Below are 144179 nucleotides of genomic sequence, written 5' to 3'. Positions count from 1 at the left end.
GATTGGCAAAGATTTTCTCCCACTCTGTAGGCTCTTTCTTCGCATTGCTGATAGTTTCCTTTGCTGAGAGAAAGCTTTTTAGTTTGAATCTATCCCAGTTATTAATTCTTGCTTCTATTTCTTGTGCTATGGGTGTCCTGTTGAGGAAGTCTGGTCCTAAACCGACATGTTGAAGCTCTGGACCTACTTTTTCTTCTATAAGATGCAAGGTCTCTGGTCTGATTCCGAGATTCTTAATCCATTTTGAGTTTAGTTTTGTGCATGGTGAGAGATATGGGTTTAGTTTCATTCTGTTGCATATGGATTTCCAATTCTCCCAGCACCATTTGTTGAAGAGGCTATCTTTTCTCCATTGCATATTTTTGGCCCCTTTGTCTAGTATGAGAAAATTGTATTTATTTGGGTTTGTGTCCGTGTCCTCTATTCTGTACCATTGATCCACCTGTCTATTTTGGTACCAATACCATGCCGTTTTTGTTACTATTGCTTTGTAGTAGAGTTGAAGATCTGGTATTGCGATAACCCCTGCTTCACTCTTTCTGCCAAGGATTGCTTTAGCTATTCTGGGTTTTTTATTCTTCCAGATGAATTTCATAATTGCTTGCTCTATTTCTGTAAGGTACATCATTGGGATTTTAATTGGAATTGCATTGAATCTGTATAGCACTTTTGGTAGTATGGCCATTTTGACAATATTAATTCTTCCTATCCAAGAACATGGGAGATCTTTCCATCTTCTAAGGTTTTCTTGAATTTCTTTCTTTAGTGTTCTGTAGTTCTCATTGTAGAGGTCTTTCACCTCTTTTGTGAGATTGATTCCCAAGTATTTTATTTTTTTCGAAGCTATTGTGAATGGGGTAGTTTTCCTAATTACTCTTTCTGAAGATTGATCGCTTATGTATAAAAATGCCTTAGATTTATGTGCATTGATCTTATATCCCGCTACTTTACTGAATTCACTAATGAGATCTAAATGTTTTCTGGTGGAATTTCCTGGTTCCTCTAAGTATACAATCATATCATCAGCAAATAGGGATAGTTTGAGTTCTTCTTTTCCTATTCGTATCCCTTTCATTTCTTTGGTCTGTCTAATTGCTCTGGCTAGAGTTTCAAGGACGATATTGAAAAGACGTGGTGAAAGAGGGCATCCCTGCCTTGTTCCAGTTTTTAGGGGGAATGCTTTCAGTTTTTCACCATTTAGAATGATATTAGCCATCGGCTTAGCATACATGGCCTTTACAATGTTAAGGAATGTTCCCACTATCCCTATTTTTTCTAGTGTTTTGAGCATGAAGGGGTGCTGTATTTTATCAAATGCTTTTTCTGCATCTATTGAAATAATCATGTGATTCTTGACTTTAAGTCTATTGCTATGGTGAATTACATTTATTGATTTCCTGATGTTGAACCAACCTTGCATCCCTGGGATGAAACCCACTTGATCATGGTGCACTATCTTTTTAATATGTTTTTGTATGCGATTTGCTAAAATTTTGTTGAGAATTTTTGCGTCGATGTTCATTAAGGATATTGGTCTGAAATTTTCTTTCCTCGATGTGTCTCTGTCTGGTTTAGGTATCAGGGTAATATTGGCTTCATAGAACGAGTTTGGGAGGGTTTCCTCCTCTTCTATTTTATGGAATACTTTGAGGAGTATTGGAATGAGCTCTTCTTTAAAGGTTTTGTAGAACTCGGCTGAGAACCCATCTGGTCCTGGACTTTTCTTTGTTGGTAGGCTTTTGATGACTTCTTCTATTTCATTACTTGAAATTGGTCTATTTAAATTGTGTATGTCCTCCTCCTTCAGTTTAGGCAATTCATATGTCTCTAGAAACCTGCTGATGTCTTCAAAATTTTCTATTTTGTTGGAGTATAGATTTTCAAAATAGCTTCTAATTATGTTTTGTATTTCAGTCGTGTCTGTTGTGATATTTCCTTGTTCATTCGGAATTTTAGTGATTGGGTTTTCTCTCGTCTTCTCTTTGTTAGTGTGGCTAAAGGTTTATCAATTTTGTTTATTTTTTCAAAGAACCAACTATTTATTTTGTCAATTTTTTGTATTGTTTCTTTTGTTTCAATTTCGTTGATTTCAGCTCTGAGTTTAACTATTTCCTGTCTTCTACTACTTTTGGTGTTGTTCTGTTCTTCTTTTTCTAGGGCTTTGAGCTGTAGTGTTAGGTCGTTTATTTGTTGAGTTTTACTTCTTTTATTGAATGTGCTCCATGAAATAAATTTTCCTCTAAGTACTGCTTTCATAGTGTCCCAGAAATTTTGATATGATGTTTCTTTGTTCTCATTTACCTCTAAGAATTTTTCAATTTCTTTCCTAATATCTTCTGTTATCCATTCATCATATAATAGCATATTGTTTAATCTCCAGGTGTTGGAGTAGTTTATGTATTTTACTCTTTCATTTATTTCTAACTTCAATCCATTATGATCTGATAGAATACAAAGTAGTGTCTCTAAATTCTTGTATTTGCTGACATTAGCTTTGTGGCATAATATATGGTCTGTTTTAGAGAAGGATCCATGTGGTGCTGAGAAGAAAGTGTATTCACTCTTGGTTGGATGGTATATTCTATAAATGTCTGTTAAGTCTAAATGATTGATTGTGTTATTGAGATCTATGGTTTCTTTGTTCAATTTTTGTTTGGAAGATCTGTCCATTGGTGAGAGAGGCGTGTTAAAGTCACCCAGTACTATTGTGTTATGGTCTATTTGGTTTCTAAAATTGAGAAGGATTTGTTTAACATACATGGATGAGCCACTGTTTGGGGCATAGATGTTTATGATTGTTATATCTTGCTGATTTATGCTTCCCTTAAGCAGTATGAAATGTCCTTCTTTATCCCTTCTGACTAACTTTGGCTTGAAGTCCACATTATCTGAAATGAGGATGGATACTCCAGCTTTTTTGCTGAGTCCATGTGCATGGTATGTTTTTCCCCATCCTTTCACCTTTAGTCTATTGGTATCTCTTTCTATGAGTTGAGTCTCTTGCAGGCAACATATTGTTGGAACTTTCTTTTTAATCCAATCTGTCAGTATATGTCTTTTGATTGATGAGTTCAGGCCATTAACATTCAGGGTTATTATTGAGATATGATTTGTATTCCTGGTCATTTGGTTCATATTTAAAATTTTATTTATTTATTTATTTATTTTTTGACACATCTTGGTTCCTCCTTTATTTGACAGTTCCTTTAGGATAATTCCTCCCTTTGCTGATATGCTTTTTTGTTTTTTATCTCTTCCTCATGAAATATTTTGCTGAGAATGTTCTGTAATGCTGGCTTTCTTTTTGTAAATTCTTTTAGCTTTTGTTTATCATAATTTTATTTCATCGTCAAATTTGAAGGTAAGTTTTGCTGGGTATAAGATTCTTGGTTGGCATCCATTTTCTTTCAGAGCTTGAAAAATGTTGTTCCAGGCCCTTCTAGCTTTTAGGGTCTGGATTGAAAAATCTGCTGATATCCGTATTGGTTTCCCCCTGAATGTAATTTGGTTCTTTTCTCTCACAGCCTTTAAAATTCTGTCTTTATTTTGTATGTTAGGTATTTTCATTATAATGTGCCTTGGTGTGGGTCTGTTGTAATTTTGTGTATTTGGAGTCCTATAAGCCTCTTGGACTTGATTTTCCATTTCATTCTTCAGATTTGGGAAATTTTCTGATATTATTTCATTGAATAGATTATTCATTCCTTTGGTTTGTTTCTCTAAGCCTTCCTCAATCCCAATAATTCTCAAATTGGGCCTTTTCATGATATCCCATAGTTCTTGCAGATTCTGTTCATGATTTCTTACCATCTTCTCTGTTTGTTCAACTTTGCTTTTGAGATTAAATATTTTGTCTTCAATATCTGAAGTTCTGTCTTCCAGGTGTTCTATCCTATTGGTTACACTTTCTATGGAGTTCTTAATTCGGTTTATTTTTTCCTTCATTTCAAGGATTTCTGTTTGGTTTTTTTTCAATATCTCTAACTCTTTATTGAAATGATCTTTTGCTTCCTGTATTTGCTCTTTTAACTGTCGATTGGTGCTATCATTCAATGCCTGCATTTGCTCTTTCATCTCATCATTCAATGCCTGCATTTGCTCTTTCATCTCATCATTCAATGCCTGCATTTGCTCTTCCATCTCATCGTTTGCTTCCCTAATCATTTTAATTATGTACATTCTGAACCCCTTTTCTGTCATTTCTTCTGCCATGCTGTCGTTGGATTTTATTGATGTAACATCTAGATTTGTTTGGGGCATTTTCTTCCCTTGTTTTCTCATATTGTTCAGGAATCAGTGGGTCATTAAGATATTGCAGATTTCCTCTATCGACTTATAATGTCCCTGAAGATTGCTAGTATATCCCCTCTTATCCTTCAGTAGCCTGAAGTCTTGGAGGAAGTTGATAATGCGGAGCTCCACGAAGAAGCTGCCTCTCTAGGCGTGGTGACCCTCAGGTGGCATATATTCCCTGCTAGTGGGCAGAGGTGCCTCCACTTGTTGACCAATGTCATCCAACGGGGAACTGGGCTGCGGGCTGAGGCAAGTCCTGTTTGTGCCTGTGTCTCTGGTTTTACCGTCCCTGTGGGAAAACCTCACCTGGCAGGGAAGACTCACTCGGTGGGGATGTCTTGCTGATCAGTTCCCCTCCTAGAGGTTCCCCTCAATCTACAACTACCACCTGGGCTGGGCTCTCTTCCTCTGCAACGTTCCCAGGGGCCCGGACCTACCTCCTGGGCCTGGGAGCCTTACCCTTCGCAGGCAAGTCTCCTTAGGCTGCCTCTCCCAGAGACTCTGCCCGCAGTCCTGGAAACTTTGCTCCACCCCTAGGCGTGTCTCTGTGCGGCTCTTCCAGCAAGAAGCCACCTAGCTCCTGGGACCCTGCTCTGCACCTAATCGCCTGACTATGCGGGCCCTCCTCTGAGCTGCCACCTGGAGCCCCGTACAATAGCTCCGATACCCAGAGACCCGCCACACACCTCCTCCTCCGGACAGCGGCCGGGTGTCTGACGCAGTCACTAGGAGCCCAAGCAATTCACTTCGCGTCTCCTCCTCCCGCCAACCGCCCGTAGCCCTAGGCAGTCACTCCAAGTCCAAGTGACCCGCCCTGTTCCTCTTCCTCCTCCTTGGGGTAGCCCCCCAGGTGTTCAGGAGCGGTGGCTCCGAGACCAAGTGACCCACCACACTCCTCCTCCAGGCAGGCCACCGGTGTGCAGGAGCGGTCGCTTTTAGTCCAATCAACTCACCACTCGCCTCCTCCTCTGGCAACCGCCTGTGGCTCTGATGCAGTCACTCCTAGACCAAGCGACCCTCAGCACTTCTCCTCTTCCTCCAGGCAACCCCCCAGTGTTCAGGAGTGGTCGTTCTGAGTTCAAACAGCTCACCACGCGGCTCCTCCTCTGGCAACTGCCTGTGGCTCTGATGCAGTCACTCCTAGACCAAGTGACCCGCCGCGCTCCTCCTCCAGGCAGGCCACCGGTGTTCAGGAGCGGTCGTTCTGAGTTCAAACAGCTTGCCATGCAGCTCCTCCTCTGGCAGCCTCCTGTAGCTCTGATGCAGTCACTCCTAGACCAAGCGACCCGCCACGCTCCTCCTCTTCCTCTGGGCAACCTCCCGGTGTTCAGGAGCGGTTGTTCTGAGTCCAAACAGCTCGCCACGCAGCTCCTCCTCTGGCAACCGCCTATGGCTCTGATGCAGTCACTCCTAGACCAAGCGACCCGCCGCGCTTCTCCTCTTCCTCTGGGCAACCCCCCGGTGTTCAGAAGCAGTCGTTCTGGGTCCAAACAGCTCGCCACACAGCTCCTCCTCAGGCAGCCGCCCGGAGCCCCAGTGGTTGCTCTGAGTCCAAGCGCTGTGCTGAGCTGCCTCCTCTACGATGATCCCAGTTGTCCGTGTTTACCGCTCCAGTGGGGGGAGGGGCGTCTTGCCGAGCAACTCTACTTCACAAAGTTCCCTGCATTCCGGGGTACCGCCCCATCCGGGACGCCTCCCCAATGGGAGAGACTCACCCAGCAACTTTGAGTTGGTCCCAAGTCTCTCACTATCTCCTCTTTTGAATCTTGCATCCTGGAGCAACATGAAATGCAGCCGCCCCCTAGTCCGCCATCTTGAAACTCCAATGCACATTAATAGATGAATAAAAATATTTACAATGGAGTACTATTCAACCTTAAAATGAGAGATCCTCTTATTTTGCTACAATATGAATGACCCTGGAAGGATATACTGATTAAAAGAAGCTAGAAAGAAAACTACCGCATGAGCTCACTTACATGTGAAATCATTTAATAAAGTCTAATACAAATAAACAGAGTGGAATGGTGATTAGCAGGGGTCATGAAATGGAGGAAAAGGGTAGAAGTCAAAGCATACAAATTTTCAGTATGTAGAAGGAATCAGACTAGAGATCTAACATACAACATGTTAGACAGCAATAGTTAATATTTTTATAATGCAAATATAAAGCCATCCTCACAATAAAAAAGATAACTATGAAAGATGATAGATAAGCTAATTTGCTTAACTCTAGTAATTATTTCACTATGTGTATGTATCAAACATATCATACATCTTAAATATATAAAATTAAAAAATAAAGAGATCCCAAAATATAGTGCTTTAAACATAGCATAAATATATTTCGCTTACACATACTAATCCCAATATAAGCAGTCCAAGTGGATGTATAGTCAGGAACTCAGTTTCCTACTGTTATTACTCTGTCTTCCTTAAAATGTGGTTTCTATTTCACAGCAAACTGATTCCTCCAGCTTCCCTAATTACATACACATTCTAGGCAATGGGAAGGCAAGCAGGGAAAACTAAAGTCCAGTCATACCCTTAAGAACATGACCCAGAAATTTCCATATCTCTTCTATTTATATTTAATTGGCCAGAACTTAACCACATAGACCCAACTAGCAAAGGAGTCAGAAATGTAGTCTCAGCTAGTTGGATGTTTTCTCTGCTAAGATTCAAGATTATATTACTCACTGAGTTCATGTTTCAATATGATTATAGACAAACAATATACTAGACCCTTTTTTGATTGACTCTCAACTTCCTATTAAGGTGCAATTATATTTAGTCCTTCTGGACACAATGAACTAAGGCCATCATCTTTCATTTCCCTTGATATTTTCTAAACTGTGATTCATTAGATTATGCTGCATAAACTTTATTCCTTTTTCCACTTACAAGTCTTTTGTTGTTGTTGTTCTGCATTGTTGTTTAACAACAACACAACATTTAAAAAAAACCCAGAATGTCAATAGAAAGATGTCTTGCTTTTAGAGTTGGTGACACAGAGTAGTAATTCTCATCCTTCAGGTTCCTCGTAATGACAACACTGGTATCATCTAAGAAGTACTATTAATTAATTGCAAAATGAAAACTTGGTTTTGGACTCATATGGGGTATATACTGATCAGACCTCAAGGCTTTCACTATATAGATTAAAATAATTGTTGACCTAAGTGTGTGTGGTGTGTTTATGCACACGTGTGTGTTATAAATAACTAAATTCCCTAGATCTATCCACTGCAGGGTCTGGAAACTGTGTTCTACAAAGCAATTAGCTCACCTAATTCCTAGACCTTAGCTTCAACCATTCTTTATTAAAAGGAATCAGGCTTTTTGGAGAAATGGTTGATTCTAGGCCTAAGCTACAGAAAGAAGATAATCCACAAAGTAAGGTAATACTCAAATAGTGTTGTAAGAACAGATAAGCAAGGTTAAGTGAGTTACTGTTTGCCAAACTGGAAACAATTTGAGCCCAAAATTAAAATAGAAAGTTGTTATATTATGTAGATTAAAATTTATAAACAACAAATTTATAAGAAACAGAACATTTACACAGCTTAAAAATACCTTCCCACACTTAAGTACAAAGAAGTGTCACTTTATAGTAGAAGAATCTAACATAGCACCTTGATCAAATAATCAATGTGAACATCCTTAGCAAAGGGGCAAGAGGACATCATGCACTATCTGATAGGATACAACAAAATTTAAAGCATTCCTCTTACAGTTTCTTGTGAAAGTTGCTTAATCTGAAGGTAATCATGAAGAAACATCAGATAAACCCAAAGTGGGATAACATAACATTCTACAAGATAACTGATCTGAAATCTTCACAAGTTAACAGAAGTCAAAGAGAAATTGTGGAAATATTATAGACTAAAGAATTCAAAGGAGATAAAACAAATAAATACAGTATGTGATTTTGAGTTTGAACCTTTTGCTATAAAAGATACTTAGGAGATACTATTGTGTCTCAAAACTTGATGAGAATCAGATTTATATGAATTTATCAGTGTTGATTTCTTCATCTGGATGGTGATATCAAAGTTATGTGGGAAAGAAGTTCTGATCTGTAAGGTTTATTATACATTGAGTATTTGAGAAAGATAGGGATCAAATCAGCAATTTACAAAAGGTTTGCAGCAGAACTGTTATTTATACCAAGCTTCCAACTTTTCTGTACGATTGGAATTTTTTAAAAATGATTAAAAATAAATACATTGAAAATCATTAAACTGTATTAAAATGTCAATATGAATCCATATGTACAGTAACATAAACTAGAGCATAAAAGGTTTATGCAAGAATTAAGAAGGACTAGAATTTTCTGTTAAAGAATGGAGTTACTTTAGGTAGAGGCAAGTGAAGGGAGGGGAAGGGGTATGAAGGCAAGAAGAATAGTAGAGTGAAACAGACATTATTACCTCACGTACATTTATGACTATATGACCGATATGCTCCTACAATATGTATAATCAGAAAAATGAGAAATTATACTCCACTTATGTATGGTTTATCAAAACACATAAATGCATTCTGTCATGTATAACTAATTAGAACAAATACATTTTTTTAAAATGTCCCCACTGTTTGTACTATGAAAAGTTGCTACACTTAATCACTATTCAATACAAGTGGTAATTTAGTAAAATTTCAGTTGTACCAAATCTATTTCTTAAAAATCATCAAATAGGTAAGTTGTCTAGCTTAGTGATAACTGGTCAAAATTCACAAATGGTAGGTTAATTTTACTTTTGCTAACCACAATATTCACAAAAACTATTAGAATAGATAAACATTATCATGAAAATACCCATTCTTTATTTGAAGAAATGAAGCAGTCCTAAAATGTGGACCAGGAACGAAACACAACTCTTAATGGAAATTCTACTTCTATTAAATATTAAATTTCTCTCCTTTTCACCTATCAACACAAGTACTGATCAAGAGATGTTCTGAAGAAGGGATTCTAATACTATGGAGTGAATAATGTGCACAAAAATTTTACTTAAATGTTTTAGTATGTTAGGTGCATATAGGCTTACAAAAATATTTCTTTGACAACCAAAGATCTCTTCTTTATAAATTCTGTATATTATAAATAACAATTATATGAACTGAGATCTTAGTTCAAATCTCTCAAAAGAAAGAATGGATTATCAGTTCTCTTGGTTTTTATTCATCATAATACTCCTGCCTCATCTGAAAGACGAAAAGATTAAGGAATGACACAGATTGATTTCTTTCCTCAACTCCACACTTACATGGGTTACATGACATTACAAACTATGCCAATAATTTCATAAATCTGATAAATTATCCTGAACCACAAACCATTTTAATGAGTCCAGATGAACATGGGCTATAATTCAAATTATGGTTTTGGTAACTTTGTATTATTATCTCTAGAAGAGTCCTGACAAAGAGAGAATCTAGGGCTGCTATTTCCTCTACTATATAGCACAGGTTGAACAGGACATTTTCTAAGCTGAGGTTTTTCCAGTGTAGTATCCAGGTAAGTTTGCAAAGTCCCAAAAGAGATTATGTAGATCCTTAAAGAAAACAAGAATTTGAATGCTACTTGAAATAGTGGCTTGTACAGTAGAGTACAAATCAAATAGCACTCTTTGTCATCTTCTTGAAGGGCGCACATACAGTCTTGGCTAGCCTGTTTTTATCTGCATAGAATAAAAGTTAATTTCTCCCATACATTTAATAACTATCCTTCACTTGAGTAATAATTTGAAATCTATAATTGTATATAAAATAAACTAAGGTAACGTTCCCCTTGTTTGTTTTTATTATTGTTCTTTTTAGTTATACATGACAGTAGCATCTATTTTGATATATTTATACAAGCATAGAATATATCTTATTCTAATTAGGATCCTAGTCTTGTAGATGTATATGATGCTGAGATTCATTGTGGTATATTCATATATGTACATAGGAAAGTTATGTCAGATTCACTCTACTGTCTTTCCTATTACCTTCCGCATCCCTTCCCTTCATTCCTATTTGTCTAATTCACTGCACTTCTATTCCCATCCCTTGTTGTGGGTTAGCATCCGCTTATCAGAGACCATTTGACCTTTGCTTTTGGGATTGGCTTATTTCATTTAGCATGATAGTCTCTGGTTCCATCTATTTCCTGGCAAACATCACAAAGTCGTCATTCTTATTGGCTGAGTAATATTCCATGTGGATATATATACCACATTTCTTTATTCACTCATCTGTTGAAGGGCACCTACTTGGGCTCCACAGCCTAGCTATTGTGAATTGAGCTTCCATAAACATTGATGTGGTGGCATCACTGTAGTATGTTGATTTTAACCTTTTGGAACCTAGAGTGGGATAACTGAGTCAAATTGTGGTTCCATTCCTAGTTTGTTGAGAAATCCCCATACTGCTGAGTGGTTGCACTAATTTGCAGTCCCATCAACAATGAATGAGTGTACCCTTTTCCCCACATCCTCGTCAACATTTTTTGTTACTTATATTCTTGATAATTGCCATTTTGGTTGGAGTAAGGTGAAATCTCAGGGCATTTTTAATTTCCATTTCTCTAATTGCTAGAAATGCTGAACATTTTTTCATATATCTGTTGACTGTTCATATTTCATCTTTTGAGAAGTGTCTATTTAATTCCTTTTTGCCCATTTGTTGATTTAAATTATTTGGTATTAAATTTTGTGAGTTCTTTGTATATTCTGGAAATTAACTCCTTATCTGAGGGGCAGGTTGCACAGATTTTCTCCCATTCTATAAACTCTCTCTTTGTACTCCTGATTGTTTCCTTTGCTATGAGGCTTTTTAATTTGATACCAGTGCATTTATTGATTTTTTATTTTACTTCTTATGCTTTAGGAGTCTTATTGAGGGAGTCAATTCTTAAGCCAAAATGTTGGAGTATTGGGCCTACATTTTCTTCTATAAGGTGCAGGTTCTCTGATTTGATTCCGAGGTCCTTGATCCATTTTGAGTTGAGTTTTGTGCAGGGTGAGAGATGTTTTAGTTTCATTCTACTGCATATGGATTTCCAGTTTTCCCAGCACTATTTGTTGAACAGGTTATCTTTTCTCCATTGTATGTCTTTGGCACCTTTGTCTAGTATGAGAAAACTGCATTTATTTGGGTTTGTCTCTGTGTTCTCTATTCTGTACCATTGATCTACCTGTCTATTTTGGTACAAATACCCTGCCATTTTTGTTACTATTGCTCTGTAGTATAGTTGGAGTTCTGGTATTGTGATGACACCTGATTCATTCTTCCTGCTAAAGATTGCTTTAGTTATTCTGGTTCTCTTATTTTTCCAAATGAATTTCATGATTGCTTGCTCTATTTCTATGAGGTACATCATTGGGATTTTAATTGGAATTGCATTGAATTTGTATAGTATGGCCATTTTGACAATATTAATTCTGCCTATCCAAGAACATGGGAGATCTTTCCATCTTCTAAGTTCTCCTTCAATTTCTTTTAGTGTTCTGTAATTTTCACTGTAGAGTTCTTTCACCTCTTTTGTTAGACTGAGTCCCAATTTTTTTTTTGAGGCTATTGTGAATGGAATAGTTTCTTAATTTCTTTTTCAGATGATTCATCATTGAGGTATAGGAATAACATTAAGCAAAAGAAAGAAAATAAAAGGAAACAAATAGGAAAAGAGCTCAAACTACCTATTTGCCAATGACATGATCCTGTATTTAGAAGACCCAAATAACCCCATCAGAAAACTTCTAGAACTCATAAATGAATTCAGCAAAGTAGCAGGATACAAAATTAACTCCCCTTGTTGTTGATAAGTAGTGAAAAATATCTATGCTTTAAACATTTGGTGAAAAAAAAAAAGTTGATTTTATGCTCAAGACTGAATTCTATGTAGTACTCAGTACTAATCCTGAATTAAATTTGCTTCATATTGTATTACCTTTTTTAATCCTAGAAGCAAATATTTAATTATGTGAAGGACATCATTAATTGCCTCCAATTGCTTTGATAATGCCTGTCATTTATTTATCACATTTTCTGCATATTACTTTGTAGATTTGGTACTTTGGTAGATGCCCTGGTCACCTAACTTGATTTACATGCATATCAACTTGTGTAATTTGACCTTCTTATAATTCCCTTTGTGTATTTATTTTTGTACTAAAATTTTCTCTCAAGTAAATTTCTATCAACTTAGATATCTTAAGCATTTAATTATATTATCTAAATTTTAAGTTCTTTCCAGGGTCTCACTTCAAAATGTAAATAATCTCTTCTCAAAATGAATTTTCCAAGCTTATTTTTCCTTAACATCATCATTGGAAATAGGATATTAGAACCAGTATGGAGAATTCCTGTCTTGCTTTATAAGTACCTATAGAATGACAATTTCTGTGTCACATACTAGAAGTCAGAAGAGGTGGATTTGAGTCTTCATTTTTTGTAAGATATCACTGGATAAATTATATAACATCCTATTCTCACTTGTTTCTAAAGAGTGCTATTCTGATTTTACAAATATAGAAACCTGACTCTTCAAGAGGTTCAATAATTTGCCCAAGATGAAGCACCTGCTACACAGTCATGATTCAAAATCATATCTGCCTTCACTCCAAAATATATATGGTTTTATTTTTAATTTGTTCTATAGTGATACCCTTAATTATTATAATTTATAAGCGATCAAATATATGAAAAAATGTTCAACATCTCTAGCAATTACAGAAAGGCAAATCAAAACTACCCTAAGATTTCATCTCACTCTAATTAGAATGGCTATTATCAAGAATACAGGCAACAATAAGTGTTGGTGAGGATGTGGGGAAAAAGGCACACTCATACATTGCTGTTGGAATTGCAAATTGTGTAGCGACTCTGGAAAGCAGTATGGAGATTCCTTAGAAAACTTGGAATCAATCTACCTTTTGACCTAGTTATCCCACTCCTAAGTTTATACCCAAAGGACTTAAAATCAGCATACTATAGTGATGCAGTCACATCAGTGATTACAGCAGCTCAGTTCACAACAACTGGAAACAACCTAGATGCCCTTCAATAGATGACTGGATAAAGAATCTGGTATATATACACACTAGGATATTACTTAGCCATAAAAAAGAATAAAATTATGGCATTTGCAGGTAAATGGATAGAATTGAAGAATATCATGCTAAGTGAAATAAGTCAATCCCCAAAAATCAAAGGTAGAATGTTTTCTCTGATAAGTAGATGCTGAAACATAACAGGGAGTTGGGGGTAAGGGAAGAATGGAAGAATGTTGCAGTGTGGAGAAGGAAATGAGGAGAGGAGAAGAGGCGGGGGAAGGAAAGATGGTGGAATGAGACAAACATAATCATTCTATGTACATGTATGATTACACCAATGGAATGACTCTACATTGTATTTAACCAGAGAAATGAAAAGTTGTAGCCCATTTGTATACAATGAATCAAAATCCAATCTATAAAAATAAGACAATTTAAAAATAATTATCATTATTATCAGAAAGTTCCATTCCATTTTACTTCAATTTTTGAAGCAATAAAGTACATTCTGGACATCTAGTTATATAATACAAATTAGATCACATGTTATTAGTAAGTTATGGAGTACTATTAGTATAACCAGAAATAAAATTAGTTAATGATTTTTCCCTCAGCACATTAATGCTTTCTGACACCAAGAATCAGCAGATGAACCCAAAAAGGAGGAGAAATATTATAAAGAGTATTATAGTATTAATATTACCATATTACCCCCTCCTCTCTTTGTTTTTCCCTGTTTCTTGCTTTGTCTTGGAAGGGTATATTGAGTGGTTTATCTGAATCTTTGTGTCCTTGTTTCCTTGGCTTAGCAATCTCAAGTTTTCCTCACATTCCCTTCCATCAAATTGTTTTCATCTTCATGATGAAGTTTAAAGTTTATTGTGCATTGAGCATAAGCTATATATATATATATATATATATATATATATATATATATATATATATATCTTTTGACTACATGAGCATTTTTATTAGAACTGTTACATTTTTGTTAATTCCCTGATTTTGAATGCTCTTCCCCATCCTTCCCTCCTCAACATAATTAGTCTATAATTTTGCAGAAGACATATATGTTATGGTTTGGACTTGGAATATCTGCCAAAGTTTCATGTATTAAAAGCTTGGTACTCAGTGCAGCAATGTGCAAAGGTATGGCTTTGAGAAAATGATTGCAAATGAGGGCTCTGACTCCATTAGTAGATTGATTCATTGATGTATTCATAATTTAGTAGGTGGTAGACACTGGACACTGTAGGAACGGATGCAATTAAAGGGAGTTGTCCTTGGAGACATTCCTTGGGGACTATATCTTGTCCCACGACTCTTCCTTTGTCTGCCTGCTTAGGTACTATTGTAAGGTAGGTTTTCTCTGTTATACCCTTATACCCATGATATTCTGCCTTGCCTCTGACTCAAAGTAATAAAGCTGGCCCACCATGAAATGAAACCTCTGAAACCTGAAGCAAAATAATCCTTTCCTCCTTCAAGTTGTTGTCTCAGATATTTTTGTCACAACAATGAAAAGCTGACTAACATAATACATCATGTTAAGACTGAAATGCCAATATACTAAATAATAGAAATCAAGTAAAAATTTACTTTAATTTGATAATTTAGAATATATTACCATTAGTAATACATTATTATTCACACTATTACATTCAAATCTTGTTTTAACTTGGGGCCGTTTCCCGTTCCTTCCATAACATTTATTGCAAGCAATAATATATAAGGCACTTCATGATATAAATGTGCATTTAACACTAGTTTTACTCATTTTAAAATTACATTTTGGTAAGGAAAATAAAACATGCATACAACACACACCAAATATATACTACTATACATAAAGCTATGTATCAGGAAATAGAAATATGAAATTTTTGAAATATACCACTTCTTCTCAAGGAAAAATAACATATACATAAAACTTTTTATGCTGTAGGTTACTAAATTAACAAATATATTGACAAATTCCAAATGATATATAACCTTCTTTGGCTTGGTATACTCGTTTATTTTATACCACAATTTTTGTGTATTTATATCTGTACAGCAATTTACTGTTTTATTTGCTAAATTAGTACACATGTCCCATTCTATTCAAGAAGAATCTAACCAGTGATTGCAGGCAGGACAGTATGCCTCTATGACTGACATCACATGTTAGGATAGATAAAAAGACAAATACGATACAATTATCCCCTTCAATGAGTTTAGAATCTGGAATAGAAGCAGCAAAATTAAGCTTCATTATACAAGAAAGGGATTGTCTTTTTTTCCCCATTTATCTCAATATTTAATTCTTCCAATGAAGGTGAAACCTGTAATATATGAGAAGGTAATGAACTGTTAGGAAAGTGCGGTTTGGGATCACATGTTACCATTAGTGGCCCAGTCACCAAAAAATAGTGTGCAAAGGTTACCTAAAGGAGACTTTTCCTAAATTGGCTTTCCAGGTCAAGAGAATTCTTCCAGTTGGAATAAATGCAGTGAATTAACTATCAAAAATTTTACCATGCAGACATTTTACTATCCATTGGCCACTGGTGAGTTAATATTTTCAACAGGTACAAGTGTAAAGTAAGGATTTAGGGAGAAAAAAGATTGATAACTTATAATGTTAATCTACACTTGTCCAGTGGCCATAGACAGACAAAGAAATTTCCAAAGTCATTAAACTTCAGGAGAGCCTAGCTGAAGTTATAGGGATCAATTTAAAAATGATTCATGTCAAATTCTGTGGTAAGAAAGACATGGAAAAAAAAACTCATTCCAGAATAATATGTAAAAAGAATCTATCTATTCTCACAAGTGCAATTATTAGTCCTTGGGGTCAATATATATTTATTCACACTATTTGTATACTGTAATTTCTATAAGCTCAAAAATGCAATTTGTTTTTAAAGAATTTAATACAGATGATAAAGTCAGACTCATGAAAAACAGCAAGTTATAAAAAAGAGCCCTGAGTAATAAATTAAAATGTCCAGACATATACTATAACAAAAATGAAAGAAAAGAGTAAGTAAAGATGAATTTATTTCTCAAACAGGAATAGTCAGAAACTCAATTTTTGGTCTTCCATAGAGTAAACTGTTGAAACCAGGAGTTCAAAAGGAGGAAATGCCTCTTCACAGATAGAAAGAACAATTGATTAAAGGAAAAAGAAAACCCCCCATGTGTACATGAAGGAGACTAGACATAACTGTTAATTGGTGTGGAGAAAAATATCACAGATATGCCTTGTTCTCCAGCTAGACATCTCAGCAACATAAAAATATAATTGGTGCTGTTTTTTGTGTTGTTATTGTTGTTTTACAATTCTAAAAAGCAAGAACCATTACATGTGCTTCACATGTAGGCGGCTTAATAAAAATCAAATGGGAAGAAAGGAAGGAAAAAACAAATGAACCCAGTCTCTTCCTAATCTTTCTATTTTGTTTGTTTTCTAAGAAGCATTTTAAGTGATTTTCATATGCATTTTCCACAGAAAGATACTCATGTCCTCCTAGTCTAAGGATATACAGAGAAAAAGCAAACAGGCTCATTTAAGAACCAGAACTTTATTCTAGTCCTAATGGATTCCGTGTTCGTGAGAAAATTTTTCTTAAAAAAGTTTACTTCACACCCTTCATCTGCACATTGTCTACTATCCCAGACTCAGGTCTTAAAAGATTCATCTAAGATTATGTATAAAAACTACCTTAAAAAGTAAATGTCTCATAGATATATAAGATAATCAAGTCTTATTTGACAATTCATACCAACCAACCAAACTATCTTATATCTGATTCTCTCCCAATGTATCGTTATATAGTGTTCCTATAATGATAATGTATCAATTAAAAAATTTCAGGAAGATTCATCCAACAGAACAACTTAAAATTTCTTATAAATATTTCCCATACTTCCTTCTCCCATCATACTTATTATCTACATCCCCCTAGGTAGGGTTTTTACTATCATCCTTGGTTGGTCTGGCCTTAGATTCTGAAGTGTAGTCCTACTGTATTTTTGCCATCTGTTCTCTGGATTTAGGTCTTGTGCCAAAACGGTGTTGTATTCAACTCTTCCCATATCTACCAGGCCTGATACCACAGCATCACTCCACTCTTCTTCAAATAATTGATACTCTCCCACATTTTTAACTTCTATTTTCACTAATTAAATTCTGTTTTCCAGTGTTTACCAAAAAACTGAAACACTGAGAAGCAATATATACCAGGCTGCCATGGGCATTATTCTCAATTATTATCAAGAACAAAAGCTAGAAAGCTATGAGAAAAAAGACAAGAACAGAACAAGCATAAAGTGATGGTAAAAGCAATGCCTCTGAGGAACAGTTCATTTCAGATTAAAAAGTCAAATTCCCTGAGTTTACTTATGATAGGAAAAAGGACTATGAATACAAATAGTGGTCCAAAACAGTTGGTTTACCCGAACTATGTAAACACATATGCACATTAACTCCAAAATAAAACTGGTAAGGAATACATCAAAATGTTAACAATGGTTTCTGAGGATTTGAATTCTATTTTCCTGCAACTTTCTACTATTATTATTCCAATATTTCCTAAAGAATCTAGTGTGTATTACTTTTATTATGAGGGAAAATATTTATACAAAAAAAAATAAATTCCAGCATCACAAATGGTAGGAAATTCACTTAAGCATCAACACCTCTAACCTGCAAGGACAGTTGAGCCCAACTCCAAAAATAATAGATCTATCAGAAGGAAGAAGAAAACAGATTATGCCCCACTGCCCGCCAGTGGGCTGAATCTGGAATAAGTCCTGATGCTTTATGATACTCTGGTATGTCTGAGCAGAAAAGTAAGTTTCACCTTCCTTAATATATGTCATGTTTTCATAATCACAAGGATTGGCTTCTGTTCTAGTACAGAATAACTGCTAAAAGCTGGATCCAGCAACTGGCTGGCAACTGTAATGGATTTGACTACAGATATTCCTTTGCCTACTCCAACAGAAAAGCTGTTGCTCTAAAGCAAATGAAGCCCCTAGATCATAAATAATGCTTTTTTTCATTCATTCCCTAAATATTTACTGAGTGCCTACCTACTCAGTGACTAGGCCTGAACATTTTAGACTTTGAGTGTATAAAAGAGGACAACTGAGACACTCTAACAATGTGTTTTCCATCATAAGTTTCACGTTTTACTGAGATATACACAACAAAGACAAAAGGTAAAAGAAGCACATTACTTTCAGCAGGATAGTCAGTGAAGCGTCTCTGACCAGCTCATACTTTAGCACAAACCAAAAGATGTCAGAAAGCAAAACATGAATTTCTAGATGAAGAGCAGAATTGGTTGGAAACTAAGAATACAGTAGTCTGGAGATGTAATGCAATACTTTTTGGGAACTAGTAAAAATTCTGTATTTAATTGAATATTAGAGAAAATCATCATAGGGTTTCATATAGCAGGTAATGGTATAGTAACATTTTAGATAGATCTTTCTAGCCATATGAAGCAAAGCTAAATGGAGACAAATCTATGTATAAGAAATTGAAAGGTAATGTAAGAGTTCAGGCTAGAGATAATTATGGCTTGAATTAATGTAGTGACAGTGGAAATGAAGAACAGTCAGACTGAAAATAAATTTCAAAAGTTGTAGAACCAACAGTTTTGGTGACATGGGATGTGAAACAAGAGTGTCAATGGAAATTGCAATTTGAAGTTACCATATGATTGAAGAAAACACTGGCAGAGAGATATCTGGCAGAGAAAATCAAAAATTCAAGTTTTAATATGTTAAATTTAGGCCGCTGAACATAAATCAAAATTCAAGGTAAGGATTCAGGCACAGGTCTTAGAGAACCTGTGTCGTCTTCAGCATATAGATAGTACCTAACAGATCATGTAATGATCTCAGATTTTAACATCTAGAGCTCAGAATGAAGAAAAGGATCTAACAGAGGGCTAAAGAGGAAGAGCAATAAGATAAGTGGAAAATTAGGAGAAAGATATCCCAAAAGTTATCTGAACAAAGTGTCTAAGATGTACTTTTAATAACACAACTGTCTAAAATTTCCATTTCTTATTTTTGATCTCAGAGTCTGACAAATGGACATTATCATAGCTTCACTTTAAATTTTCTATAATCTTTTAAAGTCTATGTAGTAGAATGTCACACCCATTACTGATTATTTTGTTTGACTATTAGGCCACTCTTGTTTCTTCCCTTTTATTCCATTTTTCCCTTTTATGTCATTAGAGAAAGACAGTGAAATAAGCACAAGCTGAAAGAGACCACAAATTTTTCATGGTAACATCCTGAAAGCTGGGCTTGGTTGTGAGCATTATGAAACCAAATTAAATTGCAGGCATGCTATTGTGATGCAGTGAAGAGAAAATGAGTCTCACATATAAGTGGGCTTTCTTTTGTTCCAGCTCTGTGCAATGGACATCTTATGTATCCATTTATTTCCTTTCTCTTTTACCCTATTCAGTTAAGTGTATTTTTAGCTATTGCTGGGCATCCTGCAGGAGAGACAAATTCTAAGAACTATATTTGAGTATAACCCACAGGTTTCAAAAACAATCTACTTATCTCATGTCAAAAGAAGAGAGATCACATTTTTTCCAGAGAAGGTGAGGACTCTGGCTTATTAACCACAGTAGCTCATCAGTGAGTCTTCCTGACTTAAATGTTAACTACAGGGACCATCAGTATCATTGTGATACATTATAGTATAGGCTAAAATGAAAATGAAAGCAATGTTGCACTGGTTTGTGACTGGACTTCATTGACATTTTGATAGAGTTAGCAGGACAATCCCATCAGAAATGTAACACAAGTTAGTAGGTAAATAGTAGAGGGAGACATCTTTTGAATTACTATCATGTATCTTCATTTTTATTATCCATGATGGAATTTATGGCACATTTTTTTTTATTGTAAACAAATGGGATACATGTTGTTTCTCTGTTTGTACATGGAGTAAAGGCATACCATTTGTGTAATCATAAATTTACATAGGGTAATATTGTTGGATTCATTCTGTTATTTTTTCCCTTCCCCCCACCTCTCCCACCCCTCTTGTCCCTCTATACAGTCCTTCCTTCCTCCATTCTTGCCACCCTCCTTAACCCTAACCCTAAACCTAACCCTAACCCTAATGCTAACCCCTCCCACCCCCCATTATATGTCCTCATCCGCTTATCAGTGAGATCATTCGTCCTTTAGTTTTTGAGATTGGCTTATCTCACTTAGCATGATATTCTCCAATTTCATCCATTTGCCTGCAAATGCCATAATTTTATTATTCTTTATAGCTGAGTAATATTCCATTGTATATATATGCCACAGTTTCTTTATCCATTCATCAATTGAAGGACATCTAGGTTGGTTCCACAATCTGGCTATGGTGAATTGAGCAGCAATGAACATTGATATGGCTGTATCTCTGTAGTATGCTGATTTTAAGTCCTTTGGGTATAGGCCAAGGAGTGGGATAGCTGGGTCAAATGGTGTTTCCATTCCAAGCTTTCTGAGGAATCTCCATACTGCTTTCCAGAGTGTCTGCACTAATTTGCAACCCCACCAGCAATGTATGAGTGTACCTTTTTCCCCACATCCTCACCAACACCTATAGTTACTTGTGTTCTTGATAATTGTATGGCACATTTTATAGAAGATGTTCATTGACTTGGCCGTGATACAGAAACTGAAGCATGTGTGGCTATGCATTCCTTGAATACTAGTTACTATGGGGACTTGCCATCATCTTATATGGAAGATAGATGCTGAGGCATTTGAAAAGGTAATTTATTCAGTGACGTTTGACTCCTGACTACCCAAATGTTCATCTTCCTCCCACATCAACCTTGACAATCACACAAACACACACACACACATGAGAAGAGAAAATCAAAGTAGCATGTATCTTCAAATAATAAGGTCTGGAATAGGTGATCGTATTTCTAAGACCATAATCTATATTTGGTAGGGTATTTTCATTTAACAGAAATCACTTTTCAAGAGCAAACAAGGTTGGGAGATGTCTGCATACTTAAATGGATTTCTTGGGTGAAGGTCTTCTTAGAGCCTTAACCATAATAAGAGTATTCCAATTATCTTTGTGATATAGTATTAAATGTCTTCCAAATTTATTTGGCTATAAAAAATCCTTTTGTTTGGTAGTCTTTTATAAGATTAGTGTTCACTGGAAAATGCTTTAAAAGATGCTTACACACATGTTCTCCATTATACCATGCAATTGGAATCCTCTACTGAGTTTTCATAGGCCTTTATCTCACTTTGGTGTTCACATTGTTTAAAAACATCTTCGTTTTCATACTTTGGTGTTGAACTATTCAGATTATGTTATAAAATCTCCATTTACACTAGATTGTGAGCTGTATGAGAATTTAAAAAAATGCCTCCTTTATTTCTTTATTCTCTGTCCAACATAAAGCTGGGGGGGAGGGGGACACTAAATAAATGTTGAATAAATGCATTCAAGCATAAATGAATAAATGAAAGATTTAATTACTTTTTTTTAATGTGGCTCATCTTTTTGTTTTCAGAGTGGTAAGGATCTGGTCAAGCAGGACTGGCTATTGTGGCAGCCATAGCATGGATGAGGGAATATAAGGGCTTTTCAAAATACTACAGTTTTCCAGTTCTTACTCCTGGACAAGAAAGAATCTGGGCAAAATCCTGTGGGTAAAGTCAAAGATGCAGCATTTCCAAAAATGAATGGTAAAATAGGAAAAACTTCTGCAACCTAACAAATCTGCCAGTCAAAATTACATTTCTTTTCTCCAGAGAAGATGCAATAAAATTAAGGAATCAAAGACTATTTGACCACACACACAGATACACACACACACACACAAAAAAAAAAAAAAAAAAAAAAAAACAGAAAAAAGAATTATGATGGTACTAGAGTTAATTAAAAATTAATTTTTCTAGATTTTGTTGTATTTGTCATTTTAATTAATTAAAGGTATTTACTTTCTTACTTAAGTTTATATATATATATATATATATATATAGTTTTTTATAGTTTTTTTTTAAATACCCTCCAAATTGTATAAACTTCAGGCTGCATGCACACATGCCATTAAAAAAAAAAAAAAGTGAAACAGAAACCCTGATGTTCCTGAGGGAAAAGTTATTAATTAAAAATCACTTCCTTAGAAAATGATTAAAATTAGATATGAAATCAGGGCTGAGTGGTCTCAAAAGTTCTTTATTTCACATCATCATCACCTTTGTCATTTAAACTTGAGTGAGAATAAATTTTATCCACTCATGAGATTAAATAAATTTGAAGAACTGAGGAAAAAAATCAACTGGGCCTCTAGAGAAGGTGATAACGTTAAGCACACAAAACGGAGTTTGGAAGTACCCGAAAATAAATGATTCCAACCTCACAATTTTGGCTAAAATTGTGTTACTGGCCTTTGCTATAGGATTGGCTAAAAAGAAAAATGAATAATAATTATTTATTTTTATGACACAAACTCCTATTTTGTCCTTCCCCTTGCATTTCTTTAAGTTTGACTATGGTTTCACAATCAGCATGCCCATGAGACTGTTTGGTGGGGAAAAAAAGAAAAACCTACAGTATGTTCTTTGTTTGTGGAAATCACTATCTCAGAGGTGCCAACCTACTTTTATTTCTGGATGCTTATTATTATTGTGATGGCTGTGGTATTGGTAAATGCACCCAGTGGTCATATCATGAATTACAAACTGAATAAAGGCAATAAATAATTAAAGCTAGCTTTATGCATTCTAATAAGTCTACTGGATTGCTTCCTAAAACAATTATGCCAGTAATACTGAATGGTTACAACAGGCAGATAGTCAAGCCAGTTACACTTGAGATTTAATCATTTTCTGGAAGATTCACAGTTGCTCAGCTATTAAAGCTAGTGGAAAAATTTTCCTCTAGGAACTGTTTTATTGGTTCATTTTGTACCACTTGAGTACACACACACACACACACACACACACACAAATGGACTAAAAGCACAAGGTTCTATAATAGGAATAAACCTCAACACACCTAATACATAGTTTTGGGCAATTGAATGTTGTCTTTTTTGCCAAATAGCTAGCAACAGGCACCCCTTGCTTTTATTAATGCAGTGCAGCTGATATGAGCAGACAAAATTGAAAGAGAAGGAGAATGTGCTTTATCATCTGTAGCCGAATTTCAATTTTCTCTTTCAAGTACAGTTGAATGCATTTTCTTTGCAACCCAAAGACAGAAGATCTTGATTACTGTTGCAAGAATAATCTCAGCCTTTGTGTGAGGAAGATAGGGAAAATAAATAGTCTCTCTGGATGATGTGTCAGCTTGTGAACTTACAAAACAAGATATATTCTTGGAGGTAGGGAAATTAAATTAAGGTGAAATGGTAGGCCCATTAAAATGACAATTGAAGGCTTATTTTGTAGTCCATGGCTGGCTTCCCAATTGTCCTCTATTTTAGCCTTACCCCAGGGGCACAGACAACTGAACCAGAAACAAACAGGGTCAAGACAGGGTCAACTGTCTGGGAATACAGGTCACTCAGGCTGTGGACCTTGTCATGAACTGCTAGCTCTTTTGTAAAATTAAGGATCTGATTCCCTTCTCCCCAGCCACCACCCTTGCTTCAGGTTTTAAAACAAAAAATGAGTTGACATCTCTACAGATTTCTTCTCATTTTTATCCATGTAAAAACGGATCAATACAACATGTGTTCAGTGGGATTCTTTCCCTCTGTATCAGGAGAATTAGACAAGTATTTATTTCTCTTGAGTCATCTTTACTTTTTCTTCAATCAACAGACAACGCTTGGGGTTCTACTAAGAAACAGTTAGGGTTCTGCTAAGAAACATTATTTCATTGCACCCAGTAGGATCAGAAAATACTAATTTAGAAATTAGCTCATTATCTTCTCTTCTCAAGTGTTCTGCCCCATGTACCCCCAAGACAGTATCACTATGGCTACCAATTCAGTACTGATTTCTCATCTCTACCTACATTCCTACTTCTCTACCCTCTCTGTTGCTCAAATTAAGTAGACAATTCCCAATTTATCTGACAAATTAGTCTGAATAAATGGGTGACAATGGTTTAAACTGTATACTGCCATGGGCAAAAGAGCTCAGGTGTCTACTGCATACCTTACCCCCACCCTGGGTAATATTGCAAACCAGACTAGTGAGGATTTCTCAGACTTAATTTTCTTTAACCTGGCATAAAAATTTCACAATGCTGACTACATGACTTTTGCATCACTATTTCTTCAGCTTCCTTAACAATACCGGTATGTTTTCTTACCTATGCCTTTGTTTCTTCTCTTAATCCCCTGTTGGTTTTCTCCAAAGACTACTCTTTGGCCTGAAAACATAAAGGTCTGCTGGGCCTATAATCCCAGCAGCTCTGGAGGTTGAGGCAGGAGGATCACAAGTTCAAAGTCAGTCTCAGAAACTTAGCAAGGCTCTAAGCAACTTAGCAAGACTCTGACTCTAAGAAAAATATATAAAAGGTTTGGGGAAGTGGCTCCGTGGTTAAGCAACCCTGGGTTAAATCCTGGTAACAAAAAAAAAAAAAAAAAAAAAAAAAAAAACCACACAAACAAAAATACCCTGAAGACCTTACTCACTCTTGTGACTACCATCACCTTTATATTGATGAACTCTAATATTTCTCTACTTCTGCCTACCATTTCAGTACCATATGTTCAATATCTAGAACAATCTTTTTCCTAGATATACTCACTGGCCAATATCCAAATAAGAATAAAAACTAATTTGTCCATTTCCCTTCCAAATTAGTATTCTCTTCTCCAAAATAATTAGTTCTGAATATCTTTTTCCTCCCACTCATAAATTAGGTCTATAAGAAATTTCAACTTTCTGAATTCTGAATTTCAACTTTAAGAATTCCAAGAACCAAAACTACATTAGATGTTCTCATCACTTATTTCTTAGATTATTCCAGTATTTCCCTAAATTGATCTTCTTGACTCAAATTTCTCTCCAATTTACCACTCATCAATTTTCCTGAAATATTGGTTTTTTATTCTTTTACTTTCTCTTAAAAACTATGTTGATCCCACATTGCTTAAAACAACCAGTTTAAATTCTTTGATGTAATCTGACATGCTCACTGCTCCTAGCATATATCCTTCTGTACACTGATCACTGAATTAATCAATGAGTCACAGTGTATTATAAGCTTACTATACTCAAATTAATAAAGGCCAGAGCTGTCTATCACATCACCTCATGCTCATCACTGAATTGTTCTACTATCCATGGATAAAGGAGTTAACAAAATACATTCAAGAAATGGTCCTAGTCCATATTAGTATCCATACATGATATACTGTCTTCTTTCTTATATGAACTAGATCCAACAAGTGATTTCTCCTCCAATAAAAATTACAAATTACTTCAACAAGCCTGTATTGATTCTTCTTCTCTTTCAACAATAAAATCCTATTTTATACTATATGCTAATAATTCCATCTGTAATAGCATTATCTTTCCAGCTAAGTTCTATGTACCCTCTCTAAAAATGTGTCATAGTATTGAAAAGAAAATAAAAATAACTTGAGACTTAATAGAATCTAACAATAGAATTAAGAAAGGTAAATGGAATAGAATTTATCTCCTGATTATTGAGTTTAGCTACTAGAAAGACAAGAGATTTAAGTCTCAGTGTCTTCGTAGGTATAAAATCCATTTCAATAAAGCTCTGGAGAGAATGGAAACTTAATTGCATTTCAAGGCAGGCTTAAAAATCAGTTTCATTTCTGTGGGTACATGTGTATGTGTGTGCACCCCTGTGTGTATGTGATATCTGTGGGGAGGTGCTTTTTCACCAATAAGAGAGAGAGAGAGTGAAATAAGAGACAGGGAGTGAGTTGGAGCTAAAGTAGCCTTCCATGAGAAACTGTACACACTTCTCTGTAGGTCTCAAGGCTTATGATAGACACTATTTAGCCTAAATTTAAGCTACAAATTCATTTCATAAGTGAAATGAATAATTTAACAGTAATTTCCATTTTAATGATTCTTTCTGAAACACTAATATAGGCAGTTTTAAAATCTTAAAATAATAAGTATATTATTATAATACCCATCATGGGGACTATTTGCTATGCCCCAGGTATAATAAACAACTTTATCCAACAGAAATAACAAGAAGTTATGTAATGAATATATGGATTACTTTGTTCCTAGAAAAAGTCCAAGCCTCCTACAACATGGAAATGCATTCACTATAAACTCAGAGAATTCTTTCATTTCTCTTAGAAAGATTTTCACATACCACAGGATTAATTTGTAGTTCTAATGAAAGAATGAACAGCTCTAATCCAATATTAAACTCAGCTCTCTTCAAATCAAAAGGTCATATACTGCAATAAGTACCACAGTACTTAGTAGAAGTTCTAGGATATTCCTAGATATTTAAACTTCAAAAAGGAATAGAGACTCAGGACACAGAGACAACTGTAGGCCGGAGACACAGAGGATTATGTTATTCCACTAGGGCTGAGGATGTAGTGCAGTGGAGTGGTAGAGTGCTTGCATAGCATAGCAATACCCAATACAGTCAGGCATGTTGGTGCACATCTGTAATCCACAGCTCAGGAGACTGAGGCAGGAGGGTCACAAGTTCAAAGCCAGCTTCAGCAACTTAGTGAGGCCCTAAGCAACTTAGCAAAAGCCTGTCTCAAAACATAAAAAAAAAAAAAAAAAAATAAGAAGGACTGGGCATGTAGCTCCATGGCTAAACACCCCTGGGTTCAAATCCTGGTATAAAAAACAAAAATGTGCACACACACACACACACACACACACACACTATACACACACACACCCCAACATACAACAATTACAACAAAAAGGTCTAAGGATGCCCTTTGAGTGGGGATAACTGCCTCCTTTACTTTCTTCATGATGGGTAGTTTGGGTACTTGTGTAGAACAACTGACCTTGTTCTCATCATATCACCCAAAATGTCAGACTTGGGGCGAGGATAAAGGTGGAAGGAAGTGAAATTATTAAAGAAATCTGTCACACAGAGCATCTCAAATTAAGAATAAAATTAATAAAGACAAACAATGCTATGTTCTCAATGTTTGTGTCCCTAAAACTCATATGTTGAAATCCTAAACTCAAAGTGATGATATTCAAGAAACAGGGCCTGTGGAAGATGATTAGATCATGAGAGAAAAACCCTCATCAATGGGACTACTTAAGAGTTCAGAGCTTGTTTGTTTAGCCTGCCCTGAGAGAACACAGGAAGATGACATCATTTATGAGAAAGTGGGTCTTTGCCCTACATCAAATCTCAAGGCACCTAGATCTTGGTCTCCCAGACTCCAGGACTGTGATAAATGAATTTCCATTATTTGTAAGATATGCAGTTTTTGTTATCTTTTATAGCAGCCCAAACAGATTAATATAAATATTAAAAACCAACATGATATGAACATTACAGTTTCGGTAGTTCTGAAAACCTGAGTACATAACATATAATATCATTTCACTATAACTTCTTCCTGTGATCAAGCCTAGCATGAAACTTCGTTATTGTTTTTACATTCAGTCTTTTCTGTGATTTCTCACTGTAATTTCATTTAAAAATATTTTAAGCATTCAAGAATTAAAGGTGATATTATCAGTAGACTGAGAAAAGAAGATCCACTCTCACCAATGTAGGTAGGCATCATCCAATGTATGGCGGGACTGAGGAACAAAATGACTACAAAGGAAGGGTGAATCTGCTCTCCCTATTCTTGAGCTGGGGCATCCATCTTCTTTGGCTCTCAGACATGAGAACTTCTGGTCCTGCAGACTTGAGACTGCAGAATTTATACTAGCAATATCCCCATTCTTTGGGGCAATGGAGTGGGAATTATATCACTTGGTATCCTGATTCTTGGGCCTTAGGGCTCAGAATGAATTATATTACCAGCTTTCCTGGCTTTCCATATTTCTAAGTAGATGTCTTGAAACTCCTTGGCTTCCATAATGGCACAAAAAAATTCTCATTAATAAATATCTTCTTAGGTCTGTTTCTCTGGGCAACCTTGGCAATACATCTATGAACAACAATTTTTCTAGTACTGTATCCAAAATTAGAAAGACCTTCCCATTCAATCTCAGAGATATAGTATGGGGACAATCCTTCTCCTACCCCTGTGTAGGTTTTTGTTTTGTTTTTGCTGTGCTGGGGATCAAATCAAGGGACTCACACATGCTAGGCAAGTGACTTATCACTGAGCTACATTCTCACCCCTTAACTCTGTAAAATGGGACAGCAGAGCAACTTCTTGAAGACGAATCCCAAGAACAAGGGGAGAAGGTCACAGTTGTTACTTCTAAACTCAATAATCTGTAATTCCCTTAGTTATCCAGTTAAAAAAATTATGTCAAGAGTTCAGATATGTGAAGAGGATGGATTTTTCATATAAAAAACAATATCAGAAGTGGTAGAAAGCATTTTACAATTCTTCCCATTACAAATATTTCCTAGAACTTTGTTCTCTTAAACCATTGGGCTAAATCATTAAACTTATAATCACTCAAGGGAGCAATTCTCCTCCAGAGAAGGGAATCAGTTGATTATCAAGACATCACTGCTTCTAACTTTGTAAGTCATCTGCCCCACCAATGAATTTGGGTAGCATTCGAAGACCACATTTGACAGTTAATATTTTTAAGCTCTGAATCATGAAAATAGGTCAAAACACTACATTTGTTAAATTAAATCGGTAGTCATTCTATAATTATAGCTGAAAATGTATTCCAAATTCTATTTCTAATCCAAATTATGACCACTCAATCAACCAGCAAAATTCCTCACAGGTCCTGAAATGAGATCAAATGACTTATGAAATTCTATGCAAAAAAATTGAACGTTACAGAGATGTGCCATAGAAAACAAGTATGTTAAATTATATATATTCTCAAGGAGAAATGAAAGTGTAAAGATTAAGTCACCTAAAAAGTTCATATAAAAAAACATTAAAATTCAAAGGAATTAAAGTCTTCTGTCAAAGTTTTTTGCACTGTGAGTTACACCTTGAAGATGTTAACATCAGAATGTTTAAGTGAATGTGAAAAAGATACTCCCCCAATTTTTTCCCTCTGCTTTCTCTCAAAGACATCCTCAATGCCTGGAATGGTATAGGTCTCAGGAATTCAGAAATTGTATAGGAAAAACAAGTAGCTACATTTCAGCCCACAAAAAGGTGAATTGAGTCTATATCACATTATATGACACCTGATAAATAAAAAATGAATCAGATATAAATAAAATACATATAAAACAAATAAAAAATACATAAAACCATGAAAGTACTAAAGCAAATTCATTTATACATATGAAATGAGAAAGACATTTCTAAATATGACTCAAAATCCAGAATATAAAAAGGAAAATAATGATAAATTATTTTACATTAGAAAAATAAGCAGTGCTAAAAGAAAAATGACACATTTGCAGGAAAATATTTAAAGCCCACATCAAAAAAAAAAAAAAAAAATAGAACCATCACCTTACATATACAAAAAGTAGCCAGAAAGCATGTGGGAAAAAAAAAACACTAAAAGCTCCCTAGAAATGAGCAAAAACAGGAGAGTCATTTCACAGAGAAAGAAATGAAAATGGCCCTTACAAAAGTAGAAAGTCAACTCATTCACATTTTATCATTAAATAATAAATAAAAATTAAAACAAGATAATATTTTTCATCTATCAGATTATCAAAAATCCAAACATTAAATAATATTCTGTTGATGAGGCTATGAAGAAGCAGATCTCTCACACTGTAAGCAGAAAAAATGATGGTACAGCACTTACAGGGAAGAATTTGGTAACATATAAACAAAACTTGCATTTATTTTTTGATCTAGTAAGTCTACCTCTAGGTATTTCTATTATAAATATCTGTCAAAAATGACATATACAACTTTGTTATTGCACTATTTATAATTGCAAAAGAATAAAAGTCATCAAGTGTCTATTAACATGGAACTGTTTAAATTATGATATATTCACATAACAAAATGTCATGCAGCTTTTTAAAAAGGAAGTTCTCTACATATTGGTATAGAAATATTTCTAAAATATGCAGTTAACTTGGGAAAAAAACAAGTAGCACACTGATTTGTAGAAAAAAATAAAAATTAAGAGTATATATTCATATGCACATATACTATGTTTACAAACATGACACAGAAGGAATATATAGAATAGTAGAAACTACTAAATGGTTTACCTATGTACTTCTGTCCCTGAAGCCAAGATCTCTGGGTATGTTTCTACCACTTATGAATTAAAATCTTTTTGAACCTATCTTTAAATGTAGAAATTACAGGAATTTTTACCTCTGGTTTGATACATGATACAAATGAGTTAAAGTGTGCAAAGTAGAATACTCAGGGCAGTAATAAGTAGTTAGTAAGTTTTATAGGAAGTTTGTTGAAACAAAAGTTTTCATGGGATGGGTAGAGATCTGAAGAGAAGTAAGATTTATCAATGTATGCTTGTTTATATCACTTTAGTTTCTTAACTATGTGGATGTATGGTTCAAAAACAACATAAAAATACATAAACAAAATTGGGTCTTCACCCATGAAATTTAAACAAAGCTATTCACAGATCCAAGAAAAATTATTCTGAGGAACACTGTATTCTTAGAAATTAGGACAGAATGATATCTAAAGGAATAAGAGGACACAGAAATAATCTTGGCTTCAGACTCATCAGGATGCTTGTCTGTTTATGTGAGTAGCACACAATCCAAACATTCCTATCAATAAGTTAATTGTGACACTATGGATTCATGATATCTGAGAGGAAAATGAACTTAGCATACTGTCACTGGTATGAAGTGATAATTGAAATATTCCTGTTTTACAGAAAATTTTACAATCAAAATGACCAGGTTTCACTTAAGGAACATGTTCTTCCTTTACATGTTTATAATACCTTTTCACTTCCATTCCCTTTTGGAGCTCCCAGTTTCTAGTATACTGTTGCCACTGGAAAAGACTATCCTACAAAAAAAGTCTATTATCTCCAGTAAGTAGCTATTTTCAATTCTATACCATAGTGGCTCTTTCCACTGCCTCTTGTTATGGAATTGCTAAACTGATGAAACCTGCCTCTTAGGGAGGGTTCTGTCTGATCCCATTTGTTTTGGCTGGAAAAATCACTTGCAAAGGATTCCTGAACTGAAGCTGCAATTGATGTTTCTAAAGCCCTAGCCCCTAGGGAACCAGTTCTTCTTCCATTGCTCCTTTAGGCCACTGTCTTTTTATCACCGAATTGCTCAAACCTTGAACAGACTTTTTTTCTGCTACATATTTTTCTGCAGCAAGAAATATGCCTCTAGTTTTCATTTTCTTCTATCCTTCTACATTTTTCAGAAAGTTTTAAAACTTTAACTATTTAATCTTAAAAAATTGAATTTCTAACTGCTTAACCTGCTTAATAATTGATCTCTTTTCCAACAGATTATTCCATTTGCTGAAAATGATAACTTGCCTTCCTTTTTCTTTACCTCTTAGAACTTCCATTTTTGTTAGCATATTCCTATGTTTCTTAAATTCCTAAGTATTTCTACCAACAACAAAATAATTATGAGTTTAATAAAAGCACCTATTGTTCAAACAATCTACTTTTCCATCTCCCTGGGTTAAACATTTCCATGAAAGAACTTTTCTCCACCAGACCCATATCCTGTCTATCCAATCTGAATTGATACTTTCTTGCCTCCTTCTTACAATATGATTCATCTTGCTGAGACTTTTCTTGGCTCTTAATTCTTGGGAACATTTCTCCAAAGCACAAATTATATCTGATTCAAACTACAATGACTGTATTACCTTTTAAATCACCTAATGATACTTTGTTTACTCTAGAGACCTTCCTAGTCTTCCCCAATCTTTATGAAACATTTCTTATTGCCTTTAATATCACCCCTTATCTATGATCTCTCAATAGTTTCTTACTTTCTGAGTTTCTTTGAAGGAATCATTTCATTTAAGAGTTTATCTTTCTCTTTCTTTTATTAATGGAGGGCCAGGCCCATATTTTAACCTAGTAACAACTAAGCATCTCTCTCTTTTTAAACATGCCATTGTATAGCATTTCAATCCTCTTGAATCTCTCTTATAGATGTCTAATTCAACTTCATTTTCAACACTCATTTTCTGTCACTTCAGTTAAATCTGTCCTCTAAGTTCTCAAGTTTCCTCCTTAAAAAAAAAAAAAAAAAAAAAAAAAAAAAAAAAAAAAAAAAACTTTTCCTTAGCTCTACCCTCTTTTAATATTTTTAACATTCTTCTATTGTTCTACATTAACAATGAAGCAAATTTCTACACAAAACTGAAATCCAGACCTGGAGTATTCCAATCATCAGCCATTTTACTAGCTTTATTAGCAATAGTTTTTGGAATAATTCTATTGTTTCTCATCCTCACTTTCAGAAGAAGCCATGTGCTTTTCTCAGAAAATGTCTCATTTCTTTTTAAATTGATTTCTATTTTCATAATTTGATAACATACACAATTCCTATGGCTGGAATCATAGTCTGGATCTCATTGATCAAGATTATTGCCAAAATACAAAATTATCAGATTCAAAACTTGAGATCAAAAGGTTGGAACAAATTTTAAATCTATATACAAGTCAAATGACTCAGATTTATTTTACAGTTCCCTCTCTTGGTTCTGAAGGGAGTCAAGACAATATAAAAGAAAATCAGAATATGAGCAAGCTTTCAATGCCTTTCAATGCCACACAAGCCTGGAAAATACTGCTGGAGATAGTATAAACACTTTGAGATCTAAAAGTTTTATACACAAAAAGATTCTATCATCAAACCTTTTTTTTTTTTTTTTCCAACTCCAAAGAAAAAATCATGCCTGCAGATTTCAAGGCCATGCCTCAACAATTATTTAATTAGGACCCATATAATAAGGATGTCTCAGCACTCCTAGTCAGTTTCTGCTTGCTGAGAGGCTCAAAACTTGCTTGTTTTTCTTAAAGCCCAAGGCAGGCAAACCTACAGAAAAGAATATTTGCTAATACAATAGCCACTCTCTGTGGACAAAATCACCATCGCTACAACTCACTAAAACTGAAAACGTAGTCAGTGCCTAGCCTAGTTCTGCCGAAAGTGTAAAGCCATGCCAGAGCACAAAATTCCACAAATGACTGCCATATAGAACTCCTCTTCTTTTCCTTTTCTATTCTTACTCCGTGTCCTAAAGGTTAAGAGTGTGTGAAAGTCCAAAACATAACGTCTCTCTTATCCCTCTGGGAAAAAAAAAAAAATTTTAATGAAAAAAAGTGAAGCACTAATGACAACAAAATATTTCCAGATAACTGCTTGAGCCATTACTTAAGACTGTAGCTTATCACTGATGACTGACGCCAGAATTAGTCAGACTTACCAACAATGTCAGCAGCAAGAGAAGATGGTGGACCAGCAACTCTGGTCAGTCTGTTCTTCAGCCTGAAGGGATGGAGTAAAGGAGGCACTTCCCGCGTGGAGTTCCTAAGAAGAAAGGGAGGAGCTGGTCACGTGTGCCAACGGTCTCCTTCCAAATTGACCAATCAGATAACTCGTTGCCACCTCCACCGGAAAAAGAAGTGATTTTAGGAGTGCTAGTCGTATATGTGTCCCCCAGTAATGAAGGAAACCGCCAACTGAGCATATAGTTCCTGTCTGGAGCAGAATACAAAGTCTCTCCTTTGGGATCTCCAATTTTTATATCACAACAATCTTTTGGCAAGCCTATGAACTCTCTGAATTATATTTTTATCTAACTTGATCTGGAGGGAACTTTTAAGATCGCCCACAACCCCAAAGCAAGCTATAAGTATTTTGTAGTGTATTTGACCTCTCCTAGGTATACCATGAAACTAATTTTGGCCATCATGTAATATTCTTCTGAATTGTTGAAAGTGAAAGGGGCAATTGAATTAATTACAATTATGTGGATTGTTTTTTGAACCCATGTAATTTGGGGATTTTTATACTAGCTGGCCAATAAAGAGTGCAGTTCAAAATTCATTTTTTAAAAAAAGAAACTAAGAACTAAATAGCATAACTATACATTAAAGCAAAAGCTTTTTAAAAATCCATTTTGATAAAAGGAAAATTAAAGATAACATTGAGGCTGGGCCTGGCTGCACAGTGGCAGGAGGCTGAGGCAGGAGGATCACGAGTTCAAAGTCAACCCCAGCAAAAGCTAGGTGCTAAGCAATTCAGTGGAACCCTGTGTTTAAACAAAATACAAAAGAGGGCTGGGGATGTGGCTTAGTGGTTGAATGCCCCTAAGTTCAATCACCTGTACCAAAAAAAAACCCAAAATTCTATTAATAGGATATTAATTCTTGCTATTTGCTGATGTGTTTTAGTTTTTCAACCTTAATTGTCCTTATAACTGAGTCAAATATATTTTCTGAAGAATACGCTTTTATATGACATTGTTTCTGATTTAAATTGCTGACAGACAACTACTACATATACATGGTTGTTATACATGAAATTTTTTGTTATCTTCAATTAACATTTCATTGTAAATTATACTATTTTAAATTGAAATATAAGCTCAGAGATATTCTAAGCAGAAAATATCATTTTTCTTTTTTCATTTGAAATATATAATTTTTGCACCCATATTCTTACAAATACTTTTTTTATTCCTCTCTTTAGAGTACCTGTCTTTAGCAAAATTTGTATAAGACAAACTTTATAAACTTTTTATTGTTTATAAGTCTTCCAAAGGTTTTACCAAATTTAGATCCTGCAAACTGGAAAACCATTTAAATTTTATTTATCTAAGAATGCAAATTTACACAAATTATAAATAAGAACCTATGAAAAAACTCTTCATATAAGTTTGAAATATTCCAAAACAAAATTATGGAGCTTCACAATTAAATTATTATGTTGAGTCAGTTAAATATATTCATCATATTCCATGATTTTTAGGGGTAAATTTAAATATCTTCTTGTGTCACAGACATTGTTTACAATAACTAAAATCTGGAAAATCTTCAAAACATGAATTTTATTGGCACAAAGATTAAATTCTTTGATTAAAATTTCCAAATGATTTTTAATACAGTTTAACAAAAATTTATGTCTTGTGTAATAAATTTCAGTACCTTTTTAGGCCATTTAAGTTTATTTACAGTGTTTCTTTTTCATTTGTTAAGTAACTTTTTTTTCACTTTTTTTAGTATTTTTTGATTCATGTACACAAATGGGGTATACCTTTCATTTCTCTGGTTGTACACAAATTAGAGTCACACTGTTTGTGTAGTCATACATATACATAGGGTAATGATATTTGTTTCATTCCATTATCTTTCCTTCCTCCTGCCCTGTCCCCACCCCTCATTTCCCTCTACACAATCCATCCTTCCCAATTCTTCCCTTACCCCCTTCCCTTCCCCTCTCATTATGTATCATCATCCACAAAGTGGTTTTTTAAATGATGAAATATTATAAAATCCTAGTTAGAAGTAGCACAGAGAGAAATTGTGCCATTGTATTTGCTTTTGTTTTTGGTACTCAATTCTACATCATCACAAAAGTTTTTAGTTGATTAATTTAATTGTTAACATATAACACTGTGAATTTTAAAAAATACAGTTTGTATTTCAATTGTAATTTGGATACATTTATGAATTATGTGTATACCATAGTCAGTCATAAGGATATAGTTATTCCATTGGTTTCTTAATTAAATATGAGTATTTATTTTGCTATGGCCTGTGTTCTGCACAATTTAATTTTATATTAAACTGCAAATAATTTTAGTATGAATATTTTCTGTACTGATTATAAAATTACATTCATAGACTCTCAAAACATAAGAGCAAAAGCAAAAATAGACTAATGAGATTACATCAAACCAAAAATCTTTTCCACAGCAAAGGAAATAATCATCTGAGTAAAGAGGTAACATACAGAATGGAAGAAAATATTTTTAAGCTATGTATCTGACAAGGAATTAATACCCTGAATATATAAGGAACTCCAAGAACTCATAGCAAAAAGAAAATAACCCTATTAGAAAATGGGAAATAGACATTTCTCAAAAGAACACATACAAATGCAAATGGCCAAATACACAAAAGAACACATACAAATGCAAATGGTATATGAAAATGTGCTCAATATCACTAATGATCAGAGAAATGCAAAACAAAACCACAATGAGATATAACTTCACTCTAGTAAAATGGCCATTATCAAAAAGAGTAAAGATAACAAGTGTTGACAAGATGGTGGAGTAAAGGGAACTCTTGCATGTTGTTGGTGGGAATGTAAATTAGTACAGCCATTATAGAAAACATGTAGAGCTTCCTTGACAAACTTTAAACAGAATTACTATATGATCCCCCAATCCCAGTACTAGTATATATTTGAAAAAAATGAAATTGGCATGTTGAAGTGTTGAGAACAGGGTGATAGCTGTGTAGCTAACTGTCTTAATCACCAGGATGCAGGCAGCTGCGAATGCACACTCGAGTCAATACAGGACAAACAGGACTGCTGGGCCCCCGTGCTTATTGAGGTTGTTAAGAGTTATTTGTCTGAGGAATGTGCAGCTGCCTAGAAACCTTATCTATCAAGGACAGGGGGGGTCCTAACCCCGACTCATCTCCTGCATAGTTCACCCCTTCCCTCCTCCCTTCTTCCTCTAGGACTGTTCAGTTCTGGTGGGACTCAATGAGAACCAAATAGATTGGCAGGACCCAACCAGAGGAGGACTAATGTTTAGCTGTTCAAATGTTAACCAATAACATACAGGTCTTGGTGTGTGAATGCTTGGAAATCTCTTAAATAGAGGGCTTTCTCACCCCTCGGGGCTGCTCCCCACTCAGCCATTGCAATGGTCTGAGAGGCTGGTTGTGGTCCAGGCTCGAGCTTGCAATAAAACCTCGTTGTGTGTCTTGCATTACCGTGTGTGCACTTTGACTCTCTGGGGATCGGTCGATATCGGGGACCAGTCGATATCAGACCCTAACAGAAGATACATCTGCATCGCTGTGTTTCTTGCACTATTCATAATAGCTGAGAAATGGAAACGACTTAAGTGTCCATTGAACAATGAATGAATTTTTAAAAAGTGGCACATTTACACCATGCTATAATATTTAGCCTTAAAAAAAAAAAAGAATGAAATCCTATTATTAGGACAACATGAATGAAACTGGAGATCATTGTGTAAAGTAAAATATGCCAGGCACAAAAAGACAATGCTGTAGGTTCTCACTCTTATGTGGTATATTAAAACATTGATCTCATAGAAGATGAGGTTAGAATGGTGGTTAACAGAGGCTGTGGGAAGTAAGAGAGAGGGGAGAATAGAGAAAGTTTGAGCCATGGGTATCAGTATGCAGTTACGAGTTAGAAGTTATTGTGTGGTCATGCCACAGTGGGGTAACTATAGATAATGAAAATGTACTGTATATTTTAATAAGTTAGAAGAAAGGATTCTGAAATTTTTCACCATAAAGAAATGATAAATGTTTAAGGGGATAGATATATTTAACCTGATTTAAATGTTATACAATATATATAAGTGTTGAAATATCACATGGTACCCAATTAATGTATGCATTTTTGTGTTCTTATATATCAGTTAAATATAGAAAAATTAAGAAGAAAGCCAAATGCTGATAGTACCACAGAAGGCAAAAATGAGATTTCAAAAAGCACGTGTAGAAGATTAATTCATCAAAAAAGACATCAAAAATATATATGGTCTCTAGTTAGAAAAGTGCTTTTAATTGTAAAAGAAAGTACATAAACTTAAAAGAAAAATTGTAAATGTAACTACACAGAATTAAAGGAAACATGTATCTCAAAAGAATAAAAATAATAAAAGTAATCCTAAAACCAGGAAAAGCATTTGAAACAAGCATGTGGTTAACATTAATGCTGTGTAAGAATTCATTAAAATCAAATAGGGGGAAAACATTCTGATAGAAATGTAGACAGAAATCACTGACAGAAAATTCAGGATAAAATATTAAAATTAAGTATATTAAGTCAGGTGTGGTGGCACACACCTGTAATCCCAGCAACTCAGGTGACTGAGACAGGAGAATTGCAAGTTCAAGGCCTGCTTCAGGAACTTAGTGGGGCTCTAAGCAACTTAGCGCAAACTGTCTCAAATTAAAAATTAAGAAAGGGCCAGGGATGTAGCTTGGTGGTAAAGCCCTGTGTTCAATCAGCAGTATATATGAAAAAAATTAAGTATATTAAGATACTCTAAATTACCAGTAATGTAACCAAATAAAATCAACATTCAAAATAATAGCATATGTTTTACTTTTGAAGACTGAATTTTCCAAATTTTTATTCTATTGCATGATTAAATGAGAAAAGAAATAAGCATTGGAAGTGACCTGACATATTTTCTGGTTGAAGCATTTAATAACGATATAAAACTGGCCTTGTGAAGCATTAACAACTACCATTTCTCACATTCATGCAGTACAAAACTTGTGATTAAAAATAAAATTAGGTGAATAGTCAGTTGATCTACAGGAAAATTTATTTCACTGTGTTATATGTACAGGTACCTTCTCCTACTCTGTTAGTTTCTTGTCTTCCAGTACAGTCTTCTTAAAGGAACTACTGTTTTTGAAGTAGGTGCTGATGATTCTTTTGTAGATTTGTGTCATTTGGTGTTCATTATCACAGTATCTTCATGGTAGATGAAAACATGGACATTATCTTTGTATATTACACTTTATTTATCAACATTCTTAAAAGCAAAAATTTGGAATTTAAAATCTCATTAACATACATTTTCCCTTTTTTGAGATCGCTGATCCTGGAAAGATTTATTACAAAATTAGAAGTTTTACTCGATGATAAAATATGCATTTATAGTGTACAGTAAATGTTAGAACACTATTAAAAGGGCCTTCATACTACTATATATGAGCTTGAGAGCAGCATGTGTCAGCATCAATCACCCAGGAAGATTTCATGTGCCCTTAATCTATAATGTTTCAATAACTCCACTTACTGGCATCCTTGCCCTGGAGGGCCACTGCGTCTTAAAAGTCTACACACAGACCAAGTCACAGTTGGTTGGTAACCCGAGTGGACAATAAGTGGAACAGCATCTGATACTTTGCCCACCACAACCTAAGACCAGAAGGAGTTAGCTTTTGTAGCTCTCCTGAGATGCCAAATGTCCCAGGTCACCTTGCTTTGTTTTTTATTAGTAAGTGTGCTACATGTTGTCCTTAATAGAAAAGTATTTGTTGTGTTGGGTTTACAAGGGTCAGGAAAACAGAAATAAGTTATTGTTGTGTAGTTTGACTATGTGTTAATATCAGTATGGTGAACATATTTCATAGATACCTCGATAAGACCATACCAGAAATCAGAAGCAGAAGTTCAAGAAGTCAAGATCTAATAAACCCACTCTGACTTATTTTAATGTAAATGTGAAAGCTATTTAACAATTAAAAAAACTAATAAATAATCTATTAAGACAAGATACCAGGAAACAAAGAAAACTTTCTTTTGTGTGGTATATTTCTGTAAGTCTGACACCTCCAGCACTCTCCAGAAAAGGAGTGAAAAGCCGTCCCATCTGACAAGATTTCTAACGTCTACCAAAATATAGATTTTGTTTACCTCCCTGTCTCTCACATTCTTTCAAAGCTTAATCTTAGAAGTGGAAAGGGCATCCTGTGCTTATTTTTCTTTTTATCCCCCCCCCCCATCTTCAGAATACCAACCCTGTCACTTTTTTTTTTTTAATTTTATTTTTTCAGGTAGATCTCTTGCAAGAATTCATGTTGAGGAATGGAGTGGTTGAAAATGTCTAAAGGAGATTTATTTTTTCAATTACCAGGTTAGTTATTTTCTTCTTAATGGGTATAAGGAGAAAATAAGGCAGAGAACTAGGAAGAAAGCAGAAAGTGAGAAGAATATGCCCTACATCTCAAGAGACACTTATAAAGATTTGGAGAGGTAGGAATAGGGAAGTATTTGTAGAATATGGAGAAAGAATTGGGAAATAAAAAAGGACTTTAAAAAGTGTGTTATTTGTGCATACCTTATGGTGTTTATGAAACCAAGATAAGTAAATTAATATGCTTGGAAATTAATTTTTAAATTTCTGTGTACTCTGATTGTTTGACAATACTGAAACTCTGTAATTCCATTTAGGTAAAAATAGAACAACCAATGGAATTTAGAGAAATTTTCATGAAATAAGAAGTTTAAGTCTATGAAAATTATCTAGGGGGCTGGGGTTTTGGTTCAGTGTAGAGTGCTTGCCTGGCATGTGTGAGGTACTGGGTTCAATTCTCAGCACCTTATCTAAATAAATAAAATAAAGGTCCATTGATGACTAAAAAATTATTAAAAAAATAAATAATGAGCTATTCTAGAGCTTGTAAAAGTATTTAATTTGTGATACCATTCTACCTGACCATCCACATATAAGAGATTCTACTTCATATTTCCTGACAAGTTTTTGTTTTTGATTTTGTTTTTGTTTTTTAAACCAATCGTTTGTGAGTTATTTGACAGAATTGATATCTCTATTTATAACATATGAACTGCTTATTTACATAGACTTTAAATTTATGAAATTGAACCTCAAAAACGAAATTCAAATGTGCCTAGTTTCAAATTGCCTCTCATTTGGTTCATTTGCCAGATCACTATCAACTCTGGAGTCAATTAGCTAATTAAAGGGACAGGTAAGAGCACATGTAATATTAGCAAGAAAGATATGGTATTTTACTGTCACAGTCCCATGGATCAGAGTCCCTTGACTTCAGTTGTGCTGCTATGTTTAGGTAAGGTACAAAATTGAAGCCCCTTTGCTCTGTTAATTCTTTTGTACTGGAACCAGAATGACCACTAGTTTCTTCTTAAAGAAACATCTGTGACCCAGTTCTTCAGACTTACTTTGTTATAATTGTAGAGACATGTATCTTCTACAGATTTTATTCAAGTATAAATGGTTGTTCTATATCTGCTCATTTGAATTGATATTTGACTATTAAGTAGTTTCAGTGAAAAACAACAATTCACCAAATAACACAGGTCAAAGGGAGATAATAATATGGGTTATAATTCTGTATTAATTCTAAGGCTAATTATTCAAAGATCACTGATCTTTGACCTCAATGTGGGTAATATAGGGCCAAGGTAACTAAACTCCACAGAGGTTTGTTAAATGCCAAGATGTGAAATGATGGCATTAACTGAATGAATAATGTCAGCACATTTGAATTCATTGAATAATGTCAGTATATATGATGATTATAGATGAGCACAATCCTTTCATATTTCTTCAATTGAAATGAGGTTTAGATTCCCTCTCCTTAAATCTGAGTGGACTATGAAACTACATTGACTAATAAAATATGGCAGAAGTAATACCTTGCCAGTTTGTGTGCTGGGCATTAATAGACATGCTTTTACCTCCTCCTCTCACTTAGAATGCTTATGCTTACTCTGGGGAAAGCCAGTTGCCACATAATAAGTTTGATTTCTGAGCCTGCCATGCCATGAGAAAACCCAAGGTAGCCACTTGGAGAGAAAGATCTTGAAGAGTCACTGCTGTTGGAACACTATCAAGTAAAAACTTATGACTCCATCTTTGGTTGTCATTTGACGGCAACCACCTAACAGATCCCAAGTGAGAACCACCCAGGTGAATTCATAGACCAATGGAAAAAACAATGGTTAAAGCTATTAAATTTTAGGAGTTTTTTAAAGCAGCAATAGATAACTAGAACAATACTCAATATTTATTGAGCATGTAACTTTGTATCAGATACTTTTCAAAATGTGTTCAAATGCATCACCCAATTTAAACATCAAAACACTACTCAAATAAGTGTTTATCTTTAATTCACTTATGAAGAACCTAAGCAGTAATAAGATTTAAAAATATACCTAAAACTACAGACCAGTAAGTGATACTATGAGTCTATAGCCCCTGACCACCACTATCGCAACCTACCTCTTGGTAGTAAGCAAGGTACTATATTGTCACCTTACATATTCAGACTGTAGTATTTACAGTATTATGTGGGTGTATATGTGCATGTTTGCTTAGTAAGTTATGCTAACATTTAGCAAACTCATCAAATACATTTTCAATTTCACCTTATCAGCTAGTAAGATATATGAAATTTACAAACTTGATTAAATTCAAGCCATAATATCTAGGATATAATACCTATGTCTTATGCATATAATTCAAATACTTCTATAACTCCAGACCTGCTCCCTCTTAAAAAAGGAAAACAGATACTACCTGAAGAATTGCTTTCATATGATTTCCCATTGATACAATACTATTAGCATAGACTACACAGTCTAAAGAGTAATGTTGAAAGACTGAAAGTCAAAGAAAACACACAATCACATCTATTTTGCTCTTGAAGTGTTTATAGTTAAGAGGAGTTAAGAATTCCCAAAAAGGAATGCATATTTGAACAAGAGATAAAATGAATCATGTTAAAAAATTTAAAATTTTAATTTTGCTTTCTTACACCTTAGATCCTTAGAGTCTTACCCCTACTCTATTTTTTATTTCCACAGCTTAATTTCTATTTTTAACTTATTATTACATAATGATGAAAAGATTAAATTCGTATTCTAAGGAAGTCATCTTTTATTAATCAGGTAGGGGAAATGAATGGTGTAGTTTTGTAAGTATCTACATTAAAAAGTAGCACAAAATAAAAATAATTAGATCAGCAACAATTTGATTTTTGTACCCAGCAGTACCATACTAAATGTCTATGCTTTTATGCAAATAGCTCAGAAATAACAACATAATTTTAAAACAGAATACATTGGTAACAGAACCCAGGAAATCAATGAAAAGTTGGGGTTTTGACCTTGTCTTTGTCATCAGTCAAATGGGTATGTTAAACTTGCAATAAAAAGTTGTGAATTTGTGATTCAAAAATATGCTTATCTGAGGGCCCCAGAGCCGCGCCGTGGCCTGATCTCTAAGATGGCGCCTGGCAGCTTGCCAGACTTAGCTGCACTCATATACAAGTTTTAGGAAGTAACTCTGGTTGGCTGTTGTACATGAGGCAATCTTGGTATCTGCCTGGAGACTGTTCCTTGATAGGCTGACTTTCCTGGTAGTCTACTCTCTGATAGGCTGATGTTCTCAATATAAGTCCGAGACTTGTGGAATAAAGCCCCTTTGGTTCCTGTGATCAAGAAGAGCGTACCCGTTGTGATTGTCCCCGCGGGCGGTGGGCGATCATACTTATCCATCCTTAATCCAAATAGTCACTTTAGAAATTAAGAAGATATGGTACCAAATAATCATAATTTCATATTAGAGGCCCCACAAAAGAAATGTGGAGGGTTTAGGAAATGCCATGAATTAACTCTACAAGGAGAATCAAAGATGTTCTCTATCAGTGGGGTTATAAGTACTGCAATTTACCAGAGGATGCCAGCAATACAAAAACAAAAGAAAGATAATACAGGTAAAACATTTATTTGACATGACACCAACTCATGACCATGCAGGATATGTTCAGAGAATTTCATTTAGTCCTAGGTGGAAGGAAAGAATAAAAATGACCTAGGGTTAGATTGTGTTGGGCCTTGAATGTTGTGACAAAGAATACATATTGTATTCTCTCAGGTGATAGAGAATCAGCAGAAACTCCAAGATAAGTGTGAAATGAACACAAGTGTACAATAGAAATATTCTGACATCATCATATAGAATAGGTAGATCTGAAGAGATGAGACCAAAAAGCCAAAATAAGGTCAACACTTGAGCAGTAATGCAAGAAGTAATTGTGTAATGGAAAATGGATTATATATCACTCAACTTTTATGACAAATGCCAGCATTTTAAATCTGTTCTTTGAGGAAGATATTTGAATAATTCAGTTAGCACAGTCTCTAAAGGGCATTTTCAATTCTATGTATGGTTTATTCTTAGAGTGGCCAGAAGGTATAATTCTATTCACAATGCAATCTTTTTCAAAATAACGAGCAATAGCTTTTCCCTTCACATTTGCTTTTTTGGCTGAAAGAAACATTAGACCTAATCTTACTTATGAGTGAAGAATATATTGTTCTCATTTATGAAGGAGGATTATGTATTATATGATATAGTGTTTGGAAAAGCATGAACTTGAAATACATAAAAATAGAAAAATGGCTTCACCTCCATTTTGCAAGAGAAGGGGAGAAGATTTTTAATCGTTTCTCTTTGTGGCACTGGTAGGAACAACACAAGCTACAAAGGAAGGAGTTTTGTTTACACTAAGGAGAGAGTAAGCAAAATGCTGGAAAACTAAAGTCAAGAAAATAGTGGAAACACTGTCCAAATGTTAGCCTAACATGCCAATTGAGGTATATTCCTCTGTTAAGAGCTCTTCACATCTTGGCCTGTTTGGTTTTCAAATGATAGATACTCGTGGGACATGTTGCAAACAATGTTATAGAAGCAGACATGTGAACCTTGCTTAATAAATGATCCCATTGATTAGCATTTACTTTAATGCTCATGACTCAGAATCATGAATCCATTTTCTTAGAATGCCGAGTTGATAAATGTTACCCTGAAGACTTTTTAAATGTGAATGTAATCCAAACCAATGTAAAATGGATGGTATTATTTTACATTCTCCAGAATAAAAGGGAGAGCATTTAAAAATTCACATGATGGATTTGTATTTGACATCAGCAAAACATGCTAGAATATAATAGCAAGAATTTCTTGTAGTTTTTCTTGTGAGACATTAATTTGCAGAATTCAGGGAGGGTAATACAGATTAGGTAACATTGTAAACAAGTTAACAATTACTGAACCACCTCAAGGTTTATTTTCATAATCAAGAGACCAGCAATGAGATTTGGCTTCCAATTAGTCAAAAAGAAAATTGACCTTTGACTATTATATTGCTCCAAAATGAGCTATGTAGAAATTATTTATAGAAGATTGAAATAAAACAAATGGAACCAGTATAATTTAAGCAAATGATTTAATCCAGTTTGAAAGATTATTTTACCATCAAGTCTTCCATTAGCTTATTTTTCCTAAAGCTCTGTTTATGCTTCAATTTGTGGATAACTTTGGGTTTTTAAATTTTGACTTTCAACTTCTTCTGTATTAGCTATACTTCTCTATTATCAACAATGGAAACAAGAGGCAGGGAGTTTGAGCTAATTCAATAGGAAAAAAGATGTTATAATCAATAAGACCTTCAGAAATATATATGTGTGTGTGTGTGTGTGTATATATGTATATACACACACATATACATACATATATAAAACCAATAATCATGCATTTGAATATTAAAATTTTAATAAAAATTATCTTACTAGAGTAGGAAATCATATATAATTGATCAAATACAGTAAATATTGAGGGAATTTCCCAATGTCATACAACAAGTGAAAACAAAAATATTTTATACATTGTGTTCTAATGCTGTGTACTTATAGGACAGTATATTGTTACAGTCTGTGGTCCACATTTTTCCTTTCAGGTACTTTCTCTTCTTTAAGAGATATATCAAAAGGCTGAATTTTTTCCTTCAGGAAACAGTTGTTTCAGCATACTATATTCAAAATGTTCCATGGCACTTCATAAGATGTAAAAACAAACAAAAAAAAACTTCATTAAAGAGAGTTGTACTGTTCAAAATGCTTTATCACATCAAAATAATTGCTACTAATATTCCAAGCTAAATATTGAAAAGCAAGAGCTCATGTATTTTTATTATACATTAATCTTATTTCATTTCTTAGAAATTTACTTTGGTCTTCCAAATTAGGACTAAGTCACAGATTGATTGACATATTTGATTAATTCTGGGTTGAATCCATCAGAAATACACAGGTTCAAGCACACATGCACACACCCACAAACATGCATCTACCCAGACACACACTTGATACCCTATTAATAAGTCAAAAACCACAAACTTGAAAGTGTTATGATGTCAAATCAGATATCATGGACCCTGTAAGTGTTCTTCATCCATGTTACCTAGCAAGAATTGTTCCAACTGTTAAACTTGACAAAACTTCAAACTAGTTGATATTGATCATTCAGACAATTACAGGTCAGTGAAAATTAGGAATATTCAGGATAGCGATAGGGTTTCAAAAGTGAACTATGGAGTTTCAAGATGGCGGACTAGAGGGCGGCTGCATTTCACGTTGCTCCAGGAAGCAAGATTCAAAAGAGGAGATAGTGAGAGACTTGGGACCAACTCAAAGCTGCAGGGTGAGTCTCTCCCGTTGGGGAGGTGTCACGGATGGGGTGGTAGCCCCGGAACGCAGGGAACTTTGTGAAGTAGAGTTGCTCGGCAAGATGCCCCTCCCACCGCTGGAGCAGTGAACACGGACAACTGGGATCATCACAGAGGAGGCGGCTCAGCACAGCGCTTGAACTCGGAGCAACCACTGGGGCTCCGGGCGGCTGCCTCAGGAGGAGCTGCGTGGCGAGATGTTTGGACTCAGATTGACCGCTTCTGAACACCAGGGGGCTGCCCGGAGGAAGAGGAGGAACGTGGCGGGTGGCTTGGTCTAGGAGTGACTGCATCAGAGCCACAGGTGGTTGCCTGAGGAGGAGCTGCGTGGCGAGCTGTTTGAACTCAGAGCAACCGCTTCTGAACACCGGGGGGTTGCCTGGAGGAAGAGGAGGAGAGCGGCGGGTCGCTTGGTCTAGGAGTGACTGCATCAGAGCCACAGGCAGTTGCCAGAGGAGGAGCTGAATGGCGAGCTGTTTGAACTCAGAACGACCGCTCCTGAACACCGGTGGCCTGCCTGGAGGAGGAGCACAGTGGGTCGATTGGTCTAAGGAGTGACCATCAGAGCTACAGGCGGGTGCCAGAAGAGGAGCTGCGTGGCGAGCTGTTTGGACTCAGAGCAACCGCTTCTGAACACCGGGGGGCTGCCCGGAGGAAGAGGAGAAGTGCGGAGGGTCGCTTGGTCTAGGAGTGACTGCATCAGAGCCACAGGCGGTTGCCAGAGGAGGAGGCGAGTGGTGAGTTGATTGGACTCAAAGCGACCGCTCCTGAACACCGGTGGCCTGCCTGGAGGAGGAGCACGGTGGGTCACCTGGTCTTGGAGCCACTGCTCCTGAACACCGGGGGGGGGCTACCGCGAGGAGGAGGAGGAGGAACAGGGTGGGTCACTTGGACTCGGAGTGACTGCCTAGGGCTACGGGCGGTTGGCGAGAGGAGGAGACACGCAGTGAGTTGCTTGGACTCCTAGTGACTGCGTCGGTAACCGGGCGGCTGTCCGGAGGAGGAGGTGCGTGGCGGGTCTCTGGGTCTCGGAGCTATTGTACGGGGCTCCAGGTAGCGGCTCAGAGGAGGGGCCGCATAGCCAGGTGGTTAGGTGCAGAGCAGGGTCCCAGGAGCTAGGTGGCTTCTTGCTGGAAGAGCCGCACAGAGACACGCCTAGGTGCAGAGCGAACTTTCCAGGACTACGGGCAGATTCTCTGGAAGAGGCAGCCTAAGGAGACTCACCTGCGAAGGGTGAGGCTCCAAGCCCAGGAGGTAGGTCTGGGCCCCTGGGAATGTTGCAGAGGAAGAGAGCCCAGCCCAGGCGCTAGTTGTAGATTGAGGGGAAACTCTAGGAGGGGAACTGACCAGTGAGACGTCCCCACCTGGTGAGTCTTCCCTGTCGGGTGAGGTTTTCCCACAGGGAGGGTAAAACCAGAGACACAGGCACAAACAGGACTTGCCTCAGCCCGCAGCCTAGTTCCCCGCTGGATGACCATTGGTCAACAAGTGGAGGCACCTCTGCCCACTAGCAGGGAATATACCCCACCTGAGGGTCACCACCCCTTGCTTCTTCATGGAGCTCCGCATTATCAACTACCTCAAAGACTTCAGGCTACTGAAGGATAAGAGGGGATATACTAGCAATCTTCAGGAACATTATAAGTCGATAGAGGAAATCTGCAATATCTTAATGACCCACTGATTCCTGAACAATATGAGAAAACAAGGGAAGAAAATGCCCCAAACAAATCTAGATGTTACATCAATAAAATCCAACGACAGCATGGCAGAAGAAATGACAGAAAGGGAGTTCAGAATGTACATAATTAAAATGATTAGGGAAGCAAACGATGAGATGAAAGAGCAAATGCAGGCATTGAATGATCGCACCAATTGACAGTTAACAGAGCAAATACAGGAAGCAAAAGATCATTTCAATAAAGAGTTAGAGATATTGAAAAAAAAACCAAACAGAAATCCTTGAAATGAAGGAAACAATAAACCGAATTAAGAACTCCATAGAAAGCATAACCAATAGGATAGAACAGCTGGAAGACAGAACTTCAGATATTGAAGACAAAATATTTAACCTCGAAAACAAAGTTGAACAAACAGAGAAGATGGTAAGAAATCATGAACAGAATCTCCAAGAACTATGGGATATCATGAAAAGGCCCAATTTGAGAATTATTGGGATTGAGGAAGGTTGGAGAAACAAACCAAAGGAATGAACAATCTATTCAATGAAATAATATCAGAAAATTTCCCAAATCTGAAGAATGAAATGGAAAATCAAGTCCAAGAGGCTTATAGGACTCCAAATACACAAATTACAACAGACCCACACCAAGGCACATTATAATGAAAATACCTAACATACAAAATAAAGACAGAATTTTAAAGGCTGTGAGAGAAAGAACCAAATTACATTCAGGGGGAAACCAATACGGATATCAGCAGATTTTTCAATCCAGACCCTAAAAGCTAGAAGGGCCTGGAACAACATTTTTCAAGCTCTGAAAGAAAATGGATGCCAACCAAGAATCTTATACTCAGCAAAACTTACCTTCAAATTTGACGATGAAATAAAATCATTCCATGATAAACAAAAGCTAAAAGAATTTACAAAAGAAAGCCAGCATTACAGAACATTCTCAGCAAAATATTCCATGAGGAAGAGATAAAAACAAAGAAGAAATCAGCAAAGGGAGGAATTATCCTAAAGGAACTGTCAAATAAAGGAGGAACCAAGTTGTGTCAATAAATAAATAAATAAATAAATAAAATTTTAAATATGAACCAAATGACCAGGAATACAAATCATATCTCAATAATAACCCTGAATGTTAATGGCCTGAATTCATCAATCAAAAGACATAGACTGGCAGATTGGATTAAAAAGAAAGATCCAACAATATGTTGCCTGCAAGAGACTCACCTCATAGAAAGAGATACCCATAGACTAAAGGTGAAAGGATGGGGAAAAACATACCATGCACATGGACTCAGCAAAAAAGCTGGAGTATCCATCCTCATTTCAGATAATGTGGACTTCAAGCCAAAGTTAGTCAGAAGGGATAAAGAAGGACATTTCATACTGCTTAAGGGAAGCATAAATCAGCAAGACATAACAATCATAAACATCTATGCCCCAAACAGTGGCTCATCCATGTATGTCAAACAAATCCTTCTCAATTTTAGAAACCAAATAGACCATAACACAATAATACTAGGTGACTTTAACACGCCTCTCTCACCAATGGACAGATCTTCCAACAAAAATTGAACAAAGAAACCATAGAGCTCAATAACACAATCAATCATTTAGACTTAACAGACATTTATAGAATATACCATCCAACAAGAGCGAATACACTTTCTTCTCAGCAGCACATGGATCCTTCTCTAAAATAGACCATATATTATGCCACAAAGCTAATGTCAGCAAATACAAGAAGATAGAGACACTACTTTCTATTCTATCAGATCATAATGGATTGAAGTTAGAAATAAATGAAAGAGTAAAATACATAAACTACTCCAACACCTGGAGATTAAACAATATGCTATTATATGATGAATGGATAACAGAAGATATTAGGAAAGAAATTGAAAAATTCTTAGAGGTAAATGAGAACAAAGAAACATCATATCAAAATTTCTGGGACACTATGAAAGCAGTACTTAGAGGAAAATTTATTTCATGGAGCGCATTCAATAAAAGAAGTAAAACTCAACAAATAAACGACCCTAACACTACAGCTCAAAGCCCTAGAAAAAGAAGAACAGAACAACACCAAAAGTAGTAGAAGACAGGAATAGTTAAACTCAGAGCTGAAATCAACGAAATTGAAACAAAAGAAACAATACAAAAAATTGACAAAATAAATAGTTGGTTCTTTGAAAAAATAAACAAAATTGATAACCTTTAGCCACACTAACAAAGAGAAGACGAGAGAAAACCCAAATCACTAAAATTCGGAATAAACAAGGAACTATCACAACAGACACGACTGAAATACAAAACATAATTAGAAGCTATTTTGAAAATCTATACTCCAACAAAATAGAAAATTTGAAGACATCAACAGGTTTCTAGAGACATATGAATTGCCTAAACTGAACGAGGAGGACATACACAATTTAAATAGACCAATTTCAAGTAATGAAATAGAAGAAGTCATCAAAAGCCTACCAACAAAGAAAAGTCCAGGACCAGATGGGTTCTCAGCCGAGTTCTACAAAACCTTTAAAGAAGAGCTCATTCCAATACTCCTCAAAGTATTCCATAAAATAGAAGAGGAGGAAACCCTCCCAAACTCGTTCTATGAAGCCAATATTACCCTGATACCTAAACCAGACAGAGGACACATCGAGGAAAGAAAATTTCAGACCAATATCCTTAATGAACATCGACGCAAAAATTCTCAACAAAAATTTTAGCAAATCGCATACAAAACATATTAAAAAGATAGTGCACCATGATCAAGTGGGTTTCATCCCAGGGATGCAAGGTTGGTTCAACATCAGGAAATCAATAATGTAATTCACCATACCAATAGACTTAAAGTCAAGAATTACATGATTATTTCAATAGATGCAGAAAAAGCATTTGATAAAATACAGCACCCCTTCATGCTCAAAACACTAGAAAAAATAGGGATAGTGGGAACATTCCTTAACATTGTAAAGGCCATGTATGCTAAGCCGATGGCTAATATCATTCTAAATGGTGAAAAACTGAAAGCATTCCCCCTAAAAACTGGAACAAGGCAGGGATGCCCTCTTTCACCACGTCTTTTCAATATCGTCCTTGAAACTCTAGCCAGAGCAATTAGACAGACCAAAGAAATGAAAGGGATACGAATAGGAAAAGAAGAACTCAAACTATCCCTATTTGCTGATGATATGATTGTATACTTAGAGGAACCAGGAAATTCCACCAGAAAACATTTAGATCTCATTAGTGAATTCAGTAAAGTAGCGGGATATAAGATCAATGCACATAAATCTAAGGCATTTTTATACATAAGCGATCAATCTTCAGAAAGAGTAATTAGGAAAACTACCCCATTCACAATAGCTTCGAAAAAAATAAAATACTTGGGAATCAATCTCACAAAAGAGGTGAAAGACCTCTACAATGAGAACTACAGAACACTAAAGAAAGAAATTCAAGAAAACCTTAGAAGATGGAAAGATCTCCCATGTTCTTGGATAGGAAGAATTAATATTGTCAAAATGGCCATACTACCAAAAGTGCTATACAGATTCAATGCAATTCCAATTAAAATCCCAATGATGTACCTCACAGAAATAGAGCAAGCAATTATGAAATTCATCTGGAAGAATAAAAAACCCAGAATAGCTAAAGCAATCCTTGGCAGAAAGAGTGAAGCGGGGGGTATCGCAATACCAGATCTTCAACTCTACTACAAAGCAATAGTAACAAAAACGGCATGGTATTGGTACCAAAATAGAAAGGTGGATCAATGGTACAGAATAGAGGACATGGACACAAATCCAAATAAATACAATTTTCTTATACTAGACAAAGGGGCCAAAAATATGCAATGGAGAAAAGATAGCCTCTTCAACAAATGGTGCTGGGAGAATTGGAAATCCATATGCAACAGAATGAAACTAAACCCCTATCCCTCACCCTGCACAAAACTAAACTCAAAATGGATTAAGGACCTCGGAATCAGACCAGAGATCTTGCCTCTTATAGAAGAAAAAGTAGGTCCAGAGCTTCAACATGTCGGCTTAGGACCAGACTTCCTCAACAGGACTCCTATAGCACAAGAAATAAAAGCAAGAATTAATAACTGGGATAGATTCAAGCTAAAAAGCTTTCTCTCAGCAAAGGAAACTATCAGCAATGCGAAGAAAGAGCCTACAGAGTGGGAGAAAATCTTTGCCAATCATACATCAGATAGAGCACTAATCTCCAGAATCTATAAAGAACTCAAAAAACTCTACACCAAGAATGCAAATAATCCAATCGACAAATGGGCTAAGGAAATGAATAGACACTTCACAGAAGAAGATCTACAAGCAATCAACAAACATATGGAAAAATGTTCAACATCTCTAATAATAAGAGAAATGCAAATCAAAACCACCCTAAGATTCCATCTCACCCCAATTAGAATGGTGATTATCAAGAATACAAGCAACAACAGGTGTTGGCGAGGATGTGGGGAGAAAGGTACACTCATACATTGCTGGTGGGGCTGCAAATTAGTGCAGACACTCTGGAAAGCAGTGTGGAGACTCCTTAGAAAACTTGGAATGGAACCACCATTTGACCCAGCTATCCCACTCCTTGGCCTATACCCAAAGGACTTAAAATCAGCATATTATAGAGATACAGCCACATCAATGTTCATTCCTGCTCAGTTCACAATAGCCAGATTGTGGAACCAACCTAGATTTCCTTCAATTGATGAATGGATAAAGAAACTGTGGTATATATATATACAATGGAATATTACTCAGTCATAAAGAATGATAAAATTATGGCATTTGCAGGCAAATGGATGAAACTGGAGAATATCAATCTAAGCAAGATAAGCCAATCTCAAAAAACCAATGGATGAATGATATCGCTAATAAGTGGATGATGACACATAAATCTGGTGGGAGGTGTTAGTGTTAGGGTTAGAGTTAGGGTTAGGGAGTGGGGCAAGAATGGAGGAAGGAAGGACTGTATAGAGGGAAAAGAGGGGTGGGAGGGGAGGGGGGGAAGGGAAAAATAACAGAATGAATCAAACAACATTACCCTGTGTAAAAGTGAACTATGTTAGACACAATACTGTGACCAATTTATTAGAAGTCTATTTATATGCAGAAAAAATAGTACTTAAGCCAAAAATATTCCAAAGATATTTGTTTATTGTTTTAAATTAAATAGAAAAAAAACATTAGAAGATACAATGTTCTATATTTAATGATTCCAGAATTTAGTTCCAACATATTTATCTTAAAATACAAAGTATGTGTAATTAAATTTTATTGAAATTTAAATCCTTACTATTTTAAAGAATAACTTTCCAGTGAGAAATTGAGACCTGAATTTTTCCACAGTACTATGCTTGGGTATAAACTTCATTTTAAGCAGAAAGGAAGTTTACTACCATGAGTGGTAATTTTAGTTTTGAGAAGCAAGGGAAGTCTGCTTAAATATAACATTTAAAAAATCATTTCCTGATAAATTATTTTAAAATACTATAACAACCCTTGATAATATCCCTTTTATGAGAAGATTTGAGAGTAAACTCATATGACAATGTGCTCTGCTCCTTAATATAATGGACCATAGTAATCCTTCTACCAAGAATAAAATCACCAATTTCAGGGGGTGATTGCTAAAAGCTTATATTATGCTTTGTAGGAAAATCCTATTCTCCATGAAATTAAAATACCTGTATCTTTAACCAAAATTTGAGTCATTATAAATACCATATTTTACATTTGCTATCTGATTCAGAAAGAATAATGAAACTTGAAGGACAATACATTTAGTCTTTATAACATGAAAACATATGCATTATTGTTTTTCTTCTGTACTAAGGAATATTTTCAACTGTTCAACTTAACAATTTAAAATTATTTGGGAAAAGGAGGAAGGGAGTTAACTTTATTCATATTCCTCAGTTTGTGCCACACTTCAACTGAAAAACCAAAGAAAATCTTTATTTCTTCTCAGGTTCTCAGCATTTTCAGCATCAATGTAATTATTAGGGCTTTCCCTTCATTAAGGATATAACAGTGGAAAATTTAACCTTATGTTTCATATTCTGGCTATTCAATGTCAATATTTAATGAAAACTGGATTCTTATTCATTTTACAGTAAAACTGTCTTAAAAGCCTGCAACCTTCCTTATCAACCAACAATAATTTGTCTCTTGAAAAATGAAAGCTCTGATTTATTGTATACTGCAGTAGAACACAATAAACATAATCAATAAAATGGTAAGTCAACGTTATTCACTGTATCTGCAATATTGGCAAAGAAGAAATGCAGACTACAGATCACAAATATAAAAACCTGAAACAGAATATGTCAAAGGTTAACTGCAAGAATATTCATTTTCTGTTATCAGAGTTCCTTTTCCTTCACCTGAAGAGATTGTGTTTTCTTTCAATTCCAAGCAACAATTAGTATGAACATTAGTGGAATATATAGTTTGCATATTAATTTGCCTTTTAAAATAATATTATGTAATTGGCAAAATAAAAATGTCTTATGGAACACCATAACTTTTTTCCATGTATATGCCAGATTCTTTTAAATGATACTATGGTAAGAATAAAAATGAGACATATTTGGAAACTTTTTAAAAAATGAATTCAGTAAATATTGCCATTAAAGAGATGATGTAGATACATATTGAAAAAATAATTGTTCTTCACATTATATTCATACACATTACATAAAGTATAATGGAGAAATTTTTGTCAATACCAATCTACATCATCTCTATTTAAAACAATATTTTACTGACAGTATTTGCTTATTCTCTTTGGTTACATAAAGAATCTCAATGCATTACAGGAAGACATTTCCAAAATAGGTTATATCTTAAAGCAATTAGATTTATATAGAATGAGTAGAAATGATAAAAAGAAAACTCCATGAAAACTAGATGAAGCATATGTAGTAGAAAAATCCAATGAGTGTAATTTGTACTAAATTTTAGTGTTTGGTGCAGAATATATTTAATTTATCCTGTATGCTTTATAACCAATTCTGCCATTGCCTGGGAGTATCTACAGACATTTCAAATACATTTGTGCAATTATTTTTCTCAGGTTAGCATTTTCAATGAAATTAGTGAATTCATTGATAAAATATTACTCTTGAAATTTTATGCTTTCTTTCATACTTTCATTTTTCCATTTGAAATAAAGAAGTTGGTCACTAGCAAAAGAGGGCATTATTTTATTCAACATTTCTTTTATATTAAAGATATGCATTCCACTTATTTTCTATGGGTGATAGAGAACATCTATACTATTAAGAATACATAAACATTTTGTAAATTTCCACTAAACTTATCATTTTAAAGTACAGTAAGGGCTGGGGAGATAGCTCAGTTGGTAGAGTGCCAAAGCCCTGGGTTCGATCCCCAGCACCGCAAAAAAAAAAAAAAAAAAAAAAAAAAAAAAGTACATTAAAATTGTTTGTCTTGCTAGTTAAAGAATTATCACCTCAGTGATTTATTGAGGGACAGGAAAATATAAGTGGAGTACCAAAATTAGCACTGAGACTGAAATACATGACTGAAAATTGAAGCCTAGGAATGAAAGGAGTGGAAAACAAAAAGAAAAAAGAAAAAGAAAGGAAAGCAATTTCACAGGAATGAACTCTGGGATTCCCATAAGGAAAACTAAGAAAGATTACAGAAATACTATCCAGGAAAACAAAAGTTTCCTTTTATTTAGGAGGTCTTTATATCAGTTCTTGATCCTTCCCAGTATTATGATGTATCACATGGCTGATTTAATCCAGATTTAATCCAGCCTCAATGCATGATTCCAGTGATACCTGATATGTAGGCAAAATCCACTTAGCTCTGGTTATCATATCAGTAAAAGATAGTCTGGCCAACCCCTGATCTAATGGAAATACAAATGATAGATAGTGGTTTCATTAAAGATGATGAAATAAAAGCATTTACAATTCATTCCCCTCTTATAAAGGTCTACCAAAAACAAAACAAAAAATCCAAAAGTGATGAAAAATTGAGAAAAAAAAAAAACCATTTCTGTAATTGACTAGTAATTGATAATAAACTATGATAAGTAGCTTTCCAATGGGGAGACACTTGAACTAATAGGAGAAACCAAGTTGACTGGCACATATCTTGGGCAGGGTATAGGTTTTAAAGTGTCATGATCTTGAGATGTCCTCCAAAGATGATTTATTTGTAATTGCCATGAGAAAGAGCATATATGCAGGCAAGAGAAAAGTAAAATCTTCTTTTATACCATTCAATTATATATTCCCAAATGGTACAAGATGGGAGTAGGGGGGAATAAATGGCTAATAATCTACATATGATATGTCTGCTGGATTATACAGAAGGAGGGGGGAAAGGAGAGAGAGGGAGCAATAACCACCAGCAATAAAGACTTAGGGAAAGTAAAATTGAGAGAGTTACACCATGAACTACAGACCTCTGGATGTCAAAAATAGAGAAAAAATGCGGTCCCTGGGAAGAAGATAAAACAGATTTGGGGAGGTGGGCTTGACATCTGAAACTAAAATAGCATCTGTGGGCTGATCTGACTCACCCTCCCACCACGTCCCACACTGTAGTTCAGTAAATAGCTGACTGCATTCAGTGATTAATAGAAAGAAACCAACCCAGAAAAAAGGCAGAGGTAAAAAATGATCCCACTAATAGAAAGAGTGGGAAGTTCAAAGAAGACACAATGTCTTCAATAAAGGGAAAATAAACAGCAGAAAAGACAAAAAATGAAATGATAGAGCAAAAGAATTCTTGAAATAAAAAATTATGTTTAAAATCACATTTGAAGTTATAAAATAAAATCAAAACAACTGATAAACTCATTTGGATATTTTCAACAAAAAATCTGAAGATAAAAAGTAATTATGGAGAATATTATGAATAGGTACAGAGATAAAAAAAAATTTAACAAAATTAGAATTCCTAAAGAAAAAAAAAAACTTGTACAGACATACAAAAGGAGAAAAGGTTCCTAAAAAAGATTGAAATCTGGGATTAAAAAAGCATAGAGCCCCTAAAATATCTTGCTTTGAAGAAAACTATCTAACCATCAACAATTTCTTCAGTTTTGCCTTGGTATTTTGATCTTAAATTTAGATAAATTCAAGTCAATTATTTTATTATTTAACCAGCAGCACATATGGCATATTTGGCTCTTACACTTAATAATATTGTCTTTTAATTAATCTACTCTTCTATACAAACATATCTACACAAAGGTATATGGCATGATATTCACAAAATGTTAATTTCTGGATAGTGGAATTTTGAAATTGTTTTAAAATTGTGAATGCCTTTATTTCTAGTAATCATGTTTCATTTTACAAAGTACAGGGAAATCACTGGAATTAAAAAGAAGGTGAAATGAAAGGTAAAGATTAATTTAAAAAGGAAAAATGAAAGATTCCAGTTGTTTCACTACTCTAGATTCATGGGCTTCCCATCCACAAAGCAATCAGATAATTCCTCTAAAACACAAACACAAGAATGTTAATCTTAAAGTTCTACAAAATTCTCAACAAAATGTTACGATAATAGGAGTCAAGTCCAACTTCTAGCAATTCTCAGAAGAATTTTCCCTAATCCCACACTGCCAGGTTTTTCTAATAACAACTCTGATTCCCCTGGATTCATGCTTTCCTGATTTCCCTCTAACCATCCCAAACTATTTGTAGTTTAAGTTTTCCTTGACCTTTCTAATCTCCATCTTGTCTCAGGCTTCAGATGGTGATAGAAATGTGCTTTCATTTATTGCTTGTTTGTGAAAGTAGAGTGGAGTGGGGGTCAGAAGAACACCAAATTATTCTATAAATTTCACTCCTATATCATCTCTGTGAAGCCTTCTGTTATTTTATTTTCCTCCTTATCAGTAAAGTTATGAAGTTAAGAATATCATTTCTCCATCATCTATATCAGTGCTTATGCTGAGAAATATTAGAGTTGGAGGCAAAAAAGAAACATTAATGCTGATCTTAAAATTTGTATATTTTTTATCATGGATTTTTGCATTAATTTTTATTTTTTAAACAATATTGATTAAATATTTATTATGATTAATATAGGTTTTGAGATCCCCATATATATTGGTGCTTGAGGTGAGCATCACCCTAATCTTTGCCTTTCTCTATACTATTGAAGCACTTAATTGCACTCCATAACTATTTGTCTATACATCTATCATCACTGCCAGACTGTGACTATGTCCAAAGAAAGGGACTAATTTTGTCTTTATATACCTAAAAACCAGTATAGTACCCAATACTAGGAAGGAGCCCATTAAACAAAGATGAATAAAAATCCAGGAATATGCAGTAACCAATATTCTTTAGCAGGTAAAATCTTTCATGATGAAAATACCCAATCTAAATAGAGAATCTTGCTGGACACAGTGTACAGGGCCTATAATCCCAGTGGCTCAAGAGGATGAGGCAGGAGGATCACAAGTTCAAACCCAGCCTCAGCAACTTAGCAAGACCCTAAGCAACTTAGGAAGACCCTGTCTCAAAATAAAAAAATAAAAAATAAAAAGGGCTAGGGATGTGGCTCAGTGGTTAATCCCTGGTACCAAAACAACAACAACAACAACAAAAGAATCTGTTTTTCTTTTTTGATTATAAGGACACCTTGTTTTGAAGTAAGTCATAGTTTAATGCTATTAAGTAGAACCTTTTTTTCCAATATTTGTCTATTTATGACTCAAAATATTAAGTGTATGTATTGCAAGGATATGCCTGCATTTACTATGAAAGTCAGAAAATGTTAAACACTTTAAAAACTCTCAATATTATTTAATTCTTCCCCTGCCTGTTATAACTAAGAAATTCCCTGTTATAACTAAGAGTTCAAGAGAGGTTGACTTGTCTAAAACCACAATACGTGCAGAATAAAATCAAGTGACCTATGTCTTCAGTGCTTTTCCACTAGAGATGGTTCACAAATCTAGAAGAACGGATCATTGGAAAACAGAGGACTAGAGAGTGGAGATTTTGCCCCTCATACAGAATTACCAATGTATGGATAAAATAAAGCACTAACAATTTTTGCTATTTGTATTGCCTAAAACAAAAATCATTGCTAAGATGAAGTGATTGAAAAATGACCTTTCAACAGTTCATTCCAGCTTTTATGCTTTTATTTTTGTCACTAACTTCTCTGTGACTCATTTTATCTATTAAAGAAGGTGACTCTACTCTGCCTACTTTAATTCAAGATTTGTGAGGCCCAATCTAAAATGTAGGCTTTCTAAGGACTCTGTGTATGAACAAATGCAAGTCATTTTTAACCGTGGTTTAATCATGTAAATATATTTTTATACCTAGTCATGCTTGGAGGAAATGAAGTGACTATGCAGCAGTGAGTGGCCAACTTGGATTTGAAAACTGGATACAGATACTGTACTAGTAATAAATGAACCCATTCTGAATTTCATCTTTAGAAGACAGATATACAAAAGCCCCATTCTCAGTCAGTACTATTATTCTTTTTCGCAAATTATGAGGAGTTAGGGAATTCCCTAAGTATTCTCATGAGATTTTCTAATGGTGAAGAGTCATTGGCTCTTCACAGGAGTGTTTTACTTTATGTGTCTCTCAATTATTAGGAAGACAGAAATGATGATAAAAGTGAAAATCACTGAATGAATTTGATGGAATTTACAGAAAATGAAACACACATTATTATTAACATTGCATGAAAGTGAAACAGTCCCTTTCTGTACTAACAGGTAGGCTTTCTGGTCAATTTATTCTTTGAATAAACAATCAAGAATTCTTGGTTAAGTTTGTCCTATTTGTTTGGTCACCTGATTTATTTTTTAAATCTTCATATACTAGAGTAAGGAAAAAAAAAAAAAAAAGTAAGTTCACCGGGATCTCTGATCTAAAAATTTAAAGTTATTTACTTTTATCCCCTTAAAATCTACAAAATTTAAAGAAGAATTTTCTTTTTTAAAAAAGGAAGGAGGCCAGTAAAATATTTCTTAAGAATAAATGAATAAAAAAGCAGAGTAAGTTTTCCTTACCAAGGAAATAAACTCATTTTGTTAGAATAGTGAATGATCAGAGTTTCAAACCATAATTCCAAGCACTGACCTCAAGGCCAGTAATCTACATTCATAAAATAATTTATAAGCTTTTTGGTACAAGTACTCTTTATTAAATATTTACATATATACAGATTTTACTGGGTCTTATTTTATTAAAATCAATTTGTAAATGAGGGATTTGGACTGGATGATTTCTATAGCATCTTTCAGCCTTAAAATGTCTTGATTCTATGAAATACCTAGATATAGACAAGAAGGAATTCTCAAATATGATTCACAATTAATATCTGTGACATTTTACAGGGTTCATATACAACTATTACAAGGCAATACAATAACAAAAAGTTGATGCCAATTAATTTATGTAATTTCTTTTCTAAAAAAATAAGAGCTCTTGTCTGCAAGGTGGCTATTCTATCAAAACATTCCTCCAGACACTAAGAACACTTTCATTCACACACACCTAGAGCAGATAGAAAGAAGTATAGAAGAAAATCTGGAAGTAACACTATAGCCAAAGAAACCCAACAGACCTGAATTGAGCTGCATAAGGACAGCTGCAAGAAATTCAATTAAGTTGTTATGCTATGTCATAAAAAAGAAAAGTCAGTACATGAAAATTCTGTTGAATTGCGTAACAGTGTCAGGGGATCCCACCCTGTGGCCATGAACTTTTTTTCATTTCTTTCCTTCGCAGCTTTCCTTGTAAATTACTCACCTTCGTTATGAAACCTTACCAAAACTCCCGGAAAACAAACACAAAATCTAGCTCAAAATACAGAACTGTGGACACAAAAATGTCCAAAGGTTAGCATTTCAGCAGCTAATATAGATCCATGTTGGGAAAAGAATCTAAAAAGGCTTAGAGTTCTTATTTCTGAATATTCTGTAATTCTGATCAAATTTGGTGACCCTTAATCAAATTTGAGACGGGTAACCTATTAGGTCTTACAGTGCCCAGATTTTTATTTTCAGATACATGGTGTTTTTGTCACTTACGAGCAATCTGTACCACATTTTCATTATATTTTGCAAACCACTTGCTGAAATTTTACTAACATTTACTTATCTCAAAGTGGCTATGTGAACAAATATACCTGTTATCCTCTATCAATGTAGGAGAAATAATATTTTGGATATGATGTTAGACTCTAACTAAATTTCCTTCATTAAAGAATGCAAAAATCCTCTGCTAGGCTATAGTTCTTCAGCATGCATTGACTGTTCTACTACTTTAGTAATATTGTAGGTAACTGAGACAGAGCTTTCCTAGGAGACAGTGTCTAGGAGTGTGCCTGGAACACAAGAGGCTTTAGGCTCTGAATAAGTATGCAGTGAGTAAATACAGTACATACCTGAATGAGCTACTGTGAAAAATAATTCATACAAGGAGTTAAACTTTGGCTCAAAGCACAAAATTTCAAGTCAACCATTAAGTACTATTTGGCCAACACATGAAAGGAAACACATTTTCCCTTGTCTACGTCTTTGTTTTTGACTCCACAGAGGATTCACACTATTGATCAGTGTTTGTTTTCTTCCATTTTCCTTTCACCGATGTTTCGTTTAACAGGGAAAATCCTTTTCTTGCAGGTTCTAAGAGAATCTCCAAAGGTCACTGCATATGACATCAAATAAACAATTCTGATTAAGGGCAGTGCCGCTGGGAAATTTAGGGTGGCTGGTTGATATTCATTGGGTATTAAAAGTGTCATAGTCTGTTTTCAAATTTCAATGCAAAAATATGCACCACATATCTCTAACAGCCCTATTTCTCTTGTTCCAACTTTCCAGGATGGTCTGTATTCCATCTAATTTGAATGCTGAATAGATCCTTTTAAAACCCTCTTTCTGAAAAGAAAAATGGTTCACTTCCTCTTCACTGAGGAATTAATTAACTCTCCCAATAACTGGCTTGTATATTTTTAAATGGAAAAATTATGTAGAATTTTTATTTTAGTAAAGAATAATTATCTTTAAAAACATTTAAAAAGATAGTCTGCATATTCATCATCTTTTAGGAAACTACTATAGCAACAAAATTACATTAGACTTTCTGATTTCTCCATAGTGTCTTTAGATAAATAGACAACCCAATAGACCATGTTAAATGCCCCAAATGTGACTGGAAAGAGAATACGGGCATATTTGTCTATTTTACTTGTGCCAGATCCAGAAGGTGGAGGAGCAGGAGGAGGAGGAGAGGCAGACGACTTCCCAGAAGCCCCTGTGGTGTTAACTGTAGGCTTAATCCGCTCCAGTCTTGACCCAAATACTCGACGAGTAGAAGCAGATCCAACTGAAGTTTGTCTCAACACACACCCAGTTCGACTAGGAGTAGAAGAAGGACCGGATGGAAGCGCTCTGGCAGCAGATATTGTTTCGGCTGCATTTGCCCGGCTGAATGGGTTTGGACTGGAAGCTAAGTACGACTTAGATGTGGCTTCAGAGGATTCTTGAACACCTGGGGCAGATTTGCTAGGATGGTTTCCCACCTCAGTCCTGTTGCCAACATCAGATTCCGAGTGGACCAAGGCATTTGTTCTTTTTCTCATGTTCAAACTGGCATTTGTATTCTGAAAAGGTAGTTTAAAAATTTAATTGGTTATGTAACTTTTTGTAGATTTCTATAAAATTTAAAGGAATGAGAACACACAAGTCATGTCCACAAAAGACATCTTCATTAATCTGCTATAGCCACTCAGCTTAATGTAAAAGTTTTAAAATATGCAGCAAAAAAGTATATATTTGAAAGTACAAATCAATATCTTCTATTTGAAAATATGATCCAATCTATAAATAGAACTAAGATATTTAAAGAAGACTAGATTGTTATTACTATAAACTAGATTTATACTTAGCTTTAAAAGTACATAACTACAGTTATACAAATTCTTTGTTCAGTTTTATTACAAATAATTATTCTATAATATGTCATATGCCTTTCAGAGTTTCATATATGTTTAATAACTTTATTTGACCTGCACAAAATAACAATGGTAACATCTATATGAATATTATGGTTTGGATATCTGGTGTGCACTAAAAAGCTAACATGTTAGGCACTGCAAGGATATTCAAAGGTGAAATTATTATATTACAAGAACAGTAACCTCATCAGTGGATTAATCTAGCGACCAATTAATAATTTGAATGGCCTATTGGCTAGTAACTACATGCAGGGGAGGCATGGCTAGAGGAAGTAGATCACTGGGATTGTGCCCTTGGGGATTGTATTTTGTCCCTGTCTCTCCCCACACCTCTTCCTGCTTCCTGGCTGCCAGGAGTTGAGCAGCTTTCCTCTGCTATACCTTTCCCATGATAAGGCAGAAGCCTTACCTCAGGTCCAGAGTAATAAAGTTAGCTAACCACATATTGAACCTTTGAGACCATGAGCCACAAATACACTTTCCTCCTCCAAGTTGTTCTTGTCAAGTATTTTGGTCACAAGAGACGAACAGCTAACTAAAACACCTGTGTGTGACATTCCTTACTTTAAAAACTTTAATTCCCAAATCTCTGGAATTTATTTTCATGAAAGAATCTTAGGCAATCACACGCATTAGTGAAAAATCTAAAACTCTGACATATTTTAGTTTTCATCACAATTAACTAATAGTGAAAATACAAAGGAACATTAATTTTATTTTTATTTCTAAAATTTATTTATTTATTGGCACCAGGTATTAAACCCATGGGCACTTAACCTTTGGGTCACATCCTAGTCCTTTTTATTTATTTATTTATTTTTTTTTTTGAGACAGGGTCTTACTAAGTTGCTTAGGGCATCACTAAGTTGCTGAGACTGGTTTGAACGTTAGATCCTGGGTCCTCCTGCCTTGGCCTCCCAAGCTTCTGGGATTATAGGCATGTGTCAGCTGGAATATTAACTTTAAATAAGTGATTGTACCAGACATTTAAATAGCCTCAACAAATGGCTGCATAAATATCTGAATTCATACCACTGACAAATAAAGAGCATTTAAATCAAAATGTAATTCACCATTTTCAATCAAACTACTTTAATTGTAGAACATGGCTATATTTTAATAAATTTATAATGTAAACCATTAAAATCAATTCCTCTCACAATTCAAGGGACACAATAAATAACTGTATAGTCCACTATAGATTGTCCACGTTATCAAGTAAAGCAATAGCTCAAATGGTCCCTAAGTAACATATCTGACTTTAGAAAATAGTATGACTTTTTTGCAATAATTATCTTCTCTGATTATGTTTATTTCAAGTTATAGTAAGGTTATATAATATCTTCTATCCCTACCATTTTGTGAAATAAATGGTGGGTGAAGAGGTAGAAAAATAGAAGAAAGAAAGAAGAAGCACAGCTAACAAATGTGGGACTGGAAGGAGCCAGCCTCAGAGGACAATTCATAGATAATATATAAAGTTGACAAACTGTATACAATTGATGAGAGTTCACTTTAGAAAGGAAGGTTTAGTCTACAAATATCTTTCTCAGTACCACACTCACTGAGCATTGTTAAAATGTTCCATCCATACCACATATACTTATGAATTATGATTTCAAGGTCGATGAGTTGAGAAAGAAAAACAGTCTCACAAAACACAGAGCCAAAGCAGACTCTGAGAGGTTTAGAAAGCATTCTTCATGTCAGCTTGGAGTAGTCTTCTAAGCAGGCTGCAGCTGAACTAATGAGAAATTGTAGCCTAACATATGGCACCTAATTTTGGTAGAGAAAATTGAAACCAAAATTGACATCAACCTAAAAACTAGAAACCATTACTTACTTGTCCTGCACTTTTCCTCTACATACCACATTATAAATGACATCTAATCAATCCTCAGATTTTGAATCTCTTTTAATAGAAATGCATAGCTAGCTCATTACAATTAATTCTAAAATATTATCTGCACGGTAAAAAAAATAAAAAGGATAAGGTATATCCATAAATTTTAAAAAGTGAATACTACCATTTGCAAGACAATGTACACACCCCCAAAAAACAATACAAATAAAACAAAAAGTAAAGTATATTCAAAGGTCAAAGTGAGATAAAATGCTAAGTACCCTAAAAAGAGAAGGGAAGACAGTGAAAAGAATGAATTGAACACACAGTAGAGAATTATATATATTTTCAAATATAATCTGATGTTTTTCATACTATCTTTGTTCACTGAAAGTTTGGGTGTCTATGAGCTTTAGAAACCTGTATCTTTCTTAAGACTAAATTCTAAGAATTTGAAGACTTCTAGTTTCAGCCAAAATGGAGTGACAGAGGCTAAATTTACTCTTCTTCCTAAAACAACCAAAAAACTAGACAAAATATGCAAAACAACTTTTTTTAAGACACTAGGTATTAGAACAATAATCATTGATAGAGAAGAAACAAACTTGAGAAGGTTTCCATGCTGTGTTGCAAGAAAGGGGAATCCAGAAAAAAAAAATGGAAGATTCCATGAATTGAGGAGATGGATTTAACAGTCTGGAGAGACCAGATACCAGAGTTCTGAGGGCAAAGCAACAGAGAGAATGCAGAATAAAGTAGTACTTCAGAATTCCAAAGGGAGTTCCATTTGGTATTTTGCTGAAACAAGATCAGTGTAAGACTGTGAGGTAACTACCCAAGTCTGAAAAAGGACCATCTTAAAGGATTTGAGGAAACAGTATCTGATGCTTTCATGAAGCCAGGAATAATGCATGTTCCCATCAGCTAAACTGGAAAATATCAACATTCATGTAGCATTTGGTAGAGTACTCAGAAGGTCCTGACCTCAGTATAGTATAAAATAGCTCTAAACATTGCCCTGGTGCTACCTCATAAATTTTAATAGCAAGACTAGAAAAGATGAAACTGACTCCAGAACTTAACTGAACCATAGAACAAAGCACAAAAATATCTAAGTTGTTCATTCTTTCTAGACCATTATCCTATTACCCTTCTGGAACTTCCTAAAATCCTGTGAATAATGTTCTATATAACAGATTCGTTTTTAAATGGCACCAATTAATCATATCTATATCATGTCCTTTGTAATGTACACACTCCTCCTTCATTAGGAGATAGTCCATGTCTCCACAAGTTTCCTTATGACTTTTTTTGGCCAGCAATACATAGTGGAAATGATGGCGTGTCTTTCCATGTCTTAACCTCAAGACTTCTTTCTTGCTTCTGCTCTCCCTTGAAACACTGCCACCACCATAAAAAACAGGCCTGGGAATCAATCTAACAAAAGAGGTGAAAGACCTCTACAGTGAAAACTACAGAACACTAAAGAAAGAAATTGAGAAGAACTTAGAAGATGGAAAGACCTCCCATGTTCCTGGATAGGCAGAATTAATACTGTCAAAATGCCCATACTACCAAAAGTATTAAACAGATTTAATACAATTCCACTAAAATCAATATGACATTCTTCATAGAACTAGAAAAAGCAATCACAAAATTCATTTGGAAAAATAAAAAACCCAGAACGGTCAAAGCAATCCTTAGCAAGAAAAGTGAAGCAGGAGGCATCACAATACCATTCCTTAAACTATACTACAGAGCCATAGTAACAAAATTGGCATGGTATTGGCACCAAAACAGACACAAAGACCAATGGTACAAAGTAGAAGACACAGAGACAAATCCACATAAATACAGTTATCTCATACTAGACAAAGGTGCCAAAAACATTCAATAGAGAAAAGATAGTCTATTCAATAAGTGGTGCTGGGAAAATTGGAAATTCACAATTCCAACTGGATGAAAGACTTAGGCACTAGACCAGAGACTCTGCACCTACTAGAAGTAAAAGGAGGCCCAAATCGTCATTTTGTCAGCTTAGGAAATGACTTCCTTAATAAGACTCCCAAAGCACAAGAAGTAAAATCAGGAATCAATAAATGGGATGGATTCAAACTAAAAAGCTTTTTCACAGCAAAGGAAACAATAATGTGAAGAGAAAGCCTACATAATCGTAGAAAATCTTTACCACATATACCTCAGATACAGCATTCACCTCCAGGATACATAAAGAACTCAAAAGACTAACACCAAAAAAAAAACAAATAACCCCAAAATAAATGAGCTTAAGGAACTGAACAGACACTTCACAGAAGAAGAAATACAATTGATCAAGAAATATATGAAGAAAATGTTCAACATCTTTAGCAATTAGAGAAATGCAAATCAAAACTACTCTAAGATTCATCTCACCACAGTCAGAATGGCAATTATCAAGAATACAAACAAAAATAAATGTTAGCAGGGATGTGGGGAAAAAGGTATACTCATAAATTGCTGATGGGAATGTAAACTGGTGCAACCATTATGGAAAGCAGTATGGAGATTACTCGGAAAACTTGGAATGGAACCACCATTTGACCCAGCTATTTCACTCCTTGGTGTACACCCACAGGCCTTGAAATCAGCCAATTAGAGTGATACAGCCACATCAATGTTTATAGCAGCTCAACTCACAATAGCTGAACTATGGAACCAAACTAGGTGCCCTTCAACAGATGAATGGATAAAAAAAAAAAAAAAAATGTGGTATATCTAGCCTTAAAGAAGAATGAAATTATGGCATTTTCTAGTAAATGGATGGAGCAGGAGAATATCATGCTAAGTGAAATAAGCCAATCCCCCAAAACTAAAAGTTGAATGTTTTCTCTGATATGTGGATGCTAATTCACAATGAGTGGGGGCTAGGGAAGAATAGAGGAGTTACTTTAGATTTGGTAGAGGGGACTGCCGGGTATATTAGGTGTGAGCATAGGTAGAATAGGAATAAATCAGACATTATTACCCTGTATACATTTATAACTATATAACCCTTGGAATTCTACATCCTGTACAACCAGAAGAATGAGAAATTATACTTCATTATATATGATGTATCAAAGTGCATTCTATTGTCCTGTATAACTAATTAAAACAAATTTAAGAATTAAAAAAATTATTAAAAAAAACAGGCCTGGGGCAGGCTACTGGAGGATGAGAAATCATTTGGAGCAGAACCAGTTATCCCAGTGAGGCTATCATAGATCATCCAATAGCTAGCTATCAGCAGACATGCAAGTGTGTCTCATTTAAGAGAGATGGACAACTTATGCAAGCTTAACTGATATCAACATAATTTCTCAACTGATCCACAGATAAGAGAGCAAAAGCAATATCCGCTGTTAAGTACAGGACATAGTATAGTGGTTTGTGAAGCTATACTATTGGGGCAATAGAAAACATATACAGACTAATTAAATCAAGGGTCCCAACAGGAGTTGTTTCCAAATCTCACTTGTGAGGGAAAGTTTCTGGGACATTCTACGATAATGAGGTTGACTTGCCCAGAACTAAGAGAGAACCCTTAGGGGGTGCTGTTGCCTAACTTCACACACTAGCTAAAGGACCAAGGTATTTTCTCTTGATAATTCCATTTTTCAAGAATTTCAATATTTCAATACTGGGAGACATTATATCAATCATTTATTCCAGTTCGTCATTTCACAGTAGAGGAAAATAAGAGCAGAAAGGTCTTGACTATTTGGAAGTCAGTGAGTTACATACCAAGTGTCTGACCTGCCACATGAACAGCCTCTTGACTCACAAGTGTACAAGAAGCTTTAAAGAACATAAAAGGTATCCCTGTCAATTTGAGTCAGTCAAGTATTTGTGATAGCCAAGAATATGGTTAATAAAAAATACTCATGACTGAGATACTAGAAAAGAATACAACATATCCTTTCAATGTCATAATGGATCACTAATTAACAAGTCCACCCAGGGATTATTAAGTCTCTAGGATAAATTAACTAGTGTGATTTTGGTGTTTAATAATTGATTAGAGTCCAAACTCTTCAGAGTTTACATGCTAACTTGTCACTTCTTGTCTAGCAGAGAAGACAAGTTATGGCTTTATTGCCGGGTATATTAGGCACCTCTCTATTTAATTTAGCAATCTTATTCTAGTATTCATTTTTCAAAAAATGCTTACAGGTAACCATTTCTCAAAAAGTTTTAAGATAGTTTTCCATGTGTTTCCTTAACTAATTAAGGAATCAAGCAAATATTTGACATATGTTCATCCTACATTTGTATGAGTCGTGTGTGTGTGTGTGTGTGTGTGTATGTGTGTATTGTTGTTGTTGTTGTTATCAGGGATTGAACCCAGGCATGCTTAACCAGAGTCATACCCCCATTCCTTTTTATTTTTTATACTCTGATAACATTTACTATTTAATTAGGTTTAAACAGCAAAGAAATATAAACATAGATGTGAAGAATATACTGAGAAAAAAGAGAGTCCAGGCAAGAGACAATATGGCTCTAAAATTATTAGAAGAATTGACAAAGCAAGAAACTTCATGGGAATAAAGGAGGTAGTATGAACAATGTCACTAAGATTACTGTCTGAAAACAAAGATCAAATCTTTATATTTTCAGTTTAAAAGTGTGAATAAGGTCCTATCATATAAAGACTTTTATAAATTATTGTAGGGTAAAGCACACAGTAGGAATAAATTTCATACTTGATAATTTGCATTGATGCGGATATAACAAAGAATCAAGATCCTTCTTCAATTTTTTATGATTAAATTTTTTATCTAGTCTCCAAATTATTATTTCTTTGTTTATGGGGCAGATGGCTAGAATATTGCAGGTTGTGCCCAAGGCATATAACTTATCATGACTCAATCCCATGTCTGCCTGAGAATACCCAACAAGTTTCAGTCTTTTATATATTATTCCTTCCATAAAGGCAAATGAAATCTGACTGATTTGAGACTTAACTCTGTGCTCTCTGCTAAATAGGCAAATGATACCCAAGTTATTTTTGTGCTTATGTCTCAAGGTCTAGAATGCAAAAAGTAGCTATCATTTTCCATGATGACAAACCACAAAAGATTTGAGGAATCTGTTGACCTAGCTGGCACAGAACTCACTAGGAATAATATTCACATAGCCTTCAAGTTTTGGAACAACTAATGTGTCAGTCAGAGTGATATTGTGTTTCATACAGAGTGTTGAGACTTCAGAGGCTCCATTAGTATTCAACAAACCCATAGTGGTTCCAAACAGGAAAGGCACCTAAGCCTCATTTGAATTTAAAAAAAAATATTTAGTTTGAAATCATTTTGTCATTAGTCACAATAGCCTGAAGCAAAGAAACTGGTGGGATAGAGATGTGAGGTGGCAGATTTAAACATTACCAACAAATTAAAGCATCAACAGGCAAATAAAAGCAGATCCAAGCAATTCGTCAACCATGACTATGATCTGACACAATTTCTAAAGAAGTATTATCAAACTGCAAAAAAGAAAAAAAAATTCATCTCAACTTATTACTCTAGCAGCAAGGAGATAAAGTGACTAAGATCAGATTTGCAGAATGCAAGCAGCTACTTTCATATCACTTGCTTGAGAAGCTAATGAAGTTTAATAAAATGTAATTTAACTCTCCTAAATTAAAAACTAACAAGGCTAATAATGAACAGGTTTATCTTCCAGAATATCAATGAGTCATATACAAAAAAGTAAGAATCCAATAATGTAAAGACATTTATTCAAGACCATTGAGACAGAATTTCAGGGGTAGCCACCTATCTTATTAAATAAGAAAACAAACAAGTATGGTAGAACAGCTGAAACTAAATTCCAAGGTAATGATTTACTGAGCACTATCAATAGCAGTTCTAGAAAGTGCTACTATGTAGAAATGAAAAACATAACCTCCATATAAACATAATAAATATTTCATAAATATTTACTAAGGGACTTTATCATTTATTGAGCTCCAAATTGTAGAAATGAAAATGCTGAGTTCCCTATTTATTGTATTTCATTTCCTTCCCATGTTAGCCTTAAATTCAATGTTTGTATTTCCATAAGCTATAGAAATATTATTTTCAATATTAGGTACTGGGATAAATTTATGCATTCAATTTGGAAATACCAAAAGAAGAGATCTTTAAAAATTCATTCATTTTGCCTTTACATATTTAGAACTGAAGGTTTAAAACATTAGGATTCCTTTGAGAGAGTGATTTTTGTGGTTAGTTGTGTTTCATAGTGATTCCTAGTGTTTCTTTTTATTTGTACATGTTCTGTATACTAAATAAAAGGTTTCAATGTGAAACTGCTTTGTTGGAGACTTCACTAGTTAGAACAGAAGTTCTCAGCTTGGTCGAGTAGATTTCTCCAGAATGCTACATGGATCAAGCACAGAAGCTACTTTCACCAATGCTGCCAACAGAACCCTGGAGAAGGAAGAGGGCAAAGGAGACTCAACCCCACTTTCTCTAAACTAAACACTAAGATGAATGAATCCTTTCTACTAGATAAGGAAGAATAGTACTGTAGTCATCTGAAGTGTTGATAAGAAAAATCTGGGAGCTATTTAAACACTCTTAAGTCTCAAGCCCTATTTGCAAAAGTTCATTTATTAGTTTCCAGTTGCTATTGCCAGTGATCCGGGGATCAGAAATTGGAAAACATTGCTAAATGGTTAGATTATAGGTCCCCAAATCAGACAGATCTGTATTCAAATGTTGAATTTGTTATTCACTAGCTGTTAACCTTTTGAAGCTCAAAGTGCTTCTGGCTACAGGATTAGTAATGGGTTAATAATGGTACTTTCCTCAAATGAATAAATAAGGAAATGCATCTAAAGCACTTAGCATAATGTCTAGCATGTAGTTAATATCAAATGAATATTAGGAGAAAACCCAGCTGAGGTCAAATAATAAGGCTCTGCCTCCAAAACAAAAAAGGTATATCACTCAGAAATGAATCATTATAGGAAATGAAATTTTAGGAGAGAATTTTATATATCTATAAAATATAATGATCATTTCTAATAATCAGAAAGGTGGATGAACACTGAAGTCAAAAACTGCCTATGGTGAAGTTCAGTCAAGAAAAGGATATTACTAACTGAAATGAGAAATAAATACAAAGAAATAAAATACTGAAATGAATATTGGTAGTAAACATGAGAACTAAAACTATAGAGTAAATCCTATAACTTGTGCATAAAACAAATATGAAAAGGGTTTCAGGAAAATATAGCAATATCAAAAACTACAACAATGGCTGACTTCCACTGAGTGGTTCTTCTTCACCTGTCACTCAACTTACAGGTTTTTAGCTGAACTAGGTAGGACAACCATATGCCATGCTCCATGTAGGACAAACCATAGCACAGTATTTTAATGTCTAAAATAGGTATGGTTGTGTAAACTATATCAGACAGATCCCTGTCTCTCTCTTTGGGACTTTATCACTATCAGTAAAATCTAGAAAGTAGTCATCAGGGAAACAGCAACGATTGGAGAACAGTTGTAATCCCAACCCACCAGATGATATTCATTACCCCATGCTATGAAAAGCCATACCCAGAGCATTGGTTCACAGTTACAATGTTGGTAACCCATGATGGCCGACCCACCTCCTTAATATGAAGGAATATTAAAAAGAAATGTATTTGAATACATTGGTCTGGCACTACAGGGTCACTCTTTTTCCTTCTCTTATTTCAATTGCAGTAGTCAAAAGGGTTTTTTCCACATATAATTTGGAAGTGGGAAATGAGGTGATGAAGAGAGAAGGCAGAAGGCAACAAATGTCAAAGAAGATGATAAATGAAAACAGCAAAATGCTTTAATCATTGCTATATATGAAATGAATGGTGTTCTTCTCAAATCCATATGTTGAGTTCTAACTCTGCATGTCATTGTATTAGAGAGAGGACCTTGAAGGGGGTGGTTAAAATTAAATTAAGTCATAAAGGTGAAGTTCTAATTTGTAGAAATGTTGTCCTTACTAAAGAGGGAGAAATACCGGAGACATCTCTCTATCCACAGTCTGAAGATGCAGTGGGAGGCAGCCACCTGTAAATCAGGACAAGAGCCCCTTATCAGAAATTGAAACCTGCCAGAACTTTGATCTTCAGCCTCTGGAATTGAGAAATGAATTTCTGTTGCTGAATCACCCAGGTTAATGGTATTTTATCACATCAGCCTGAACAAATTAACAGAATCATCTAACATCATTAAAATTAAATTCAGAATGCAGATTTTAAACATTCTAAAATAGTGAATGTTACCATTTTGATAGGGAAAAAAATAAAATCTGAACAACTTTGCAGCTCTCTCCCCTTTCAAACATTTCATTTCTAATTTATTCTCTCATCCTTTTCTTCACCATGTGGGTATACTTTTGTGTTAACTACAAAATCCTTGGTAGAGCCAAGACACAAGATATGCAGAGAAACTGAGATGGATTTGACAATAATTACACATTAAATTTCTTTTCTATCTTTTTACCTGCCCTTGATGAAAGAAAATACTTTCATATCCACCAGGGGGCACCTAAATTCTCCTCCTAAATGGTCATTATTGACTAGATATAAGATTCCTCCACCAGTCTCTAGAATAATTTTTAATCCCTCCTTACCCAAATCAGAAAAATATAGTTAACTGGAGCTTTTATTTAACCTTCTAGTTTGGACTCACTCTAGTTCTTTTTTAAATTAGTCAACATTTTCCCCTCAATATGTTCACCTCTTCAGATTATAACTTTTATGTCTGACTAAGTATGTGTGTTGGCATTTACAACACTTATTCATTTAAATATTTGAAAATATCATTGCTAACAAAACTTTTAACTTTTCTTTGTCACATTTTATATTAAGGATATTCTAGTCCTTAATAATGGAATAAACATATGTAGATATCTGATAAAACATTGCAAAAGTTTCTTACTGCTACACATTGTAGGGTGACTAAAGATAATGATAAGATACTGTACATCTGAAAAAGCTAGAAGGAAAGAGTTTGGATGATTCTGACATAAAGAAGTGATAAATGTTTGAGCAGATAGATATGTTTGCACTGATTTGAACATTACACAATGTATATATGTATCAAAACTTAATATGGTACCCAAAAATATGTTCATTTTTTAAGTTGTATGCAAATAAAAAATAAATTTAAAAAATAAAAATTAAATTTAAAATGAAATCTTGCTAGATATTTAAATGCTAACTTTGGTGGCTGAATAAATTTCCCTCTAAAACCTCCATTTCATTCTATGAAAATGATTTGGTTCAACATCAAAACACTCAGAAAAAACATATTCAAAATTAGTATTTGAATGATGCTTTTTTTTTAAATGTAGACTTGATATGATTTGATCATAATGAAATTTGGCTATGATAAATAGCCACAGAAAGATTCAGGACTATGCCAATCCTACAGAAGGCTGGCATGGCAAAAGTTTAAGTCACAATTTTATCTGCATCAGCAGACAGGAGGGGCACTGTCTAAAAGACAATCATTTCAAGACTGGGTTCTCAGCGTACTTCAGCTGGGAGAAAAAAACTCACAGATCAAGCACTAATAGACATGTGTCGTTGTAAAAGTGCAGCTATGCATGGTAAAGGGGTTTTTCATGAGTTGAGAACCTCACTGAATTTTTTTGGAATTCTCGCCATTGTTTGGCTGTTGAATCTAAACATCGATAATAATCTCAACTGATTTTAGAGAAAAAATGCTCAAGTCTCAGTCTTCATATTCTGTTGGAATTTACTAAAAAATTAAGTGGGTAAAAAATATCCACAATTAACATCATCATTGTTTCAACCCATTCATTTACTCATTCAATAAATTTTTGTTGAGTGTCTAATTTTATTTCAATTTATTTTTCTGGACTTGGAGAATACAGAGGGGAGAAATATTATAGCCCTTGAAATTTTTTCCAGGAATTATGAAATATTATGATAATCAATAAATGCCATAAAGGAAAGCAGGAGGAAGCAGGGAGTACATTACTTAGCCTGAGAACAGGGAAAGTCTCTTTGTGAAACTAATGCTTAGGCGAAGATATCAGGAATGGGTAAGGTTCAGTCTGGTAAAAGGGGTAAGTGGAAAGGGAAGAAAGTGGCTGGTGGTAGTGGGAACAATTTTCCAAGACTTCTTTCAGTAGTATAAAGATAAAGAAGACCAAAAATTTTCCTTGTCAAGAAAAACTTGAGATTCTTTGAGTTTGTTCTAACTTCCCTTTCTTTCTTTACTCTATTTTTCTCTTCAAATAAAAAATTAAGACAATATTTTACATTATACCCTAATGTGATTAAAATCTAATAACTGTACTTTCAGACAAAAAAACCTTGAATTTTCATTAGTTTCTCCACAATGTATTGAGCACTTATGAGAGTTCCAGCACTACTCTAAATGGATTTCACAAATAATCTGACCTGGTTCCTACAATAATTTATGAGAGACTATTAATATTCTCATTTTCCTAATCAGGGCACTGAAGACTAGAAAAGTTGAGTACCTCTCCCAGGGTTACCCAATTAAAATGTGTTGGACTTGAATCCCAAACTCATACTCCTAGCCACTTCAGGAGGCTGCTGGAAACTGCTAACACATATATTTAGGGGACTTTTTTTTAAGTCACAAGATATGTCTGCAAGCTTCCAAACTACATAAGTGACATTTATAAACAGCATGGTTTTCCTGCTTTAAATATGATTTACATGTATGTAGTTTTGACTATAAGTCAAACACTGATATTAATTCTTTGTATCCCACAAAATTCCTACTATGATTATATAATCCTTCCAGCTAGAATCTGTGAAAAGTGTTCTAGATTTTCCCACTGATCATTTTTATTCCCATTCATAATATTCTTCCTACTCTGGTGCTCGTTGCCATGAAGTCCTTAAAGATTTTGTATGACAGTATTCTCTACATTTAAACCTAAATATTTAGAAATAGGCCTACATTTTGATGGTTTATTTTACGGAACACTTTATTTTAACAACAAATGCAATTTAGCTCAGTGGTTTTTTTCTACTTGAAGAAACTTTCTTCTCTTCAAGTTGTCTTCAAATGAATCAACATCACCACTCAAATCCTACAACTTCTATATAGCAAACATATTTTTATGATAGCCTTCTGCAAGAGAGGAACTGTTCTTTAACTTGCTTCCACAAAATTCTCCCTTAAATTTAAACAAAACACTTAAAAAAAAAAAAGAGGTGTTTAAAAATTTGCTCTTCAAAAGATAAGGTAAAACTGATGGAATCATCTTTTTTTCTCTTTGTACATAGGACACTGCTACTTCACCTCTATTTATAATGGAAAGACAGTGTCAATTTGAGTACTAGCTCTAGTTTCCAACTTGGAAAATGGGTCTTAAGTGGTAAAATTTTCTACCAATAAATATCTGCATTAAGTTTAGCAATCCATATGTCCAATAATGTACAAGATCAGGCACGTACACATGAACATGCAGCAGAAGACTCAATAAGCCATCTATTTGTATAAACTCATATGTTTAAAATCAATTCCCATCTGTAGTCTTTATACACGGAAGCACAGTAAATTGGTCAGAAAGTATAGGCTGAATTATTCTGTTGACACAATTCATTACAGATCTACTCCACCTACGGTAAAACAGTGCATTAAGTCAGTAGAACAAATTCACGTTCTACTGTGACATTTCATAATGCTTATGTTATTATCAAGTAGCAACCCTCCGAATAGTTGTAGCCACTTGGCTGTTCTCCAGGAAATAATTTACTTGTCCTGAGGAGTAAGTCCCATGGTATCAGCTCTAATTTCCAATGGGGCACTATCAAAACCATTCAACACTTAACAAGGCTCTCGTGCGGAAACAGCTGTTCATCCAAAGTGAAAAAATTTAAAAACTTTCTCAGAGCCCAGCTAATCTTCCTTGAGCTAGAAAATAAGGTATTAGACTATTTTGCATGTTTTACCACTTTATGACAAGAAAGCCAATTTTGCACTTCAGTAAAGGCAGATTGCAAATTTAGCATGAATTGAACCAGTAGCTGAGTTGCAATTTATGGCAAATGGCTCATCAGCACATTAATGTATACTGCCAAGATAACCACTTCAGCCAGGCAGGCCAGAAAGTAGAAGACCCAAATAGCTGGTAGGCAGCAAGGAAAATGTGCCCTTTTTCAATATCTACAAAACAAATCCTGAAACCTAAAGCTGTCAAATATCATTATCCTTCATTATAATTTTTATATGGCAGTATTAATAAAGTCAGAACCAGAGATTTTGATCAAGATTTGGACTCTGTTGAAAAGTAGCTGTGTAACCTTGGAGGAAGTTATTTGGTCTATCCTTGCTTCAAATTCCTCTGAGATATAGTAGGGATAATGACAACTACTGCTTAGAGATACTGGTGGAGAACATCAGAATGCTTAATACACCACTTAGCGCATAGTCAATGACCAATACTTGTTAAATATTATTATTGTGTTAACATATCACATTCTGTTATAGATAATAAAATATTACTATAGAAGTTTATGTTATTTCTAAACTCAGATATTCACTGTATTATTATTATTTTTTAAACAGAACTGGATGTTAAATGAAAACTGTAACTTTCCACAGAAAATGAGGGAAATATATGGTAACCTATGCATTGTACCCTGTTAAAAATTCACCTTATTTACTATTCCTAGGTGGAGATAATCAGCTTCATTCCTTGGAGCAATGCTAATGACTAGCTAAAACCCAAGTTGCCCAGATCTGTCAATTGTAGGAAGAGATCATAAAGGGCTCCCATTTAAAAGTTTCCATTGGATTGATGGATGCTTCAAGAGAGGCATAAAACCAAGACTCCTGGGGATATTATTCTATTTAATCATATTAGTAATTTTTAAAATATTTGTAATTTCTTAAAATATAGCATGACAAAATTTCTTTCAGATTGTAAATAAGTAAAGAACATCAATTCATAAAACTTCTCAAACATTTGGTCCCTTCCACCTATTACTCTCTTATCATTACCAGTTTGGGAAAAAATTATCTACAGTTACTGTTTTCACTTCTGCATGTCATTTCTTCTTTTAGTCATTTTCAATTCCTCTCCAATCCTTCCTTTGAAATTTTTGTGGCTTTTTCTAGTTGACACTTTGTAAAATCTGCAATGTACATCCAGTAGCATTCAGCACTGTTGATCACTTCCTTACTTTTGAAAAATTTTCTCATAATTCCACATTATAGTGATGTTTCATTTACCTTTTTCAGTCTCTAGTGTGGGATGCTCTTCCTCTGTATAATCCTAAAATGTTAACCTGCCATGACATTGGTGCTCATCAGTTTTCTCAATCTTCAGTGAATGAGCCTGTCCAGTTGCTTTAATTACAATCTTTATGTCAATATCATAAAATTTATGTCTACTTCCTCCAATTTTTTTCTAACCTCTAGACCCATATATTCAGCAGGACACAATACAGGTGTCCTAAACGCATACCAAACTTTAACTTATTCATTTTCCATCTATCCATTGATACATTCAATATGCAACCAATATTTATTAAATGTCTATTTATGTTCCAGGCACTATTCTTGGCCCTGATGGTATCAAATTGAGGAACAGCTAACAATTACTATTGCTAGAGAATTGATATTCTTGCTCTTATCAACTATCTGTACACATATATTTATATGTCAAATATATGAACATATATATTTCTATCCAATGAGTAAAATAAAATATACTTGTCCAAATAAATATATCCTTCCTGCTGTATTCCAGATCATATAAATTAGCACGCTATCCAGTAGCTCTCCAAGTCACAAAACTTCAGTTATTCTTGCTTCATTCTGCCTTTTTTCCCAGCTTTCTCAATATCTTTCCCATCTGACTGTTCTCCACAGTCACTGTAAAGTCATTCAACATTTCTCACCTGGCTACTACATGGGTTTTTGACATTCTCAGACCTAAATTTATCACATCTTGCCTCTCTTTACTCTCCACTAAAATAAAGCTGATCATGTCACTTTCTTGCTTAAATTTTTGCAGTGGCCCCTGGTCATTTTCCTGGGGAAAATATTTATATGGTATAATATTATACATGATCTAGGTTTTACATGCCAGTCTAGCCTTACCTGGTCTTCCCCCAAATCCTGCTATCAGTTGCCCCAGGCACCTAGTGAATGAATGCCATGTGGGTTCAAATACATTTGGCTTATCCAGAAGGTTACTTTAGAGTAGTTGGTGACTTACTGCCTTTCCTTCCTGAAGGATGTTCTGGTGACAGGAGCTTGAATAGGATAGAGATGGTTTGTCCAGAAGTGAAAGAGTTAGAAAAATACTGCATGATTTCACTTTAATATGGATTCTGAAAACATGGAATTCATTGATGCATAGAATTCAAAGGTGGTTAACAGGGAGGAATGGGGGCCAGGGAAGTAAGGAGATTCTGCTCCAAGGGTAAAAGTTTCAGTTATGTAGGATCAATATATTCTAAAGATCAAATATACAGCATGGTGACTTTAGTTAATAAAACTGTGCTGTATATTTGAAATTTTCTAATAGAGAAGACTTTTTATTCTCACTATGTGTACACCAAAAGAAAAAAGAAATCAGGTAACTTGTGAAACTGTGAATATATTAATTAGCTGACAAGTAATCAGTTCAGTATATACATATATATCAAAATATTATACTGTATACCTTAAATATATGAAATTTCAATGAAAACTTATACTCAAGTGAAACTAATCAATGGGAGACAAGAGATGATAAACTAGTACCCCAACTTCTTGTCACCCAATGGACAGTTTTGAGGCTCATTCCTCATATATGGGGGTCTCCAAAAGGATGAGGACACAGCAGTAAAACTGTTCATTAAATGACACTGGATCACCTTTTCTTCCTTTCTCTCTGATTTGACTCATAGTACTTCTTGGGATCACCTCAAAAATAAATTGCTTGCAAGCAATTACTTGCAACAAATGGATTCTAACCAGGATGTCTTGGTTAAATTCAACCAGTGTGAGTCATATTCCCTTGCTTCTGGGTCTCAGCACATTCTCTTCTTACTGTCTGTTTTCCTCCATCTTCTTTGCCTCCCTTTTATATCTTCTAAGATAGAATCTAAACATTGCTTCCTCTGAGAAGTTTAATCTGCCACTCCACCACCCCCATCAGAGTCCCCACCATAAACACTCCAATCAGGACTCTGATATCTTCACACAGCATCCTAATGTTTTCTGTATTCTGGCACTTAGCATGCTGGGTCAGCGCTCTTCCCAACTGTGAGTTTCTTTAAGCCTTCCTTCCTCATCAAATAGCACAGTACCAAACACTAGGAAATATTCAATAAAAAATAAGTCAAATGAAGAAGTAATAAATAAATTATGAGTAAACTGTACTAAAATAAATCAACAACAAAACCATCCCCTCTTGTACACTCAAAACAGCAAAAATGAGTTTCACACAATGTGTCTCAGGAGATATGTAGTTGGCAAAGTGATACAGCCAAAAGCAGCACATTTAAATCCACTTGAAAACCAGATGACAGTCATTTATTCTATCCAGATTATACTTCCTGGGCCACTACAGTAGTTAATGGACTGTTTAATGAGTCAATCCTGGACTTTTAACTGATAACTGGAATGAAATGCTTTTCCTCTCCTGTTTCACACAGCTGCCTGTTGATAAGTATTGCTACTGAGCATTAAAGGGTCCCTTCTGGATAAACCTCCACATTCCCCTTGCCCATTGGTGCCACTCAGGAAAGGCATGAGACCCACAAGCACCAACCTGCCTCTCCAAGAGCAAATGATGAGAAATGTGAGTCTCCTCTTCCAACTGCTTGGAACATGTAGCCAGTAGCTGCAATAGCTTGTTTAACAAGACTGATTTTTTTCCCCTCTCAATCATAGTTCTAAAGCTATCGTTTATTGAAAAGCTGATTTTCAAAGCACACACTAGAACAGCTTTTCTGTACAGCTGCAATGCTATTTAAATCTTCCATGAATATCTCCACAAACCCAAGAAAATTCTAAGCTGAAATACTGCTCTTAGAGAGGACATAGTAAAATAAGCCCCTATGGGAGAAAATTTCAGGAAGTGAAATCTGGTTGTTAATTTTAACACTAAAATTATAAAATCAGGCATATGACTTCTACTCTTCTGAGCTAGAGGAACACCTGAAATCACGTCAGAAAGTCAGCCTGCAGACACTCTCATCAGAGTCTGGGGGACGTTAGCAATCAGCCTCGAAGTCATTCCTTAAGAGACCCCAGAAAAGTGATTAAATACCTCACTTTCTACTATGATGAGGTTGGAAATGGATGAAAAATAAACAGTAAAAGCAATACTTTGGAAATGCTAAGTGCATTAGTGGGAGGTAACACCATCCTTGGGAAGAGCTGATGACTGAACGCAAGTGTCTGCTCCACAGTAAACCTCAAATCCTTACTCCAGCACTATTCTGGAGGAAAAAAAAAAAAAAATCCCAGTGGCCTACTGATGATTCTGGCCCAACACTGATGTGATGCTTCCATCCCTTGTAAACCAGCCACATCCTCCTCCTGCAGTGATAAGCAGTCCTCTGGCAACCCTTCGGGAGGCCTTTGTGGCATTCCATAATGCTGATACTTCTTTGAATCATCAAAGTAGAAACTTTTAGATTCTAGCCAGCTATATGGCAAACTGCATTTCCTTCATTTAAGACATTCCATTTCAGTTAAATGACCTACCAAATGAAATTATATGGAATGTGAATCACCATTATAAATATTTTGGAGTCATTTATTTGGAAGCTGTTGATGAAAACAAGCTGATCATACCTATGAAAGGTCTGAGAAATCACTGACTAAAGAAAAGGCATTATGAGAATTGTTTTGCACCCTATCAAGTATTGGGTAGCACTACAGTTCAGTTTTGCTAACTCTGAGCTCTCAGTATAATAGGGTCTCTGAATTGGGGCTATGTGAATGCTTGCTAAATTACTGACTCACTCCTAATAAAGAAAAGTACAATATTCCATTGATATGATAGGATGGTTTTAAGACACAAGTAAGGTAAAAGGTATACACAGCCTCAATATTTAGCTCAGTGCCTGACACAAATTAAACATTTAACAAATATTTGTTGAATGAATGGATAAATGAAAGGGTGTAAGTTTGAGACCCTGAGGTTTTCAAAAGCACTGAAAGTTCCACACAAATGTCTTAAGTCATCATTTGATCACAAAGCATAAATAAAAAGCTTAGCAGGGCCAAAAGTTTTTTGAATTGAATTCATATTCTAAAGAATGTGCAATTAATAAATAAAAATGTAATGCCATTTGGCATTCTAGATGTACCGTGAAAGCCTGCTGGTCCTTTGGTTTTAAAATACTTTTCTAGCATACTAAAATCAGAACTCTTTTTCTCATGTTGTTCTTTCCTTTGTTTCCGTAGGAAACAGTGACTTCCAGGCATCCAAGATGACACAACATAGATTGCCAAATTGCATGCCACCCTGCAGTTGCCAAGGAGATAATGTATGTCATTCCTACAAATAACATGTTGCTCATGCCTTCATTTCCTTTATCTAGCTTTTTAAGATATTTTTTTCACCCGAACTGAATTCAGATAATGTTCACCATGAACTGATGGAAACATTCCTTTTTAAAAATTTTGTTTACCCCATTTGCCCAAGGCACTTGATCACATCACACACTGTGGAAGGTCTGAGCATATTTTATGCTGATTTTAGAACCAGTGATTCAGCAGTTTTCACCGAAAAAAAAAATGCATCCTGAATTCTGTCTGCCTGTGTTCTAAGTAAAGGTCCAATTAAATCCACACCTGGCACTAACATATTCCAGTTTGAAATGGCCTACCACAAAAGCAGCTGCACTCAGTTGAATTTAAATGGGAAGGAAGGGAAGAAGGAGGCAAAGGAGGGAAAGAAGAGTAGAAGGAAGGCAGGAAGGAGGAAAGTAGGGAAACTCATATTTATTGAGCACCTGCAGTATTTCAGATTAAATTTCTGCAGGATGAACAAAGATAATTGGGAAAATTTAAGACTCTTGATGATATCACCCCATTAGCAAGAGGCAGAGTCAATATATAAATGTATGACTGACTTAAAAACAGGTGTTTCTGAGTTACCTAGGGCTGAAAATCAAATTATCCCAAAACAGTGGGTTAATGCAACAGCAATAATTTTAAATCATCTTACATGGGTTCAGAGGTTGATTGGACTCAGCTAGAGAGTTCTCACTGAGGCTGTCTAGTGTGGTTTCATCAGAGGAGTTGGGGCTAGAGTCACCCTGAAGAAATCCTCACTTACATGACTGGTGGCTGATGCTGGGGATGTCAGCTGGAACACCCTACTGTATACTGGAAATAGTAGCACCAAGCAAATGGCAATTAGAAGGGGTCATTTCATGGAGCCCACTTGGAGCTGTAATCTTGTCATCTCACTCCATCATCTATAGTCAATATATCAAGAGACTTCTGACTAATGTTTCTATCTTTTCTTCATTCTTTAAAATTGTTCTAATAATGACTGTAGATAGGCCTTGACATGAACCCCATCAGCCTGAATTGAAACAGCCAGAAGATCTCAACTGAACATCCAATCAGTACTATAACCATTAAAATAATCACATTTGCTTATCCTTTGAAAATCTATCAAACTATTATCACAAATAAAGAAACCCTCAGCCAGAAAATAGGATATTAACGACACGAAGAAAGAACACAGGGGAGTAAACACAATAATCAAATTGTAGAGAGCATTCAAACTAGGGAAGAACATTAGGGTGAGCTAGTAAAAGAAAAGCAAAAAATTATATCTCATTGCTTGCATAGCTGAGGGTATATGATTGTGCTCACTGTACTGTGCTGGGTAGATTAGCCTGAAATAAGCATATGTAATGTTTTATTTCATGTAGCAATTTCTGAGATGAACAGCTCTATAATGAATTAGGCTGCTCTAGACAGTGCTAAATCAGGCCTATCAAGTGTAGTACCATAATCCAAGCAACAGTGCTCTCTCCAGAATGTAACACTGGGCTTCATACTTATCTCCTCCTAATATAAATCCAGCATATATTCTCATTCAGGACAACAATTATGATTGCACTTTAGGATACCCTCCATTGCTGCTTTATGGAATAGACATAGAAAAGGAAGGGCTTAGATATTGTACAAGGTAGATTCTAGCAGGTAGAAGAAAGGACATGTTATTCAAGATTTCTCTTCTCATTTTTGTGTTTGTGATTTCTCTCTACTTCTTTCCACTTCAAATTTTACTCCTTTCTCTGTCCTTTTGTTTCCCCCAAAATGACAAAGACAGTTTAACAAAAAGTCCCTGAGAATAAAGCAACAGTACTTAATCTATCTTACATTATAGAACAGTTGGCCTGTGCCTTGCACAAATATTGCAGCACAATAAAGATCTGAATTTCTCTCTCTCTCTCTCCCTCTCCCTCCCTCCTTCCCTGCCTCTCTCTCTTCATTTTCATGTGCATGTTTTGGAACTGAAAAACTTCATAATGCTTGATCTCTGGAACTGTGAGTATCTAGTCATGCTTAATGGTCACAAAATGACTGGACTACAATCAGGAAGTTAGTCGTAGACAGTAATTATCTAAAATTGTCTCATGAGATCCTGAGATCCTCTATTAATTGCCATTTTAACCATTAACCCCATGAAAGCATGCCTATTACAATTATATATGCCTAGATTACTATTTGGGGTTAAATACTTCAGCAAATTTTAAGGGCTAGATGAAGACAGTCTTTTAGCTTTTCCTCTGAGAGGGTGACTATCTAATCCACTGATCAAGCCACTAGGGTACTTCTGTCCATAACAAATGCTGTACTGGGTAGGCCACAAGGACAGTGGTCATAAACTTGGGCAATTAGAGGCAAACAATGACAAGATCAACCTATTCATTGTATATTAGTTGAAAAAAATGCATTTTCAATTATTTAGAAATCTGAGGATCATATAGAAAAAATATATTATTCATTAAGAAATGGTCATTGTTTTTAAGTCTTGTCAAATTTGATCTCAGTGATACACTGATACACTGCTTTACAAACATTTGCAGTGATGACTCTGATAAAGTAAATTAGACTGTGTTACAAAGCTAGTATTATACAATGCTAACATTATGCAATGTTAATATTACTCATTGCAAAGGTGCAAAAACAAATAATTTATTTTATTTTAAAACTGAATGTAAATCATAAAGAGACACTGTGGGAAAAATAAAAGAAAAATTAAATACTGAAAGCTACTAAAGAAGGGGTTCACTTTTTAATTAAAAGAAAACAAACATGGTTCATTATAGAAAAATCTCATTCTATTCTTATAAATTGCTGTTGGATACTAAAATAACTTTCTGTCAGCAGATCAGGTCCCCATTGACCATAATCTATTTAAGTCCCAAAGTAGTCTTGTTCTACAGATAATAGGTAACCTCCTTGGTGCCATTTTTAGATCAGCCCATTGGCAAACATTAGACAGACAGCATGTTAACATTTTCCAGGATCAGCTAAGGCTTTAGCAAAGTGGGTTTCTTGCTTGCAGATGTAGCAATACTGAGCTAAGGACAAGGGAGAGTGCTTGCTGAAGCTCACAATCTATACAAATCTCTACTGCTTCAAGTCAAGATGAAATAAAATATATGCAACAAAGAAACACAAACAAAACAATCCCACAGAGAACATCCAGATGGATGCCCAGGCAAGGATTTGCTCTGGACAGCTCCAAGCTGAGAAGCAGAGCTCCACAGTTTTCATATTCTCAGTTTAAATGTCCTGGATTAAATTTTACTTTTTGAAATTAGTATTCATTTAAAAATAAACCAGAATCTAAAATTAAAAAAAAAAAAAACAACATCCTTGTCTTAGAAACAAATAAACTACCTGCCTAACTTAGAAACCTTAGTCATTATCATCACTGGGACAATTTCTATTTTTAAATATTATTTTACCATCAACATTAAATACCTGATAAAAGAAAGCACAAGTCAGAATGAGGCCTCATCTTTACTTCTAAAGATCATATTCCACCTATTCTTTTTTAGCCATTTTGATCAGCAATAAGGGCATTTTCATATAGTTCTACCTAATAACACCTGGTTTATCTAAAAAAAAATCACAGGCTCATTTCTTTATGGAAGGAGTAACTTCTGAAGGCCAAGCATCCAATCCATGCTGTCTACTTATCACTGCCGTCCCACAAAATGGTTGCCCGGTTCTTGTTTATTCACTGGAGAAGCACCTTTTGATCTCCACACAGGAATTGCCTTTCCCACTTTCCAAACAGTATGCCCTCATCAGAGCTCCTCCAAACACACCAGCTCTCAGAAGAATCTAGTAGACTCTTCCTTCACACAGAACCATGGAACATGCACTGTGTTCCACTTAGAATCTGACCATCAGAGGTAAGCACTACTGTCACCGTCCATCAGTTACCCATCTGTACAGGGAAACAGAGGTAACCCACACAATAAAGCCAAAGGGCACAGGCACAGCAATTATGCACAGGAATATTACTTGCTTCATAGAGTTCCCAAAGAAATCAGGTAGTTTGGGGTTAACAGAAGAGGTATACATGCTTTCTTCAGTTTTCCCAAAGCCCTGAGTGGATCTCAGAAAGCAAAATTAACAGTACTGGAATGGGTTTGGGAGTTTCCTAAGATATTGCTGTCATTTAGGACTTTTCAGTTATAATTAATATTTTTTCAGGAAACACATGGCATTCATTCACTCTTTCATTCATTGACTTAGTCAATGAATACCGGGTGTCAGGTCCTGCACTAAACATGGGTCTCAGAGCTCATCATTTTCAAAATGCTTCCTTTTAAAATCTGTTCAAAAGATGAACCCCAATTGTTCACATGTACTTATATTGTGTTAAACTAGAGATGATAATATATCCATTTTGTTTTGGAGGAGTTGACTTTCTCCTCTTTGAATCCTGAGATTTGTTTGAGCTAACCGATGCCCAAAAGAGAGAGAAAGGGAATGGGAGAGAGAACCTGACAGAGAAGAAAGATTCACTGGACTATATTGTTTGAGAACCTTGAGACTAGAAAGGATATAGAAATTCCCATACACATCATCTATCTGACAGTAGCAAATTTTTAATTTTTATAAAAATTAAAGTCAAAGCTTAAATGCTACAAATTGAAAGAGAAAGAATAAATGTTACAGAATAAGTAAGAGGAAGGTGAAAATTCAGGATCACTAATAAGGGCAGCAAAAGACAGTTTGGGAAAGCATATGGTGTATTATTCAAGCAAAGAATGTAGGCAGGACAAATATCTTGTGAAATTAGAGATCCCAGAAAATATTAAAGAATGCATTTTACACCTTACAATCTAAATGGAAAGTACTCTCTTCTTAAAATTGTTGGAAAATTTACAAGAAATACATAATAATTTTCTTTTACCAAAGACATTTTTTTCTTACATAATGTCCTCTAATTCATTTAAGTGAAATGAAATAAGTCATACCCAAACTGATGTTTCTTGAAACTGCTAAATCATCTGAGGCTGAGCAAAAAGCTGGAAATTTAGCGATGTATATTATGTTGTGGGAAAATTAGCTCCTCAAAATAGCAAAGGGAAAATTGGCAGCTTAGTCAAATAAACCAGAAGGAATGAATAATTTTACTCAGTAGCTTAGGGACTAGAACTTGCTGGAAAATATAACTAAATGTTGAGGGAAGATGTTTAAAGGAGTTGTGTATTTTTGAAGTTGATTTGTTTTTCCATTTCAAAAAGAAGCATTGGCCCACTCACATTATTGACATAGACAGAAAAAGATCGAATAAATAAAAATTTGAAATACCTTTTTAAAAATACTTAATAATAAAACTTTGCCAACGGAAAGGTATGGTTCATTCACAATTGCTATCTCTGGCAAAAGACTCAATATTTTAGCTACATGAAGACTAAAATCAAAAAGTAGAATTTCTTGATCACCTGCTATATTCTTAAGAAATTTGTGCCAGATATGCTGGAGAAGTATTAAAGTAAATTGAGGAATAAAAATTCCAACAATATGCTAGTAGTTTATAAATTATGTTGCAATTCTAAAATGATCCTTAAGCTACTCCATAAATATCCTATGCCAACTACTCATATTTATAGTGAGTAGCTGACATTCCCTCTCCTTCAGGTGCTATCAATAAAACACACCTCACATTGGTCATGCCGTCATATATGTATATGAGGTAATAATGTCTGTTTCACTCTACTATCCTTCCTACCCCCATATCCCTTCCCCTCCCTTCACTCCCCTCTACCTAATATAAAGTAACCCTTCTTCCCTAGCCACCCCTCTTATTGTGAATTAGCATCCACATAACAAAGAACACATTTGGCCTTTGGATTTTTGGGGTTTGGCTTATTTCGCTCCAAGCAGTCTACTGTCATGTACAACTAATTGGTACAAATAAAAAAATTGAAAAAAAAAAAAAAAACACACACACACACACACCTCACACCACTCTGAGTTCTTCCACTTTGCCCCATATCCTAAAGGTCAGTACATTTCTTTACAATGTCCCTTGGTCCTCACAGGACATTTGTTCCTCTTGATTATTCACTATATTCTGTCACCTGATGTAGTATAAATTCCATTATGGCAAAAGTTGCCTCTTGAACTTCTTTAGAACTTTTCTTGCAACATTTAAAATGATTCTTTTGAATTTATGTTATAAACAAAAACCTAAGTGATATATTAATATTGATGCATGTAAAGTAGGTTATTCTAAATCAAAAATTTTTTTGAGGTTTTAAAATGTCAAAAAATATGAAAAAATATGAATTGGTTAATCTATAGTTTGTTACATGACTGTATTAAATTTATGATTTTTAGCCTTAATAAAATCCACATATATTTTATGCCAAGCTGGAGATTTGGAGTGTATTAATTTCCTGTGACTTTGATAAACTACTGGCTAAGGGATATGACTTGCTTATAAATGGGATAGATTTTCAAGTACTGCTTTCACTTTCAACAATGTGAACATTAAGACAACCTTTAGAAAAATTGGGGATGAGTCTCAGAGCAGGTATGTACCAAGAGGCTGGGAAGAGGTCAGCAGCAATGAAGGGCAAGAGTTTGTACTGGTTTTTGAACATACATTTGGATGCAGACTATCCGGATTTAAATCTTGGCTCTGTCACTTAGCAGCTGTGTGACTTTGGGCAAATCACTTAGACCTTTTGGGGCTTCAATTTCCTCATCTATAAAAAGGATTGCTGTGAAGATTATGAGTTAATATATATAAAATGCTTAAAATACTCTATGGCATGTGGTTAGTGCATCAGTTGATGCATTTACTGCTGTTGGAGTAGTATGGATTTTTGCTGTATAGATGAGCATAAAATAACCTGAATATTTAATGTGATCCCATTTAATGACTCCAGAAAGAATTACCTTCCTTCTAATCAGCTCTTGATATAACAAGTGTACTAAACTAAATACATATTAAAGAGTAAACCTGCATTAGTTTACAGAGTGGATGCATGAGTTTGTAGTGACACTGATGGTTTAAATTAGAAGGGAATCTATTGCCTTGCATGACTTTATCCTTTAATAGATGGAGAAATGGAAAAGAAAGTGTTGGGTTGTATGATCAAAGCTGCACTGGAGAAATGAGAATAGAGACAAAATATCTTAAGGTCTGCCTGCAGTTATTTCTAGGTGAGAGAGAGGCAGCACCATGTATCTAAAAGCATCCAGCTTTCTGATGCCAAACGGATGGGGCTCAAATCCAACTCTACCATTTTACTACACATATGATCTAGGCAACTTACCAGAATGCTTCACTGAGGCTCAGTTTTCTCAGTCATTAAGTTATGTGCACAACAACAACTCATCTTAAGATTTGTTGTGAAAGTTAGAGATAACACATGTGAAGCAATAACTAGCACAATACATAGCACAGAGTAGGTATGCAATAAATGGGCATTCTCCCAAGATACTGATCATGGTGACATGCTATCTTCTCAAAGTTTATACTAAATATGTTTCATGGCCTCTTCATTTGCCATAATATTTGTAAACAGAGTACACAAAAACACATGAACAAATTTACTATTAATCTACATCATCTATATCTGTAGGTATACCACATATGCTCACAAGATCCACCACATTATTCTTGATTGACAAGTTGTCTTACTTCTTCCTTAAACCCTAGCTAATATAACCAGCCTTACTAAGGCAACATTAAATTTAAGGCATTGTCTCCTCTAAAAAAAGAAATAGGCTATTTCAATTATGATGCTAATCTTGTTATTTTTCTTTCCATGTGACATCATTACCAATAATTATTGAAACAAGCATAATAAAGTTTCAATAAGCTAGTAAAATTGACTGCTTCTTCCTCTTGTCATTTTGAATGACAGCCCTTCATTGTCACTTTTTGCATTTCAAAGACTGATTTGATACCTCAGCTTAATTGTAATTCCTCAGTGCCACCTCTATCTCTTCTGCAGAATATTAGCTTGCCATTGTTTTTAAATTAATTACTCAATGTATATCTTCCCCACTACCTTCATAGTAGGGAACAAAGTACAATATTTATGAAGTAATGATAATAGGTATTCCATAAATACTCCATGATTACAATAGTTTCCAGTATGTAATTGAATAAAGGGATCAGTATTTAACAGTCCTAAGGTAGCAGTAAAAATTTTAAATGAGTTCACACTAGGATAAGTATGTCTGAATTATTCTAAAACTGATACTTGGACCATACTTTTATATACTAAATATAGTCATTCACAAAATTAATAGCCTGTCTCTGTCACTAGACTAAATTAATACATTTTGTCTTCTTTGAATCCTCAGTGCCTTGCTTAGTGACGGGTGCACAATAGCTGCTTGGTAGATGCTTGTATACCGTCTAGCTGAGATTTGCTGTCATGCATTAGCATATCATATCTGTGCACCTCAAAAAATAACAAAACTAACATAAAAACATGATTGAAGATGAAACATAATTGGTATTCGTGACACTTAAATCATACAGTTTAATAATTGTGCAATTAAACAATCACTCATTGCCTAAAGAGCATTACTAACTACAGAACATTCTGTACTTAAAAAGGTATGAGTTTGGGGAGGCACTTATTTATATAAGATTTAAAGAATGTCATTAAACTTCTGTCACAAGCACACCTAAATGTCAAATGAACTGACAGTACTGCTTCATGTCCTTTTTCAAACTGCCAAGAAAAAAGACTATAAAGTAAGTTAAGAAATGAAAGAAATAGGAACCAATGGAAAAATCTTTTTTTTTTTTTTTTTGCATGTTATCTTAAACTATTTAAAGACTAGCATTTCTAAGAGGAGTTTTGAGAATGAAGGAAATGAAAATCTGAAACTGACCTAGTCCATCCCCCTTCAGAATGGAGTGGAGCTTGCTGGAAAATCATTGTATTTAGTATTTAATATCTGTGAAAGTGGTATGACTAAGATGATCAAAATACAATAAAAATGATCTTTTCTTATAATGCACAACTACATGTGTAGTTTGTCAATGTTATTCATTTTGCTTTATTTTCAGTGTCCTTAGTTCTCTATTGCTGCCTGCTAGCTAACTCCAACTGTCGACAAGTGTGCCTCAGACCTGATCCATATACAAAGTATACATGAAATGAAACATCATATTGCACCACATAAATATGTACAATTATTATGTAACAATAAAAATAAAATAGTAAGGACAAAAAAAGAAGGCTACAAATGATTGCTATTCTAAAAGCTTATAGTGATTGAGTTGTAACTCATTACTTAACATCTGCCTTATGTTCACATTTATTTGCAAAAAAATAAATTTTATATAAAATACATGTTTTGAAAATTGGAGACAAATATGCTGGTTTTCAGAGGTATCACATTTCCTATTGTCTGATTCCTATAGTTGATCCCTAATCAATCAATAGACAACTGTTACTGCTAAAAACTATAGTATGTGCTGTATGTATAGTATGTGGGAAAATAAAATGAAATCATAATCCACTTTACCAATGAACTCATGGCCTCGGTAGGCAAATACAGCAATCACATATGAAACAATTTGAGGGAAATATGAGAGAAAATTATAAAGTGACAAATGAGGTCATTAATACTTTAAATGTTGAAACTATTTAATGAAATTAAGGACAGTAATAATCATGGGTACATTTACTTGGCAGTAAGTACTATACTGTGTATTTTACATGCATGATGCAATGAAATTCTCACTCTAAGTCTTTCTAGAAGGCTCTATTATTGTCCCACATTATAGATGTGGAGCTTTGAGACCATGTCCTTGATATTCTGGAGCTCACTCAGAAAAGAACACCATATGGAAAATAAGACTAGTGTTTGAAAAGAGGATAGTAAAAAAGGAGATTCTTAAGAGGGCCCTTGAATTATGGAATCTAAGGTATACCTTGAATTATTTATATATTCTTTTTTATATCATCTTAAAGACTATAAGCAGAGGAAACAGATCTTTAATTTTTGCACATAGCCTTATAAGAATCTATGAACACTTTGAAATGAAAAAGTCCATGCAGAGTATCTACAATGAAATAAAAATAAAGAGAAAAAGAATTTAAATAGATGGGAAAGGAGATACAGGCATTACAGAAATATGTACATGTAATTTGAAAAAGGAAACTTACCACCATTGTGGTAAAGGAGGAATTGTATGGCTTTTGAAATCTCCCTTTCCAAAAGTTGAACTAATCAGCTTCTTCATCAAATGTACTTCATTTCTCTTCCCGACCTAGTGAATTATGCCACCACTATCTATCTCATCTTCCATATCCCTCGCCCAACATGTCTAATCAGTCATTAGGGTTTGAGACTTAAAAGTATGGGTTCACTTACCAGACAGAAGACCTTGGGCAAATTATTTAATTCTTAATTAATAATTTCCATACTGGCAAAACATGAATGAAAAGAGGACATATTTTATACATTATTAGAATTAAATGATAAATAAAGTGCCTGTGAAAGTTCCTATTATTGTCATATAAAAACAAGTAGAAATTATTATTATTCATTATTCATAGGAACATGGACAAAAAGACCCAGTATCGGGCTGATCATTATCTATCTATATCTGTTCATATATGTACCAAATATACACATACACACACACACACACACACACACACACACACACACACACACACATATATATATATACATGCCTGCATTCTAATATCTATTCTTCTAGAGATATCATCAGTCAAATGCTACAGAGTTTGGGAAAACAAGATCTGCAATCAGACACAGCTGAATTCATTGTAATACAAGTTTTATCATTTTCTAGCTGTATTAACATGGACATATTACTTAATAACTACAGACCTCAGTTTCTTCATCTGTAAAGGACATTGTCAGCTAGAATTAAGTAACACATGTAAAGTATATCACATAGTACCTGACACAAAGTAAGAGTTCAGTTAATATTATCACTGGCTTTTTGCATACTTTGTGGTCAAAAAGTTATAAAGAATACATTTTGGAATATTTTTTTACAATGTGATTTTATTAAGAAAGCTTTCTTTTTCAATTCTATAGTTACTTATTTTTCAAACCATTCTGTTCATCCAAATCAACTCCATCAATGGAAGAGTAGGTACTTTAAGAAGTAGTAAGGGTTTGGAAGAATAGAGCCATAAGAATGGAGTTCAATTTAAGTATTAGATGGATATAGTTAAAGGCAGAACTAAGATAACAACGAGCAGATACAAAACATCTGCCCTGCTTCCTGAGATACCCAAAGACATAACTCAAGCTACTGATAGCTATTCTTACATTCTGCCAATTGGCCCTTTCTCCTGTTTCATGAATATTCCATAAACCATAAGCTTCCAATTCCCAGAGAATAGAAACAGTCACCATAAGCCTCTGCTAGGTCATTAACAGTCCATAGGTCACATATGGTGACAATGAATCAAACCACTACTGAGCTTCCCAAAGGACTACTGAATTACTAAATATCATTAAACTCTTAAGTCAATTCCAAATGAGGGGCTCAAACACATTTAAAGCAAAGTCAGCATCATTCAAATAAGCAAATAGTGGTACACACTGGAACACACATTTGAATAAGCAAATTTTAGCAGTCTGATTAGAGTCTCTACTGAAATTCCAAACCTTAGCAGATTCTTAGAATATTTCTTTCCCATAATATGTTGAAAAATTTTGCTCTTAACCAACTTCCCTTCTTGATTTCTTCTTCCCTGTTTATCTATCTTTCCCATAATCTTCCCCTTATGTTTAATGTGTTCTCAACCTTCAAATCCGAACTTGATACTAAAGCCATTCAATGGCAACTGACACTATAAAGCCAGCTGTTCTCTGGAAAGGAGCTGGACTCAGGAAGTTAGGTGGGCTGACCCATTAATCACTGTTATTAGAACACAGATATTCATCAGGTAAATTGCCCTAACACATATAAAGTCACACAATGTAAAGGACATGAGGCATATGATTAGTATTTTCACTAGTTTTAAAGTCCTTCCCAATGCATAAATGTTATGACTCTATGCCCTTCACAAATACATCTCATCTTCTTGACCTTGGATATGCCATGTGCATGCAGAATATGCACCATGCTGCAGAAAGGAACTACTTAATCAGAATGAACTTAGCCAGTCAGATGAGCTCAATCAAGCATTTACTAGTTATGGCAATTGCTGTAGCCAAGAGATATGCTTCAGGGAGCAAATGAAGATTATTGGTTTCTTTTCACACCTTTAGAAATTCTGCAGAATAGTTTTATTCTGATTACAAGTGATATTTTAAAATATTTATAATGTTTCACCATATCACCAGTGTAATAAGTCTCATCAGAGTTTGAAACAATGAAAAGGGAACTATATCTATTCATTATAAACACAGATGTTTATACATTTACACATAAAAATACACTTCTAAACCTAGAATCTTTAGAACTAGAGGAATCCTAAGGTTGGAGGAGTTGATATTTACATGGGGCAGTCAGTAGATTTTATAATTTCACATTATTAGAAATTCACAAGTTGAAATACATTGTTTTAAAACTTAATTTTAACCACTAGTCATATGAAAATAGGACATGTAGCCTCCAGAATATGTAAGGGAAAATAAGAATAAGGAAAACTTTAACAATAAAAACATAACAAAAAAATAAAAGGTTAATATTACAAAAGAGTGAAATAAAAAAATGTAAAATCAGGACTGGAGATGTCACTCAGTGGTAGAGTGCTTGCCTAGCATGACCAAGGCCCTGGATTCAATCCATAGCGCCACAAAAAAAGAGCAGAAGGAAGATGGGGAGAAGGGAAGGGGAAGAGGAGGAGGGGGATAAGGAGAAGAAAGATAGAAATCAAATTTTAAAAATTAAAATCAAACCAAATAGACTTTGAGAGGAAAGGTATTATATGAGAGAAAAATATAACGTGTTTTTGATGTATTCATGGACCGATAGGGAAACACAGCAGTTATGAATCATTAAATGTTGGATGTCATAGCAAAACAAAAACAGTTCACATGCAAAAAAGTCAATGCAATCTCAAAACATAAGAGTTCATGAGAGAATTTTTCATGTATTTCTTGGCATTTGAAAAACTGAAGACTAGAAGTAACTTATTAAAAGTGAAAAATAGTGCCTTAAGTAAAATTGATATGACAACTAAAAATGAACTCCTTTAGATTTAAGGACTTATAAATTTTTAGCATGACTTAGGGCACAATGAAAATGTTTTTAACATTCAAATCTGCATATGCAATATTTCTGAACATAAGCAACACAACAAAAAAATTAACAAAACTAAGTAAATGAAAAAAACTCACTTGGAAATTTTGATATTATCTGCAAATAATTCTGAGTTCAAAAAGTAAAGCAACAACATAATTACAGAATATTTAACAAATATAGTATCATAGTATGGAAATTGATTATTGCCAGAGTTGTAGGTAAAGAAAAATCTTACTGCAGTAAAAGAAACAGTGAAAATAAATTAGCAAAAAGCAAACTCAAGAAGCCAAAAAAGCATAACAATTAACTTGAAGAATAATGGAATTAAAATAAAATCTTGAATCAATAATAAGTGAACAGAAACCATAAAATGAATAAATCAAAGGCATGATGCTTTTAAAGAAGCTATAAATAGGATTCTTTGGCCAGAGTTTCAACACAACAAAACAAAATGAAATAACAATAAAAGGCAAAGAGGCAGTAAGTTTCCTATGGGGAACAGGAAAGAAAATAAAACTTCATACTCCATCAGTACTTTTAAAATGAAAATAGCATATGAAATGCATTCTGATAATTTTGAAAAATTTTGATGCTATGGATTCACTTAGAAGAAAAGGTAAGCTATTTAAACTTGGTGGAAAGGCATTCATTTTCCTATCTGCTCAAACGCCACTCTGAGAGACCCAGAATCCAGAGCCCTGTAGGAGCAGAGCTATCAACTTCGGGACCCTGACCAGTTAATCCCTGCCAGGGTGGACACCTAACCTCACTTGTTCAACCGTCCTCTCCTCTCTGAGAGCTGAATGCCAGCCTTCTCACTCTGCACTCATACTTCCTGACCTCTTTAGTGTTGTCCTGCTATTATAGCACTATCTATATCTAACACACTACCTATTTTACTATTGTTTTAATTGCCTCCCTTTCTCAACTCACACAAATAAACATAAACTCCATTCTGTAGGGTATATGTTGGGATATTTTGATACATTAATGATTCTTAGACTCTTAAACAGAATTGGGTCCACAGCTGGCATTAAATATATATTTGTTGAATGAGTGGGCGAATGAATGAAGGAAGAAAGGACTGAGCTGTCACTTGAAGAGAATAAAGTTGATGATTTGATTTTGGCATATTCAGTTCAAAGGATTTTTAGACCATCATTTGTGGCAACTAGAGTACACTGTGCATAGGTGACCACAGACATTTGGTTGTTCATTTGAGAAAGGTAAGTGGATTCAAAGTGAAAGAGAAGGAGAGAAAGAGCACAGAGCAGTGGGGGAGGGGGATGAGGAACAGAAAGAAAAAGAGAGGATGCCCATTTGATTTCTTGTTTTATGAAGATCTTGCATGCTTTTATGAGACCATGTAGAAAAAGACCATGATCATTTTTTTTTTAAATCACAGAATCCTGATGAGTCAAATATAAATTACAGTAGTTCTTATTAGGCTTTCTACATTCTATTAGATATATCCCATTAGAGCAAAAATTCTGAATTATGGATGTACATCAACCACAATTATGGGTCTTCTTGTTTGTTGGCTTTGTTTTCTTACTTAATACCAGGAAACAGGTCCCTCCCAACCCTATGTGATATAGTCCTCATTTGGGGTCACATTATAAGCCATTACTTTGTGCAATGAACTCCACTAAAATGCCTTTGCAACCAACTCAAAGATCTTCACAAGTTACTCACAATAGTACATATGACGTTTTGCCCCTTTCTGTGAAAAACTTTTCATTCTGAAGGGAACTTTCAAACAAAAAGTAGCATCAAGTATGTCTACCTCATACAGAGCTGGTTAATTTTTAAGCTATTAATCTGTTTTAAAGTTTGAGTTCATAAATAACTTTTATATTTTCCGGGACTTTTAAGTTACGTAGAAATCAACACTCAAATTTCAAGTTCTGACACAAATTTGACCAAGGAGCTAAAAACATAGGTTGAGGGAGATTAAATCAAATACCTGCAGAGGTACTTCAGGATGCTTTTCTCTTGGTACTGGAGCAGGTGGAATTTCTGCAAGAGGTTTAGATGTCTTCTTTTTGGCTTTCTGCATTTGAATATTGGTGAAATAATTGACAGCAGCAAACTCAATAAGGGCCGAAAATACAAAAGCAAAGCAGACAGCTATGAACCAATCCATGGCAGTAGCATAGGACACTTTGGGCAAAGAATGCCTTGCACTGATGCTTAGTGTGGTCATAGTGAGGACCGTGGTTATTCCTTTAAGGCAAAAAAAAAAAAAAAAAAAAAAACAAGAAAGAAAGAAAAAGAAAAAAAAAAAAGCAAAGAGATAAAACACTCTGCTGTTATTTCTACACAAAATAAACAAAAAAGGATTAAGAGGAACAAGGTTAACAACATCTCATACAATACCATTGCTGACAAAGGATTGGAGTCCTAGTGGTTCAATGAAATTAGCACAGGCTTGGAATGAGAAACATATATGGTTCAATTCCTGGCCCTTCTAATCATTTGCTCAATGTGATTGGAACCCATTATGTTCCAAGTTTTCAATTCTGCAAATATTTCAATAACATTGACACAGGTGGATTAAAATTGGTTGGAAATCATAGTCTAGAGCTTATATATTCTTTATTATTATTAAGAATGAAAATAGATTGTCCTATAAATAGGACACTGGGGTAATAGCACATCTTTTACATATATAAGCCATCCTATACACAGGACATTTGGAAAATATGATATCTAGGAAGCTAGGACAAAATGGGTTCATTGATACCTACTGAATTTGCTATAAAAATTAAAAGTATGTAAAGGATATAGCACACAGTGAATTGCTATTGGAATCTAAGACAATATACCTATGGAATCAACACATACACCTAGCAAGAAGAGTGATTTATTTAAGCAGTGACTCTCCACCAGGCATGGAACATTGAGAACAATGAACTCCTAAATGGGAGCATCAGAATTTCCTAGGTAAGAAATGATCCACTGCTATTGAGAATTGCTGCCAGAAAAAGCACAAATGATATATATCTTTATTTTCAACTGAATATTACCTATGAAATTAAAATAATAAATTTACCAGTTATTCAGGAACCTAATTTACTAAAATTATAAAAGTATAGTCCTAGACAAAAAGGTTTCTAGAGCAATTTGACCTCTAAAACATCTTGGGTGCTCATCATTCTCTGTTTATAGTTGGCAGGAAACATCTGCAACAAGAACAGAGGTATTTCTCTTCCATCAATAGGCTTCTGAAATACCACCTCCTGGAAGACATCCTCTTCAGCCTATAGACAAGGTAGATTACCATGCTCAGGAAAAAAATTCCACTTGCCACTGGTACTATATAGCAATACATTATTCAAGGACACTAACATTTCCATAGTTGTCCCCCTTTCCATCTATGTCTATCTAATCCAGGTTTCTAGTTAAGCCCAAAAAATCCTGTTAGGATTCACTACATCCATCTGAACTTATTCTATACAATGCCTATGAAAGGTTCTAAGGTTGACACACCCAGGTGTCCAAGGATGATGATGATGGTGGTGGTGATGGCAATGATGACAACAGTGATGCAGGCATCTAAACTGTATATTCCAATCCATGGCAGACCCCAGCTGAAAGGCAAATAATGCATGCTCAAATGAAGACATAGTGAACCAGTGTGACAATAAAAGAATAGCCATATTTGATTGAGGGGAGACAATACTGGCTTTTTGACTAAGCACTTAATTATGCCCTGCCTTATGCTATTCCCTTACTGTTCCACATATGTAAACCTTGTTTCCTACTTTATTGCTCTTGTTGAGGGCAAACACATTGAATACAGCATTAGGGATTAACATAATATTCCACCTAGTGCCAGGCACAAGGTAAATGCATAGTAAATAAAAACCCATTTTTCCAATTCCTCACCAATCCATTTTCTTTGATTTTGTCTCCTTCTAAATATTCAATGCTTAGGACATGAAATATTGGAGCAACCATGCAGCATATGAGCTACAGATCTTTTGAAAACATTCTATAAACTATACAGAGAAAGAAATTTGAGAATATGATCATATTCCCTCATACGGAATATTTTGTGATTTTATAGCATTTCGTAAGCCCAAAATAAATGCTCAAATAAGTTTACTCAAATATATCTACATATATTTAAAAATAAAAGATCATGAACTTCTTGGACTTTGTTTCTGAAAGAGACTTTCAAACAATTAAGTTCCCATTTTCAGTCTCAGAAAAATGACAGCATTCTAATGCTGGCTGTAAGCTCTAGGAATAAATCCTAAAATAACTTTGAGAAACTTTTAGCCTCAAAGTTTAAAGATAAATTGAAAATGTTTCTTCTCATCCATCTGATTTAAATGCAATGGACTACTGGAATTCAAAAATGTTCTCCAACTTTCTGAGATATGTGAGCAGTAATGTTTCTTCTAATGTGATAGAAAAGATGATGAAAGCACTTGGAAATAAAATATGAGGAGTGTAATCTAAATAAGACTACTACTCAGTACTTAGAAAATTCTACAGAGACCCTAATGTGATAACCAGAAAGGAAATTCACATTCAAATAAAAAGAACCTAAGACTCCCTGTGCTTCTTCAACTTTATTTACACAGAACAATTTCTCCTAAGGCTCAGAAGTGGTGGTCCTCATGTTCTCTGAGGGTCATGTGAAAAAATTCCCTTCCTAATATTGAGTAAATAGAAGACTACGACATTTATTGGGGTAAGAATCCAAAAATTTCATCCAATTCTTTAGAAGAGGACAGATTAACAGGCTCATGACATAAATGATACTGTGGTACCAATAACCAAAAAAAAAAAGGCTGGGTATGTGGCTGCTTTTCTTTTCTATTTCAGTGTTTTGTATCAGCTTGATTTTCAAGTTTATGCAATAGCCCTCCAAATATTATGGTTCCTATTTTAAGACTGTTGGCAAAATTTTGAAATTAGTTGGCATAAAAAGTGGGCTAAATGTTTAAAGGTCGCCATCTCTTTAGACATTAAAAAGTTCTTTCCACCAGGAGTTCAAATATAAAGAAAGCACTTGCATGACAGGAAGGTACTTATCATCTCTGGCTTTAGGTAGAGCATTTGACTAAAAAAAAACACCAGTAGAACAGCAAACAGAAACCAGTCCTTCAGTTAAGAATTCACAGTTCCTCTGCATCTAGAAAGACAGTACATTCGTTGTAAATGCCTTGCTGACTTTTCAGAGCCATAATTTTTTGATACGTTCAAGTACCGATGCCAGTCCTTGCATTTAGAATGCTGAATATGCACCATATTGGCTGGCCCAGGAGTTGAGAAAGGATATGTAAGACCGTACACAAGAGTGAAATTTTGGCTGGCCATTCCTAGAAAATGAAATAGCAATGATTTAGATATGCCAGCTGGCATTTACTTGTGTTTAATGTTTTACCATACTGGAATAATTAGAAAACTTAAAGAGTCATACAAGTTTGGAGATAGAAGTCCTTTGTAAAGAATTCAGCATGTTCTGCTTCTCAGGTTTCTGCTGATCTTTTGGGATTTGGTTTTGCATGGTCTCAAATGACAACTCTGACCCAGCAAATTCTCTCCTTATGAGTGAAGAGGGAAATGAGACTTAAGGAAGAAAAATACTAGCCTAGAATTAATGTTCACTTAAATCTCATATGAAATAGACTGGTAACACCCCCATATACTTACAGCTTTACTTCCCTAGGAAAATGCCATTCTAAATTCTCACTGAACAGTCATAATTACCATCCTGATATACCTTAGGTCTTTGAAGATATAATTATTGGCATAATTTTCTTGATCAATCAAAAGGAGTATCTTGATACAAGGCACAAACAGGGACAAATTTCAAATGAAAAGTCCTACTCACTACTGGGAATAGAGATGAATGTCTTGGGTCCACCACTTATAATTATGTAAACTGATACAAGCTTCTTAATATATTAGAGCTATTTTCCTTATCTCTAAAAATTAGCAATACCCACCTTACTGAATGATTGTGAAGGTTAAAAGAGATGATCCCAATGGTATATGGCAAATCTTTTCATCACTGGTACTAGTAATATTAATCCCTTCATTACATACCACAGTTTCCTTGTAATATTATATTCAGATAGAAAACACTGAGTATGGCTGTAAACAATGCTATTCCTCCCTCCACCACTGGGAATTTCTACTATCTGGGGACAAAGGAAACAGGATAGTAGCTGATGGTTTTACAGTCAATAAAAAAAGAAAGCCACGTATATCAACCAATCAAGCAAGAGAGAGGGCAATGTGGAATGTCACTCTAATGAACAAAATTTAAACCATATAAATTGTGTGTTAGGAATTATTTCAACTGCCTTATTCAAACTTATTTAATCCTCACAGCATCCCTATGAGGTAAGTACAGTCATTTGTCCATTTTTAACATATGAGGAAACAGACAATAGTAACTCACTGAAAATTCATAGCCAGTAAGTGATAGATCCTGGTGTTAGAACCCAAGTCTATACTTCTGATACTGTCACCTCTTTATTGCAAGTAGTAATTTTTGTTCAAGTTCTTTCTAGTTCTTTAAAACCATAGAAAGTAGTATGATAATATGCATACAACTGCTTTCCTTAATTGTAAAGCCTAATAGAAACATAGAAACAAGATTTTAAAATTTTTAATGAGTATAGCTCCTGAATTATTAATTTTCTTGTAGTAGGATTAGCTAAGGGACTTGAATCTAGTGCTTGGCCTCTGCAGAAAGTTCCTGCACAGTCAGGCTGCCTTTGAACATACTGTATGAAGACCCAAGAACTTCAGAATGCCTGGTAGTACACACTAGAAATACAGATGTTTTCTTTAAAAAACTAGTAAAATCAATTCTAAAAAAAAATTAATCTCCCTTATGCAAGAGAGAATGGGAAAGTGTAACTAACATATAAAAAGTGCTCCAGGTGTCCTGCACTGAGTACTATTCTTAACTCTTTAAATCCCCTCTAGTCTATGAGGGAGAGATGTTTTAACACGATTTTCTGAACCAAAAAAGTAAGTGGCAGATTTGGGTTTAAAACCCTGATCTCTTAGCATTCAATACTAAGATATGTTGTTTTATCTCTTTCATTTTCATACCTATATTTAGTAGCTAAAATTTTTTCATACATAGAATGTATGAAATTATTCATTAATTGAACATCCATAACTCTGTGAAGTAGGTACTGATATTATACCTCCTCACTGTCTTGCTGAGATCATATCCTGTTTCCATATTGGTATGAGTTTCTCCACTGACACACAAATACTCTCTTAGGTGAGCCTAAGATTAAAGAGAGGTGGTTGTCTATGGAGGAAATACCTCTGCTACGATATTTCAGGTCCATCGAGGATACTAAAACACCATTATCAGCAGTTCTCTAAAAGAATAAAGAAGCAGAATGAAAGGTTTCCTCTTCCTCCAATTCTTATCATCATCTCTTCAGCTATTGTTTGAGAAGAAACCTTGCACATGGCTTTGATGCTTCTAAACAGAAGAGCAAAGGGAAACCTTCATCTCTTTTGAGGACTATATCCTCTCCAGAGGCATTCTGATCATTTTCCTTCTTATCCCACCACTGAATGCTTTAGCTACTCACAATAAATGCAGAAATAATAGAGAAAAATAAAAATTAAATAGTTATAATTACAAAACTTTTTGTGATGTAAAAGCATGACTGATCTGTAAAAGATGTATTAATAGTTACAAAAATCTTTAAGTGCACATGTTCTGGACTTTATATGGTTTAGAACACTATATGAAGGAGACCACAATTAAAAGAAAAAATACTGGTTCACAAAAAAAGGTTATGTAGATAGAATATAATAATGAGCTTATAAACTCAGCACATAATACCCTCCATTTCAATGAGTGTAAACCAATTGCATTTTGTTCCTCTTCATTAAAAGCTAAGTTATTCTAAGGCTTTCATATTCATTCAGCCATGACTTTTATTTGTTTTATTTTAAGCTCTTAGTGCATTTCATTTTAACACCTAGATATAATTTTAATTCAATTACAGAGCATTATGCTAGGAGCCCAAGAATATTACCAAAAGTGAAATTATATGCAGTCTACAGTTCATCTTCACCTGACTGGTTCTCAATAAGGGAAATCCATTCTGGCCCCAGAGGAAGTGACAGACTACCCATATCTCCTCAAGCATTATTACTTTGTATTGGCTAGATAAAAATAAAAGCTTATGTGATTCTGTATTCAGTAAAGTTTGATATATTCATGTTTATAATTTTCTTAGACAGTTATTCATATTTCTTATAAATCGTGAACATTATATAATGTGGATAAAAACATCCTAGAAATGAATTGCGCTTACCAAATACAGTCCTCGCTGGAACTGATTCCTTATTTATCCAGAACGAAACTTGAGAAAGAATCACTGTCATTATGCATGGAATGTAAGTCTGAATCATAAAATATCCCATCTTCCGTCTTAGGTGGAAGTAAACTGTCATGACAATGTATTCACCTGCCAAGAAAACATGGAAAAAAAAAAAAACATTATTGATTCTGCAGGTAATTATTCAATGGTTTCATGATTGTATTTCAGACTAACAAACAGTACTCTGAGCAAATAAATTATCTTTGTGCATAATACAAACAAGAAGCACAAAGTTTCCTCATGGCAGGAGGGTGGATGATACTGAAGATCATTATTCAGAAAAATACTTTATTTTGTGTAGAGATTAAGTAATTTACTAAATTGGGCTATAACTTCTTAAAAGTTTTTGCAATGCTTTCTATTTTGAAGACCTATTCCGGCTAAAGCAATTACCTTTCATTTTCACCATTTTTTGAGAGCAGAATTTAGACCTACCTTTACAAAAACCCACTAGGAAAAGAAATAGAAACACACACACACACACACACACAAATAAATATAAAGCTAATTTTGGACAGAAATGAAATATATAGATTTCATTCATATATACAATATACAAATATATATACATATTCCATTTATGTGTATTTCATACACATATACACATACAATCTTAGGGAAAGGTTGCCTTGATTTTAGGAAGAAACTGTATATCTAAATGTTACAAATGTAAACAGACATATAGCACAGAAACATAACCTAAAAAACTAATAAGTGAAACATACCCTAACATTTCTAGTAGCTGTTGAGGAATATTTTTACCATCATATCTGAAAGGACACATTAAGGAAGTTATTTAGGAAGCAGTAGCCTATTCACAGACTGTAAGTCCAAGGTTCAGAAATCTCACATCTCCACAGATGTGTTTTAAACTCCCTTGCAGATTAGAACATGAAGATCTTTTAAAATTTGTTTCCTGTACAGATAAGAGGAAAGTGTCCTGACGGAAGTCTACTGTATAGTTTTACAATTGATGTGAAGAGGGTGACCCCAAAATGACAGTCAGACAAGTATTGGGAAGATGAAGGTCATGGGAATCTAGAAGAGAAGTAGTACCACTGATTTCATGACAGTGTGTGATGTACCCAAAGCAGTTTTCATAGATAGCAGGCCAAATACCGTTTTTTTATAGTATGAGGTCATACAATGATTTTATTCTTCCATAACCAATTATATCCATCCATTTTTATTTTTAATTTTTAAACCATTTTATTGAGGTATGTTTGGCATGCAAAACTCTGTATAGATTTACTATATGTGACTGATTAGTTAGGAGATAAGTATACATCCATAAAACCATCACCATAATCTTTCATAAAACTATCCACCATCTTCAAACGTTTCTTTCCATCATCTTATTCATTATGTTTGTGTGTATGTGTGTGTGAAAAGAACTCTTAATATGTATTCTCTTAGCAAATTCTTAAGTATTTAACACAGTATTATTGATTACAGGTACTACGCTATACAGGTAATCTCTAGCATTTAATATCTTGTGCAACTGAAATTTTGCACCCTTTGACATTCAGATTAGAACATGAATATCTTTCAAAAAAGCTTTTTCCTGGACAGACAAGGGGCAAACTGCCATAATGGAAGGCCACTGTATAGTTTCGTAATTGATGTGTAAGAGGGTGTCCCCAAAAAGATAGTCATGACAAGGGTTGGGAAGATAAAGTCGTGGGGATTTCACCTTCCCCCCAGGTCCTGGCAACCACTATTCCACTCCTGCCTGTACAATTTTGACCATTTTGGAGTCTTCATGCCTTCACATCACTGCTTTATTATCTTTTTTCTTAAAACAAAACAAAACAAAAAATACATCATCATTTCACAACTTTGTTCTAGATCTGATGATAACCATTCATTTTCTACTAATCTGATTTTAACATCCTGATCTGACATTCACAACATTCTGAGAAGGTTTTTGGAACTCAGAATGCCTGTGTTGAATTTTGGTTTTGCCATTTAATATCTGTATGACGCAAGCGAGTTACTTAAATACATTGTATTTACATATTCCTCATTAGTAAAACGAAGTTGGTGATAGTATTCACTTTATGAGGTGGCTAAGAGAAATAAATGAGTCAATATAGGGAAAGAATTCAGGAGCCTGGAAGATGGAGCTGCTAAATGAATTTTAACTGTTGCTATGGCCTGAATATTCGTCTCCCCCAAATTCTTCATCAATGAGGTGATATTAGGAGTGTAATGCTTTGGGATCATGAAGGTGGGACTCATGAATGGGATCATTGCCTTTATAAAAGAAGTTCCTGATGTAAGTCCCCTGCTCTCTTCTTGTGAGGAAAGAAGATACTATTCTATGAACTAGGAAATAAGCTCTCACCTGACACTGAATCTGATGGCACTTTAATCATGAACATCTCAGCTTCCAGAACTGTGAGAAATAAATTTCTGTTCTTTATAACTATCCAGTTCATGATATTTTATTATAGCTGCACAAAATTGGACTAGACACCAACTAAAACATTGTCCCTTTATATGTGTATTTAATAAGGAAGAGTTTTAGAATAAGCAATAATCAACAGATCTTCCCCATTAAATAAGGACCAAATCCTACAATTTTTCCATTCATATTCCCAAGACAAAGAATCATCAATAATAGACATCCATCCACTTGAGTGACAATTTTAGTTTCTGTCTTTAATACGCTTTGAAATTAATCTTTAGATTTTGCTTTTACTTTGAGAAAAAAAGGGGGAGGGTGGCATAATAAACTTGGACAACATAAAAAAAAGAGACATTTTGAAAAGCACCAACATAGCAGGTTTTGTCTCATAATTTTGTTGAAAATAGTTTTAACATACTTGATTACTGATTTTTTGTTTCTGAATAAGAAACCAACTCACTTCTCACATTTCACCAACTCAGAATTTATTTTAAACTGAAATAAGTTTATAAATATAAATAAAGAAATTCTGAGTTATGGTTTATGCATCAACTCTATTTCTGGAAACTTTTTGTTGTTCTCCTGAAAACACTACATATTTCAATGAAGCCAGGAAAAAAGTATACTGCTGATGCCACACACCATATTGGCTGCAACTATCAAACATCTCACCTGTAATGGATTTGATAGTCTCACTTGATACAGTTTGCCCAATCAGGTCATACTGAACTAAGCTGGAAGACTCCTTTGGCACTTCCACTGATTTCTCAGGACCCTTTGTCCATGTGTAGATCATCTCACTCTTTGGATATGCATCTGAATGAGAGCAGGCAATGTGGTTACTGTCAGGGTTCTCCTTTATCAGCATTGATGGTCAACACTTAAAAACACGACGTGCTCAAAAAAGATGGGTTAAATGAAAACAATGTTCACTCAAATCAATTTACTCAAACATGCTTGCAATTTAGAAATCTATACATATTAAACAAAATAGCCAAAATCAGCAGGATTCACTGTTTCTATGCCAAATATTTCTCTCTTCTAGTGCTTAACCAATACTGACTTCTTCCATCCTAATGCATCTGCCATTTTCAAATGTAAGAAACCGCTTCTAATAACACAGCAACAAAACAAAAACAAATCCTACTGGTCAGGAGGTCTCCAGGGGTCATCTCTGCCTCTGGGTAATACCATGTTATTTGGGAACCATTCTACAGTGACAACCGGCTATGCTCTTTGTAAAGCTCTCCGGGGAATATAATTACACAACCAGTTCCACTACCTTTAAACTCTTATAATCAGGACATTTCCCCTTCTATCTTCAACAAATTCTTCCCAGCAGCAATTTAAGCCCATTTTCTATTATTCGGTGCTCAGTGCAAATGGAGACCAGCTGCTTGCTTACCAGTCTACCCAGAACAGATAGCTTGGCTCACACACAAATAAGTTCAAAAGAGCCAAAATGAATCATGTGCTATTCCCCCCACCCACCCCAAACCTTCCTAAAATGGCTAGAACACAGGAGGTCTTAGGGAATTGTTTAATTCTACAAGAGGAGTCCATACCTAAACAGATTCTCTTTAGAAGCAACCTTGAAAAACACACTCTGAGGCTGTGGTGTCATTTAGCATTATCCAGTAATATGTCAGCATTTATCTGCTAAAGCATACTCATGCTTTCTCAGATATTTAAAGCCCTGTACATGATGTCCTATGGATGATGTTTTAAATCAGGTATTCTCTTAGCTATCCTATCTTGCTAAGCAAGAGCCTTTTCTTTCCTGTTTTTTCTCTTTCCTCTGAATTATAAACATAGTTAAACATGCTTTTTCTCTTTCCAGAAAATGTAAGGCCCTTACTTGCTAAGTATGATATGCCTCCTTTTTAAATTCCCAGTCCCAAAACATCAGTCACTAGTGTATGATTTCTCTACTTTTATACAAAGCGTGACTGAGAACCAATTATGTTCAGGTCACTCAGAAAAGTGCTTTATATGAGAATTAGAGGGGGTGGAAGATAGAAAAGACTTCCTTTAGACAAGAACTAGTTTGTATGAAATTTAAATTATTATAATACAAAGGGATTTTAATCCTAACCCCAATGAGATCACCCTTTCTGTGTATTTTTCTGTTTTTTTCTTCTCTCATTAAATCATTGGTCAGGGAGCAAATGACTTTCTCTAGCTTCGAGTTAGCCCACTGAATATTGTGATTACTAGGGTTATAAAAAGAAGAGTGACTGCCGATTCTCATTAAGTTAAGCAATGAGCAACGATAACAGCAGGCAAGTTTCACAATCAGTGCAACTAAGAGTCTGAAGCAATAGTAAAAGCCAGCATCTATTTTTGGTAGAATCTGATTGAATCGAATGTTTGAGGCAGACCTTAGAAGAGCAATCACATTTTGTTACCATCTTAGAGAAAGGAGCTTAAAGAAAGGAATCTTATATTCTCTCCTATCCACTCATCTCATCCTTCTTCCTTCATCGCTACAAAATTTCCCAGATACATCTATTTCATACTTGCTTCTCTAATACCATCCTAGCCTAATCCATCATCATCTTTGCCTGTATTAAAACAACAGACTCCAACTCTCCTCTTCCACTTTAGCATCTCTACAACCCATTCTCCATAGGAGAGCTAAAGTAAAAAATATGAAATGTCAATCAAAGATTTACCTCTATATAAAACTTTCAAAACTCCTGACCCTGAACTTTCAGACAGAATTCAAACTCCTTAATGTGGTCTACAAGGCACTATAATCTCTGGACTCTACCTTCCCCCCCCCTACTGTTCTTGTGTCCTGCTTCAGCCAAGATAGGACTTTTGTTTTAACTGATGTCATACCAGGAAGTCATGAGCCTTCTTTGGACTTTTACTAATTCTGTTACAAACAACTAAACAACTCTGCCTGCAACAGCAACTATTTAAAACAAACAAAAAAACATTGGTACTTTCTATGTTACACCACCAACACATAAAGTTCAGAGATCCCTAAATTTCACCACTGGCCACCAACGTATTATGACTCAATCTATTAATCCATTCAAGCTATCTGTACAAGTAGATTTTTGTCTTGGGAAAGGAAAAAGGGAAGTTTTAACTCTTTACATATACCAGCTAACAGTCTCCAAAAACTCAAAACTTGAACAATTTTTTTTTCATGGATAATGATTTAAATGCTATACTATGAGAAAATCACACACATACACAAGCACACACACATAAACACATATCAACTTGTGTAAGATAATCAGAAATTCAAACACTTTCATTTGTAACTTACAACTCCCGAATTTTAGTGGGCAAGCATGGCCATCCATGGGAAAATCCACCAATCTCATGGGGCACTCTGCACTTATGGTGAGTCTATGATGGAAAAATGCAATTAAGTAAAATCAACCCTTTATTAAAATTAACTCTATATATATCTAAAATGGAAGGAAGGAAAAAAGAATGGGAGGGAGAGAGGTGGGAAGGGGAGAAAAGAGAAAAAAAAGGATAAAAGGAAAGGAAAGAAAAAATTGATTACCTCATTGTATATAAAATAGTGCCATTTCTCATAATTCTAAAAAGCTTATTTGGAGCTGTCATATTATGTGAGACAGATTTCTTTCCATTCCTGAAGAAAGTATCAGGGGTCCATACTTTTGTTACCATCATATTGTTCAACCTCAGAATTTCAATGGGACCATCATACTTTAGTCTTTTGTCAATCCATGTCTGCCTGAAGAACACATCCATTGTGTACTCCTGGGAAATGAGTTTGTGACATATTCAAATCACAGAGGGCTACATATCAACATGCAGGAAAATGCATTAAGTTCTAGCCTCTTCCCATTCATAGAAAAGACTTTCCCAAATGAAATTAATAGAAGCAGGAATTATCTTAAATCAATAGAGTAAAAAGATTCTCAGTAATTAGAGTATCTGATGTCCATCTGGATCCCTTCATCGTCTATGCTCATAGGAAATAAATTATGACACATATTAGTCATTTGATAATAATGACCATCCTTTAATAAAAGTACCAGCACCAGGTAATAAGACTTGTGCTTTACTTTAAACCAGATAGCAAAAATCAGTTAATGTGTAACACATATGATTATATGATTAATCAAAAGATTGTAGGCATTTTTTTTAAGATGAAGTAAAACAGATAGTGTTTTGATAAAGTTTGTCAAAATTTGTCAAATAACCTGATCATTTCAAATCATTAGGAGACTAGGGTCAGGAAAAAAATGAAGTATGTTCTCTGTTCTGTTAACTAAATACATTTAAAATAAAATTGCACAGGTGGATGGACAAATTCTTCCTGACCAATGTTTGTATTCTAGCCTCTTTAGGCATGTGAGCAAGGGAGGAGGAGAAGGGAAGGGGTGGGCAGCAAGGGACTGGGCCAACACGAAATACCAAGTGCAATAAGGACTATATTACAGTGTATGCAATTAGCTCACACCAAAACTAATTATAATCTCTAAATTTTCTTTTCCTCAATAGTTTTCTAAAGAGAAAAAAAAAAAAACTATACATATTTTTGGGTTGCATTTTGGAATTCATAATAGGAAAGTTCTCTCATTGAGAATGACTTTAAATCAACAAATACTCAAATGTTGGAGCTGAAATGTAAATTCAGTGTCATACTCTTTGTAAACTTTTAAGTTTAATTTGGTTATTCTTTGAATTTCTAGCTTTGTGTGATGGACAATGAAATAAATTTTAATTGCCTTGTTTCTGGCATGTTCTTTCAAACCCCAAAAGGTACATTGTTTCCCAAATACCTACCATTTCAACATCAGAAACAGGTCCAAAGCTGGTGACATATATGTCAGTTTTCACTTCTGTAACAGGACCTAGTAGGTGTAAAGTAAATATGTGTGAAAAAATAATTACCAATTTTACAGCCTAGTAGAGTTAGATAATTAAAGAGTAAACACAGGTATGATCTATTTTTATAAGCATCTAAAATTTTCTGTGAGATAATGAGTCTCTACCAAAGTAAACCAAACCAGAAAGCAGTGTTTACTTAATGGGCAAAAAGAAACCCCAGTTACTTACCAGGACCTTGCCTCTACAAAGATACATCACCCCTGGGCACTGTTACAACATACAGCACAAAGACACAAAGGCTTTTAGCCTTTTTTTATTTTTTATTTTTCTTTATATATAGTCCATCATCTGATTGGCCTCTAGAAAGAAGTGAGCTACTAAAAAGAGGAAATGTGGCCACAAGAATGAAGAGGAGAAAAATTGTAATGGCTGCAAAGAATGTATCTTTGAAGAGTTCAGGAAACTGGTAAACTGTTCAGATGATTCATGTCACCTTTAACAATAAGCACACCATTCACTGGTGATTGGGCTCAAAGACTAGCTCTCCTATTCCTGCTCTGCCTCCTATTCTCCATGTAATCTTAAGCAAGTTACTTAACCCCTCAATAGCAGGAACCACATGGATCAGGCAAGACTTAAAGGAGATCAAATGAAATTGCTCAACTGAGATGCTGAATATAGTGACTCATTCATGAAAGTACTCCTTCCATATTAGTTTTCTCTTGCTCCTGATAATGGCACTGCTGGAATTTTCCTATACCTTAGTAAAACTGGTTCTGGGGCCATGAGGACAATATGGCTGACACCAATTTTAGTTGAGGGAACAGGGCCACAATCTGGGTTTAGGTATGATGCTTAAAATCAGAAATTCTGAAGTTCAGATTGGGTTCTAACACCTTTGAGTGTATGACCTTGGAATTCTTTACAGGTAAAGATTTTACCTATATAGATATCTTCACAGATAAAGATGACCATTAGAAATTTTAACTGAGATATGTAAATCACTTTTCCCAGTTGCTAGAATATAATGTGTTCAATATTGATAGTTATTATTGTAGATAATATAGCATTTTATTATTAATATAGAAATTGTTGCCCTTTTGAACATCATCCTTAAATGATGGTTTTTAACACTACATGGCCAGAGGCTAGATAGTCCATAAGTAGAAATAATAACATCTGCTATCAAGATGGAATATCTCCCTTGGATAAAGGTTGGGAAATTGGATTTATGCCAAAGTAAGGCAAAGAACAATTGGTATCATTAATGCTCTAGGTTTAAAGTTAGCCTCATAAAAATGAATCCAAATGTTTCCCCTGTAAAGGATGAAGATTGGGCCATATAAACACAAAACAAGATAAACTGAAGAAGACTGACAAAATTCTTTATTGAATAAGTATCCTAAGAAAAATAAAGCCTTTTTAAGTATGATGAGGGAAAAAGTATAGATCATGCTGATTTCTCATGAGTTTTACTTGTTAAAAATTACATCTCTGGAAAGCAGAGAAGTTAATTAAATTTGTATTTGAATTAGAAATTGGACACAACAATAAACATGGTAGTAATAAGCTCATTAAAGTCAAATTGTTCCAGAATTAGGCAATCCAGGAAGCTTATAATGTGTATTGAACCCTAGGAGACAGCAATTTCACTCAAACAGGTTCAAGAGTAGGAGAAATCGCTCTAATTCCTTAAAGACAACTGCAAAAGGTGTTGAACAGCAGAAATACCATGCCATTGCAAGTCAGGGCAAAGGGAGATAGATTTCAAACAATTAATACTGATTATGTCCTGAAAAATGGACTATTTGACCAGATTCCTGAAAAACCAAAAGCTACTTCAAAGATCAGTTTTAGTAAGTGTAAGATGGGGCCTGACAATCTGCATCTCTAAGTTCCTAGGTGAGGTTGTTCAGTTTAACTCTAGTTTACAGATACTGTTCTTTTGTTTTCTAGAATGGTGTTTACAACACTATATCCTGTAACATATTAATATTATAGGTATTCCTGAGGGAGGGGGGGGAACTCTAGGAGAATGAAGAACTAGGTCAATATTTTCATTATTAACTTGTTGTAAGGTGTGTGGGTGTATGCAAATTCTTGTGGTTATCATCATTCCATGATAATAACAAGTATCTCCAAATTCTTATGTAACATACTACTTTTCCAATGGTTCTTGAAAAATGTTTTGTGTTCAGAATTACAACCTCAGTATTTGTTTGTGACTTTATCCAGTATTTGCTATATATGATTGCATGCATCTTTGAGATTGAGTGAGATCCAAAAAGCATATGATTAGTAAAGGAATTTCATTTGGACACTCAAAAAACATTAGAGTGAACACCAGCTATGCTAGGCCCTGACACAAGACTGAGGGGTTCCCATCCCTAAACAGTTAACACACTACCAGAGAGGGGTCACATATAAATAGTAAAGAAATAAGTAGCAAAATGTTATCATTTCTAAGGGGATAGTGGGTAAGAGGCTGGTGAGAGAGACTGGGAAGACCACTATAGATTTGCCTTCAGTGCTGCTTCTTCAAAGCTGTGACTTTTAACCTAAAACCTAGAGGGTAAGTATGAGTCTTTAAGAAAAGCTGAGAGAACTGGATTCCAGGTGGAGAGACTGACAAGGTTTGAAAAACCTAAGAGGTGGGAGAGGTCTCAGTATATTCAGTAGGGTTGAAGCAAAGTAAGGGAGGAAGAGAATGACAAGAAACTAAAGCTACAAAGATCAAATAAAAAGCTCAGGTGCAGTAGATCAGCTATTCCTGAGGTCATACATATGTCACAGTGACTGCTGTTAAAATTACATGGAAGAGAACTTGTAGAAATGTCAGTGAAAGACAGGGTTGCTACAAGCTAAATTATGTTACTCCCATATTCACATGTTGGAGTCCTAACTCTCAGTTCCCTGAAATGCCACCATTTTTAGAGATAAGGCCTTTAAAGAGATAATTACATAAAAATTAGGTCACAAGGCTGGGCAATTCAAAATGGCTGTGTCTTTACAAGAAGAGATCAGGACACAGACATACACAGAGGGAAGACATGTAAAGACACAGGAAACAGATGCCATCTCTAAGGCAAGAAAAGAGGGTTTAGAAGAAAACAACCTTAAAAATCGTGGACTGAGACAGACATCATTACCCTATGTACATGTACGATTACACGAATAGCATGAATCTACATCGTGCACAACCATACAACCATAGAAACAAAATGATGTACCCCATTTGTGTACAATGAATCAAAATGCAGTCTGTAAAAAATTAAAAAAATAATTAATTTAAAAAAACAAAAAAGAAAACAACCTTACTGATACTTTATGCCTCCAGAGCTGTGAAAAAATAAATTTTCCATTGTTTAAGCCACCCAGTCTCTGATATTTTGTTATGGCAGCCCCAAAAAGTAAATACAGAGGTTAATCATTTTTCCCCTGCTATGTTCTCTCCCTCTGTTTTCCTCCTCTGATATCAGTTTAGCTCTCATTTTTCTTGGAGGCTATTGTAAGAAATTTTTGATTTGTATCCCATAATCATTGAGAAGCCACAGAGGGCATAAAGTAAGTAATTATATGACTGAATTAAATTTTTTACAAAATCATGCTGGCAGTTGTACGGTCAATAATTATAAGGTGGCAAGAGCAGAAGAACAGCTCCTACTCTAGGCAAGTTGATAGACAATGGTGGCCTGGACCAGGGAGGTGGCAGTGGAGATAAAGAGTGGACAAATCAAGGGGTAGTTATGTGTGTAACTGCTTACAGAGGACAGGGAATAGGTTTTTTTCTCCCCAAAGTACAATAAGCAGAGAAATAACAATTACTATTCATTAAAGATCTATTATGTGAAACTCTTGTCATATACTAATTTTTTTAATCCTCACAATATGCTTTAAAGTGATATTATCATAAGAATTATTTGCATCTGGAAACTGAGCTCACAAGAAGGTAAATACTATATGCCAAAGCCAGAATGCTAACTCTCTTGTATTAACCTCCAAAATATATTCTAGCTTTACTAAATTGCATTGTCATTAAATAATAATTTAATAATTATTCAAATAAATGTGGAATTTTGTATCTAGTCTATAGCATGTGATACCTATATTTCCTGTTATGTTCATGAGTAATTTCTAAACTATATTCCTACGGCACTTTTTATGCCTTTACTATTATTCTTATTTCAGTCTGCTTGAGTCTGTCTACAGATTTCATAAATGAAATCTCAATCCTCTTTCAACACCCAACTAGCACAGTGCTTTGCACATACTAGGTGCTGAATAACTATGTTTCATTATGTTTCTAATATCATCTCAAAAGTGATTATTAAAACCCTTCAAAAGGAAAAAATGAGATTCATTTGCTGCATCAGTTAAGCTAAAAATATTTCCAGATTAAAGCAGAAACTGTGTCTTATTTATATTTGTATTCTCTCCCAGAACCAATCGAAAGCTTTAAATGTAATAGGTTTCTGATAAATCAGTTGTCAATGAATAATGGTCGCTATGCAATTAAGAATAATTCTTAGAGACGCTTCCTCTAATACCACTGTTTAGGATGTTCAAATCAACCTTACTAAGAGCATAATTACATAGAAACCAGATAATTTTGAGCTTGGAAAGTCTTCTTCCCATAATTTTACATGCATTCGTGTAATGTCAAAGACATCTTGTTTTTTACAAAATCCTAGTTATTTTTTGATAATAGGGAAATTTTGTTTTTCTTTTTTTTTTTTTCTTTCTTGTTTTTCTGGGATTTTTTTTGTGGGGGAGTGAGGGGGATTACTGTAATCCTCTAAGGGATTGTAAGGTATTGTTTGTAAGGCAAGCAAGGTGGTCTTTAACAAATCAAGAAATAAAAAGCCAAGACCAGCAAGAGCAAATTCAGGAAGATACTTACATCTAATAATGATTCTAATTTACTGGGAAAGAGTGAAGGAAGTATCAGATAATTTTTCACTGTTTACTTTAGCAGTCACAGAGCTGGCTGAGGGTATCACCGCATACTTTCATGTCCAATAATGATATCAAATTTGCTGTTACATCATGATGAAGCCCTCAGGTAGTTTCCTCATCTTAAAACTAGTCAATTCTTGTTCTCTACATTGGCTCCCCAGCTATGCACCTGAGGAAACATTCCTGGCTTTTCAGTCACGCACACCATGTATCCACCTATATCCTCCAAAAGACCAGTGTGTCTAAATTTAAGAGATTTCAAGTACTTAAGAGACAAAACAACAACGAATCTTGAGTGAAATACATACATAAATCACTAATTTTCCCACCATTTAAAAAAATACAAAAATAAAGTTTTCCTGAATATTAAACGATGACAACAGATATCCATTAATATTGCTGAGAAACCAGAAAACATTATAGGTTTCCAGAAGTTTATTTTACTTAGGAGACATTGAAGATTAATGTTTCTTTTATCATATTATCTTTCTATGCTGGTCTATTTTGCAAATAATTAAAGCCACCAAATGAATATGAAAAGCATAGAAAAGCAACTATAAAATGTGGGAAAGTATAAAAACAATTTACTGAAGAAGAATACTTAACTACATTAGATCATGATTAAAAAATCAGAAAAACTCAGATCTCTTCAGGATAAAATTATCATGTCAAGTATTCTAAAGGAAACACATACACACACACACACTCTCCCCTGGCATTAAAAGATATTTGGATTCTGAATCTCATGTCCACTGTAAAAGGGAGTTTTGTTTTAAAAACTCATCATGGAAAACAGTTTGGTGTTATCTCGTCAAGTGGAACTCCCACTTACTTGAAGACCCAGAAAAATCCATTCCTTAATATGTATGCAAAAAAAACTCTTAAACATTTACAGCAGGAAATCTGGACAGAATAATCACAGCAATACGATCTTGGAAACAAGCAAAAAGTCAACTGCCAAGCAGAGAAGATAAATAAGATGGTTCCTATGCCATGGGTTATCACACAGCAGTCAAAAGGAACAATCTATAACAACATGCAGCAATAAGAATAAATCTAAGCAATACATAAGTAAGTCTAAAAACATCCAAAGTTTAAATACAGACAATTCAAGACAACTAAACATTTAAAATATACTTTAAAAACAAAAGATAACTTTTATATAAATTGAAAATAAATTCAAAAAGCATTCAGAGTGGTGGTTACTTTGGAATGGGAAGAGAGGAAGATAGAATGAAGGAAGCACTTGGCAGAATAAAAGTTGTCAAGGCGGGCTGGGGAGATAGCTCAGTTGGTAGAGTGCTCCCCTCGCAAGCACTATGGCCCTGAGTTCAATCCCCAGCACCGCAAAAAAAAAAAAAAAAAAAAAAAAAAAGTTGTCAAGGTCCCTCTTTGTGCTGGTTAACAGTTTAGTTGGTATATTTATTATATTTCAGTAAGTGGATGGATGGATGGATCGATGGATAGATAGACGGAGGAATGGAAAGAAGGTTATGTGTGAGTCAATAAGAATGTGTCACGAATCAAGGATTATTAATGCAGAAATCAATTATGTACACCTGAGGCTTATTAGAATAAATACACTTGTAAAGGCCTGGTATAAAGCAACAATGTTTAATGAGAAATAAGTGCAAGCTGTCACATTTTTCTATCTGAAAAATATCTAGAAAGTCATGAAGTGTTACTAAACATCCACCAATTTACTAATATCCTACAGTCTGTATTTCACAGTGCCTGTTTCAGGAAATGCCAAATGCATTTTTCATATCCTTACCCTAAAGAAAATGTAAATATAATGATAGTATTATTGTGGTAGTCACTTTTTTGTGATTGGCACTGAAATACCTGGCAACAACTTAAAGGAAGAAAGTTTATTCTGGCTTATTCAGAGATTCAGTGCATAGTCGGTCAACTCCAAGGCTCTGAGCCTAAGGTAAGGCAGAACATCATGGTGGAAGGACATGGCAAAGAAAAGCTGTTCTGCTCATGGTCACCAGGAATCATTGAAATGAGAAGGGGAGAAAGGAGAAGAGGCCACAGGGAAGATGGCTCCTTTCACAGCAACCACCTTTTCCAGCCACATCCCACCTACTAGGACAGACTCAGTTACAGCTCTCATAATGTAATCATTTCACCTCTGAATACTCCTGCATTAACCCAGGAATAATATAACTCATTATATTTTGTTTGGTTTTGGTAAATTGAGAGCATAAGGAGGTAAGTTTTGTTCCAGATTTTATCCTGTCTTCTACAGGGGATCTTTCTTTCAGATGTCCCTTCCTTCCACTCTAATATTAAATTATCCTCAACTAGATTATTCCCAATAGTATACAAACAGGTTATCATATTTCTAACCTTAAAACAGGCAACCTTCTGTGTCTCTTTCCTTTCATATTTAAGTTCTGAAAAAGGAAATCTATACACACTGCCTCAAATTCTTCCCTCCCTATTTACTTCATCATCTGTTATATCCAGTTTTCATACTTAATATTCACAAAAATTCCTTTCAATACCATCAGTTTTCCCCATGTATAGCATTTTCCCCACCAATTTTAAAAGTAATCATATTTCTCCCATTTTTAAAAGCTCTCTTGATTCTATCTCTTTGCATCTACTATTCCATTTTTCTACTTCCTGTACAAACACCCAGAAGAAAATATCTCTCATTCTCTCTTGAATGTACCCAGACTTTCTCATTCACCAGGCTGCAAAAAACTGCTCTTGCCAAAATTATTGAATATACACACACTGCAAAATCTAGTGGTCAATTTTAGGTTCATATCTTTTCTTACTTGATCTGTCATAAGTGTTTAACTTAATTGAAATACTTTTTTTTTTTACTCACACACACTCTGTTTTCCTGCTATCATGCCTCACTGGCCATACCTCCACAATCTTTGGGGATACAGATTCCTTTTCCCTTCTTCTCTCCTTTTAGCATCAGAGCTCAATATGTGAGCCTCTTCTCTATCACCCCTAATCCTCCTGGTGACCTCTCTGACCTTTTGAGTTTAATTACCATGTATGTTGACATGCCCATCATCCCTAAATTCCAGGTTCATCACCACTTGGTTCTATTAGGCATCTGAAACTTATGCACATAAATAAACTGTTCCTCGTGCCCCAGTCTGCTTCTGCTATAATTTAACAACTCCATTTTTCCTGGGTGTTTAAGTCAAAAACTTTGGAGTCAGCCTTCACACCTTCCTTTCTGTCATATCCCACATTCTAGCTGTCATCATTTGACTCTAATTTCAAAATATGGGCAGAAGCCAATCATTTCTTAGAAAATGACACACTTCTCTGCCACCAGCTTGGACAAAGTGTTCATCATCTTTTGCCTGGATTACTGTGAAAAACCTCTGCACATCTGTCTTTGCCTCTGACTGCCTGTTCTTAACACAGCAGGCAAAGTGAGTCTTTAGCAGGACTTGCCCCTGCTACAATTCCTCAAGTCATGTCTGCTCTGACTCAGAGGAAAAGCCACGTCCTCACTAGCATTCAAAGCTTTGCACAACCTCATCTTTTCATCACACTGACACCTTCTCCCTCAGCCCTGCAGCACTGGCATCCTTGCTTAGCATGTTTGCACCTAGAATCCCATCTCTCCAGAAGACCCCACCAAATGCAGGTTATGCTCTCTCACCTATGATCACTGTTCAATAGAACCTTCTCAATAAACTCTCCCTAACTACCCCAGTTAAAGCTGCAACCTCCTCCCCTGCTTTAATGAACCACTCCACGGCAGTTCACCAACATCTAGCACACTATAAATCACTTATCTCTGATGCTTCTTTTCTGTCTCTTCCACTAGAGTGTGAGTTCGTCAGAGCAAAAAGTTGGGTAATCCTCCCTAACTTTAAATAATACCATCCTCGTCTGGTTTCTCAAAATAGAAACCAAGGAATCTTTTTAAAATTTTCCCTTTTGTTTATCACCTCCCATGTCAAGTCTAACACCAATTCTTTGTCAATTAAACCTACAAAAAGTACCCCAGCTTGTTCCACTTATGCCCATTTTTACTATGTCTATCATATTTTTCCATGTACATCAACTTAATTGAGAGAACTTCCCCTACCCTTCCCCACAAAAACTTCTTTATTAGTCTCCTTGTTTCCAATATTGCCCTGCCTCTTTTTCTAAGCCTTTCCTTATGTAGTAACCAGATGGATCATATTACTATCCAAGTGATATGTCAATCTCTTCTCTTAAAGAACTCTAACGCCTTCCGAGTCCACTAAGAAAATAATCTTTTTTTTTTTTTAACCTCATCTCCAATGGTCTTGCATGACCTGGACTCTGCTCAGCATCCCGGTTTCATTCTGTACGTTTTGCTCTTGCTTTCTGACTATGGGCAGATCAAAAACCAAACCCAGTGTCCCTGGGTTTGATTCCCTTTCACTGTCTACATGACACTTCTCTATTATGTACCTTTAGACCTTGCACTTGCTTTTTATTTTTTTTTCTGCCTGAAAATAACTTTTCTCCTACATTTTCCATGCCTGCCATGTGTAGATCTTAATTTGAAAAACTTCCTTGACTACCATTTCTATCTAAAATAGATCCCACATCCAAATTCTTTTCTCTCTCTTAATGCTATTAGCTTTTACCATAGCATTTTGATTTCATTATTTTGCTATTTTCTTCTTTGCTATTTTTATTTCTCTCCACTGTTAAGCCATAAAGTCTATGAGGGCCTATGTTGGATCCGAATCATATCTTTACAGTCTTGCATAGCTCCTGACACAGAGTAGGCTCTCAATGCACATAAATAGATGAATAGATGAATAAATGAATAAAGGAATCGGAAGAGAATGAAGCTTTACATTTCTGTGTGGAGTTGAAATGTTCTTTACGTCTATGCATTTTCAAAAATATGTTCTCTGTTGACATTCAATTAATAAAGCTAGTACATGACACAGGAACCTCATTTTGAGTATGAAATATAAATCATTTGAAAATATTTTACGAAAAACTTGATTTTTGTGAGACAATATTTCAAGCTAACCAAAATGAATAGAAGATTCTGTATTCACTTTCATTTTAAATGTTATAAAATGTTTAGAATCAAAGTTCTTATTTCACCAGGTACAGTGGTACACTCCTGTAATCCCAGATATCACAGAGGTTGAGGCAGGAGGATTTCAAGTTCAAGGTCAGTCTTGGCAAATAGCAAGACTATCTAAAAAAAATTGAAAAATTAAAAAAGGACTAGGGATGCAGCTCAGTGGTAGAGTGTCCCTGGGTTCAATTCCCGGTACCAGGAAAGAAGGAAGGAAGAACTGAGTTTCACTTCACTCCTTTGGGGAAAATATAGTTTTGTTTATCTCAAGAATTTATTTAACTGAGTAACAAGAAGGGACTTTCAGGATAATTCAATTACTGATACATAGGATTGTGCAAAAAGCCTCAGAAACGGATCTAGCAATAGACCAGCTGCCTAAGGATTTAAAGATTGGATTGGATTTTGGAACCTCATCTATTACTCACTGTAGGGTTCTTGGGCAATTCACTGAATCTTATCCTAACCTCTTCTTTAAGAGAGGAATGAGGCTTTCCCTGTTTATGTCTTTGTTAATGTGATAATCTTAGTAAATACTGCATATGAAAATGTTTTCAAAACTGTAAAGGACCCCCACTAATGTGAAGTCCTACTATATTATGAGCAACCTTGCATAATTGATTTAGGGTAAGATTCCCAAACTATCTGTCAGTGGTTCCTAGCTATGCATTTTTAAGAAGGCAGATAACAGTTTTGAAAGTGGATCAGAAGAAAGAGGAATGATTCTCTAGCTTCTCTGTGGAAGGGTTCACTTGTGCGTCACTCCTAAGCAGGTTCGAGCTACTTCAGCATGATAGGAACTGATTCATCAGAGGTTGAAAGAGCCATATCCCTTCTGAAGTCCCATTCCAGCTTCTCTCAACATGCCTCCTTCCTTCTCTTCTCACCTTTTCCCCTTTTCTTCCCCAATGGGAGAATGTGGAGATAAGGGAGAAGAGATCCTGGAGGGATGAAAAGAAGAGAACCATTTCAGCTCCTTTTATTTCTCCACTGCAAGCTGTGCTGCTGAGTTAAAAATATGTAATTTAGTTTCCAAATCTATTTCAACCCCTGCCTGGCCTACTGAGCAATCACAAACCATCCAATTTCAATTCAAATCTTTGCTTTTAGCTTTATTTTAAATGGAACACAGCAAAGTTGTATAAACAGATAAAAAGTAAATGTTCCACAAAGAGCAGAAGTAGGATTAAAGGAACCAGGAAGTCAATCCATATTTATAGTGTACCAGTCAAAATCTGAATTGTTTTCATCTTATTTATAAAATGTCAAACTTTCCACAAAGTATAAAATGTCATAGAATGGATCAAACTTGTAGCATCCAAGAGTCTGTGCTAACAACGAGCCTTCTTATTATTTTCAGTTGGTGCACATTTACAATTTCATGTAAACAGATAATATATTTTCTGCAGGTGATAATTACTATTCATCTGTCACATTTGGAATAGTACACATTTAGAAAATGACCTATTTCTAAAAAATGAATCACATCTACCACAAATATTTATGAGCAGAGTGCAAGATAAAAATAAAAAAACCCTAACACTGTACTATGTAGTAAATTTCTAATCATTAATTAACTGCTACCCTCAAAGTAGGGAGAATTCAACCCCTTCCCACAAAGCTTTGAAAGCACCTCCAGGTAAATAATGCAGATCACTTGGCAATGACAAGCAAGATGAGTAATAATGCCCTTGAGAAATCTAGCAATATTGTAGTTAACCAAAACCCAGGATTGGCTCACACAGATTGTTTTCACTCCTCTTATTATCTATATAATGTTATAGGAGAGAGCACATGGTTAAAAAAAAAATCCATATACAATGGATACCTTCTCCCTTTTGAATTACAACCTGCTTTAAAACCAAATAGACAGATATTATTTTAACTTTCAACATTTAATTATTAGAACCATATAGTTCCAGTTATGGTTTTTCACTTTCATTAATGTTCAGGTACATCAGTTCTCTGATGCATATTTAAACTATATATGAGTTGATGCTTTTGTTAATTTTTTTTTTTTACTTGAAATGTCAAGTTTAAAACCTTTCTGGGCAAATAAATCCTCTTTTTGATATAATATAGTTTTAAGTGGCATCACATCATCTGAAACATTCTCCACAAAAACTATTTTTGACCTAAAATGATAATTTCCCAGTCACTTATAAAAGATCATGCCTTGACAAATGATTCACTTCTCTAATGAAGCCTCTTTTCAGATTTGCATGAAGGCAAATGCCGTGTGGGCAACCTATCCCTTGAGTGGCAGTGGGAAAAGAACCAGAAAAAACTTCCATCCTTTTCATCCATCTTTATCTCTGTCAACACACAACTACTGAATTAATGCTTTAGTGGCTTCCCATAACTTTCTCAAGAAAATCCAGAAAAAAATCATTTGGAATTCAAAAGATCCAATCCCAGTCTATCATTAATATGCTATGTGTCCTTGTCTAAATCCTTTCTTGTCCTCATTGCCACTTCTGTTAAGTGAGAAGAATGACCCTAGATAGACTCCAAAGAATCATCAGTTCTACTCCATCCAACTATTTTATCTCCAACAACTCTTTCTAACCTGGGACCACACTCCTCCTGCCTCATATCTAATGCTGTCCTGATCCCTGCTCTTTTACCTTCTCCAGTCTCCCACCATCTCTCCTATACACCCTCAACAGGAAGCATCAAATTCCTCTATGTTTCTAATATTATGTGATATTGATCATACCACTTTGTATATAATACCATCCCAATCTACATGGTTTATTTTTAAATACACAAACTGATCTTGGTTCATATCCTGTCCCTGCCATTTACTAACTGGGAACTTGGAGCAGTTACTTAATTTTTCAAGCCTCCATTTCTTCATCTGTAAAAAAGAGAAAGTTATGGCTTGCTCTTGGGGCTACTGTGAGGTACAAAGGAATATCTGTAAAAATGCATGGTCTACATGAAAATTTAATTAAAAAATACAAAATTAGTGGTTGTTATTATTGCTACTACTATTACTGCTGAAAGAACATAAGTTCCTTCAAACTAGAGTCTATGTCTTATTCAATTCATTTGCTGAAAGATAATTAGTACAGTAGAAAGAACAAGGACTTTGCCATTGGAAGAGGTGGGCTCACCCTATGAGTGGGATCCTAGCAAGTCACTTATCCTCAAGGAACTGGACTGAGAAGCTGTTTGAGGCTAAAGCACAAAGTTTGCCACATAGGTTCTCATTATATATGCAAAGAAAATATTAATATGAAAGAGAGCAACAGTACTGTTAATGGCTGATTCTGTTAGGCTATATATATTTTTTTTTCTTTTTTTTTTTTGAAAGAAGAAAAAAGCTGACTTTTTTCTGACTCCAACATCTCAGGAGGGAAGCAAATGCCACCTCACCAAAGAAAGTAAAAAGAAGAGAACAGGAATGGATTGGGTTCCCTAGGAAAGCAGTCAGCTTCGTGCCCCAGATTCATGCCCTAGGTAGAACACAGGCCTAGCTTTTGGCAGAGAAAGGGACACGTGGGAGAACAAGGGACTTCAGATCAGCTGCCTCCAGTGCAACCTGCTCTGGGCCAAGTAGCCAGGTTGAGGGAAACTCAGTTCCCAGGGAGCAGGGCCATCTCAGCTAAGCTCTCAAATAAATCTGTTGTTGACTCTCCCCTCTCCCCAACCATCCCTACCCTGCAGTCAGGTCGGTAGGTAATTAGTGTGGGGGAGAGGCAAAGCTTCTGAGGGGGCAGGGAGATGGGAAAGTACTGATGGGGGCGGTCTTCTTGTCATAGGTCTCACCAAGAGAGGAGAGGAAGAGAGAGGGAAAATTGGCTGAGGAGGATGGGGGGGGGGGCAGAAAGAGAATTTTTTTCATTTTTGCACGCAAAGCATACTTAATGATTTTGCCACAGACAGACAGACCGATTAGGAAGGGACAAACAGGACACACTTGTGCATCTAAAATAGTTCATACCCCCAAATCCAGGACGTAGCCTGTTGTCATAACCATCGAGCAAACTGTCCAGGATGCGGGTAAAATTTTCCGGGCACAATTTCTCCTCCTTTTGGTTCTGTCCTGGGGATTCGTTTAAACTGCAAGAGCAAAAAACGGGGGCGGAAAGGATTATTTTAAGAATGCATCTGAGAACAGGTGGAAACAGGTTTGCCTTCTAGGGAAATAGTCGCTTGCCCCATGCTAGAGGCAGGGTTGGGGGTTGGGATGCAAGAAGACCAAAATGGTCAGAAAAGCGCACCCCTGGCAACCCGCACCCCTGTACCCACACTCTTCTTGCACCAGGAGCCCCTTGTGCTTTCCGCGTCTACGCGGTCACAGAAAAAGCTTGGCTTCAGCCCATGATTTTACAGTAAAGAAGCTCCAGTTTGCTCAGCTAGGGGTGGGCGGACAGAGAGAGCCAAAAGCTAGCTCCTTCTCCCCCTTCCCCGTGCCCCCCCAGGACCCCAGAGAACTCACCAAGCCGCCAGGCACAGGAAGTGCAGGAGGGCGAAACTGAACCCGGAGGACAGCACGATCGCGGGTACCTTCTTGGCAGAAACCATCTTTGCAACATGCCATACTTTATGCCTGTTCACGTTTCCAGGCTCTCAAGATGCCCTGAGCAGGGTGCGAGGAGAGGGCAGAGTGGCTCCTGCGGCGTGCGCACACTCGCGCTCACACTCGCCCGCGCTCACACTCGCCCGCGCTCCGCCAGCCCGAGCCGCGGTGGGCGTGTGTGTGCACGCGGGCCAGGGGAGGCGGAACCTGCCTTTCCTCGCCCCCTCCTTTTCTCTCTCAGCGTTCAATGTGTATATAGGGCTATGTATACCGCTCCTCACCCTTTCGTGCCAGCACATCAAGGTACTGGGGTTAACTTGGACGCGTCTGCGACGCAAAGCCAGGCAAGTTTGTTCCAACCTGTAACTCTGGGGACGAGGACCTGGGTCCTTCGCCCCACTGGAGGTCTGCAAGCCCTCACCCGGTGTATCTCCGCCCACAGCGGAGCTTGGCTTCCTCTTCTCCCGGCTGGTCCTCCTCTCTTCCGCCGGGATTTGGATCTAACCAATGAAGCTCCTCTCTATTAGGTTGTGCGAGGACCTGTTTGTACCCATTGTCAGTGCTGGAGGTGGAGAAAGGGCGGGATGACAGGGATTTCTGGGTATCCGGGTGGAAGGTGGTGGTGAGTGGGGAAAGCGGATCAAGTCTGGGCAGAAACAGTCTTTGAGACCCTCCCCTTCAGGTGCTAGGGGGCGGAGGAGTGTCGGTGGTTACAAAAGGAAAAAAGAGATTCCTCCTGATAATAGGGGTTTCAACTACCTAGGCGACTCTCGCCAAACTTAAGTGGACTCACTGCAGTTAAGGCATTTGTCAAGCTATTGCTTTAAAGATACCAAATTTCCTTACGTTGCCTGCGCCCACCGGCACACGGAGGACCTCCACTTTGCTGTTCCATCCTTTTCTGGAAGGAAGAAGAGAGGTGCAGACAGCGACCACGGGTCAAAATCACTTTCAATTTTTGCAACACTTCTCTGTCAGAATGAAGTTGACAAGTTTCTGGAGATTGATTGCTTTAGGAAGGAAGAAAGGGGAAAGATAGATGGGGAGAGGGAGAGGACGAAAAGAGAAAAAGAAAAAGAAAAAGAAATGCTTGTATCTATGTGAGACTCTTTGCGGGGGAGGCACAGAAAGACAGAAGTAAAAATGTAGGGGAGCAAGTTAGTTCATTTATGACTTGAAAGGGAAAACAACTAAGCACTATATACCTTTAGGGTTCTATTGAATAAAAATAAGTACCAACAGATCTTCTAAAAACAATTACAGGTTTCAAGGGAGAAAGTGTCTTTCACGTTAATACAGATGCATGTGGAAATTTGCATATGATCAATGATGTTAACTCCTTGGAACCAGACATCAATTATTCTGTTTAGGATTTTAATGATTTGTTCAAATTTTGATGACTAGTGGGCAATATAAAACATTATATTAGAACAGGACGCAGTGGCCCGTGCCTATAATCCCAGCGATTTAGCAAACTGAGATAGGAGGATCACAAGTTCAAGGCCAGCATCAGTAATGTAGCAAGGCCCTAAGCAACTTGGTGAGAACCTGTCTCAAAATTAAAAATTAAAGAAAGGTCCAGGGATGTAGCTCAGTGGTCGAGCTTCTCTGGGTTAAATCCCCAGTACCCCCAAAATAAAATAGAATAAAATAGAAAACATTATTTTAGAGAGGGTTTGGGGGTTTTTTTGGTTCCAATCTCCTGATTACAGTTTTCATCCAAAAGGGAAGCCAAGGATGTCCAGAGCATGTAATAGAGTTTCTGCTCTCTTGATGTTCTGTATTCTGCACTGCTGTCTTCTCGGAACTTATTATACTTCATACTTATTTCATCTGTATCATTCTTCTTCTTGAGGTCCAAGCTGGGTAATTTTTATTCACTGTTACAGTACATACTGAATGAACACTATAATCAGTGACTCACTTGGTCCTAGATCCATCTTATTAATTCAGATGAAATTCAAGCTCTCTCTTTTGGGAAAAAGAATTGAAATACTAGATATGCCATGAAAACACCTGTCTACATATTTTCCACATAAAAGTTCATAATATATTTCATTAGTTCATTAGTATATTGCTTCTTATTTTATCGCTCTAATCAATACTTTCCTACACTTTCTAAAATTGAAATCCATCTTTTTGAACTATGTTCCCATACAATTTGTTTTGAAAATATGCATAATAAAAATAAACAACAAAATAATGACCTTGTGAAAAATAATTTCCATATGTATTTAAATTTTCAATTTTAAATATGTGAAACTAATCCCTTGAAATAGAAATGGTGATCCTCCTTTAAGTGTAGTTACTTCTAATTATATTTTCATTAACTGGTTTATGATATATAGTATATATGGTATATATAGAAAGAATGTTATATATATGTAATACATATGCTATAATGTATATCTTTGTATAGTATATATAGTATTTATAGTTTAGTTAAAGAAAATAGTAAAGGTATTTATATCTCTTAATTTTTTCACAGCCTTTTCCTTTTGCTAGCTTTGTATTACTTAATGAAATTATATACTGGGTTTTTCTGCCTGAAATCTTATTTAAAAACATATTGCTTGTCAATGTGAGTTTTCTTTTAAACAATCCAACATTCAAAGCAATTTTAATTTACCTTAAGTTTAAAACATCATTAAATATATTTTTGCTTTCTGTATGAGCTTTCTATTAATGATGGCCAGTACTTTGGGTGGATTCCTCTGACTGATGTATAGCTGTGGAGAACTAAGAAGGTGTTAAAATATACCATACCTTCTGAAAGTCTTTGGTGGCTATGTTTAGTAGAATTTGAATTAGGTCCAAGTACACTTCTTTCAAATATCATTATGGTAGGCCAGTCACATTTTATAGATTTAACAGATAGGTTTATATTTGATGTGACAGGATGCAAATAACACAGATTGTCTTATGGCTAAAGTCTTAGCAGACACTTCAGAAATGCCCTGAAAACGAACATGAGATCTTGTTATCATGTAAAAAAATACATTTTCTTGTGAGAGTTTTTATAACTTTCACCAGATCTGCATACTATGAACAACTCATATGGAATAATGTTTTAGTATAAAAGATGTTGCATATAATGAAACATTCAAACAAGTAAGTGAACAAACATTTGAAACTGATGTGTCATAAACATCTCCACTACATTTTATGAGCTTGTCCATTGTCAGGTTCTATATTATGCAGCCCTTAAATTTCACTTGTGGCTACACTGTCCCATTTGTCATCAATTTCTCAAATGTTTTGAGTGGTAATAAAGTGAATAGTAATCTGAAAGTGTTCAACCTATTCTTCTTTCTTTCTGTTAGTTCTTTCTGGTAAATATTGAACCAATTATATCCATTTAAAGAGGATAGTGGTTTAATTACTGCTTTAAATTCTGAAGGCTTATGGAAGTAGACTGACTTTGCAACATTTCTATTCCAAGAATATAGGCATTATTGATTATTTTATGTTAATTCCATTCTCTGTCCCATTTATTTGTATAGGCAATAAGAACTGATACGATGCTCTCTGGTTATGCCTTTCCTTATTTTTATTATAATGACATTGTCCCTGAAATGGTACTCGTATGCTAGCCTATCCTATTATCATCGGTTGTAGATTTTAGCTCCATTCTTTTTCACTGTTTGTGTATTTATGTTGTACAATATGATACATATATGTATATAGAAATGAATACTACAATCAACCAAATTACCATATACGTCACCTTACATAGTTACATTTTGTTTGTGTGAGGTGTAAGAACACCTAAAATTTACTCTCTGAGCACATAAATGTTCAGCATATAATACAATATTGTAAACTATGGTCACCATGCTGTACATTAGACCTGTAAACTTATTCACCCTAAATAACTGCAAGCTTGTACACGTTAAGGTCACATCACCTTATTTCCTCCCCATGTGCAACCTTGCCTGGGTATCCATTCTACCATCCATTTCTATGTGTTCAGTTTGTTAAAAATTCCACAGATAAGTGAGATCATTGGTACTCGTCTTTCTGTGTTTGGCTTATTTTACTTAGCACAATGCCCTTCAGGTACATCATGTCATAGCAAATGACAGTACCTTTTATTATAAAGATCAAGAATACATATATATGTAGTTATATACATATGGATGAAAAATAAATAATATATATGTAATATATATATGCCACAATTTATCCATTCATCCATCAATGAATACTCAGGTTGTTCCATATCCTGGCAATGGTAAATAATGCTACAATAAATATAAAGCATGTAAATATATCTACAAGGTGCTAATTTCATTTCTTTTGGATACATAGCCAGTAGAGGAATTGCCAGGTCATATTGTAGTTCTAGTTTTAGGTTTTTGAGGAATCTCCGTACTGTTTCTCAGCACCACGTAGAAATAAATAAAATAAAAGTCCATACTATTTTCCATTATGGCTGTAGCAATTTACATCCTACAAGGATTCTCTAATCTGAAGGAATTTATCAAATTCTTACTTGAAGAAATATTTTATAATATCAGTTGATATTGCTCTAAAAATGTTTTTTTAACCATACAGTTAGTGCAAAAATAATTATTTCTGTGTGATTATTTGAAAAAGAAATATAGTTTGGATGATGCTTGTATCTTATAGAAAAACCTCTAGACATGGAATTTAGAAAATCAACTATTATATTTTGTATTTAAAATATTAATTAAATATTTTTATAATTATCCAAAGTCAAGTTGGACATTGAGACAGTATATCCATGCTAAAAGATCTCCAAGGTACCATATTAATTTAAATTATAATATGAAATACTAGCTCTTCAATATCAACTTTAGTTTGATTTGAAAGTCCCAATATTTTATAAGTAGAAAAAAGTACATTTTAAGGGCCCCAAATCTCAGTAATATATTTAACAAATACTTTGTAGGCTTATTTGCAAATGGCTAATAATATGAGAAGCATTGTTTTATTTATTAGAATTAGAATTCTGGAATGAGTTCTGAGTATATTTGGAAGTACTGCTCCAAATAATCATGAATATTTCTATATGTAAATATTCCATAAGTTTTATACAAAGTACTAATTATTAGAATAAATTTTCTCTTAATTGCATTCATGTATATGTGTTGCATGTGTACACATTTTCAAAGTTCTTGAAAAAAATCATCTATTATCAATTGATGTGTATTGTTTTTTAGTCCTTAATAGCAATGGCTAGTGAGGGAAATCTATGTATTACTAATTGTGACCCAAATCAAACTTTGTTGTTAAATTTGTTTCCAATTCCCAATTTAATGATAAATATTTTGTTGTGTCATGTATCAAGAGATACCATATTACCAAGCTATTTATGCCTATTTTATAGACTACTGAAACTCTCAAACTTTTTTATAAACAAACACCTAAAATAAACCTTTTTGTCTGTAACAGTAGGAAATGTCCTGTAGCAGAGAGATGAATGCTTTATGTTGTTGTATAGATGGAGTGCTATGCTACATTAGTTGGTTTTCCATTGCTAAAACAAAATACATGAAGCTGAGTACTATATAAGGAACAGACATTCATTTGGTTCACAGTTTTGGAGACTGAAAGATCAAATAGCATCACATTGACTCTAGTGAGGGCCCCTCTGACTGCATCATATCATGGCTAATGGCATTGTGGTAGGAGTGCATGTGAAAGGGAGAGATCACAAGAAAATCAGAGAGACTAAAGAAGGGCCAGCCAGGCTTGGTTTTATAGCAGCCTTCTCACAATACCTAACCAGAATCCCACAAAGACCTTAATCTTAAACTCTATCTTAATCTCATTGAAGAACAATGCCTCAAGTGACCTATTCCTTGCATTAAGTTCTACCTCTTAAAGGATCAACCACCTCTTGTATCACCACACTGGAGACCATATTTCTAACACATGACCCTGAGGGCACACTCAAACCCTATCCAAATCAAAGTATATATAGCAATTAAAATTTAGAAAATAAGGTATATGTGTTAATACGGATATATGCCAAGAATATAATGTAAACAAATTAAGCAAAAAGAATAATAATAGCTTCAGTAAAAAAAATCTTTCATACAAAACTTAGAACATGAAAAATAACATTGTGCATTGCTTGTAGGTATAAATTTAGTGAGATGAAAAACCTACATGAGATGCTAATTCAAAATATGGAGGGGGAATTAAAAAAAAGTAGAAGAAAGATTAGTGAAGTAGACAAAGAATGAAGGGAAGGGAGACGGGATAGGATAGGGAAAGACAATGAAATGACTCTGACATAATATTCCTATGTACATATACGAATATACCACAGTGAATCTCACCATCATGTACATCCATCCACACCACACTAATTAAAAAAATAAACTCTAAGTAAATAGAAATATCAGTAGAGTAGAAGGAAGGGAACAATGGGAGGGGAAGGAGCCCTGGGCACTGGGACTTAGAACAAATTATATTTCACACTTTTATAATTATGTCAAAATAAATTCTATTGTCATATATAACTAAAAAGAACAAATAAAAAAAGATTTTAACAAAACCCTCATGAAAAGACAAACCAAAATTCAAGATGGTAGATAACTGGGGTGAGGAAGAAAGAAGAATGGATTATGGGTCAGAACACTGACTGCTTCAACTATTTATGTTAAGCCTTATTTCATTGAAAAAGTCTATCTGAAGCAAACTGTCCTCAATATTGATTTGCTAGATCTTGTGGTAAGGTCATGGGAGTTCATGGCATTACTTTTTTGTATTGTTCTACTGCTGTGCAACAAAGCACTATAAAACTTCCTGATCTCTCACACTGCCCATGGTGTATCTCATTCTATAGTTGGAGGCCTTGATAGACAAAGTCTGAACCCCCCACAAAAAGGAATTCAACCAAGATGTTCTTTGGACTTGAATTGCACCGTTGGTTCTTTCTTGGATCTCAGCCTGTCAGCCCACCCTATATATTTAGGATTTTCTGGCCTGTTTAGTCAGCTTTTGTATTACTATGACCAAAAGACCTGACAAGAACAACATAGAGGAGGAAGTTTACTTTGGCTCATGGTTTCAGAAGTTCAGTCCATTGATCAGTTGACTCCATAATTCTGGACCCAAGGTGATGAAAGCAGTTCAGAACACAGCAACCAGGAAACAGGGGGGAACTCTGCTCACCATGGACCAAATATAAACCCCAAAGTCATGCCTCAAGTGAACTAATTCTTCCAGCCACACCATACCTGCCTATAGTTACCCAGTTCATACATATTGGTGGGTTAATCCACCAATTAGGTTTTATCTAACCATTTCACCTCTAAAAATTCTTTCACTGTCTCACACATGAGCTTTTAGGGAACACATTATATCTAAACCATAACACAGTCTCTACAGTCATAAGTCAATTTCTTAAATTCTCAATAGATGAATAGATAGTTAATAAATATGTACCCTTACTGACTATTTCTCTGGAGAACCCTAACACAAGTGATATGGGAATGCAAGATTAATTTCGTTCATTGTATTTTAGGTTCTATTGTTAATGTGTCCATTCACTGTCAAAGTTTTCTTGTCTTTCAGATGCCATTGAGTTAGTCTAAAATTCAATATGAAGCCAGGTGCTGACATATGCCTATAATCCCAGAGGCTCAAGAGGCTGAGGCGGGAAGATCGATAGTGCAAAGCCAGCGTCAGCAAAAGTGAAGTGCTAAGCAACTCAGTGAGACTCTGTCTCTAAATAAAAAATACAAAATGGGACTGGGGATGTGGCTCAGTTGTTGAGTTCAATCCCCAGCCCCACCCCCAAATAAAGAAGATATGAAATTCTACAGAACTATGAGCTTTATCTTTTATCACCTTATCTTATTTTTTTTTGAGATGGGTAGTAGTTTGTGATACAGTTAAGGATTCATGATATATGAGCATTTATAAATGTCAGATATACATGAGCCATTATTTAGATTATAAATTAGTCAATGTATTTGAAACTCATCCTTTAATTATTTAATCAAACAAAAATGCATCCTTATTATAAAAACTTTGGAGAGTACAAAACTTTAACAATAGAAGAAACAAATTATGGAGAATACAAATATTCAAATAAAACACCTTTCCCAAATTATTTTTTTAAAATAATAAAAAGCCTAAGCTTTTGCAAGAATATCACAAACAACTTTATAAACTTCTGGGAAAACATCAGTAAGTGAGCATTTTGGGTAATTTAAGTCCAAAAAGCAAGGATGTGGAATTTATTATGCATTTTCTGCAATTCTATTATATGTATTTGTATTGGATATTTTTATCTTTTTTTTTTTTTACTGTTGATATGAAGAGATCCTACTTCACATATATTCACAATCAGAAGAAAACACTAAATTAACCTGAAGTTTGCATGTATTTTCACTAATGATTCTACACAAAATTACATTGGTCTTTCAAATATTTAAATAGTAACAACTTTTAAAGAAGAGCAGGATGGTATGTATTTATATAGCTTTTTCTTAGTATTTTAAAGTTTTCAGTACAGAAGCTATACCCAAATCAGGTGCACACAAACTAAATAATCAAAGTATTACAGGTGTATACTAGTCTACCATCAAATCCACACAGTGTTTGGCACTAACTTACCAGAAACCCTTGAAGCCTGAACAAGACACGGTAGTGATGTATTTGGTACTCAAAAGACTAGAAAGCCAGACTGCTCTTCATTACCATCTGGTGGCTACTGCGTGGAGTGGCATTAACCATGATTTTAAAAGAGAGTTAAAGGAACCGAACATCATTATTCAAAACAGAAAAGAACCCAGTATTATTGACAAATATTAAAAATACATGAGGATAAAGATCAAAAAAGGATTTGGAAGATTTTCCTTACCATAAAAAGTACAGTATGAATTTATTTATTGGAAACGATTTATAATGGGCAGAAGTTGAATGTCTAATATATATGATTTATGAATAGCAGAAGACTTCCAAATCACTTCTGTTTGTTTTATAATAGAAAAAGATAAGACCATTTTGCTTTTAGTAATACTTTAAATATAACAATTTTTTCTGGATCTACTAAATCTTTCAGTCAATCATGCATGTTTGCATGCCATTTGCCCCAGAAATATCTTTCCAATTTTATCTATCTGGAAAATATTATATCTATTTAAATCTTAAACGAAACCTCACACGAGAAACCTGTACCGACCTTGGTAAAGCTTCTGCCTTCTGTCCATAGAGATTTCCACTGCACTTCTGTCCATCACTCCCTAGTAGTTTCTTGTCGTAGTTGTCTGCATTTCTCAATAGTGGAGATGGAACTTTATTTATTATTATAAGACCCAAGTTGTACACATTTAGTACATTCTTAATATAAGGAATGAATCCAGGAGGAAGTTCATTTTTATTGAGAAAATTTAGACTAAAGGAAACCTCTCACATTTTTGGCTTAACAGACACTAAGACAAGCAAAGAGTTTGATTTTGGAGAAGATACAATGTCCATACTGACCTTTCATATTTTCCATTGGCCTAATAGAATTGCAAAATCTATCTAAAAACAAACAAACAAAAAAGAAACCCAGAGAAATCACCTACATCTGCCACAGCATTTTAAGTGTGAGAATAAGGCTCTCACTGAGAATACCTGACATACCCAAGTTTCCATAACTAATAACCAGTATTAGAATTCGAATGTAGTTTTCTGACTCCGCATCCAGTAAGATTTTTATTCTGTTGGTTTAATCCCTGACTATCCTTAAGAGGAAGTTTAGTTATAGGAAATAGGGCTGTGAACCCAAAAAATAAAATGTGCTTTAAGGAATTTGAATGCTATACTGTATTTGATCCATGACCCAGTCCACATATATCAATAAGCAAATTTGGGAATCATTAATTATGTTATAGGGCAATAGGGTAAAACACTTAAAACTTTTTATTTAAAGTGCATTGCTTTTGTCCTAGGCATTTCACTTCTAGGAATTGAATCTGAGAAAATAAAAATGCATGCATGCCAAGATCATGAGCACAATAAGCAATTGGAGATCATTATTTTTACATTTGACTAGGTGTGGTATCTCACACCTATGATCCTAGCTACTCAGGAGGATGAGGCCAGAGGACTGAAAGTTCAAGATTAGTCTGGGCAATATAGTGAGACCCTGTCTTGAAATAAAAATGAAAGGAGTTGGGGATGTGGCCCAATATAGAATGCCCTTTGTTCAACCCCAGTACTGTGGGACAGGGAGAAAAACCTTTGACAAAAAAGGATAGACTCAGGTATAATTTCTGGCATCCTTAGCTCTTAAGAGGTATACTTTAGGGCTGAGTAGCATGTTTTTAACATATTCAAAACATACCTCATATTTAACTACTCCACCTGTACGTTATGTCAAACCCATCTAATACCACCATAAAAACACCATCACTTCAGAATTTGTTTTCAAATAAGATATGTCAGTTATAATCCAGAACCCATTTTCTTCTATGACTATGTATATGATGCCATATCATGCAGTTTTTCTTAGTTTATAAATTGTATTTCTAGGGAAAAAATATTCTGGGCATTTGAAAGTTTAAAAATGAATAGTGTTGGCATTTCTGTAGAGGTTCCTAGCATATAGGGATGTTTACTTTCCACTAAAGCATAAACAGAAATAGTGGGTACTGAGAGGCCTAGGAGCAGGTAGAGACAAACACTTAGGTAAACAGAGAGCTTGAAGCAAGGGTAGTCTGAGGCCAGACACACCTGGCTTGGTGGTTCCTGAGGTTAATGACCTGTATACAGGAACCTTCCTGTAATGGTTTACAAAGAGTGGTGCTTGATGAAGAAGCAAACATGCAGTGAGATTTTAAATGTCAATGAATGCTGATAATACAGCAAACTCCTGGTTTCAGGACAGTATCTGAAAAGAAACCATTTGGTGCCGAAAGGAATAAGAATTAAAGAGTTATTATTGAAGAAGTGCAATCTTCATAAATGTAGACTACTAACAGTCAACCTCCACCTAGCGACAGCTTGTTAAAGCTTCACTGAAGATACAAGCACAGTGGTTTTTTGAGGGGAGTGTTTGCTTTTTTGGTCAATCATAGAACACTTTAATTTTCTTTCTGCAAGTTCTCTGTGATTCTGTATCGACTACCAGATATTTCCATCTAAATCTTAAAGAAGAGAAACTGAAATTTATGGAGCTTATGCAAAGTATGTCTTCCTTTAATTTACTCTCTATTCTGGTTTGCTTGTTTGTTTTAATTTTAACAAAAGATTACTATTTTTTAATTTTTTTTATTTTTACAGACTGCATTTTGATTCATTGTACACAAATGGGGCACATCTTTTTGTTTCTATAGTTGTGCACAACGTAGATTCATACCGTTCGTGTAATCATACATGTACATAGGGTAATGATGTCTGTCCCATTCCACCATCTTTCATATTCCCCTCCCTCTCATTTCCCTCTATGTAATCTAAAGTTCCTCCATTCTTCTCTCATCCCCCCACCTTCCCACCCCCATTATATATCATCATCCACTTATCAGGGAAAACATTCGACCTTTGGTTTTTTGGGATTGGCTTATTTCACTTAGCATGATATTTTCCAATTCCACCCATTAATCTGCAAATGCCATAATATTATTCTTCTTTATATAATATTAATTATATAAAGAATATTATAATTATAATTAATAATATTCCATTGTGTATACATACCACAGTTTCTTTATCCATTCATCTGTCGAAGGGCATCTAGGTTGGTTCCACAGTCATGCTATTGTGAATTGAGCTGCTATAAACATTGATGTGGCTACATTACTGTAGTATGCTAATTTTAAGTTCTTTGGGTGTAAAACAAGGAGTGTGATAACTGGATCAAAAGGTGGGTCCATTCCAAGTTTTCTGAGGATTCTCCACACTGCTTTCCAGAATGACTGTATCAATTTGCAACTCCACCAGCAATGTACAAGTATGCCTTTTTCCCCACAACCATGCCAACATCTAGTCAACTTACAGTGCTTTAACTCTTTCCTCTGAAGATGAAAGTTCTCTTGCTTCTTCTTTCCTCATTTTTTCCTTTCTTCTTTTTCCTCTTTTTTATTTTATTTTTTTTAACTTACCTTGAACTTGGAAGTTTCTGATTTGGGAAGACTTATTATATAATTTCAATTCATCTAGTAATAAACAATAATTTCATTTTATATTTCCTAGCTTGATAAAATCAGATAATATTTTTCTGACTCATTTTGATGTTCGTTGAGAATGGAATCCCTGCAATTGAATTTTTTACAACACAGTCATGACGAAAATATTTTTTCCTTTTACTTGAGGTTTCAACTTGTGACCATAGATTTTGATTTTCCATTGGCATGGCTTTCAGAAATGTTTTAAGCCTGTCTTAATACCACAGATAGACCCTTGTCATATTGTTCTGAAAAAAATCTGGCTCTTGGCAAAGATACTTGACATAGTATAATGCTAACTAATTTCTCTAGAGTGCATATTCCCACAAAGTTTGAAGTAACAAAAAAAATGAAAACTGTATTAAAAACTCACCATATAATACTGTAAAGATAGAATTTGACCTTTATGAGTTTGTTCATCCACTGAATATATAACATGTTTTACATCATGAGCACAAAATCATCAAAAAATCAAATTTCTTCACTTATTTTTAATCACAATGACTTGAATTGGGGTCAGGTGATTATCTTGTAGACAAAATGCTTTTAAAATAGGGAATTACAAAGACCAACCCTCATAATACATTATATTCAAGTTTGGTATAAGGACTATAGCACATTGCTTTCAACATTTTCGGCTCTTCTTGAAACACAGAATTCTGCCATGTGTAAACCCAAACAATAACAAAGTTAATTGGGGCAAATAGAAAATTTAATAAGATGATAAATTTAAACCCAAATATCTCAATAATTGCCTGAAGTATAAAAGTAAATTTTGGAATTAAAAGATAATTATTGTCAGACTAAATAATAAAAAAAGTTCAAATATAAGCCACTTGAAAGAGACTCACTTTAAATGTAAGAACACAGATAACTTAAGGAAAATTATACACCCTGTTGTTCCCAAACTAATATCAGATAAAGAGTACTTTATAAAAAGTATTTAGAGATGAAAAGGGATATTTCATATTAATAAAGAGATAAACTCATCAGAATACTAATTGTTTTGAGTTTGCCTCTACCTGAATTTATGGCTAAAAAAAACAAAGGGCACTGACCGACTAAGTCCATTTTTGTTTCCATAATGAAATACCAGAGATAGGCTAACGTTGTAAAGAAAAGAAGTTTATTTAGCTTACAGTTGTACAGACTGAATCTTCAAACATTATGATGTAGGTTTGTTTGGCAAGGGCCTCTTTGGCTGCAATACCTCAGAGCAGATGACAATGGTGGGAGTTTGTTTAGGAGGAAGACATCACAGTGTTTAACAGGAAGCCAGAAAGCCTGGGGTGCCACACTTCCCTCCATGGGCAGGTTACAGGTTGCTCTAAGGCCCTCCTAGTAGGATTCACCTTTTAAAGGTTCCATAACCACCTGTACACTGCCAAACTGGGTCAAAGCTTCTAACACATGAACCTTTGAGGGACACATTTAAACCACAACCAAATCATTGTACTCAAAAAACTAATATCTCCAGTCCTAGTAGGAGATTATAACATTCCTCTCTCACTAACAAGTGGAAAAAAATAAACCAAAAAATGTAGAAACATAGATGCTTTTAACAGCACTATTAACAAACTGGACATTATTGACAGAGAAGGAAGGCTGCATCAAATAACTATAAAATATGTACTCTTTTCAAGTAATATAACATTACACGGACATGAGCACATGGGTATAAATCGAACCAGAATAAATGTCAGAGGATTGAAATCACACCAAGTACATTCTCTGACCATTGTGAAATTAACCTTGAAGTCCATAGAAATTAGATTACCGGAAAATCTTTCCAGGGAATCGAGAAAAGTTGGTGCAAGAGGCTGAGAGATAGGATGTGAGGCAAGAACACCATGTATTCATGAGGTGGGATGCAGATCACAGCAAGGCTTAAAACTCACTGAGGTGTTCACATCCTAATTGCATTGTATGCCATCACTAGCTGTGGTGATAGGAGGTGAGGATAGTAGGCTGGGTAAAGGATGTTTAGGAGTGAGGAAAAGTGTAGAGGCACAGAGGCCAGTTAGCACTTCAATATCGTCGCCAGAGCTAGAATAGTGGCAATGGGCATAGAAATCAGTGGGAAGATTCAAGAAATATTTAGGTGGTAAGATAGGTACAATTAGCATTCTTTGACAAGAAATAGCTCCTAAAATTTTGTCTCAGTTAAAGTGGCAGGGTAGGAAGGGAGTCACCCATTTAAAAACAGAACATGGGAGATTTGAGAGCAGGGAACTACTGATAGCAACTATAAGACAGTCAAGGGAATTCTGTATTCAAACTCAGAACAATGTTCTGGATCTGAAATACACAGTTGAAATTATAAGTAATTAACAAAATGTTGTTTAATTATGAGATTGCAAAGAAATGAGTAGAAAGTTTGTGTTAGAAAATAAGGAATGTGCACTTATAAGCATTTGACATTGACTATCCTTTGAGGAAAAGTTAAATATTTTTCTTTATACTTGGAATTTTAAAAAGACTGTCATTGTGATATACTTACCTCACAGGTTTACTCATAAAATTTTAATTAATAACACCTAATATAAATGCATTCAACACTATTACTCAACACGATATATTTAACTTAACATGTCTATGTTTGAAAAAGCATCAATTTTAATTTTTTAAAGAAGAAACAAAAATAGAACATGAGAGTTAATGAGTCCAGTTACAGAAATCATGGTTAAGACTACTGACAATAGCATCACTTCCCCCTCCCCAATGGTGGGAAGGAGCCGATGATACCAAAGGTCATGTGCCAGACAGCATGCCAATCCATATCATGAATCGTCTCTAAAGATTCTCTGGAATTCGGTTGTAAGAATAGAGAAGTTGATTGGATGGAGTGACTTAAGTTGGAGGGTTTCAGAGTTGTCCATCAGCTAAGGTAGTGTGAGCCAGGAACACCATGTATTTGCCAGAGACTAATTCTATGGAGACCCCAAGTGGTCTCTAGACTGGACTAGAAAGTAAATAAAAATTAAGAATAGTATGATAGTCATCATTTCATAAGAAACCGAAGTGTTCATTCCAATTCAGTAGACTTATAAAAACATGAATATACTATGTTGTTGCTCATGCCCTTGTTGATAAACAGAGAATATTTTACATGGATCAGAGTTGACATTTTAACCAGGCTTCTGCTGATCTCTGGATAATTCAGCTGTTTGGTTACAGAGGCTCAGCCAGTTCTAGCCTTAGTGCATACTCAATAAAGTTTTCTCATGAGTGGCACACACCGGCTTGTCCTCCTTTTAATAAGTAACCAAGCAATGTAGCAAGGACTATAATGACATTTCTTTCCCATAAGCATCAAGTGCAATCTCCATTCTTGACATAGTGACTACAGTAAAAACCAATTGTTTCTGGGCTCTCATACAGTGAGGTAAAGTAAAAATAAGAGTTTGCATGAAGAAACATTGATAAGGTCAAAATCTCTCATTTATAAGAATATCTGAATAGTCATTTAAAGCAGCTCCTCAGAATGTTCTGGAAGTAGACTTTAGTTTGCCTTTACAGTGTATCTGATTCTGAACATGCTTTCTAGTTGCTCCATATTCCCGGAGACTCAGTCTTTTGCTGGTAAACTACATTTGAACTTGAATCTTTCCTGGTTCTTCTGGCCCAGGCAGTACAATCGCCATAAGCATAACTGCTGGACTCCTTGGTTGGAGTTTCCCAGTACAGTTCTCTATATGTCACCTTGGATCTTGAATCTTTGGCTCCTGCTTGTTCTTCGGCCTCACAAGGATGTTCCCTGATCATCTGACCGCATTTTTTTTTTTTAAACTGGGGATTGAACTAGTACCAAAAGGGTGTATTAACTGAGCCATGTTGCCAGCCCTTTTTGTTTTTTATTTTGAGGCAGGTTTTGCTCAGTCCTTAGGGACTTGCTAAATTGCTGAGGTTGGTCTCAAACTTGAGATTTTCCTGTCTCAACCTCCCATGGACACACTATTCTTGATTTTAGAATTTAGACACTTGACACTAATCTTCACTGAGACCAATTTGTTCCTTACCTTCCTGTCCACGCTGCCTCTCAGAGTCTGAGATTTTTTTTCTCTCCATGACTCCTCAGAGCCCATTTTCTTGTGCCAATGTTTCAAAGGCTTGTCACTTCAATGTGACCAACATAGCTTGCCTCAACCCTTTGTCTGAACTCCAGCTGTCTCACATCTTAATAGCACTCTACAGTTTACAGAATTGCATGAACAGAAAACTGTGACTTCGTTTTTATTCACACTCAGTTGAATAAAAGCTCAAAACTGAACAGCATACATTAGGACCAAAGTCATCCCATCCTTATTTATCATTTAGGGTGTGATCAGATGATCATGTTACCTGAGCAAAAACTATAATAGAATATAGTAAAATTATTAACCAGCTCCTTTCACTGAATATTAGAGCAGAAAGAACTTTTAGAATGATCAGAGTTCCCTGCCTTCCACCCTTGATTTACAGGTGAGGAAATCAAAGACCTGAGATGTTAAGTAACAAAACAAAGATCATACCTACAGTTAGTTAATGGCAGTAAAGAGGTCTCCTGACTCTGGTTCCAGTTTTCCTTGAGTTACTGGACAGCAATTATTGAGTTGCACAATCATGAGGGAAATATGACTAGCACAACTTATCTGTATTTTATTAGAATAAATAAATAAGATCAATTGAAATGTTGCCACATTTTTTTGATACCACTTATTTTTGTGAGTTATATCATTACCATATATTCTTTTTGTGTAGCAAAGTTTCCAATTCCTCCTTCACAAAGATGGAATATTTGTGAATGTTCTATTCCTGACTACCCTACTTCTTTGCTGATTGACCTTGGGAGCACTGCTTCGCCAATAGGGGCCTCGGTGTCATCATTTAAAAAATAAGGACAATGGTAAGTGTCTACTTTATAGAACTGTAAAAAAGGATTAGATGTGCTAATACATGTTAAAACAATTTGAAAAGTGCCTGGGACATATTGAGCATTAACAAAGTGTTAGCTGTATTAATAACTAACACATTCAATTTTTTTTAACCTGACACTTTTTTTTTTTAACTCATTGCCACTGATGGAGAGAAAGTCCTTCTACAGCTAGAGGTACAAAGCTTAAAGGTGTTAAAACATTAGGGAGTTACATTGGTGTGAATAAATTTTAATCAAAGTGAAAATGAGGGCATGAGTTTGCTGGTAGTTTCAATGATGGATGGAGTCCAAAGGTCAAGGTAACTAAAAATCAAGTCAGAAAGTTAGTAAAAGAGGAGTTTGGAGGCTGAGACAAACTTTAAAGACTTTCTGATTTTGCCTGAGGCCTCCCCTTCTCATTGTTGCTGCAGGAAGGAGTCCTAGGTGGGAGCTGGGCCTGGACCTGTGATCCTGCTCTTGGCTGAGGGGACTTCCAGAGGTGCTAAGCCCAACTGTGAACTGTCTGGGTGGCAACTACTAGGAAAACCTGGCAGCGGGATGCATGTGAAATAAGAACTTCTAACTTGAGCCCTGCTTGCCTAGGGCTGAAATTTAATGCAGGATTAGGCCAGAATAAGGTCAGGGTGCACCAAATAATCATGCTTGACTGAGAAACAGGAAAGACCAGACACAGGAACCAGGCAGTTCCCAGGGAGAGGATTTGTGGGCATGCATATATGTCATCCAAGGTGAGTATGTTCTATTAATATGCCACAGTTTATGGGTCTGACCAAACACTGCTTTACCTTAATTGTATTGTTTCAGATTGTTCCAATACTAGGGCAGCTCATATGTTTATACTCTCCAATTAATACATATTTTTCTCCATAAAGGTGACAAAGTGCCTTTTCTCAGTTTTTAAGATTGATGCCTTAATCTAATTTTACATGCTTGATGAATGTGTAAGTACAAATCTTCACACCAACTATTCATAGTGTATAGGCTTCTATATAA

At 35.1% G+C, this 144179-nt stretch overlaps 1 protein-coding gene across 1 annotated transcript; it reads right to left on the bottom strand.

The window, feature by feature from the left end:
• Window positions 1–60583: 60583 nt before the first annotated feature.
• On the bottom strand, window positions 60584–126593 carry Gabra4 (gamma-aminobutyric acid type A receptor subunit alpha4). The gene is made up of 9 exons (XM_047567530.1): window positions 126057–126593; window positions 125559–125677; window positions 111547–111614; window positions 110294–110514; window positions 110048–110130; window positions 107437–107580; window positions 104289–104441; window positions 97934–98193; window positions 60584–63020 (listed from the first exon to the last, which is right to left on the bottom strand). Exons 1-9 carry the CDS (start codon window positions 126140–126142, stop codon window positions 62487–62489), a joined length of 1668 nt encoding a protein of 555 aa, XP_047423486.1. The 5' UTR covers window positions 126143–126593; the 3' UTR covers window positions 60584–62486.
• Between the last annotated feature and the right edge of the window lie 17586 nt (window positions 126594–144179).

Source organism: Sciurus carolinensis, chromosome 10 (assembly GCF_902686445.1).
Source record: "Sciurus carolinensis chromosome 10, mSciCar1.2, whole genome shotgun sequence".
NCBI classification, from domain to species: domain Eukaryota; kingdom Metazoa; phylum Chordata; class Mammalia; order Rodentia; family Sciuridae; genus Sciurus; species Sciurus carolinensis.
This window is presented reverse-complemented; position numbering and strand designations above follow the sequence as displayed.

Coding starts and splice junctions, on each gene's coding strand:
- Gabra4 (XM_047567530.1), bottom strand. CDS start 126,142: ATGGTTTCTGCCAAGAAGGTACCCGCGATCGTGCTGTCCTCCGGGTTC. Junction 125,678..126,056: donor TTCCTGTGCCTGGCGGCTTG/GTGAGTTCTCTG, acceptor TTGCTCTTGCAG/TTTAAACGAATCCCCAGGAC. Junction 104,442..107,436: donor GACTATCAAATCCATTACAG/GTGAGATGTTTG, acceptor TTTTCTTGGCAG/GTGAATACATTGTCATGACA.